The sequence below is a fragment of the Dermacentor silvarum genome, chromosome 9 (genome assembly GCF_013339745.2).
Source record: "Dermacentor silvarum isolate Dsil-2018 chromosome 9, BIME_Dsil_1.4, whole genome shotgun sequence".
Lineage (NCBI taxonomy): Eukaryota > Metazoa > Arthropoda > Arachnida > Ixodida > Ixodidae > Dermacentor > Dermacentor silvarum.
In genome coordinates this window covers 13,741,445-13,882,609 of record NC_051162.1, presented here as the reverse complement: position 1 = coordinate 13,882,609, position 141,165 = coordinate 13,741,445, and the positions used below count along the sequence as shown (strand labels likewise).

At 49.0% G+C, this 141,165-nt stretch overlaps 1 protein-coding gene and 1 long non-coding RNA gene across 2 annotated transcripts; one reads left to right on the top strand and one right to left on the bottom strand.

Annotated features, from left to right (window-relative positions):
* Window positions 1–1,370: 1,370 nt before the first annotated feature.
* On the bottom strand, window positions 1,371–11,936 carry LOC125940062 (uncharacterized). Its single transcript, XR_007463312.1, has 4 exons — window positions 11,838–11,936; window positions 10,343–10,455; window positions 6,412–6,468; window positions 1,371–1,823 (listed from the first exon to the last, which is right to left on the bottom strand). It is a non-coding gene; the product is annotated as an uncharacterized LOC125940062 (long non-coding RNA).
* A 10,884-nt stretch (window positions 11,937–22,820) lies between these two features.
* Window positions 22,821–129,726, top strand: LOC125940061 (uncharacterized). The gene is made up of 6 exons (XM_049655728.1): window positions 22,821–23,002; window positions 31,965–32,020; window positions 63,522–63,706; window positions 82,125–82,198; window positions 93,901–94,005; window positions 129,437–129,726. The coding sequence occupies exons 1-6, from the start codon at window positions 22,828–22,830 to the stop codon at window positions 129,619–129,621; spliced, it is 780 nt and encodes a 259-aa protein (XP_049511685.1). The 5' UTR covers window positions 22,821–22,827; the 3' UTR covers window positions 129,622–129,726.
* Window positions 129,727–141,165: the final 11,439 nt, after the last annotated feature.

Below are 141,165 nucleotides of genomic sequence, written 5' to 3'. Positions count from 1 at the left end.
CGATGTTTTTTTCGATTTCTGACCGACGAATGATGGCCAATGTGGGCTGACTCGCGCTACTGGTACTCGCTCGCAGTGTGTAGTGTGCGCAGCAGTCCCCTTGGCTTTTTGTGCGTCTTGGGGTGTGGCACCCGATGCCACCGAGGGGAGAAGTAAAGAAGTCTTAATTGGCAAAGAATGGTACCATTCGTTGCCTGCTGCTGTTCTAACGATGTCGCACGACTTTCACCGATCGCACGTCGTGCGCTGGTCCAATAACACTTCGAAGATGGTCTTCCGTTTCTTTAAAGGGCCCCTAAACCACCTCAGATATATTTTGAACATTTCAAGTAAACGCGCATAGAGTTCAGAATGCCGTCACGATCAACGATGCCAAACGCTGCAGCGCTACGCGCTGCGGGAGCGTCAAAAAAAAAAAAAAAAAAAAAAAACAATGCCGTCTCCTCCCCTCGCCTTTCCGGTATCCCCAGCGGTCGTCACGATGTCAGCAGGGGGAATCTGGTGATGTCAACTGCGAAAACGATGTCCATTGGTTTAACAGGAACCTACGACTTCCGGTTAGTCTGCTAGCAGGTACGCGCGCTTTCTGCTCTTCCTCGTCGTGTTGCTCGTTTGTGCGCCCTTGTGAATAATAGGTAATTACAGCCCGCAACACAAGTGCCAAATCGCTCGCGTTCGAACACAGTCGTGCTGAGCGGTCTGATTAGCTGCGTGAACAGTGCGACAGTGTTGGCCTTTCCAGACGAGCGCGCAACACAGGGTCTATAGTGGTACGCTTCGCATAACACAGGCCGGCACCTCAGCAACAGCGGGTAGCCGAGAAGCGCTGAGTCCACGTTACCGACACACTGTAAAAAAATTTCTTCAGTTTACGGTGAAAGTTGAAGGTAAAACGTTGCCGGACACTTTTCCGTAAATGAAAAACAGCGTTTCCGTCAAACGGATAGTCTGTAAAAATTTTTTCCGTAGAATGGAAAACGGAGAGTTCCGTCAAATGGAAAACGGTGATTTCCGTCGAATGGAAAACGGAGAGTTCCGGCGAATGGAAAACGGTGATTTCCGTCGAATGGAAAATGGTTATTTCCGTAGTTGTGATCACGGAATTGTCTGTATTTTCCAAATACAAAACGGTGAGCTCCGTAGAACGGAAATTCTGTAAATTGAGCACCGTACTTTCCTAATTAAAAACGGACAGACCGTAGTGAGGAAAGGTATGCACATAAAACACACAAAAAAGAACAGAAAGGAAGACAGAAACACCTTTTTTTGTTCTTCTTGTGTCCATGTCTTCTTGCTTGCGTGCCTGTACCATGAATCCGTACGAACTTGTTCAGCTTTATCTTGCTTCGTATCAACAGGTGCAAAATTTGTTTTGTAAATGATGATGCAGGTGTATATCTCCAGCAAATGAGAAAATTGTTTGTTTCATTGAAATAAGTTATACCAAGTTGTACATTACAACATGGCTAACTCACATCAGATATAGCTTGAAATGGGGCAGAAATCAATGCACATAAGTGGACATACACCACACTGAAAATGCTGTGTGGGCACGTTTCCTCCTTGTGTAACTGTCTTCTACACCACTTCATCTTCGTGTCAGTGTTGCCATGTTGCATTTGAGTTCTGTACATGACGTGTACAAAGCATACATACAAATTCGTGCCCAAAAAGCAACAAGCCACCTGAATCTGAACGAAACTGCGTGTTTATTGTGCTTTACTGAAAAAAACTTGCAAGATAAGACACTAGAAATGGGCTGACTAGAAGGATTGGTTGGGAATCGGAATGACTGGTTGCTTGCAGATGCCTCCTGCCTTTGCCTGAAAAGGAAAAAAAAACAATCAATTAAGACTCTCTATTAGTAGTAAAATCTCGTTACAACAGACACTCGGTTATGAGAGACATTTCAAAATGGTTTGGTTGGTTTTCCTATGTTCGCCATGTTAACAACATTGTATACAAGAGACATGGTTACAAGAGACACTCGGTTACTAAGGACAACTTTTTTTTATGTCCCTAGAGCAAATTCTTCACTATTTATAAGAGACACAACCCAGACACGCTCACATAATGCGGCTAACGTCGTACTAACCGGTATGCGCTGCAATTTTCACTCCCTTGGCTCTATTTTGTTTCGTTCCGCAGCCGGCTGTCATTCCTCACATGGTTGAGACTACCAATTTCACTGAATTTTCTGCCATTATGCTTCTATAATCGTCGCGCTCCCACACCGACTCTGTGACAGAGTACCATTGAGTTGGATTTCTGTCACAGCATATACGGTGCTGGTCGCTTTGTATGCCGGTAATCAAACTCCGGAGCCATAGCCATGTTTCCATGAGACAGCTCTGTTCGCATCAAAGATGAGTTTAAACACACTTTGGTGCTCATGTATAATAAAGTGGTCTAGTCCGACTCCTCAGTGTTTTTAGAATTTTGGTTACAAGAGACATGTTTCCCGAGTCCCTTGGGTGCCTCTTGTAACAAGGTTTACTGTACCACCATCATCACCGTTTTTAGTCAGATACATCAACAATAAATGATTTCCAAGTCACAAATGTAACTACCAGTGCTCTAAAAAAATGTCATACTCTGCCTTGTTGGTATATGTTCCTAGCCTTATAACATGAAAAACTTCAGATGAAATCTACCCAAGTTATTTGATGGCTCACTTGGAACAGGCAAAACTCTCACGTGCACATTGACAGTCAGAGATTACATTTTCTGCATGTAGGTAGAGCTACCACGACCCCCACCATACTGCGGACCATGGCTTTCAACTTTCACTGCTCTAATAGAAAACCTTGCAGATTCCACTGTTTTCCCAAAACAATGAAGCACTCTTAAAACGAGCTCAAACCACTCATGTTGTACAATTCCGATGCAAAAGCCAGAGGTACTGTCCAGATGACCAGCTTATAAATTAGCAACAATATGAAGAAAGCATGCCTTGCAATACAACATGTGTGCCTTTCAGCCTCTTTCAGATTTGGTTGGTTTTTGTCATGAAAGTATCAATGTGCAATATACTTTTTACTTAAGCAATGATAATTGAAAGTTATGGTCGTCAGTGCGTCAACATACTATCTCCACCCCCTTAAAAAGTTATAATTGTAGACACACCACCCAAGGTCAATCCACATAAGTCGCTGTGTTCCCCCAAAAATTTGCCATTTTGTCAGTCTGTGCTTTTCGAAGTAACCTGTAGCACTTTCGCGACGTAAATGAACCTGCAACAAGTACACATGGACCCCATATGTGGCAGCTACAGGCAGTACCGTTTATTCTGTCCATTCCTTGACTGGCAACCCCAGAACCAAACAAATAATGCAACATGTCGTTACAGACAGCATTACTTGGGTGACGTGCTTAATTTGGGAATTCCGCCTCTCCTAAAGAAATTTTAAAGTAAAGCTCAAACTAAAGCAATGTCCAAATATGAGCGCTTCTTGTGGATTTTGAGAGTCAACGAGGGCAGAGCTATTTGCCCAAATGTCTGCGACTTCAATGGCAACAGGATGGCCAAATTCCGTGCTGTTAATAGATGCAGAGAAAAACACACTGAACTTAAAACGTGCAATGATGTTTTCAAAGTTTTACTTTATATCGTAGCAGGGATACTCCGTGTTAATTAGTTGGAATTCACGCTATTTGCCTGCAGTCTGTGCCAAAATATTCTTAGAGCCATAGCCACAACACTTTTTCTTTGGGATTAATCAAAATACGGATTTGGCAGAATCCAGAAAAAAATGCTTCCAACTGAACAGGTGCTTCTATATTTTATTTTCAAAGACAATTCTTTTTCTTGCGAAACTAACAATGAGGGTAGCTATAAGGGCTTGTTTGTATGGCATCTTTTATTTTATTGCAGCGCAAGGCTGAACAACAGGTACAACAGAAAGGCACATTTGACATGCACACAGTGTTAACTTCCAACATCAGATTTATTTCCTGTTCTCGTCACTATATATACCCTCAAAACGTCGTACAACACGTGTGAAGGCACGGTAAACATGAACTAAAGAAAACCAGGAACCACACGCATGCAGTTTTTTAGCCACACAGATTGACACATGTACACGTTTAACGCGAACAAAGATAATCAAGCTCTTTCGAGGATAATGAAATTGAAGGCTTACTGATGCATGCGTCACCAAATGTTGATATGTTTCAAGCGTCTATAGTTCAGCGCATTATCTTGCGCCTGCTTCTATTCATGATGACTGCTTTTTTGAATCTAGGTTTGCACTTATCTTTGGCAATGAAGGGCAAGAAAACCGTCAGCAGCCAGGGTATTTAATTTGTTATTGTGTTCTCATAGCCTGTCATTTATACATCTAACAGTTTGGCCAATGTAGGACCCTCCACACCCAAGAGGAATGCAGTATACAACACACGCGATATAATCAATGAATTTGCTTTTATGTTCCTTCTCGCATGCAGTATCCAAAATTCTTTCTGGCCTTGACTTCCCACACAGGCTCATTAATTTAGTAGGCGTCGAAAAAACAACATTGATGTCACTCCTTCCAGCAATCTTTAATCTGTGGGAGAAACTATGTATGTAGGGCATGGCAGCAATCTTTTTCTTTATATCGGTACTTGTACCATATACGTGCTCAGAACCTTTTTGCTGTGCCTTTTTAAGTAGTCCTGCTGCGACTGACATGAGCACGTGGCTCGGGTAAACAAAGCCGCTTAAACGTGAGACTTGCCATTCGAAGCAATCGTGCATTAGGTGCAGGATAGCCATGTGACGGAAAGTTTGGATTCCTTAACATCAATTTTGTGCTCACCGATAACAAAACCTGCTGGGGTTAAGAACCTAGGGCAAGTAAGCCACTTTTACCATTTCATTCCGTGCATACAAAACTTGAAGAGGGGGAATCATGAAGGTGTGTTTCAGTGAAGCGCTCAAGAAGCCATGCCGGCACCTAATGCACAATAGCTTCAGATGGCAAGTCTCACGTTTAAGCGGCGCTGGTTACCCGAGCCAAGTGAAAAAAGGTTCCGAGCAAGTGAATGGTACAAACACCGACATAAAGAAAAGAAAGGTTGCTGTCATCCCCTACATACATAGTTTCTCCCACAGAATAAAGATTGCTGGAAGGTCTGATATCAACATAGTTTTTTCAGCTCCTAATAAATTGGGGAGCCTGTGTAGGAAGACAAAGCCAGAAAGAATTGCGGATACTGCATGCGAAAATGAACACAAAAACAAATTCATTGATTGCATCACGTGTGTTTTATACGACATTCCTTTGAGTGTGGACGGTCCTACAATGGTCAAACTGGTAGATGTATAAATGACAGGCTACGAGAACACAATAACAAAGTAAATACCTGGCTGCTGATGGTTTTCTTGCCCTTCATTGCCAAAGATGCAAGCGCAAACCTAGATTAAAAAAAACAGTTATCATGAGTAGAAGCAGGTGGAAGATGATGCGATCTTTGTTCGCGTTAAACGTCTACATGTCTGTCAATCTATGTGGCTAAAAAATGCATGCGTGTGGTTCCCGTTTTTTTTAGTTCATGTTTACCGAGCTTTTACACATGTTGTATGACGTTTTCAGGGTATATATAGTGATGAGAACTGGAAACGAATCTGTTGTTGAACGTTAACGCTGGCTGTGCGTCAAATTTGCCTTTCTGTTGTCCTTGTCGTTCAGCTTGCGCTACAACAAAATAGAAGATATCATTGATTTCATTGTCGTCAGGCTCGGGCACAAAATAAAATTTGTTCACCAAAATTAAGTGGTCACCAGGCATGTCTAGTTGAATTTATCTGAACATGCTCTACTGTCGGTGGTGAAGATGTTGCCAGTTTAAAGGGCTGCAAGAAGGCAACAGAGTATGTTACCTAAGGCAAGTAGTCACAGGAATCCTGGATCAGTAGAAGAAAATTTAGAAAATAATAATTGGTTGGAACATATATGTCACACACTTCTGAGTCACCAAGCGCTTGTCTTTGTCTCCCTTTCTTGTGCCTGTGTATTTTTATTGCGCTAAGTTACTTGTTCATTTATGCACTATGATGATGAACTTGTTTTGGAAAACTTCAAATGTGTACCTGACGTTTGACTCCCTTTTGCATGTAAGTAAACATTATGAACTTGTCGCTGTGAACAGTCATCTCCATTTGCTGTACACTTGTGATATAGGGTTAACAGTATTTGAAGGTTTGTGCATTAAGGCAGGAGAGCAGCACTTGCTGGATGGCTCATCAATTAATTTGCAGAAAAATGCAGCAGTGTGCAACGATTGCATCACTAATGACCTTGAAAATCTTGTTAGTTATTCATTTGTAAACACCTGTTGTCAAACAGCCTGCTGACTAAAGGTCTGAACACGTTATACAGAATTATAGCAGGTACTACTACACGAAAGAAAACCTGTAATAGAACCTACCAAATACCGTATCAGTGTAGTGGAAGGTCAAATGGCTCCTCAATGCTTGTGTCCTTCCTGGGAGAAGGAAAGAAATGTTAAGCTTACACTGACAGCACCAAACCACACAAACGTAACTGCCACAGGACATGAGGAGTTGTAACTAGATACAGTCAACCTGCTTAACCATCTCATAGACATTCAACGACAGAATGTACCTTCATGGAGTCTCTAATCTATGAAATTCATGCTGTAATACAAACATGCTAGCAGACAGAATCAAAATTGCATGCATGGAAATTCTCAGGAAAACTATATTTCCTAGCTACCACAGTCCACTCCTTGTGAAGTACAAGTGACGGTCTAAGCTACAATCAGAAGGTGGAAAATTCGGGATCCTTTCTAGTAAAGAACTAACCATATCTCTACCTGTACTCAGCAATACAAAGGTGAATCACAAGTACTATACTGATAAAGAAAAGTTCAGAACTGCTGCTAAGTGAGTGCTATAAATAAATGATTTCGAATTTATCTTCATGTAAGACTAGGCGTGTTAACTTTCTTTACATTACATGAAAGACTGGTCAGAAAAATATTGCATTCAGTCAATATTGTGATTTGCAAAACAGTAGTAAGAGGTTAAGGTTGGAGACCCTCAGGTGGTATGTTGCGATGTTTCGAGAAATTGTTTCAAGGAGCCTCTTTCCTTAACCCTTTCACATGCCAATTAGTTGTGTTGATTGAAAACTTAGCTTCACCACATTTCTTACATCTTCATATTCATAAAATGCTTACAGAAGTACAATAGATTAGGAGTTTTCAGTTCTTTAGTGAGTTTGTCAAGTTTATGGAATGTACACTCCATGCAAAAACTCAGTACAAGTACATCAGATTTGCAAACATCAACTATTTCATGTCTACCAGGCTTGAAAGCACCTATCCAGCCATTCGAAAATTATGACTGCTGCAACACACTGTGAAAAACAATGAAAGAAGTGACATACATACAATTACATACACCAAGCAAAGTACCCAACCATCTACCTTCATACTTCCTTTACTAAAACAATTTGCCTGTGTAATTCAAACATGCAGCACTATTTCAATTAGAAGAGTTTGAAGATGTACGGGACACATTTTAAATATCCTTACTTTAATCAATGCCATTGCTATTAATGCACTATCTTGGTGTATTGAATTGTGTGCATAGCGTCGGAAAGGATTAATCATATTCATGTAATCTTTACTGAAACTCAAGGCATAATACTCATATTTGTTTACAGTTTTGGGATGAGACAACACGACAGATGCGGGAGTTAAAAAAGCATCTTTATAAAATGCTGTAGAAAGCAAGTTGAAGCAAGTTTCTACAACCTCTCGCAATACCGAGCTATTTCCCATGAGTGTTCTAACAGTTCCTTGTAACATGATGCACTGTTTTCACAGACATAGCTTGAATCTTTGTATCTCAAGTTTTGGAAGCAACTTATGAATTGCTATAACAAGCAGATTTGAAGCCCCTACCCAGACTGCACAGCCACTTTAACACCACGTGTAATGAATTATGTCATCCATATGGCACAGTTTCCGATTATATTCCCAAGCATGAATCTTATAATTGCAAGTTATGTAAGAGTGTACCTATGCGATTACTTGGGGACAGCACGAAAAGACGGGAGAAGGCTAGACAACATGAATGCAGGCAAAGAATTTTGTTTACAGACAAACATATATATACTAGGCTTGTTGTCCTGCGTAGTTGCAGCTGCTGGATAGCGGGATAATGTAAACAACAACCGCACAGTTGATGAACTGCTGTTCTGCCTTTTGCTACACTTTGCGTCAAGGCTCGGTCCGAGTCACCCTTTTCGCACAATGTACCCCGATTGCTCGACGTGAAAAATAAAAGGAAAGTTCCAGCTTTCCCAACAGTCTCTTTGACACTATGACTGACCTTGTGAATATGATATAACAGTGGCCACCACACTTTAAGGAAATGTTAGACATGGGTTCAGAAGCTCTCCTCCACTTGGTGATGCCTCGATTTCTTGAGGACGCCTTTTGGTGTTCCTGTGATCAGCTTCACAGCGAAAGAGTGTGCCGATGCGGAAGGCAGAATACCCTCCTCCAAACATTGGGCATAGCTCCAGCATACATAACACTAACCAAAGAAAACCCTGCGGTCCAGGAATGGAAGATCACTGTCTAGTGGTAGTTTTTCCCCGTACGTGAACTCATCTAGCACTGCAGAGAAGACAGGAAGAAAATCACTCTACCCATTTAGTAGCCTTACTTCACCTAATATAGAGGAGAAAGTTGCCAATGAAGCAAAATAACTTTACTACACTGGTGCCCACAATAGCTAGTGTTTTACAGTTACCTGACAGCGTTTTTGTCTGTGAGAAGTTGCCAAGCAAGGCTACTCAAGGAGTTCAGCCATTTTTTAATGTCTCCTCCACAGTGCCAGGTGTGCTCATGGAAGTAAAACTGCTGGAAGGCAAGCTCTAGTATCTGGCTTGAAGGTTTTCTGTGGTGAGCATCATGCTGGATCTATGCCCCACACTCAAGTGTCTTGGCCTTTCCTATTAGCGCACTTGAACACTGAAGCGTGTTGTTGCTACAGAAACACAAGGGCACTACCACGAAGTGGAGGGGAGCTTCAAGACTCAAGTATGGTTGCTTTTAACAGTGTGTTCGCACTGCCTTTCGCCATGCGTTGCCAAGAAGCATTTAACGGAGCTGAACATAGGTGAAGTCTTCAGTCGGAGTACTTCAAGGAAGCCAAGGCCTATCACTGCTATACAATAGGTACACAAAGGAAGCTGTCAATTCAAGCAAATTGCTAGGGCGAGTTGGAACTACCTTTTTATTTTCAGGGCCAACAAACTGGTCAGGTACGAAAATGTCAACCGGACCAGGTCAAGACGAGAAGTTTGCATCAAGAAGTATGTGCTGGAGATCATAGGAAGTGCAGTTGGTGCTGTTTACAACATCCTACTGCCCTGCAGCAGCAATTATGTAGGACAAACAGGACGACGACACAAGGACTATCTTAGGAAACACGCACAGACCCTCGACACAAGATGGGGAAGCAACGTAGCTATTGATACTGCTTTGTGCAGTTCTATATCAAGTTTTGAGCAATGAAGAATCCTCATGGCACATGTTCAAAACAAACAAAACTCGCAGAATAGTCCCCGCATATGCTAGTGTGTATACGCTTAATCTTCTAGACAAATTAAGGTATTTCAGATGAACTGCTAGAGCGTTCTGAACTGGGCTGGTTGGTGCATGTATAGGAAGGAACTGAATGGTGCCATAGACAGGATAAAGGGAATGTGTTGCTGTGCCCTTCACCTTCACTTCATTCTGGCAGTAGTGCTGTTCATTCCCTTCAAAATATTCATATATTTTGGTCATCTGACCACGTGACACAGCTGTGTGCTGAAGCTATATTTTACCTTGTTATGATACCTTCCAATGTCACACGCAAATCCGTCGAGGCATCTTCACCTATTATAGTAAGCTGAGCAGTGGCTAACAGTGAGCTTAACTGTGGCTACACTTAGTTACCATGGAGCCCATGCATGACAGTGTTAGAGGTCAGTATGCAGGTGTTTTTGCATACTCATAGAGGCAAACTAAACGAAGAATTTTTATTGGTGCATGTTTTATCTGTTGCCTCATATCCCGAAATCTGGTGCTATTAGTGTTTTTTGAACACAACTCATGTGCAACCGAGACAAGTATGAAACAATCCCACTTTCAAGTCGACGTCCTCATGCTGAACCAATTGGTTGCCCCCGGAAGAACAAAACATCATTTATCTTTTGGATGCATCTGCAACAATTATTATACTTGTATAGGCATTGTCATTCAACCAACATTTGCAGTCAATGTCCTTTAGGACTGCATGTACATGACTGATATACGATAGAATGGCACAGCTTACCACAACAAATAGCACAATGCAAGACTGCTTTGCCACTGGTGTTGCAAGCAGGCCCCCATGACTGAGAAACTGAATGCAAGGCGGCACACAGACATCCTTCACTGGTGCAACAGCTGCAAATGAAATACTGATATCAGTTACTTTCTGACCGGTCATCCAAAGCAAAGCACAAACATTTTTATATACAATTACACTATTGCATATAAGCTCGTCACTGAGTTACTGTTATTGTTGTGAGATAGCTCACAGTATTTTATAAAGTGCTAATGGCCTCGTTTAACTTTTTGCAAAAAAAAAACTTTATGAAGCACTTTCTATTAGAAAAATGAGCTGACAAAAATTCTGCCCTGCATAACTTACAACACATGCACGCATTTTAGAATTATTGCAGTGATGCGTGTAAGCTGACAATTAGTCTATGCAACTCGAGACAGTGAGTGTGAACCTCCCTTCAACATCAGTGTTGACATATAGTTTGGTTTGTTTTTACACTTGTTAGGAATATATATAACTTTGGAATGTCCGTAATGCACGTTTGGCCACCACTATTCTATGTCAAGGTTAAGTTCAAAATTACTTTTCGCATGCATTTGTTTTACAATTACGGCCGCATATGGGCAGAACTTCAGCGGCAATCCTCCCTCCCAGAATACGTGATATGCTGACGTACTGCGTCAGAGCGTTAATCGTCAGCCTGGTAGCTGTCAAAAAGAAAAAAAAAGAAAAAAACGAATACAGATTGCCAGGTAGAAAATAATCCGTTTCCTTTGCAATGACTCTTAACGGGTATCACGCGGACAACTTTCAATTGCGATCGTGCACGATTGCTCGGGCTCTACTACAAACGAAAGGGCACCGTGTGACACCCGTGTTCCCTACCACTGCAGGTGGCACAAGGTTATGGCAGTAAGCACGCTCCACCGTCATTTGATTGTAATGAAGGGGCATGCACATCGAACATGCTCAATGAGGTCTTCATACATGAGCAATCTTCCAATCCCGGGCGTGAACACTGCGATTATGCACACCCAGCCAAGGCACTGCGTCCGAAGCTTATAATAATAAAATTTCACTGTGATGCAATGCGTCACCGAATATTGGTAACATAACGTTGCACCGCGTCGAGAGAGATACTAACGGGTACAACGCCTTCACTTAATTTTGGAACGCCGAGCACACAGCACAACACAGTACTAACTGGAATGCTAACGTCCGTAAACCAGCGGCCACATTAGACGACAAAGGAGCTACTAGAGGCGTCAACGCCGCTAATATTGCCTACACGTCTCAGTTGTAGTGAGTATGCATTCAACACAACAAATGAAACACCCCTTTATCACAGACTCGCAATGTCGCTTTGTCAATCCTCATGGCCAAGGCACCTCGTTAAAAAGCGTGCTCACACAACACAATTGAGCCCATCACCGGCCATCGCGGAGCATTTCGCACGCGCGACGTGCACCAACAACGAAAAAAGGACACGTAAATCACTTACTTGTGTAACAATCCAGCGCCGATTCCTTCCTATTTAGTGTGAAATCACAAATGCGACAGGAACACCACCTCCACCGTCCGCCATTAGCGAGTACTCGTACAGTTGTTTGTGCTGGAGGAATCCAACCCAGCGTGTAGGCGCGATGAAGGGGTGGTAAGCAGCGCCACCGCTCAAACCCTACCTGCTCCTTTTTGTCTGTTTACTATGCTCGCACGCGAATAATGTTCAAACAGCGTTGTCTATGGTGATATATGTAACTGGCAGTGAGAGTAGACAGTGTCTTTTCGTTATATTCTTTGCGTGTTCATTTTTCACTAGTAACATGTTCAGTTGCCCTCCTCATGAAATTACGGACGGCTCTCCGTATTTCAAAAACGGAGCTCACGTCCGTCTTTTTTACGTAGAATACGGCCGTTTTTCATAAACGGAGCTCACGTCCGTCTTTTTTACGTAGAATCCCGCCGTTTTTCATAAAACAGAATGGCCTACGTAAATTTTACGTAGGTTTTTGCTGTAAAATTACGGAAATTTTTTACAGTGCACGGTAACTCATCGCACGCCGTTTGCCATTCGCGGACCGCCGTTCGACAGCGGTTCTTGCTCGCGAACGGCGAGATTTCCTTGCCGTACGTAGACAGGATGAGACCGCGACTCATTTGTGCGGCAGATTCATCGCCGCTGATCGCTCGACGGCGCCGATATCGTCGCTAGGCCTTTTCTGGTTCCCTTCAAAGCTAAAACGGACGACACTTTGAAATGAAATACCGACGCTCACAAGCCGCAATATTTTCTTATCGTTGTTATCGCTCTTCGCAATAGTTCTACACAAAGAAGAAAAATACGCTGATATTAGCGGCGCCGTCGGCTGCGATGCGAGCACAGCCGAGCCCGTAGACTCCCGGCTGCAGCTGATGTTTTCGTTGCCGGTGGCCGAGGCGCGCAGGTTCGCGGTCGTCGATTGGGCCATTGATGGTGCAGCGGGCGGGGCGCCGGCCGAACTGCCGTTTACTTTGACACCTCTCGCGCGGCAGACGTCCTACGGCACTGGCGGACGGTTCGCCGTCGGTATATGTGCCGCTAGCGTGGTCGTGACCGGAAGTATGCAGTGTTTTGAGAAAGCGCGTTGGCGATGACTTATGTCACGTGACCTTTCGAGAAGCACTCGGCGAGGAGGGGAGACCAGCCGATGAGGAGAGTAGCGAAGGAAAGAGCGAAACGAGCGAGGGCCATTTTTCGATCATCAAACGCGTGTAACTCCGCTATTACGGCACCATTTGGAAAAATTCTCGCGGCTACGTGTTCGTTGTAGACTCGTGCACAACTGCAACACCACAACTAAATTTCGACCTCTGGGTGGTTCAGGGGCCCTTTAACGACAAGAGGTGAACGTATAGTTTACGTCTGGTCTTCATTTGTGCTAATTAGTGTAGTCATGAAAATGTCGCCCATGACATCCACTTCAATGCATTTTCTGAGCGTGTATCATTAGCTCGTCAATAAAACGAGGGCAATGATCTGTTGTGTTGTAATAGAACTTCATTTCTTTTTTTTTCTTTTCTTTTTGTCCTCGTGTATGATGGCATGATCGCCAGTATCGCGCGTGCACACAAGAGAAAAAAAAACGAAGGGTACGTGCGGCAGTTTTGTGGATCTTTCGTATGATTTTTGTATTGTACTTTAAGAAATGATTTCGACATTCATTTTGCATGGCATTACAGCTTGCTCATATTATAGTATGTAAATAAATGAATAAAGTTGAAACATAATGTACAATCATTTTGTGTTCTTAGTTTGACAAAAGTTGATTTTAAAGTACCCCAAAAACGGACAAGCTTCTGAATGACGATGAGGTTACATTTTTTTTTGAAAAAAGTACGTCGCATTCTGCCTGTCACAGTATCATAAGCATTTTATCGCCAACATCAGAAAAGGAAGCTTCAATTCACGCTTTTATTAAATGTAAAAGTATTCTATAAACATAGCGAAAAATAACACGGTTATTAAATGATACATATATCGTTTTTTTTTGAAAGCCACATAACTATAGAATATGCATACCACAGGTTACGCGTTTAAGTGAACCGGTGAGCCGTTCAAATGAACCGGTTCATTTCAGTGAGCTGAGCCGTTCCGAGTCGATCACTGAAGTGAGCCGTTTTGCCCATCTCTAATTCCGATGGCTAGCTGGCAAAAAGTGGGCATACGGGCAGGCACGCGAGAATTAAAGAAATCAGCATGTGCAATGCCATGTCTCCACAGACGGCGCTTGCTTTTTCGTCATAGAGTTATCACACAGATGAAGTGGATAATGCATGGTAAGGGAAAAAGTATAACGTGCAGGCATCCGGAACTCTTAAGTTCTAACCAATGTGCGACTGCACTCACAAACCTTTGAAAGTATGAGATGTAGATGCAATATATTATAAAAAAGTTGTCGTAGTTTCACCTGAAAGGCGAAGCATCAATTGCGATAGCAAATTTGTACAGAGCTATACGGAGTAATGATAGTAGCTTTATCAGCTGTATAAACTTCGACATGCAGCAGCACCGGCAACACGCAGAACTGTTGTGGACGCTGTCGGAGTTTTGCCCCCGTTCGCACAAAATGCGTGCGGCGTTGGTGACTGTTGCCGGAGCCTCTGATATAAAATAGGCACTTGGTGCCGCAGCTAAACGTCGCCTCCCTTCCCTCCCCTCCCCCCCTCCCCCACGGCCTTTCGCGCGTCGGAAGAAGGCGCGTTTCCTCTACATATATGGTGCTTGTAAAGGAGAAAAGAGACGCCTACTTCTGCAGCCCTTAAGGGAGCACAGCGCAGAACGCGCGTTTGTTCTCCAGCCGTGGCTTCACTCCCCGTGAGAGCGCGCGTCCCTCGCGCCCTTTCACTCGCACATACAGCGTTCGGCGGCGCGTGGCGACGATTTCATCTTCATTGACGTCATATGGAACCTCACGGCGACGGCGACGACGACGGCGACGCCGAAGGCAGAAATCTGCTTCGGAGTGTCCATATAATTGCTATCGCAATAAAATAGTCTGGGCAGGTGCTGCGTTGGTTCCCGCGCTTCACCATCTGTGAGTGGATTCTCCGCTAGAACATTCTGACAAGGATACAAAAATTGCGTAGCTTGCACTAGTGGCGCTCGGCACCTACCACTACCAAGTCATCACCAGCAGTTACGGTTTTATTGATTATTGATCGATTATCGATTACATACTGGGAAACACGACCTCTGCCCTGATCACTTTCGCCAGAATGCAGGTTCCGTGTTCCGTGTACTGCCAACGAATCGAATTCCCCTGCCGTCCCCACAAGCCTCGGGCCCATCATTGCACTATCTGCCTGCAATATGGACATCGCACGTGTGCCTGCCCGGAAACCAGCGCCTGTGCCCCACCTGCTCCACGCCCATCACCCAGCCTGATGAACCACATTCCAGCGCACTGGTGTCTTCATTGTCAAGGCCATCACACCCCCTTTGCAGAAATATGCCCCGTTCAAAAGCAATGGGATGAAGTCTGTGCCAACGCGGCCAAGAAGCAGCGCCTCAACACAGACAGCCGTAGAAGAGTCTGAGCATGTCACAACCACTTGCAAACCGCCCAATCCTTCATCTATGTCCGAGGCTCGCCTCGTCAAACCTGCTGCCTACACACGCCCATTGGGGGATGGGGGGGGGGGGCGCAACCGCGTCTGACCCAGGTGTCACCAACCCCTGTGATTCAACCCGCACCGGGTGCCCAACTGAAGCCTGCGGAATACCAGAAGCCTGCTCCGGTGCGACAAGATTTGCCCCTGGAGCAGCCTGTACAACAAGTAAGGTGGCCGACGACTCCCGCCCCCAGAACCTGCCCCTGTCCCTGCCGCGTTGAACAGCTGGAGCTGAGAGAGCTTAATATCCGCGTAGCCGCGCTGACATCCCACTGAAATAGTCATAGCCGGGATACCCGGCTATGACTATTTCGGCCTCGCTGGTGGCCACTGCGAGGACGATAGCCACTTCCTCGGCTGTCTCGACATGTGGGGTTTGCGCCGTAACGCTCGTCTTGCCTTTGCCTTCGCAATCGACTGCCGCGGCCACGTTGCCGCGCCTGCGCGCATATCGGGCCACGTCCAAGAAGACCGCTTCTTTGCAGTTGCCGAATTTCCTTTGCAGGTTCTGCGCTCTCTTGTTTCTTTTACCGACGCGATATTCCGGTGCATGTTTTTGGGTAATGGCGGAACTACTATTCTGTCTCTCGCCGTCGCGGGTACGTTTGCCTTTTCACCATGCTGCGTGTGATAAATTATGCCTAGTTTTTCGAAGATGCACCAACCCGTTTTCGTCATTAAAAGTCTTTCGCATTGAACTATGTCATGCGCTTCTATTTGTTCGTCAAGCCTGTTGTGAAACCATCGTTCTAACAATTTCCATGTGCTCGTGTTCCTTGCAAACCCTAAGGCTTGCTTATACACTTTCCTGATTAAGCGTTCTAATTTCGCTTTCTCGGCGACCTGCCACTTAGGTCGTAAGAGGCAACGTACGTGATTCTGTTGAGGACGAAGGCTTGCACGAGTCGAATTGTGTTGCCTTCTTTCATACCGCTGTGTGTGTTTGTAATGCGTTTTAGCAGTCTGATAGTCTGATCTACCGCGTTTTCCAACTTGCGAATGGTTTCGCCGTTGTGCCCGTTGGCTGCGAGATGCAAGCCTAAAACTCGTATGCTATCTACTTTGGGAATGACATGGCCTTCCGAGGTCGTGAGCCGTATCTCTCCCTCCGCGTTCCTTTCGTGTTCGCCGTCTTTGGGTTTGCGACCTCGGCGAGTAGGTTTGTAGACTGGTAGCTCCGATTTTACAGTGGAGCAGGTACGGCCCGTGCGCTCCAAGAAACTTTGAACCGTATCGATGGCTCTCTGTAGGGTTTGTTCCACTTGGCCGTCGCATCGCTGCGTTACCCACATGGTGATGTCGTCGGCGTATAGGCTGTGACAGAGCCCGTCAATCTCCTCCAATTGAGCCCGTAATCCTACGAGTGCGAAGGTTAAAGAACATGGGCGAAATCACCGAGTCCTAATTCTTTTATTCGGGTCAGTATCGTTGAATGCTTGACGTTGTCAAACGCTTTCTTTAGATATAGGCCTCACACCGCTTTGGTGGATCTGGTCGTGCTGTCGATTACCTGGTGCTTGATTTGTAACATGGCTTCCTGCGTGGAAAGGTTCCTCCTGAAACCCAGCATGGTGTGAGGGGTCAGGTCGCGGTCCTCGAGATAGTTGGTTAGTCTCGCAAGGACCGCGTGCTCCATGACCTTGTCCACACAGGACGTCAGCGATATCAGTCTTACATTTTCCAGCTCTGGCGTTTTCCTGGTTTAGGTATCATGACTATGCGGGCGGTTTTCCATTGCCGTGGAATCCGTTCCTTTTCCCAGCATTCGTTAACGAATTTCGTGAGTTGCTCTATCGATGCGTCGTACAGATTTCTAAGCGTTTTGTAAGTAACCCCGTCTAGTCCGGAAGGAGACTTGGTGTTGAGTCTGTGCAACACCGCGCATATTTCGGCAACGCTCAATGGTTTGTTAAACTCTTCGTTCGCTGTGCCTTCGTATTCGGAGTGCGTTACGGGTCTAGCCTCATTAGTGTATCTCGTTCTGAGCTTGTTCAGGAGTTCGTCGTTGGTTCCTCTGTATTCATGTATTATCTTATCAACTTTTTGCCTATGTGCCGTTTTGGCCTCCTCTGGATCCAGTAGGAACCTGAGGAGATTCCACGTCCTGGCTAACCCCAGCTGATTTTCCATGGTTTTACACGTCTCTTCCATTGTAACTTCCAAACTGTAACGCGTACTCCTCGATGTCTCTATTTAGTTTGGCTATTCTCCTACATAGAGTCCTATTGTGTCGTTGTACCTTCCATCTGGCTTGGAGGCTACGTTTAGCCTCCCACATGTGTAGGAGCTTACTGTCTGAGGCCTCCAGGTTCGCCTCGGGCGAGACCTCGTGAGTTACCGCCGCAACGTCCCGCCTCAGCGCTTCGGTCCATCTTTCGATGTCGTCTATGTTTTCCAAGGAGTTACTCTCCTCTTTCCTGATCTGCCTGAACTTGTCCCACTCGACTAGTTTGAGTCGCTTGCTTTTCGTCTTGCGCGGTCCCGCGGTGAATTGAATCTCTACAACGGTGTGATCGCTGCCCAAGCCCTCTTGTGCGTTAGTCCACCGTACGTTTTCTATGCTTTTAACAAACGCGAGGTCGGGTGAGGTGTCAGCACAAACGCTATTCCCTGTTCACGTAGGCGTAGAGGGGTCGGTAACGAGAGTGAGACCTTCCTCATGCGCGTCCTCCCAAAGATTCTTGCTTTCGGGGTTGCGTATTTATAGCCCCACGCTGCATGATGAGCGTTGAAGTTTCCCGCTACGAGGAGAGCCCGGTTACCCGCGATACCAGCCGCTTTCCTGAGTAACGCGCGGAAGCGGTGGTTACGTCATAGGGCGACTGTACACATTGAGTATGAAAAGACTGTCGTCCCGGTTCTTCGTGGGAACTATCTCCACTAACAAGTGCGGTTTCGTGTTGTACTTTATTTCCTGTTGCGTGACGGTCAGGTTGCGTTTGACTAGCGTAGCAACGGCCGGTTTGTCCCGAGGGGCGGTTTCGTAAAATGATCTGTAACCCGAAAATTTTGCCTTAACGTTAGTTTACTGTAGTAGTATTACGTCCGGTTGCTCCTTGTTAATTAGGTACTGTTGCAGCTGTCCCCGCTTTCTAGCATATCCCCTACAATTCCATTGCCAAATCAAGTAAGTGTTTGTGTCGTGTCTAGCCATGGTGCCTCTGAAATGTTGTGCTTTCCAGTGTTATCGATAGTCTATGTTTCCTCCGACCTGTGGTACGGTTTCCCTGTCGGTTTGACGGGTCCGCAGCTGCTAGCTGGTATCCTCCTCTCTGTGTTTTCGACCCTCATATGGAGGGCCGTGAGTGCTGCTGTATTTGCTGCATTGTAGTAGTCATCTGCTGCATCGCGTTGGTGAGTTGGCTAAGTAGTCTGCCATTTCCTTCTTACGCGTGTTCTTTTCCTCCTCTACTTCTTTCCACATTGTCTTTATGTTTTCTTCTATTTGAGCTTCTAGTCTATCCCGTATTTTCATTATCTTTTCCTCCCTTTTCTGTGTTTTACTCTCGGTTTGAGCCGGATCCATTTCTACTGCCCTGCGTTTCGTGGGTATGGGTACCGTCTCCTCCCCAACTAGGTCCTCCTCTGTATTCTCAGCAAACTGGATGATTAGGTCCTTCTTAGCTACCTCGTCCTTTAGTTTAGCATTATCTTCTTTGCATCATAATTTCGTTGTCCCCTTCCCTGGAAGGAGTGGCAGTCCCAACCCGCACGCACGCCCCGGAGGCGGCTTCCGCCGAGCTCACCTGTGAGGGTCTGGGTTGTCCGTTGGTGTCTCCGTTTCCGGCAGGGCGCGAGGTAGATCGCCCTCGTCTCTGTCCCTCCAGCACTGGAAAGTCGTCTTCTCTTTCCTTGTAGTGTATTTGGTCCTTGGCTATTTCTTCTTCTTCTCGTCGTCTCCTTTCCCACTGGCGTTTCTTCACTACATATGGAGTCCTGTACTTGGCGTGGCATTTTCTATCTCCAGTCTGGTGGTCTATGCCGCAAATTCGACATCTCGGTTCGCATTGGTGGTCTACCGGTGGATCATCGCAGCCACAGCCTCTGCATCTTGTACTCTGTGGTTTGGGGCAAACATCGCATCTGTGTCCGACTATGCACGCCTCGTACTGTTTCTTGTATAGCACGCAGCTGGTGCTCTGTTCCATTGTAGTAGATGTAGTATGACACTACATTTCCTTCGACCACGACGATGGCGTTTGCCGTCTTTCCCATCCACTTCGCTTGCGTACACGTTGGGTTGTTTGCTCATTAACAAGATGTCTCTCTATGTATTCAGGGGTGTCTTCATCGGGTATGCCACGGATGATGCCCTTGCTTGTATTTTCTGGCGCTGCTACATGTGCGCTCGCGTCGTACTCTTTGTCTCCCATGCGAAGCTTGGAGATATCACGGTATCTTCTGGCTCCCTCTTCTGATGGAGTGCTTACATCTATTATGTTCCGTCTTTAGTTGACACGAAAGATATCTCGTCTTGTTTCCTCTTGAATCAGTCCGGCTGCGTTGCGTATGCTGTCGCCGATCAGAGCCGCACGATGTGTCACGGTACTGAAGCCGTCTTTGGGGCGCACGATGATCTTGATGTTGTCCGCCGGCAGGTTTGGTTTCTTGCTAGCCATGCTGATTGTTCGCACTGTTCTGGCTGCCCTTCTTATATACGTTTCTTCCTTGGCCAACGTGGCAGCTGCCTGCGCAGCTGGGTCAGCGTCCCCGACGGAGGTTTGTCTTTTCTTACACTTGGCGCGTGCGTCGAGCCATCCCTTGTCTTTACGGATCTCTGTCGGCGATATTTCTTCACCTTCTATCTGTACGGCGTCCATTGTGGGAGTAAATAAGGCCATAAAGCGAGTCGCGAGGGGGCCTCGCACTTCTCGCTGGGTTAGGCCTAGTCTCCGGCCGCGGCTGCGGCTGGAGCAATGGCATCGACCAGTGCTGCGTTAGGCTTAGTTCGTCCACTGGCGTGGCACCACAAGAAAGTCGCTGCAGTGATCAGAAAATTGGCTCACCTGGGAAAAACTTGGTATCGGCAGAGTCCCCTGACCTTTTCGATTCTTGGAGATATATTTCGCCGATCGGAGATCTGAATTTCCGCCACAAACATCGAAAATCTGCGGAGTCCACGTGAGACGCGTCCACACTCTCTGGCCCCCTAGCGGCCTACCCTCAGATTTAGAGCCAATATTTTTTTTGTTCATCCATGTTCGTGAGCGTATGGTAGTAGATGCGACATCATATCCTTGCGTCATACGCACGACGTATCCTGGGCTGTTTCTACATTTACAATCCCATACAAATAAAGAATGCTGTAGCCAATTCCCTCAAATGAGGGTCTCTGGACAAGGTTGTCGACAGGTTCTCACGACGCCACGGTTATTCTCCCTGCACCTGCTAGGGCGACATCGCCAAGAGCTGATAGCGGTAAAGGGATTATACCACGAAGCATCGGATTACCCGCGACGTGATGACAATTGGTCGACATCATTAGTCACTCGGTAGGGCTTCCTCAGAGGGGCATATGCCGCTGCATTTTTGAGTTTTATCCAACAGTAAGTACCTTCGGAGACAAAAAATGTCACAGTTTCGCCCTAAGGGCGAAGCAATGAATGCGATAGCAACACAGCAATGTCATACGAAGTAAGGTGAGCGGCTTTGGTAGCAATATGAATTGTAGTAAACATGAGCTGATTAAGTAAGCAGGTGTGCTGCGGCATAAGTAGACCGACATGAAGAGAGACTCGATGACCACGAGAAGGCGCGTGTGAAACGGTGGTGTTGATGGGAAGCGCTTCCCGTGGGCAGCGCGTGCGAAGGGACACACCTGTAGTGCTGCACTGCCGATCCGGGCAGCATTGCATGTGTAGCGTGCGTTGGAAAATGTGGCCCGACTATTACTAACTGCATGAACAAGCGTGGTGTGAGCGCGCACAAACAAACATGAATAGATCACACTGAATGACTGCAGACAACGACTGTCAAAACGCTGGCAGCGAGGCCATACGCCGGAGCGGGCGAAGGTACGCGCGGTCTATCGCTTCAACGGAAACTGAGCGGCGAATGCACGGCGCATAAAGGTCAGAGCCGTGTGGAGATAAGAGACGGTGCGGGCGAGCGACGAGCGCGGTTGTTGGCAGAGTAGAAGCGCCCCCCCCCCCCCCGCGCTCCCTCCGGCGCTAGCTTCCCGCTTCCTTGCTTGCGCGTGGGTGATTGAGTGCGTTCGCTCTCCGTGATAGCGCGCGTCCCCGCACGCTTCCGCTCGGGCATACGGCACGCGGCGAAGATTTTATCTATAGGGAACCTCACGGCGACGGCGACGGCAGAAATCCGGTTGAAGTGTCCATATAATTGCTATCGCAATAAAAAGTTTGAAATACTACATATAGGTGGTGCCCTACGTTCTCGCCAGTTTTGTTCAGACGCCCTTTACACAAGTTCTACTGTATCAATTATTTTAATGTTTAAAGATAATGTTTCGAATAAAGCGATCAGGGGAGAACACATTTTAGTAATTAAAGACAAAAGACAAACATTGTAGTAATTAAAGAAAAAAATCTGTGGACACCTAAGCACTTCTTATAACTTGTGAATGCGAAAGCATTAATGTCCAATTGAACACCGCTGAGCGGTCCTTCGAGTTATGAACTCCTCGCGGGCAAGCGAGCGCGTTCAGACGCTTGGCTAACGCCTCCTAGGTAGCACAAGACTGGTGCACTTCCATTGGGGAACTCATGCTACCTTGCCCGACTGCCATAGAATCTAATGGGTACACTACCGAGTGAACCGCGATGACTTTGACGTCACCGCTTTCGTCCCGATGGGCTTGGGAATGGAAATTTCGGTCAAAGTAGTATGATATGATAAAGCAGAGTGCAGAGGCGTTGGGTTAGCCCTATGGATAAGACAGTCGGCTTCTGAGAGCAACGAAGACAGTGATGATTAATAAGGAAAGCCCCACCGCGCCCCGTCACATCATGACTGACAACCGGAGCGCGACGGACCAGCCAATGCGTGCAAGTCAAGCTAGCACTAAAATTGTGCCTATAGAATCGCTTAGAAAGCGCGGACGATCGAAGCCTTCGAGATGACATTTTGTACACGTGTTGTGACCAGTCCCTGCAGACATTGTTATGCTGTAGTGCATTCCCTCACTTTGCAATGTTTCGCATGACATTTGCTCAAATGTCTATTTCATAGAGGGCAATGTACGTATCTTGCTCCGGAGATGCCAAATGCTAAAGATCCGCATGCTCACCCTCGCCTTCGTCTATATATATATATATATAATATGCATTACAACCTAGCAATTAGTCGGCTCATCCTGCAGTGATCCGGCGCTTCATGTCATGTGTTCAACAGGAAAGAATAGAACTGCCATGCCGATCTTTGGACCGCTGCGCCGACGCACTCTGCAGAACCATATCGACGTCGGTGCTCATCGCCGGCTACATTGTTTAATTCTTGGAGCCGCAGCAAAGTTCTTGCTGCTGTCGCAGTATTGCTTATTACAGCCATGCCTTGGTAAGCGCGCTTTTCAGGTCAACGTCGCATGCGTTTGTAAGGTCCGGGAAAAGCATTTCATTGCGCAAGTGCATCAATAACGGTCGATAACCATTCCCCATAGTCGTAATTGATTGGCGGCATAGTTATCGGCGTATCGACATATACTGGTCGATAGATTCGCCTTGGTTCTTGGCAGCCAGAGTGAACACACGTGACTTTGTAGAGGAAGTTGCAAGTGGTTATAAAGCTGTCATCAAACCGTTTTAACAAGTCGTAATGCTTCGAGTGGTTTTTCGACAAGTAGAAAATGCTACGCGCCCATTATTATTAGCTCATTAGACCAGATGAGGAACCGATGATCATTGAACTTTTGCACAAACAATTACATTCCGGCGATTCGACAAAATTTAGTTTCATCGGCGCTGTACCTGTAAAAGCTGGGATGAAAACTGCTTTTTGTCACCCGGTATGCTTTAATCACTTTGTCCAGTTTACTTTTAAAGTGGTTGATCGCTTGGAAGGTCATAGATACTTGAAACTGTGGCGCTTTTGCATCCAAAAATAGCGATTACTCTGTAGCGTTCAAAGTCAAAATACGCGCATTGCTTTTTTCGGTGCTAATTAAAAAATAAACAGTGCGTTGACAATAAGACTACATTGAAAAATTGTAGTGAAGAAGAGAGACGATGCAGTGGGGCATCTTTCCCAGCGCTGTCTAGTGGGTCAGTCTCTCCAGCGCATCGCTTGGACTACGCCGCTCGCGCTCGCGGTTCCCTGAACTGACCGGGCGGTCAGCCCTAAGACTTGCGTGCAATAAACGCCTTTACAAGTGGTGGAGAGTGCTACGCTCGAACGCATCCTGGAGCTTCGATCCCGTACCCTCTTTTCAACCATGTCTCAGGACGCATCTCAGCCGACGACCCAGCAAACGCCTCCTACACCCTCCGTCGTGTGCTCTGGTCTACCTCGGCACAAGGATCCTCCTGTTTTCAGCGGCACAGACGACAACGACGTGGAGGACTGGCTGTCCACGTACGAGCGAGTAAGCGTCGTCAATAAATGGGACGATGCCGCTAAACTAAGCAACGTGCTCTTTTACCTCGCCGGCGTGGCCAGCCTCTGGTACAACAACCACGAGATGGAAATTCCTACATGGTCCGCGTTCAGGACCTCGTTAATAGCTGTGTTTGGTCGTCCTGCTGCGCGAAAGGTGCGAGCTGAATTCCGCTTGCGCGAACGAGCCCAACCGCCAGGAGAGTCCTTCACTAGCTATATCGAAGATATCCTGGACTTGTGTAAGCGCGTGGATGCTACGATGTCGGAATCAGACAAAATCAGAAACGTTATGAAGAGAATTGAGGACGCCGTTTTCAACATGCTGCTCGCCAAGAACCCCCAATCCGTCAGAGATTGTTACGTTATGCCAAAGTTACGAGGAGCTACGTAGGCAGCGCTCATTGACTCGTCGGTCTTCCTCACGCGACGAACACATCGCTGGTCTGGCTACCACCTCCGACCAGACCGCACTGCTTGCTGAAATGAAGGCATTCATTCGGGAGGAAATAGCGCGCCAACTCTCCTTGGTACCCTTCGCTCAGCCGCCGAATGTGCCACAACCCGCTTCGACTATCGTGCCTCCGCTGCGCCGCGCCATCGAGCAGGAAATCGCCAACGTATTGCCCATCCAACGCCACCATGTTCCTGCGCCTGTGCCACTGAGCTAAACCGAGGTCGTGGCTCCACCCCAACAGTCTCTGGCACCAGCACCGCTCAGCTACGCTGAAGTGGTCGCGAGGCCCCACCCACTTTCTGCGCCTGCGCCCCTCACTTATGCCGACGTCGTGGCTAGGCCACCAGTGCAGCCCGCTATACAGTCATATCACCAGCCGCTCCATACAGGGCGTGCTCCGACGTGGGCGGGACCAGCCACAGCGAACCGGTGGCGTACGTCTGACAACCGGCGTATATGCTTTGCCTGCGGCTACGCCGGTCACGTGGCTCGTTTCTGTAATCGTGTGCAGCCGCCCAGCGTCGCATCATCCATGCCACACCGTTTGCCCCATCCATCTTACGACCCACCTTCCGGTGTGTCACCGACATACCGCCCGCCGCCTGAACACCCGCCGTCCCCCATCTCCACGCCGGCGCTCGTTATCGCCGATGCGGCCTCATCCCGTCACTCGGGATGAGGAAAACTAACAGTCGCAGTCCAAGAGGCAAGGGCTGCGTCAACGTCGAAGTGCACAAGTCCTCATTGCAGCCCATTAAATGTAATAGACGTGTTTGTCGACGGTGTCCGCGCGTCTGCACTCGTTGACACAGGAGCAGCCGTATGTGTTATGGACGCTACACTTTGCCACTTACTTCGTAAAATCACGACGCCCCTGTCCGGACTATCCCTTCGCACAGCCAGTGCTCAGCATATTCCACTCTTGGCGTCTTGCACTGCTCGTGTAGAAATTCAGGACGTTGTCTACGCCATAGAATTCTTATTCCTTTCCTCCTGCTCTCTCGATGTCATCCTCGGCTGGGATTTTCTGACGCGCCACAATGCCGTTATCGATTGCGCACGGGCCGAAATAGAACTATCGCCGCTGCTAAATTTGACGCCCACTGACGCTCCGCCGCTTTCCAGGAAACTGATCGTTGAAGCCGACACTCAGGTTGCTCCCAACGCCTCAATGATCGTGTCCATGCACTGCAGTGGCCTCTCGGACGCCATTGCATTACTTTCGCAGTCTGGCCGTTTCCTTGCACGGAAGGGCCTGTTGCTACCGTTTGCGACCGTGGACATCATCGAGGGCATTAGCACAATTTTCGTTTGTAACCCGTGCCCATACCCTGTCATGCTGCTCCGAGGAGAATGTGTTGGTACCGTGGAAGCCATCAACGACATGCAAGTTATCGACGTGCCCGACTACCCGAATTGCGCCACCTACCGTACGCTCAGTGCTGTTTCTACATCTGACGCATTGCTCAGAGATGTATTTGGTTCTTCCATCGCTGGAACCCTTACAGCGGCCCAGCGTTCCCAGCTGCTGTCCCTCTTGGAAGAATTTCGTTCGTTTTTCGACGTGGCGCAAGCTTCCTTGGGTCGGACTTCAACTGTAACGCACCACATTGACACTGGCTCTCACCCACCATTGCGACAACGCCCGTATCGCGTTTCTGCCAGAGAACGTCGTGTGATTACCGAGCAAGTCGACGACATGCTTCGGCGCGAAGTAATTCGACCTTCGAGAAGTCCATGGGCTTCTCCTGTCGTACTTGTTACAAAGAAGGACGGCTCCGTAAGGTTTTGCGTCGATTATCGCCGGCTGAACAAGATCACTCGCAAGGTGGTCTATCCCCTGCCACGCATAGACGACGCAATTGACTGCCTGCAAGGAGCCGAGTTCTTTTCATCTCTGGATTTGCGCTCCGGGTATTGGCAAGTGCCTATGGAAGAAGTCGATCGACCGAAAACAGCCTTTATCACGCCCGACGGCTTGTACGAGTTTAACGTCATGCCTTTTGGACTCTGTAATGCGCCCGCGACATTCGAGCGCATGATGGACATAGTTCTGCGAGGCTTAAAGTGGCACACATGTTTGTGCTATCTTGACGACATTGTAGTTTTCGCGCCCGACTTCCCCACGCACCTTGAACGCCTCCGGCGTGTTTTGACGTGTTTATCGAACGCCGGCCTACAATTAAACATAAAGAAGTGCCGATTTGCTGCACGGCAACTCACGATACTTGGCTATGTCGTATCCAAGGACGGAATTCTCCCCGACCCCGACAAACTTCGCGCCGTTGCCGAATTCCCCAAGCCAACGTCCATCAAAGAATTGCGCAGTTTTATCGGTCTATGCTCATACTTCAGACGCTTCATTCGGAATTTCGCCGCCATCATATCGCCCCTGACGAAGCTCCTAGGGAGCAACGGGCTCCTCACCTCGTGGTCATCAGAGTGCGACGAGGCGTTCACGAGTCTTCGTCGTTTGCTGACTCCCCCCCCCCCCCCCCCAATTTTGCGCCACTACGACCCGACGGCCCCTACAGAGGTCCACACAGATGCCAGCGGTGTTGGCCTTGGCGCTGTCCTCGCGCAACGCAATCAAGGGTTCCCTGAGTATGTCGTCGCTTATGCCAGCCGAACGCTTACGAAAGCCGAGAACAATTACACCGTGACAGAAAAAGAATGTCTCGCGATCATCTGGGCTCTTACTAAGTTCCGGCCATATTTGTATGGCCGCCCATTTGATGTCACCACGGACCACCACGCACTATGTTGGCTGGCATCATTGAAAGATCCGTCCGGTCGTCTTGCACGTTGGGCGCTCGCCTGCAAGACTACGACATCCGCGTACTCTACCGCAGCGGCCGACAGCACTCGGACGCCGATGCCCTCTCGCGCTCTCCCTTGGCTGACAACAATATATCTTGTTGACTGTGTCTTCCATCGACCTTCGCACCATCGCTTTAGAGCAGCGCAAGGACCCCTGGATTGCGTCGCTTATAGGCTGGCTCTCTGATCCATCGACCAGGTCAACAACCCGCGCGTTGCGCCGTCAACGGTTCAACCGTACGCTAGGCGACATGCTCTCAATGTACGTCTCCTCCGACCACACAAACTGGGACGCCATTCTGCGCTTCGTCACCTACGCGTACAATACCGCTACGCAGAGCACTACTAGTTTTTCGCCATATTTCTTATTGTGTGGCCGGCACCCATCGCATACCATCGACACAATGCTACAATACCGGCCCGACGCATCTCAATGTGCGCTCATTTCTGATACGGTGAGACATGCCGAAGAGTGCCGCGACCTCGCCCGGGCGTTTACCTCCAATGACCAAGAGCGCCAGAAGAACACTCGCGGTGACACCACCTCTGCGCCCACCTTTCTTCCTGGAGCGCTTGTGTGGCTCTCAGTTCCTTCCGCGGCACCTGGTCTGTCTTCCAAGTTAATGCCTAAGCATGAAGGTCCCTACCGCATCGTCGAGCGTGCATCACCCGTCAACTATGTGATTGAGCCCGTTGAACCATCTTCCGACATGCGCCGTCGCGGACGCCACATTGTCGACGTCGAGCGCCTCAAGCCGTATTATGATCCCCTAATAGTGACGAACTGTTAGGTCGCCGTACGGCTCCATTTTTCGTCCCCGGGGTAATTGTAGTGAAGAAGAGGGACGATGCAGTGGGGCATCTTTCCCAGCGCTGTCTAGTGGGTCAGTCTCTCCAGCGCATCGCTCGGACTACGCCGCTCGCGGTTCCCTGAACTGATCGGACGGTCAGCCCTAACGCTTGCGTGCAATAAACGCCTTTACAAAATAACTAATTTGAATTCTAAAAAAAAGAACTGCGACAGAAACGGTGATGTTATCTAGTAAGGAATTCGGGCTAACTAACAGATTTCACTCCAGTTTAGCCGCAGTTGAGTTTTCTAAGTGGTGATTATTAGTGAATTGTGAAATTCTCGTTAGCCAGCAATTGTGAAATGCAGTGTGAATCCGGTTAGCATTCAAGCAATGTAGCGACCAGGTCCGTAGCCAGGAATATCTTTCGGGGGGGGGGGGCGACAGTGGCTGGAGAAGGGGGGGGGGAGGGATGGTCGCAGTGGCGGCAAAAAGGGGAGCGCAGCCGCCCCTCTCTGTTTCTCTGGCGCTGCCTGTCGGGTGTGGCGTCCTGTGCTGTTTTGTGATGCTCCGGGTCGCTTACGCGGCGGCCCGTTCGGTCGATGTACTCAGCGCCGTAGGATATGGGCAGGGAAAGGTGTGCTCAGTCTTGCACATGGTGAGTACCTGTTGACTAGTTGCTTTACGCAGCGCGGTAGCGGAATCCGCCCCCCCCCCCCCTTTTCGAAATTTCGGGGGGGGGGGCGACTCTAGGCCCCCTCCCCGGCTACAGGCATGGCAGCGACACACCGTCATGCTGCAGCCATGCTTATTTACAATGGGATGACTTTTATTGAGTGATAAGGATGACAAACCGACAGCGTGACGCTGACGGCACGAAGACAATAGTATGACGACGATTGCGTGATCCGGATGGCCTGACGACGACGCCATCACGGGAGTGCGATGACGAAGTGAGTATGACGCTGGAACGATCACGACGACATGAGGACGAAAGTATGAAAACCAATGCAATACGATTACGCAATCACGACGATGGCATTACAACGGTCTGAGGAGAATGGGATGACGACGATGGCGTGACGACCACTGCATAAACGAAGACTGTAAGACGACGATGGCGCGGCGATGATGGCATGACGAGAGTCAGATGACGAAGCTGAAGAGATGGCGATACAACGACCAACACGGCATAACGATGGTGACCTAGAAGACAGGACAACGAATGCATGACAGCGACTTTGGCGACGATGACATGACAACGGCAGCATCACTATTGAATTACGGCAGCATGATTACACTAAACGATGAAGGAATGAGGTCGATGGAACGAAGGCAGTGTCACAACGATTACATCATAACGGGATGACATTTCTGAAGTGATGACGATGGTCAAACGAGCACGTGAAAAGGATGGCAGGACTACATTGGCATGGCGATGACTGTGACGACATGGCGAGATTCGGATGAAGAAGTCAGAATGACGATAATGAAACGGCCACGACGGCATCATGACGATTATATGACAAAGAATGCATGACGACGACTGTATGACGACAACGCAATGACAATGATGACACGACAATGGAGTCAGGGCGATGCGATGACGACGACAGCATACGGGTAGGGGTAGACATAGCTAGATCGACGGTGATAGAATGACCACGACCGAATCACAACTACGGTATGACACCGAATGCATTGCGACAGGGGTAGGACGTCGTTGCGATGACGATGGCGTAACGAACTCGTATCACGAAAACTCTATGACGACAATGGCGTGACGGTGATGGTCCAACGACGACGGCATGGCGATAATCGGTGAACGAAGCTGAAGTAAAGGCGATAGAACCAAGGTGGCATCAAGACGATGGTATGACTAGACTGTACTAGAATGGGGGAGTGGGTCCAGCGGACGCCTTGGCAAGCGCTGAGGGTGAAGCAAAAAACGTTGAAATCGGGGCGGCGCTGCCGTCGCCTTATTCTGAATCTCCGGCCAATAAACGTTGGCTCCGGCTGTTTAGGCAGCGCTCATTGGCTGAGGCGAGCTCACGGGCTGAGTAGCTGTCGTCTGCTCGGCGCACCGTCGTTGTTGCGTCGTTTGCATTCTTTCCGAAGCTCTTTTTCCATTTTATTCACAGTAGATCGGTGGGGGATGAAAATTGGCTGTGGCTTAACTCAGTTATGCCTGGGTGTGCGTAGCGAGAGGTACGGTTATGCCAAAGTCTTTCGCAAACGTCACGACACAAATCCAAACGGATTTTCTGTAAAGTGCGTTTCGAACATGCGCGTCGATACAACGCTCCCACTGCGTTGTATCGGCGGCAAGGCGCGGCGCTCTCCGAGCTGCATCATTCTGCCCACTCTGTTGGATACACCGAGCACGTTCTTATTTTGTACCTGCACCTCGTTGCGTCCTCCTTGTTTCATTCCGTCGTTGATCCGCGGCCCTGGCACCAGATGCCGAACTAGATGACGCACCATCCTCATCTGAATGCACTCGCCTGGCCGCTTCGTACTTAAGACGCTTCTCGAGGCGTGCGGCTCGTTCTTCCTCCGTCTCCTCGGCTCTCTTCCTCCTCTTGGATTCGTTCCGACGACGAAGCCTGACTTCTTTCAGTCTCTCCGACTCACTTGCTGTATCTGCCGACGAATAACACCGAGCCGCCCCTACTATATATGCGATGCAACGCCGGCTCCTCCGGCGATGCAACGCCGGCGGTTCCTAGGCAACGGCTCAGCTCGCGGTTTCACCGGCTCCTCCTCCAACGTCATGCCATATGGCGCGACGAGCAGCGTTGCCAGCTGCCGCGGTTGCTAGGCAACGGCTCAGCTCGCGGTGCGGCCACCGACCACATCGAAACGGTGAGAATACGGCCAATGTAGCTCTCGCTACAATATCACTGTTGCCGCCACCGAGTATCTGCCTGTCAAAGCTCCATGCAGCTGCGGTAGGCTCTCCGACGCGACAAGCGTCCGGCCGTTGCGCGGGGCCGCTCATTTGGGAGAAAGCGACGGTGGCGCCACCAGCTTTTCAATAAAGAAAGCATCAGCGGTGAGCCTGCGTTGGACCCACTTCCCCCATCTAGTACAGTCTAGTATGATAATGGGTGCCTGACGACTGTATGACGAAAACGGTGGCCATGATGGCATGGCGAATCCGTTATTACAGCGGATACACGACAGCGACTTTCTGACGACGACGGAATTACAAAGATGGCATGACAACGGCAGCGTAATCACGATTGAATGGATAAAACATTATTACGCTTTATCCGGAGAATGAATGATGTCGATGGAACAACAAAGGCAGTATGACGCTGACGGCATGGCGGCAATAGGATCATGTTTCTGAAATGACGACTATAATAAAACGACAGCGTGACAACAACGGCAAGACGACAATGTCTTGACGCCGACGCAATAACTACGGTGGCATGTCACGGTATAAGGACAAAGAGATGAGAGTAGCAGTCATACAGTAGTGGTCATCGTCGTTATACGACGATGACTAGTATTGTATCACGAAGACTATGACGCCGATGGTGTGACCACGATGGCATAACGAAAATCGGATGACGCAGCTGGAGTGAGATGATAGAACGACCACGATGCCATAACGGAAATGCCATGACGACGATGGTATGAAGTGAGTCGTAAGAGAAATGCTGCAATGAAGACGATGCAACGACCGTGACGGCACGTCGATCACTAAGCACATACCATAGGCCAAAGCTATTAGACAATGTAGGCAATGTATGCTAATCGCACCAGAATACGTTTACACTAAGCATGCTTGCATTGCATTAATTTAAGGTGTGTCGCAATTATTTCATTTTTCTCTTTTACCGCTCCGCAGCTGATTCCGCCCAAGGTCCAGTCGAAAACATTGCCGTAGACCCTGACATCATAAAGGTAAGCCTTTCACTTGCCAGGACGTTGATTTTCTGTACGGACGAACGAATATTTATAGCACAAATTAAAAGCTTTTATGTGTTTGTTATGTTAGCCTTGTACAGGCGCAACTGAGCCACAACAAATGTTGAAAATTATGAAAATATGTTACAACATTATTGGGATACAGCCATTTGTACATCAAACACACAAAACTGGAACACGAACAGCTTCTGACAACTGGTCTATTTCCTATTCTATTTCCTAGTCTCCAAGACGTCACCAGCGACGTCTATTGAGTTAGGTTGGCAGTACTATAGGCGCATGTTTACCGCCTTTGTTACACCGCCGTGCACGGTGGGTCTGGTGCGAGACCACCTCGCCTCTTTATCCATCCCATCTAAGCGCAGGGTGGCAGGGAGCACCTCAAGCAGGTAAAGGCTGAACTTTGTCGCGAAAAAGCTAGAAGCGTTTCTTTGTTCATCTTCATGTTCCAGTTGTGTGTCTATAGTATACCTCTGAAGCGCTGTATCCCATTTATGTAATTCCAGTTAGTCCGTAAAGCCTTTATTAGTGTAATTTTTTCAACAGCGTCGTTAGTCCAACCAGTAATAATGAAGTCAGACAATAATATGAAGAGTTAATTTTGTGCGTTTGACTTCAGGTCTCTTTATTGCGACAGCAATTATATGGACACTCTAGGCGAATTACTGCCGGCGGCGTCGCGGTAAGGTTCCGTTAATGTCAAGGGCGATAAAATCGTCGCCGCGCGCCGTATGCTTATGTGCGAGTGAAAGAACGCGAGGGCAAGCTGGCGATCGCGGTTCAATCTCGGCGCCTTCCGTCGCGCGCAACGCTCCGGAGGTGGGGGGGGGGGGGGGGGGGTGTAAAGCCCCGTGATGTTGGAAAGTAGCGGCACTCTTTGATCTCCGCCGCGGCACCCGCGCCGGCGCTGTTAACCTCCTCTTTTTCTCCCCCTCTTTCGCGGAGCCAGCGCACCTGCCGCGCTGAATGGCTGCGGCCCGCGATACGACCCTGTCAGGTGACGCTGAGGTCACGAAAACGGCGCGAAACTTTCTTTCCCGCGCTTTTAGTTCCGCCCGCCATGCGCCTTCCAAGAGGTGGTCGCCCTGCCGCTCTGAACGTGCGTTTCCTAAATTTTCCCGTGTTTCCGTAACAACCTGGGTTTCGTTCTCCGTGGAAATACCTTGCTGCTGCGCGTTTCCATACAGCAGTAGGTCAGAGAAAGGGCTAGCATTATTTTCTATCCCCCGGGAAGAACGGAATGTCGTGTGCCGGAAGCAGTGGCTCCATAACATCGGGAGAAAGGATTTCGACCCTTCTAAGCACGTCGTTCTTTGCGAGGTGATTGTTTCCGCTTTCCTTATATTGGTAGGTGAAGTTGCATGATGATTTTAATGCCCGTTGCATAGCCGGACTCGTCGTTCAGTTCAATACAGAACACCTATAACTGTGCATATAGTTTTTCTCTTTTTTTTAAGTGAGTCACTGAAATTTTTGTTGACTCTTCGCGCCGTGAAAGTTTTTTTTTGTGTTTTCGCGCGTGCGTTAGTTTCCAATTGTATGTAATTTATCAGTTAATAGCTGTAACTCTTATTCTGTAATTATGTGTGTGCGCGTGTGTGTGTGCATGTATGTGTGTGTTTCTGTGTGTGCATGTGTGGGTGCGTGTTTTCGTGTGTGTGCGCATGCGCCTGTGTGTCTATGTGTGTGCGTGTGAGTGAGCGCCGAGTGGAGATACTGAGTAGTTAACGTAGCACTTTTTTTCGAACCACCTACTAGTCCGGTCCGCAACATTCGGCGCCGCCTAGATCATTCTGTAGTTCAGTGGGGTCAGTTATGAAACACTAGGTAGCGATTTTCATCGTGCGAAAAAGCGCGAATAAGAATTATTTAGTTGAATTAAACCAAACAATTATCCTCTTTCCTGCATATAGGCTTATGAACGTGAGTTGATTAAGCGAAAGTAAAGTCAGTTAACAACTGCTCAATATCTTGGCAGCCGTCGTGAAGTAAATAGCCGTACGCAAGAAAGCTAAGTTATACGTATCTGGCATGTGTTATTCGCGGATATTCATAACGTACAAGCCAAGCGCTTATGAAATCTCCCTGAACTCTTGAATGCTGTAAGTTGATTATCAATTGCCATAGTCTTACCTGTGAGCATTCAGCCTCTTTTTTCTCTTTTTTTTGAGAGACTTAGGTTAGTCCCAGAGGTCATGGAATACAATTTCTCGTCGTGCCATCGTTACAGAATACAGGCGCGTGTGTTTATTGCCTATTTCGCAAACACAGCACGTATTTTGCACAGTGACATTGGTGCAAAGGATTTGGCCCACGCGAATTCGCTTTAAGTAAACTATATCCCGTCCTCTTGGGTACCTTCTTCGAGCTTTTTAAGAGTCACGAATATGAAACAAATTCTTGCGTATATTCTATGCTGCTTACATTATATGCGCTCAATACACCTCCGCGTTACGAACAGCCCAATTGGCGACGGAGAGGCAAACCGCACAGCCACTGCTTGGTACTCATTTTTTTTCGGAGCGCTTCTGCTTGTTTTTATCGAAGCAGCTTCAAAAAAAATGTCACGCCGATCTAACGGAAGCGTACTTTCGTGACGACAGTTTCACAAGGGGTAAATTCCCATATAACCCTTCAAAGGGCCGAATAAACAAGCGCGCGCATTGATCCTAATGTGGCGGCAGCGAGCCACTGGAGGGTTCAGCGTGCCGTGCGCATCGCGCCGGCCTGGGGAGGGTAGAAATCCGAGGAGAATTGAGTAGGAAAGCGCGCGCGCGGAGGAGAGTGTCGTTACTTTCAAGATAAAGGGGCTTATAGGGGAGTGGGAGCGCATGCTACTTCGGGCGGGTGTATTTCAAGATACAGCGTCCTGCCCGCGCCGCTGTATTTGAAAGCCATCTGCGTTGGGGACACAACCGTGCGCTGTGTTTTCGCGGCTTAGTTCGCGTCGATCCGAGACGCAGCACGAAGGTCAATTCTCTGGCTGCTGCTGCCGCGCTTCGTCACTCCAACCTTCTGACAGTGAGTTTCTGCGGACATCTAGTGATATGTGTTCATGTTTGCTTGTGCGCACGTGACACCATGCTTGTTCATTTAGTTCGTATGCCTATGTTTACAAGTTTATACGCCCGATGAAACTACAATCCTTACTTCGCATAGCTGTCCACTAACTTGCTATCGCAATCGATGCTTCGCCTTTCGGGGGAAACTGCGACTTTTTTCTAATCGTGTAACTGTTCTTGCAGCAGGAGTACATGTTGGAATAGTTTCTGCATGCTTGAGTACATATTTATTGCGCAAAACGATACTGCCTCATAAAAGCGCACATGTTTACGCGTCACAGCTGCTTCCTATTTTTGTATTTAAATACAAGTACTTTAAAAGTTTTTGCAGGATAGGGGAGCAGGAAGAAAAAAAAAGGGGGGGGGGGCAGGGTCCATCTAGCGCTACAACACAAAATAATGTGCGTTAAGTGCACGTCGTTAAGTAAAAAAAAATATAAATCGAAGCACTGCAGTGGCGGACGTGTGATGAAAACATTTCAGGAAGGGCTGTGATACGACATCGTGTATGAGCTGGTTCAAGTCAGTTTCATAAAGTATTCCCGATATTAGTAAATAGGAACCGCACTGTCCATTTTCGAATACATGAATGTCTTTATAAGTAAGCTGATGCTTAATGACTGCCGCATAATCTAGGTGGGCTGTACAATTCCGTTGAAGGAGAACGCCGGGAATACTCAACCTAAGTCGTCGGATGAATAAAAGTATTTTGTTTGCAGAGCTGGACACCCAATAACTTGCTCCATTAATTAACTTGCTGTTTAGAAACTCAGAGGCCCAGATATTTTATGGGTTAAAGCGCGACCAAGGGTATATTACCAGTTGAATCCTGAAAGTGCAGAGGTGAACGCTTGCGCGTAGATTTCATAAAAGCCGTGTTTGTTGTTTTTTTCGAAGTTAGTGGACACCTGCTGCTCATCACACTAGTTCACAACCTTTTTAAATATCCTGTCTAGATGCAGCTGTTCAGTGACCCTCAATATCTCTGAATGCATGATGCAGTGGTCTGCGCAGAATTTGAAACGCGGAGGAATGTCAGAGGACAAAATGTGAAAATGGATACGAGTGCCCGGCCCTGGGAAATGTCAGAGTCGACAGGAAGCTTTTTGTGAAGGATGGTTAGCAGACTAAAGGTATTCTAGATTTAAAATCTCAGCTAAAATCTGCTGTACAAAGAGTGCAATATTCTGTAAATCTAAGCTTGTGTAGTAGCTTCTTGTGTGAAGCCTTGTCAAAAGCCTTAGCGATGCCTATGAATATAGAGTCTCACTGTTTGCCGGAATCTATCGCTTTGGTCAAGTCGTTGGTAGTGGTTATCAATTGAGTGCATGTAGTAAATGCTTTCCCTATACCTATGTTGGCTACTCGGAATGATATGGTGGTTATTGAAATATTCAGTAGCGCGTTTATTACAGAGGCTGTTTTTCTTAGCTGCCCAAAATTTTAAAGATTGATTGCGGCACATAGCGCCATTCTAACACTTGACTTAGTTTACTCAATGTGGCAGCCATTACCCTAGGAGAAATGAAAAGGCGTGATTCAATAATCGACATTATTACGCTAAATAACTTTTTTGTTATATACATTACCGCGCACATTTCAATCTACGAATTGTAGCCGGCGAGTGCGCAAGGCGTATTCACTTGGAACAAATTCTCTGAACTGCACCATCCGCGCAATTTTAATTTTCGAAGTGGCCGACGAAATGCAATGGCCTTCCAGTCACCTTGTTTTGAATAAAACGCTGTTTTATGCATTGAAGCACGAGCGTGGGTGCAACAGCAGTGCATTTCTACCGCGAGTTTGACGCCGCATATCTCGGAAGCGGCGCCATCCTCAGAGTTCCTGTCAAGTGGATATGCCTCGCGAGCTCACTAGCTATAATTCGTATATTGAAATATGTGCCACAAAGTAGTAACCAAAAGTAAACTAGAGTACTTATATAGTTAGACATATTGATTTCTCGGAGAATCATTGGCTGCCTCATCGAGTAATTTAGCTCGAAGGTTAGAATTGTGCAATATGCCACCGGCAATTTTTAAAAATTTGTTGCAGCTAAAGAACACTCCATATATGCTTAAGAAGTTTACATGGTGTGGCAATAAAAGAGGTAGGTTGGTAGTTTGTGATAAGCTGTTACCATTTTTATGAAGAGGCCTGACTTCTACTGTTTCCCAGTGGTTTGGCATTTCAGCGGGATGTAATTATTTAGAAAACGATACGTGCAAGCACTTAGACACCCATTCAGCGTATCCCATTAAAAATTATTACTGAAGCCATCATGTCCAGATGATTTCTTTACGTCCAGCCACAGAAGCATATTGAATATACCATGGTTATTAATAGCAACATCAGTAATTGGACTATTTATTGTTTCAAGATGTGACGACAAAAACGCGAAAGCTTGCACTAGGCCGCGCAAAGCTGGCCGAAGCTGGCCGCAATGCCAACACCGCGTTCCACCGCGTTGCAATGCCGACGACGCGCTCCAGCAGACCCGCTCCGTGAATGCGAGTCTCTCTCTCTCGGACTTGCGGCCGTCACTGCGTGTTGCATAGCGCAGCTTGCAACACCGACACCGCGTTCTAATGGCGACACAACGTTCCACCGCCTTGCAATGCCGACACCGCGTTCCAACAGACCCGCTGCGTGAATGCGTCTCTCTCTCTCTCTCTCTCTCTCTCTCATTTTCCTTATCTCGCTCCCGAGCATTGCGCGGAAAACCTCTTCTTCACCTGGCAGAGCATTAGCACGAACGCGTGCCAACGCGCCAGCTGTGGACGAAGACGACGATGCTCGAACGCAATCATATTGCCGCGAGACAGAAGAAGATCGGCACCGAAGAAGAGGAAGTAGAGGTTGCTCCTCGCCAGTCTAGGCTAGTTGCTGTGACGCCTGTGCTACTCGCCTGTAAATATTTGTGAATATACGTTTTTTGTACAACATTTTCAGGTGGAGGTGTGGGTACGCTGCCTGTTCAACATCACCCAAGCACGGAACTCCGAAGTGGCCGCCCATTCACGGTACTCACTGACCACCATGCGCTCTGCTGGCTTTCCTTGGTGGAAGATCCTACAGGCACTCTCGGACGCTGGGCTTTGCAATTACAAGAGTACTCGTTTTCCGTCATGCACAAGTCTGGCCAATTACATCAGGACGCGGACTGCCTGTCCCGTTATCCCGTGGATCCACCCGACAGCACCAACCCTGACACCGATTCCTGTGTCCTTTCAAAACTTAGTTTCTTCATTTCGGTGATGAACAGCGGCGTGATCCGGCGTTACGTTCCATCATCAAGCGTCTGAGTACCGTGGCCGTTGACGAGTCGCTCCGGATATTTACCTTACATAATGGAACTTTATACTGCCACAGTGTATGCCCGGAAGTCCCTGAGCGCTTGCTGGTGGTACCCTCGCACATGCGTTCTACTGTCCTCCAGCAACTTCACGACGAACCTACAGCAGGCCATCTTCGTGTAACGTGCACTTATGATCGCGTGCGGCGTCGTTTCTTTTGGCCTGGGCTTTCTCGCTCCGCACAGAAAGAAGTATGTTGGCCGCTGCGAACTGTGCCAGCGACGCAAAAGACCACCGACTTTCCCACCGGCCTTCTTGAGCCTATCGATGTCCCAGTAGAGTCGTTCTCCCGCGTCGACCTCGATTTGCTCGGACCTTTCCCTTCATCGGCATCAGGGAACAAATTGGTCGCTGTCGCGACGGACTATGCCATGCGTTACGCTATTACGCGCGCACTTCCAACCAGCTGTACTAGCGATATTGCCGTCTTCCTTCTCCACGATGTTATTCTGCATCACGGAGCGTCTCTTCAACTGCTCACAGATCGTGGTCCTTACTTCTTGTCCCGTGTCATCGATGACCTTCTACGCTCTCGTAAAACCCCACAATTTATTTTTTTGTTCCACAAAACACAGTCACCACCGCCTATCACCCTCAGATAAACGGCCTCACCGAACGACTGAATCGCACCATAACCGACATATTCTCCATGTACGTTTCCACCGACCACCGCGACAAGGATGCTACATTACCCTTTGTTACATTTGCCTATAATTCGTGACGCCACGATACGTCAGGTTGTTCATCGTTTTATCTTCTTTTTGGCCGGGAACCGACACTGCCCATGGATACTTTAATACCAGGCGCTCCACAACCACCATCGGAATACGCACAAGATGCCATCACAAGGGCGCACGCTGCGCGTCATATCGCGCGCGACCGCCTTCAGACGTCACAGATGTCACAGAAGAAGCGTTACGATTGTCTTCACAAAGATATCTATTACGCTCCTGGATCCTTAGTGCTTCTCTGGTCGCCAACTAGACGCGTTGGTCTCTCAGCGAAGCGTCTACCAGGCCACCATGGTCCTTATCGCGTGCTGCGCCAAGTTACCGACTTGACGTATGAGATTTCACCGGCAAAGCCAATGTTATCATCTGCGCCGGTCCAGACTGGTGTAGTTCATGTTGCCCGGCTAAAGCCGTATAACCCGTCCGCTGATGCTGCACTGTGACCTGCCCGGAGGGTGGGCGTGTTTTTGCCCGGGGGGTAATGCCGTGAGACAGAAGACCGTGAAGATTTACAAGAATGAGAAGAAATTAGTAGGGACACTCTGTACGACAGTGCCTTGCTATTTGAGGCTCTAGCGGGTTGCCTAAGGACAAAAACATAAAGGAGCAAATATTCGAAACTAGATGAGGCATGTGTATGCTGCAGCGAAAATCCGGAAGCCCCTCAGCACATCCTAATGGAATGCGAAGGGATTCGCCCAGTGAGACCCGGAGGTAATGTACACCTTCCAGAAGCACTTGGATATAAAGTGGACGGAAGCATCAACTGGTCATCGCTCGAGATAAGCAAAAGACGTTTAGATCATTGGTAGAAAAAAAACAGGGATGAGATGGATACGACCGGATCGGTTACACGCATAGGTAGCAGCACAAGATAGATAGACACATTTTGAGGAAGAGAAAAGAGATTAAAGATATGTATACAAATGTGCTAGAATGAAAAGCATGTATAGCATGCATGTATGCCTGTAGCAACTCAAGGAGACTTGGTGACTATTTGTCAGCGCCGCGTTTCAGAGGGGATGCCAATAAACCACCGTCGTCCGTTCGCCGATGACTTCATTGGTAAGGTGTGCGGTGAGCACGTCTGCCGATACCCGCGTATACACGCAAAGTGCCTCGAGTGGCCAGTCGCGCGAAAATTTTGCGTGTATTCGCGGGATTCTTTCCCGCTAGGAAAAACAATTTTATGTAGCACGTGTGGAGCAACAGAAAGCTGTATCGGGAGTTTCTCACGTTTCTCCACAATTTTATCATTCACACTTTGCATCTAATTGTAATAATTGAGAAGTTGATTAATTAATTGGGACTAATCATGTGATTAGGCGGAATGCAAAAATGAATATTGATAGCAAACGATATTACCTTGGTTCTTACAGCTACGTACCATTTGCATAGTTTTAAAGTTTGACCCGAGTTAATTGAAACACCCTATGGCCAATTCAAGACACCTGTACAGCTGCGGCCAAATTTCGCATTACGGTGTAGCGTAATCATCGGTGAATTTTTTTCATTACATTCTGAAGCCTTGCCTGTCAGGACATGGCTACGTTCAAGAGACACTTTCGTGACGTCCAATAATTGTCGCTCCTGTGGTGTACCTGAAACACTTGAACATTGTATTATAGGTTGCAAGGAAGCTATTTTATTTTGGGATGTGCTTCATCAAACACTTCGCAAAGGCTGATTTACATTCTGATTCCGTGCGATATCTGGTACCAACTAGTTGTGGCGATGTACCCTTTGACATTTGTACTCACTGGAAGCCCCTCAGCACATCCTAATGGAATGTGCATAGCCTGTACAAAACAGGCATCTCGGATCGGAATTCCGAACCCATAATTTCGATCAGCAGCTCATTTTTTTCAAATGATCGTCCAACTGAAAAATTGATACGAACAAATCGAATTTCGTGCAGGTTGGTGTCCTGTATTGGTGAGGTGCTTATCCTTACCACCATTTTCGTGTATGTTGTGAAGATTGGCCGCAACCTGAGCAGAGCGTTTCAGAAATGAATAGGAACTCTATCGTGACCTGTGTATGTGTGATGCAATTGCGTATGGCTCAGTGAGTGTGAACCATGTTGCCCCGCGAAGCGCAGCCACCGAAGAAACAGGCCAAGCACTCCTAGTAGTTGGCCCGCTAAGCTCAGCCGCTGAAGAAACAGGCCAAGCACGCCTAGTCGTGATGAACTCACATGCTTTTATTGCGTCTGAACGTCGACTACCGCGGCCATTTATCACTTGCCCGCTAGGCGTGGCGCAGCAGCAACACAAAAAGGCCGCGCTGCTTGGGTGTGCTGCATTCCGCCAACCTAAACATTGTATCACTCCTCCCCTCTTAAGATACATGCTACGGGGAGTACTTGATCACAGGTTTTCGAGTTCTTGTGCTACGCCGCAACTTTGGAGTGGAAGGTGCAGCCATGACAGGGTTGTCCACGGCACAGCTACCTCTAGATGCACTTACAGGTGATTTTGTTCCTCATGTAGCACGTCGGGTGCAGCTGGGAGATGTATGTCTGGCTCTTTCTTATGAAGCACATCCGGGACAGCTGGGGAATGGATGGTCGGCTGCTCCAGTTGAGGAAAAGCTTCTGCGCCAGCAGGACGAAATGGCGCTGTCTGCGCAAGGCGCAAGTGGTCATTGTGTCGGTTTCATGTCGAACCGTCTTGATAAAGGACATGGGCCGACGGTGGATTGACATCCAAAAGACTGGCAGGTACCCGTGGTGCACCTGTGCGGAAGTTTCTCGCATACACTTTATCTCCTGGTTGGAGTAATTGTGCCTGCCGTGACCCTCTGTCAGCATTCAACTTTCGTTTTAGTTGTTTTAAGAGCACCGATGCTTGTAGAATAGGCCGCAGGTCATCCAACGGGGTCTTGAACACTCTCCCCACTATGAGCTCACATGGTGGCCGACCAGTTAAATCATGTGGGGTTGTCCGATAATGAAATAAGAACTTGGAAATCTGTGTTTTGTAATTGCCAGAGCCAGACTTCTTAAAGTTTGTTCTTTACGGTCTGTACCACTCGTTATGCTGTACCGTTCAAGGCGGGGTGATGCGGTGGTACTAGCATGCGGCGTATTCCGTTTCGAGTTAGAAACTCAAGGTACTGTGCACTGGTAAACGCAGGGCCGTTGTCAGAGACTTACGTCAGGGAGGCCGTGCTAAGCGAATGCAATTCTCAGGGCAGAATTGGTAGCTTCTGCAGATGTGGATGACACAGGAAAGACTTCTATCCACTTCGAGAAAGCATCCACGATGACTAAGAACGTGTGTCCTAGAAATGGTCCCCCAAAATCAATGTGAAGCCGTGACCAGGGTCGGTGCGGAAACGGCCATGGCATCTGTTGGACCGGCTGCGCAGCCCGTTGTTGAGCCTGGCACGTAGCGCAGCTTTTCACACTGTTGGCAATGTCATTGTCTATGCCTGGCCACCAGACATGGCTCCTGGCAATCATTTTGCTTTTTTAAATATCAGAGTGACTGGCGTGAAGTACTCCAAGTACTTGGGCCTGCAGTTATTTTGGAACCACGACTCTTGATCACCATAGTAAGCAGCCTTCAGGGAGGTTGAATTCTGAGCTTCTTGTGTTGAAAGGGTTCCACTCGGGTCCAGCTGGGAGGCTCTCTCCTTTCAATACAGAATGCACAACGTGACCCAGAACTGGATCATTCCTGGCGGCTCGTGCCACCACAGCAGGTGAAAGAAGTCGTGGATAGGCCTCCTCCAACATGAAAATCTCGGCAGGGTCAGGCAGTGCGCTGCTGTTGTTAGGTAGTCACAGTCTGCTAAGAGCATCAGCATGGCCAAGTTCTCTTCGAGGCTTGTATACAAGTGCGTACTCGTACGTGGATAGCTTGAGAGCCCACCTGATCAATATTGGTGATGCTTGCACAGGGACAGGCTTGTTGGCACCTAGCAGTCCAAGAACTGGCTTGTGGTCAGTGTATGCTTCAAACGGTATGCCCCACAAGTACTGGTGGAACCGATCTACACCAAACACGAGTGCCAGGGCCTCCCTGCCAAGTTGTCTGTAGTTTCGTTCTGCTTTTGACAAGCTGCGTGAGACAAAAGCAATCGGATGTTCTCGGCCATCAGCATCTTTGTGAACCAGAACTGCACCTATGCCATAAGGTGACACGTCACAGCTGAGACACACAGGCCTGTCAGGGCAGAAATGCACGAGACTTGGAGCTGAGGTCACCAGGTGCTTGCAGGATGTGACTGCATCTTGCTTATTCTGCTCCCACTCCCATTTCTTTCCATCACAAAGAAGAGAGTGCAGGGGAGAAAGAAACGCGGAAAGATTGGACAAAAACGCCGATAGAAATTGACAAGCCCCAAGAAACTCTGACGTTCTTTGACGTCTTTTGGCGCAGGGGCATCCAGAATGGGAGCCACCTTGTCGACGTTCGGCGAAAGGCCTTTCTTACTGATGATGTGCCCAAGATACTCCACTTGTGGCACGAATAAAAGGCCCTTCTCGAGTTTCACTTTGAGGCCAGATTCTTGAAGCTTGCGAAGCACAGCACGAAGGTTGAAATGCTCAGCATCATTAGCACCTGTGATAAGAATGTCTTCGAAATAGACGGCCACATGTAGTAGCCCTCTCAGGAAGTTCTCCATCTCACGTTGAAATATCGCAGGAGCTGACGGCACTCCAAAAGGCAAATGGGTGTACTGAAACAACCCCATGTGTGTCGAAATTGGCTGTCCTTTCGTGTCGTGTTGCAAACTTTCGCCAGTTGACCCCGTTTGTGGCAGTAACTGCAGATGGTCTTCACATGCTTGCATTCGGATGCAACATGTCCACCCCCGCAACGATAGCAGGTGGCGGCCACGGAACCTGACGAGACGCGGTGGGTCGAAAAGATGCCGTTACGGTTAGCTTGTGCAATCTCCTCGGCATCCTTTTTTGCTGCTTCCATTGCTAGGGCTCTCTGCACGGCATCCTGGGAAGTTAGGTCCGCTTTTTCCAGCAATCTTGTTTGAATGTCTGCGTTGTTCACACCACACACAATACTGTCGCCTATCATGTTTTCTAGTTTGGCACCGAAGTTGCAATGCTCACAGAGGCTTTTCAGCGCAGCAATGAACCCGCTGATAGATTCGCCTTCCGCGCGAACTCGGGAGTTGAAACGGAAACGCTGCACGACTGCAGACGGCTTCGGGCAATAGTAGTTTCCAAGAACCAAAGAATCTGCTAGGGTTTTGTCACTCGGCTTATCGGGTTTTACCAAGTTGCGAAGTAACACATACGTCTTCTGGCCCCAACAACTGATAAAAACGGACGTTTACTTGTCTTCGGCGCTATCGTTCGCCGCGAAAAATGCTTCGAGCCGGTCCACATAGCATGGCCAGTCGTTTCCTCCCCCCTCGAATGGTTCGAGACTGCCAAAATTTGGCATGTTGAACGGGTTGGCGAGCCTTGCGGGAACGCAGACTCACTTGAAACTGCCGTGCGGGAACACCGACTCACTTGAAACTTTTCACCTCGTCGCCATTTGATGCTCAGTGAATGTGAACCATGTTGGCCCGCGAAGCGCAGCCACCGAAGAAACATGCCAAGCACGCCTAGTAGTTTGCCCGCTAAGTGCAGCCACTGAAGAAACAGGCCAAGCACGCCTAGTCTTGATGAACTCACATGTTTTTATTGCGTCTGAGCGCCGACTACCGCGGCCACTTATCACTTGCCTGCTAGGCTTGGCGCAGCAGCAACAGAAAGAGGCAGCGCTGCTTGGGGGCGCTGCATTCCGACAACTTAAACATTGTATCAATGTGTCTTCGTCGCTCTGCAACTGAAACAGACTTCTTGGCTCGTTTATGTGTTAGTTCCCGCAGGATTTATGCGCGCCTGAAATAAATACCAGGAAATACAAAATAAAAATACGTCGTCGCTGAGTAGTACGAGGCGCGTGCCAGTAGCTGCATATTATGAAGGGTTAGGGTTCGAAATCTCAGTCTGGCGAAGTTTGTCTTCGGTTTTAATGCACAGCATACTTTGGCTGGGTGCCCGGAGTAATTTTATGCATCAGAACTGAAAGCTGGGCGAGTTGGTGCGGTTCCATCCAACAAAACAGCGCGAAAAAGACGTAGACTAGCAAATAAACGAAAAATACGGGCGCTGTCTCGCAACTCGAGGCAGCGTCAAGTTGGGAGACAATGCACGTGTTGGTCGTTCCTTCGACAGCCTTTTTTGGCGCTGTGTTTTGTTAAGATGCCATTTTCTGCATCGTTTCATTCGTCCTTCCGTTTCGTGTCCCAAAAGCTCCGTGTCGCCATCTGGGCATTAATGGCAAACTTTTCTACGCTTACGGCCACCTGGTTGTGGGCGCACAAACCTCTCACGCGATATTTTGTCAGCCAGCATGGGGGTAACAGTTAGTGCTGGGATGTGGAAGAAGGGCACCGAGGCTCAGCTGCTTGCGTGAGGAGCGAAGTAGCGGAAGAAGAGGAGGCGGGCAGATAATAGAACAGCCGGCCCAGGAACAGGTACTGTCTCTGTGTCTCCTTTTTTCCGTTACAATGACGCAGCCTATTTTCGAACATCAGCTGGATGAACCGCAGTCGGACACCGTGTTGGGTAGCGGACGCACACTTCGCGTACCGCTGCTTCTCCTACTCTGGCTTCTGCAACCGAGCTCACTACCGCTCCTGTCCAAGCCAGCACGCTGTCTGCAACCGTCAACACAGCTTAGGTCAGCGACTCAACTGCCGTGGATATGGAAACTACCTCGGCGCCAAGGTACGCCGTACACGCTCCCATGGGCTTGTTTCCCGTATCGCGCCGCAAGCGACCTCAGCATCGACGCCAGAGATCATCACTCCTACCTCGAAGACGGTTTCCAGCGACGTCGCTTATTCACACAGGCAATCGCTGTCATGACCAAGTGCTTCGAAGACGCCACCATCTCCGTCGCCACAGCCTTGGCCCGTACCGCGCTGCATCCGCGATGTCTCACAGAAATTCCATAATATCTGGGGTTTCCGGATAATCCGACAGTCTGGTTGTAAACCATCAATTCCCTGGCCCGTCGGTACTCTTGACCTGACGACGTCAAAATGTCGATTGCCGAGAGTCGACTTCGCGATTCCACCAAAGCATGACATCGATATGATGGCTGTAATCACCAAACTTGGACCGAATGGAGTGCAGCTTTAGTGCGTGCCTTGAGCCCGCTCTCATCCCCATACGATGACCAGTTCATGCGTATGCGGTCGCGCCGACAAGCTCTACTTAAGCTCTACGATAAGCTCCTACTCCTCAACGACTGCGGCCTCACATGCCCGTCTCCAACTGCGCGCCAGTACGTGGTCGACGGACTGTGCGACTCTACTCATGCTGTCATCCTGTCTTCTCAGTCTCCTGGGATCTCACCCCTGGTTTTCGCTCACAATGCAGCGGAACTGCAGTAGTGTACTCAACGCCCTCTCACTTTCGGTGCGCCGCAGGCTGGACAGTCAGTACCCCTCTCAGCCCGCCGGGACTGCTTTTCTTGCGGACGTCTTGGACACCACGCCGAGGAATCGCTACAGGCCCGAATCGTCCCAATCGCCGCAGTCCCGAATTCAATACCAGGCCTTCCCAGCTCCACTGTTACCAGTGCATGTCGAAGGAATAGGCGACTTGTCCGCACCTAATGATATCGGCGCCGAGTGGATGGTACTACACTAGCCTCATGCTCCCAACACCATTTCCCCGTGGACGCAGCCTCCACTCCACGGACTAGGAGGTAGTGTGATGCCAGTGGGCATGCTCGAAGTTTATGTCCGGACAACGGCAGGGACAGTTTCTCTCGGCCTTCACCGTCTTTGAGGACCTGCCTGCCGACATGATTCTCGGAACATATTTTCTACTGTCCGACGACATTCAAATCACCATCGATCGCGGCCAAGTACAGACCTGGCCTTCGTCAACGCCGAGAGGTGAGCCGCTTAGTTCACCTACCTTAAGTTCGATACTGGCTCGCCATCAAGCGGTGTTCGCTGACACTAACGCCGATCTCCCGGACACTAAGATGTTCCTCCATCGAATACCTACAGGGAACCACTCTCCGATATGCGTACCATTGAGAAGTACGCTGAGAGGGAGCACACCGTGATCGCAGATCAAGTAGCTAAATGCTTGCCGCGGACTTAATTAGGCCTTCATTAAGTCCGTGGGCAGCGCCTGCGTGCTCGTGGGGAAGAAAAATGGGTCCTTGCGTTTCTGCGTGGATTACAGGCAGCTCAACAAGTTTACGATGCCCGACTCGTACCCTTAACCCCGCATTGACGACGCTATTGACACAGTCCGCCACTGCAGGTTCTTTTCGCCGCTCGACTTACGCACTCGGTATTGACAGATTAACGTTGCTGTAGAAGATAAGTGCAAGACAGCCTTTCGCAGTCCGTCGGCCATGTATGAATGCAATCACATGCTGTTTGGGTGGCGAACGGCCCCTATAACATTTCAGCGCGTGATGAATTCAGTTCTAGGGCCTCTGAAGAACCAAACCTGTGTGGTCTACTTAGATGACATCCTGGTTGTTAGAACCACCGAGGATGAACACCTTCGCAGTTTAGATGGAGTGCTGTACAGACTTTACGAGGCGGGCTTCCGCTTAAACCACGAGAAGTGCCAGTTTGGTCTGTCTAAGATAGCGTACCTTGGACATATTTCCTTTGGCGGCATTCAGCCACTCCCGGAGCGCGTAGCCGCAGTGTAGGAATATCCCACACCAACCTGCTTGACACAGGTTCAGTCATTCATTGGTATCGCCGTGTTTGTGGATGTTTATTACACACTGCGCTTCGATCGCAGCTCCCCTGAGCGATCTCCTTAAAAAGGATGCGCAGTTTGAGTGGGGCGCCGCGCAAGAAAACGCTTTCCGGACGATGAAGCAGCGCAGATTCTGGTTCGCTAGCCGAATCCACGGAAGAAATATGCACGGCAATTCAATGCCGCAAAACGATCGAGAAGCCGTCAATGTTCTTAGTGGATATATGCTATGCCAGTTCTAGAGGGACGAGAACTAGGACAAGTAGCACACGTTCTGCGAGATACGGGTAGCAACACAACCATTGTCCGACGTGATTTAGTTCCGGATGAGTGCCTAACTGGGAAAACCAGGAAAGTCGTACTGTCGGGGATTTCTTGAAAGGACTGATCAGTGCTCGCATGCTTATTTCTCGAGCAGTTTGGTCCGCCCTCTCGTTTCCCTTGAGTCCCTAGTGCGCCGGGCACCGCATCATCGCATGGTGCAATTCTATGGCGGTGCCTAGAATTCTGTGGATTTTGTGTGAGACGGTACGCATCATGACCGAACGGCATGCTGGCTGGGAGTCCGTCATGACCAATTCAGATCGTTCTTTTGCCTCTTCATCTCGAAGGGCCAGTGCTATGGCTGTTGCCTCCACGGTGCAGGTCGAAGTGGTCCGAATGGAGGCCGTTATCGCTGTCGACTGATTGAGGGCCACTATTGTGAATTTGTCTGTTGCCACTCTACACGCGTCCGTGTAGTGTGTCTGGATTTCTTCCGTATTTGTTTTTGCAGACGCAATTCTCTGGTTGCTAGCGTTTTCTGCGCGTTCCTCCCCGCGCAACCTCACGCCTGCGATCTACCTGCGCCTCAAAGCAGAAGAAAAGCCCGATCAGAGGTGCAGGTAGAACACAGGCGAGAGCGTGCATAGGATGGAATGTGGGGAAAACGCTAGAAACCCGAGAATTGCGTCTGCAAAAGCAGGGAGAAGCGTTTGAAGGGGACACGTTGGAACGCAGGCGAGTGTGTCGGCGGGAAAGTATCTAAGAAAAAAGCACTACAACATTTCTTTCATTTACCAATCGCAAAATTGGTGGTAAAACGAGTTTACTGGGGAGATAATCTGTGTGGTATCTTTAGGAGCTGCTTATCTCTTAAAATACACCTTCTTGGTTTCAAGTGTAGAGTATAGGCTTCATAAGTAATGATTACAAAGGATGCTACGCACTATATGACAATTCGCCAGTGGGGAGTTTCTGCCCCATTTTTTTCTTCGTAAATGCCATTCAGTATAACTTTTTTTATTAACAGCAAAGCTGTTTAACCTGTGCGTTTGCCGTCAGCTGTAACGCTGAAATGTGGGCTGATCCTGCAGCTCGTGCAGAAAGGGTCCAAGTGCTATGGAACATACCCCTCTGAACTAGCGAAGATGTTTAAGCTCGAGGATGGTCCGTCGAGTATACGCTGCAAAACCCCTGCCTAGCGACGACGTCACCATGCGGCACGCAACGCTTCGCCCCAGCTGTGCCGACCGCGCCGAGCCTCGCCAGAGCTGCGTGAGCCGTGACGTCATCGCGCGCGCCGCATCGCTTCGCCTTAGCTTTGCCGAGCCATGACGTGACGCGCCGTGCGGAGTGGTTGCCGCCGCTGCGCAAAGGCGGAGCCAAGCTGTCACTGGGTCGACCTACACGACATATAGCTCCGTGCCGTCGCCGCGGCGACAGAAAAGCCCCGCCGTCTCCGCGCCGAGCACATCGCCGCGAAGATGGGGCAGCTGAAGAAGAGCGTCACTCCCGAAGAACAAAAAGCGCGGCGCGAAAGCCTACGCGCCGCTACTCGAGAGCGAGTGAGACGACTTCGGTCGGATCCCGAGTATCGCGCCGCCGAAGCGGCGGCGAAACGTTGGCGATTCGCGGAAGATCTGGTGTTCCGAGCCCCCGAAACGGAGCAAAAGCGTTTAAGCGTGCACAAGCATCCAGATACTTTAATGACCGAGTGTTCGTACTCCTTGGGCTGTCGATGACTACGGGGTGATCTTGCGCAAGACGTGGCCGGGTCTCGAAGCATAAGCTCGCAAAAACTTGGCCGAACCAAGATAAAGCTAGGTGGTCTCGCCAGCTTCGCTGTTCGCCCAGTCTTCGCACCACTACTGTGAAGCTGCCCCAAATTTTTTTCTGTGGTTGCCTGCGGAACAGCCGAATTAACACCATATCTGATCTGTGAGTGGAACATGCCTTGTATGCTTGCAGCTACACTCTTTGTGACTTTGTAAATGAGCGTTACGACTTCTGCATTAGCGCTGCACCTCCACTACAAAGCCTTGAACTTGTGTGTGGGCATGCTTTTTGCAATCAAAGAGGGAGGTGCATGGCTTGGTTAACTCATGCTTTTAGTGAACAGACCCTCGACGGGGCATTGCGAAAGAAAGGACATGAGTGATGAAACGCTAAAGAAGCAGTAAGCCCACACGAAAATTAAATGCTTTTCCGTCTTCATTTCCCATGTGTTACAGCCATGAAAGAAAATTACTGCATGACTTTCTGGCGGATGTAGGGTCTCTGCGGTGCATTACTCTGTTAAACATGACAAAAAGAATGCGAATGCACTTCGCTATATACGCTAGCTATAATTCTGATCATATGCCTGAGAAATTTAGTGGGGATTAAAACATTCAGCATGGTTGAAAATTAACGCACGAGTTTGCCGTTCAGCGATATACAGTGAACAGTTCTGGCTAGACTTTTGCAAATGAGAAAGAAAAAATAGCTTAGTACGCTCTTAGATATCTCTCAATGCTGAGCTAGACTCGTCAGAAGAGTCACTTGAACCACTAGGGTTAAAACTGACCGGCTCGATTGGACTAACAATTATCACATCCCGTTTCCAGACCTCACCTTCATCATGCTCAACATGGGCGCAACGGTTTGTTCTCATTTCTTGTGTTACTCATGCCAGTGCCTCTGGAAAAAGCTGTTCAACATGCGCCAAAGTAAACTCGCTGTTTCTCATGCCTACGTGGCCCCCTTTCACGTTACTCCTTACATTGTCAATTGGCTTGAATTCACAGTCGTAACATTTCATGACCATGTTGAGCAGCAACAGTGGCAGCGTTGGGCGCGCTCACTGCCTTTGAAAGTTGCAACAGTTCAGCACGAACCATATCTGAGGTCCAAGCAATTCACAGCCTTGTAAGCAATGCTTGGATGTCACATTTTTGTGTCGACGCTGTGGGCGCATTTTCTTGAACACATTGATCGGGCTCATTGTCCATAACAATGACGCTGTTGGCGGGGATGTTGGGCAACAGTATGGTCGTAAACCAGTGCTCGGAGTATGTGCCGTTCATCTCCGAATGGTATTACAGCATTTCAGGCCCCTAAAACGTCTACTTCACGTTTAGCACAACCAGTGTTACTGGTTACTGTGTGCACAAGGATCAGGCGGCCTCACTTTCCGGATGGGGCTGCAGGAACCGTTGTTAGGCCCTCAGGAAGGCTTCCTTAGACGACTCCACTGAGCTATCTTGCCGTGTTTGCTACTTGGTATGGCCAGCACTTACCCACTTTTTGTCTAGGTAAATGATTGTTCGGCGCAAAATTGGGACTAACATATATATCTATAGCCTATCTGCAAACTTATTTATAACGGCAAAACGCCTGAATCTTAACGACATGCCGGAGCGTAAATAACAAATAAAACACGAACGTACGCAGTTGTTGCTGTATTGCAGTCACACGTCACCAGCAGGCGCGGATCCAGGGGGGATGTCCGGATGTCCTGACCCCCCCCCCCCCTTAGATTTCTGCATCGCCCCCTCGCTGACAGGGGGATGGCCCTGTCGCAAAAATAAAAAAATGGCCACCAGCATTCTTCAAAAGTATTTTTCGCGAGTACCAGTGGTATCAGACATGTAGAAGTAAAGCTAGCTCGCTCACAAGCTTAGTTGTATTCCGTAGGAGTGTGGTGTCGCGAAGTTGCCGTAGTTATTTTTTCTCATGAACAACTTGGACCTCCTGGTGCCTGCCGTGCCTTACTCGTCCCGTCGGTGGCGTCGAATGAACGAGGGGACGGCGTTTTTGCCAAACACGCCGAGGTCCGCTTGAGCGGCTTCCCGCCTGATTAACTTAGTTTCCCCTTGGGGTGTCAACGGTTGCCTCATTGGCTGTCATCGGTTCTGCGACCAACCTGCTTAATGAAAGAGATCTCTTGCTGAAGTGTTCATATATAAATAATAACAACTAACAGCTAAACTAAGAACTACGCATAGGCATCTTTTTTTAACTGTAGCACTCATTGTGATCACAGTTACAAGTTGACAATATCCAGTACGAGCACAGTACCGTTCGCACGCTACAAGTTTTTCATTGTAACTTCGCAGTTTTATTGTCGTACATTAAGCATAGGAGGCTCCAGCCCGCCGGATCCGTTTATCTGAGTGGGTGTTTTCGCGGAGCGGGGCGAAGCTTCGAGCCGCGGCTGCGAAGTGGGGGAGCGTGACGTCAGCGGCCAACGCCAGCGCGCGGGCCTATGATGGCGTCGCGTGGTAGAGAAACGGGAGCAGATGCGCGCCTTGTGTAAAATGATGACGTCGCGTGGGAAACAAAACATGAAGACCTGGCTCGCGCTCTCGCCTACTACGCCACATCGTTATTCTTGTAGGTGGCGTCGTGAGTCTTCATACGCGGTGATTCGCATATCGTAAACAACCAGCGTAGTGGTTGCTGCGTTGGAGCGGAGTGTTACTCCCGTATTCAAGAACTTCCTCTAGTCAACACACCACCACGACTCAAGAGAGAAGATGGCACCGCCATCCCTCCACAGAAGTGGTCACTGAGGTTCATGATCATTCACGGGAATTAATGAGAATTCTCGCGTCTTTATTCTCGATTATTCTGCGCAGTACGACAATTGAAATTTGGAGTCTCGGAGCGGGGACACGCAAGAATAATTCTTCCGACTGATACTGTGTAGAAACTCGACTGCCTCTAAGTTTTCAACACAAACATACCCACTTACTGCAGTCAACAAAATAATTGTTCAATTTTAGTTAATTGGGCTGCTCACAGCGATAATTATCATCTCACTTTGTGCCCTCCTAGCCACATAACTTATTTGCACAGGTGGTCTTCGCGTGCCACCCAGTGCCTAGCTTTAAGAAAACCATAAAGCTTAGTTTTGAACACCCTGTATTATAAGGCGCAGCCGCCAAGCCCATGGCTGTATTGGGCAACGACCTTTTCTATAAGCTCGGAGAAACCGATACCTGGCTTCGCTACAGGTCTTCTTCCTCTTTCTGGGGTTTTACGCGCCAAAACCAGTTATGATGAGGCACGCCGTAGTGGAAGGCTCCGGATTAATTTTGACGACCTGGGGTTCTTTAACCTGCACTACAACGCAAGAACACGGGCGTTTTTGCATTTCGCCTCCATCGAAATGCGGCCGCCGCGGCCGGGATTTGATCCCGCGATCTCCCGCTCAACGCCTGAGCTGACAGAGCCACCACGGAGGGCTACAGGTGTTGCTTTAGCCGTATAAAACGCGGGTTTATCGGCAGGAAAAACGGCAAATTTCGGTAAATAAGAAAAGCTACTATCATCATCATCATCATCATCATCATTGACAGAAGCTGACCCCCCCTCAGAAAAAACCTGGATCCGCCCCTGACTCACCAGTAAGCTTACGGTATGACTTAAGAAACAGATTTGTGTGTGTAAATATTGGGCAAACACAGATATTCAAGTGATCCTGCAGAGTTAGTTGTACAATATATGTAAAAAGTTTCATACCATGCAGATATGCATGAAAGCTCTTACAAGACTCGAATACGATTGCATGGCTTAAGCTTGGGGCCAGACATGGCCGCACAGAAGCACATACAATGTACGCACGAATTTAAAATTAAGGCAGGAAGAATGGATACATGGCAAATATGGTGCCACACGTGGCACGTATTGTTCCGTACGAGGCACATATTAATGGATACCGGGCACATGTGGTTCCATACGAGGCACATGTTGAACGGATATGTGGCACGTATGAATGGATACGTGGCTCGTTAGAATCGATACCTGGCACGTAAGAATAGATACGTGGCACGTATAACTTCATAGGAGATTTTTTCGTAGGGCGGTATATCGGTAAACGCAAGCGGACTGGGCATTTTACCGGATTAGCGGAGGCGCCACCGTAAACGGTCTGCATGGTGGCGCCACCTGGTGGCGCAGAGCTAGACCAGAGAACAGAGTTAATATTGCGTTAACCAAGTGAATTGACTTCGTTGTTACTTTTGGCAGCCGCACGATTACGCCGCTGCCGAAAGTTCTCAAGAGCAGCGACGGTTACTGCAAAATTTGCCTCGTTAATCTGTTTCACCATGCGGCTGTGTCGTGCAGGCCGTTCACGTTTGTGCCTCCGCTCATCCGGTAGAACGCCCAGTTCGCTGGCGTTTACCGGAATACCAGACACGTTTTATCTCTCTAGTAACGAATGTGGGTGACTAGAGGGTCATTTTGTCGCGCTTGCGAAGAGTGTGGCTGGCAACCTATTTATTTGCTGCCCTAGTGTTTGCAGGACGGCTTACAAGAGAGCAACATGATTGCTGGGCTAGTTGGTGTTTAGACGTGAGGTGAAGTAGCACAAAAAGTTTGGGTGAAAAAAAGAGACGAAAGGACAGAGCGCTACACTCGCAAGTTGAAAGAGTGCCACTGTGTCTTTTCGCTCTTCTTTTTGCCCCATTGTCTGCGCTACTTTTCATCATGTCTCATAAAATAGGTACTAGAATCCGCTTAAACGGAGTGCTATGACACGTTGTACGTCAGCGTAACATCAATTCATTACCACCAAAAGTGGTAAATTTTTGAATGGCATATACGGAAGCCACGTATCATTGGCAAATGTGTCATTTTGTTTGCTTGGTAGGAGTGCTTTTATGATTTCATGGGATCCTAATATCTGGCTTCCCATATTTCATTCTGGTACAGTTTCTTTCGGCTACCTTTGTCCTGAAAAAAAATTCACCAATTCCAAGAAAGCGCTTGTCCGGTTATTTTCCTTTTCCTTGTACTTTGCTCACACTGTTATTCTTTTACCATGAGTCACGAACCATACAAACCAGGCGCGTTGCTTAAGCGTGATGCGGCTTAGAAATCCACTTCCATTTATAATGAAGCGGATTAAACTTCTTTCTGGAGTTTTACGTGCCAAGACCAGTTCTGATTATGAGGCATGCCGTAGTGGAAGGCGCTGGATTAATTTTGATGGAGGATATAGAGTTCCATCTTCTATTTTCGAATATTTAAACAATTTTTTACATATTATTTTGGTATTTTTCTAAGACCCAACAGCTGACAATAGTGTAGCGAAGTGACGCAGCAGTTAGTTTTCGGACGCATCAGCTCACCAGGGAGACGACGATGAAGGGGGATGAGCTCTGGCAGCGGCAGGTGCAGATCGGCAGGTACGACGACAACAAGAAGTAACATTTGAAGAGACTAGATTTATTTAAATTGGCATTAACTTGGTTCCTTACAACTGTACACACATATCTTATAAATGCAACGATGTCATACCGATCGTCGACGGCCTGCCTGACCGGCCTGGTCTCCCGTGGTGAAGTGGCGCCGTGGGCTGCTGTGTCCTTGCTCTCTCCAAAATGACCCAAAACCCCTTCCTTAAATGTGGTTCCACAGCATCCACGGGGCCCGCGGACCCGTGGGAGACGCAAGCCTCTATTCGTCAATCAGGCAAGCCGTCGTGCTCCAATAGGGGCCAGAGTTTTGGGGACCACGCAGACATGGTCGCAACAATAGACCGTGAACTGGCATGACCTTTCCCCCCCAGTACAGCCGCGCGCGGAGCGACCGCGCTTTACACGTGCACACACTCCTTCAAACCCGTTTCGGTATTCCTCAAGGTCGGGCGCGGCATACGTTCTTCGCGACAATAGTATGGTCGATTGTGCAATGTTTGGGGTTCATAAGAAAACTATGACAGTGGTACACAAAATAGAATATTGCCACCAGCAGTAGTGGGTACAGGGCTAAGAGGCAGGCACGGACAAGAAGAAAGAAGTGCGCGTGCTTCTCCGCCCACTCGATAGCCAGCTCCCAGCGCCGTGCTTTTCAGGAGCCCGCTGCCCTCAATAAACGTCGCGTCGATCGTTCTCTCTCAAGGCACGTCACAAAGGTGCTGGGTATTCCTCACCCATGTCATAGACCCCTTCTGGCAGTGGAACCGCTACCCCAGTGCCAATAGATACGCCGGTCCATCGGGCCGGCCGCAGGATCCCGGGACTGCCTCCTGATAACCCCGCAGCGCTTCAGACCACCTCAACCGGTATGGAAAGCGCGGCAATGACGAACCGGTACACACTTCAAAATTCACTGGTTCCAAAGTCATTCCATGGCAAGGTCTCCGAAGGCGTCGAAGACTGGATGGCAGGTTTCGAGCGCGTGGCCGAATAGAACAAATGGGACGACGCAACTAAATTTAGAAGTGTCTACTTTTGTCTGGAAGACGGCGCGCTTACATGGTTCCACAACCGTGAGGAGCAACTGACGTCGTGGCGTGAGTTCCGCCGTCAGTTACTAGACACCTACGCCAGTGCTGATCGCCACGAACGAGTCAACGAGCAATCCAGGTTCGCATTCAGCTTCCCAGCGAAAGTGCTACCACGTTCGTCGAAGATATGACGCGCCTCTTCAGACAAGCAGACTCAGGAATGACCGAAGACAAGAAGTTGCGTCACCTGATGCGAGGAGTGAAGGAGCAGCTCTTAATTCGCTGGTCTTGTGCGGAGTCCTCCAATGACTGTCGCCGAATTTTTATCTGAGGCTGTAAGTATGGAGATGATGCTTCAGCAACGATTGAATTTCTACGATCGGCAAGTGAACGTGACATCCACCACCTATATTTTCATGGCCACCAGAGGCAACGATGACCACCTCCGTGAACTCATCCGCACTGTCGTGCGCGAAGAAATACTGAAGGTTTTCGGCACGCCACAAGCGGCGGTGAGCTCTATTGACAGTGTCGTAAAATATGAAATTCACCAAGCGCTCAGGTCCGCCTGTCCTCTTGCTTACACCACGCCTGCACCGAATGAACACCGCCGTGCGACCTACGCGGAAGCCCTGACTCCCTGCACCACCCCCGCTGTTAGTTCACGCGGCTCATCCGGTTACACTTTCATCTGCCCAACCGGTACAATACATCGCAGAACGACGAGCGCCTCCAGCGTTCTCTCCGCCGCTCCTCCCGCTGTGTTTCCGTAGGAGCAATCGGTATATTACGCCGACGATTGACGCATGACCCCTCGGAAGTCGGATGTTTGGCGCACACCGGACCGCCGGCCTCTGTGCTTCCACTGCGGTGAGGCAGATCATTTGTACCGCCAGTGCCCATACCGACGTTTCGGGTTGCAGGGCTTTTCCACCTACTCAACGCCACCCCGACTTGGCCAACGACCTCGGGAGATAGAAGATTATCTTGCTCAACAGCGCATGCCACCGTCTACCGGGCGACTGTCACGATCACCGTCATCACGGCGATTTTCACCACCGCCCAAGCGATACTTCGGCCCATGATCGCCAAGTCCCCGCCGGGCAAACTAACCACAGCGACCTTTGGGGGCGAGGCCGCTGGCAGTCGACACGCTGAAGACCTCCGATCGACGCGAACGAGCGAGGATACCGATCCGACGTCAACTACTGATGAACGGAATGACTGGCTTTCGCTCGACATACCGGTGGTGATCGATGGTTATGCGATTAGCGCCTTATTAGATACCGGTGCGGACTATTCTATTTTAAGCGGGAAGCTGGCGACGTTTCTGAAGAAAGTAATTACCCTCTGGCATGGGTTCGCACATTAGTACGGCTGGCGGTCACGTCGTTACTCCACAGGGAACCTGCACGACAAGAGTTCGGATTCGAGGATCGACATTCGTGGCGAGCTGCCTTGTCCTACGCGCATGCTCCCGTGACGTCATTCTCGGGGTTGATTTTCTGCAAGAATATGGCGCTGTTATTGACCTACGGGGAGGTGTAGTCACCTTCTCAGCAGACCGAGCATTCGACGGGTACGACCACAAGCGACGAGACTACGCCCTTCGTGTCTCCACCGAAAGTGTTACGCTTCCTCCGCGAACCAGTGTCCAAGTCGAAGTGGTCGCTGAAAGTAACTCGTCGCATCTACTGATGCAAGGTGTTTGTGCTGCTAGAAGTGTTCTACAGCTTAGTGATGGCCGTTTCCAGTTGCTTGTCACCAACTTCAGTAACGAGCATCGACACATGTTCCGCGGTACTTCGATAGCGTTTGCCGACCGAATAGAGAACGTGGTTGAATGTTTGACCTCTGAAGCTGTGGGAATGGCTGACAAGTCACTGGGCAATATCGACATCAATTCAGAGCTATAGAAACATAACCAGGCATCACTGCGGGAGCTCTTGCTTGAATTCAGGGAATGTTTCGAAAGTTCGTCTAAAGTTAGCCAGACTTCATTCACAAGACACAGGATCATCACATGCAATAACGCACGCCCGATACGCCAGCAGCCCTACCGCGTGTCGGCAAAAGAACGCGAGGCGATTCGTACGCAAGTCCTAGAGATACTTGAAGACGGCGTTTTCGAACCTTCCAACAGCCCATGGTCGTCTCGGGTCGTTCTTGTCAAAAAGAAAGACGGAACGCTACATTTCAGCGTTGACTACCGGAAGCTCAACAACGTAACTAAAAAGGACGTGTACCCACTGCCACGTATAGACGACTCGTTAGACAGACTGCGGCGCGCCCAGTATTTTTCGTCACTTGATTTGAAAAGCGGGTACTAGCAGATCGACGTAGATGAACGATACCGTGTAAAAACTGCCTTCGTGACTCCCGACAGCCTCTACGAATTTCGAGTGCTCCCTTTCTGAATTTGTTCAGCCCCAGCTACTTTCCAGCGAATGATGGGTACTGTCCTCGCTGGACTGAATTGGCAGGCTTGTCTTGTGTGCCTCGATGATGTGGTCGTATTTTCTGAAACGTTAGAGCAGCATCTTCACCGCCTGCGGAGTGTGCTAGAAGGGATCCGAGTGGCTGATCTTACGCTTAAACCAGAAAAGTGCCACTTTGGTTATGACGATCTGAGGACACGTCGTAAGCGCCAGAGGAGTCCGACCCGATCCCGACAAACTTGCCGCGGTAGCAGCATTTCCTCCTCCTGCCGACAAGAAGGCCGTGCGCCGCTTCCTCGGCTTGTGTGCGTATTATGCCCGTTTCATTGAAAACTTCTCGAAGATAGCAGAACTCCTTACTCGCCTTACAAGGGATGACACGCCATTTACCTGGACGAATGAGCAACAGGTAGCCTTCGCTGAACTACGACAGCGCATGCAGTCAGCACCTGTCCTGGCACATTTTGACGACGCGGCTGACACCGAGGTGCATACTGACGCCAGTAACATCGGTGTTGGCGCAGTACTCGTCCAACATCAAGACGGCTATGAAAGAGTGATAGCTTATGCTAGCCGCTCGCTGTCCCGTGCCGAGGCAAACTACTCTACCACAGTAAAAGAGTCTCTCGCGGTGGTGTGGGCGATCACGAAGTTTCGCCCTTATCTCTACGGCCGTCCCTGCAAAGTGGTGACAGACCACCATGCAACAAACATACGCGATCCTTCAGGACGACTGGCACGGTGGATCTTGCGGCTACAGGAATTTCACGTCACTATCGTTTACAAGTCTGGGCGCAAACACGAAGACGCTGACACACTGTCGCGTGCACCCGCCGAATCTGTCCATCGTGAGTCAGAGGACGATGATGGCTTCCTGGGTGCCATGACTGCAAGAGACTTATTGAGACGGCAGCGTGACGACCCTGAAATTCGACTTATCATCAATCATTTTGAGGGATGGCCAACAACTATACCGCGCCATCTACGTCGCATACTGACGTCCTTCTGTCTACGAGATAACGTGCTTTACAAGAAAAATGCCCGTTCGAACGACCGAGCCTACCTCCTGGTAGTTCCTCAAGACTTGCGGGGCGATATCCTCTTCGCTTGCCATGACGAGCCCACATCTGGCCACTTAGGCTCCTCACGAACGCTTGCCAGAGAGCTCGAGATGTATTACTGGCCCGAGCTTTCGGCAAGTGTCACTCACTACGTTAAAGGCTGCCGTGAATGCCAACGACGAAAGGCACCACCCATGAAGCCCGCCGGGTTATTGCAACCCATTGAAGCACCTCATCGGCCATTCGACCAAGTCGGCTTACACATTCTTGGGCCTTTTCCTCTGTCAACCGACGGCAACAAGTGGGTGATTGTTGCAACTGATTATTTAACCCGCTATGCCGAGAGAGAGGCGCTCCCACGAGCCACGGCTTTTGAGGTAGCACACTTCTTTATGTGTCACATTGTATTGCGTCATGGTGCCCCATCCACTGTCATCACAGCCAGAGGGACGGCGCTCACAGCACAGCTCATGGAGGAAATTTTTCAATTGAGCAACACCAGGCATCGAAAGATGACTGCTTACCATCCACAGTCCAATGGACTTATGGAGCGATTAAACAAGACCATCACAGACATGATCTCTATGTACATCTACGTCCAGCACAGAACATGAGATCGCACCTTGCATCTCGTGACCTTCGCCCACTGGCGCACCGACGGGGGGGGGGGGGGGGTTCAGGGGTTGTAACCTCCCCCCCTGAGGTCAACTTAACCCCCCTGTTTTGTTTAACCCCTTTTCTTTCCTTGCGCATTTGAGTACTGCAACTAAGATATAAGACGCGCAATCGTCTGCATACTCGCAAAAAGCGCATTTTTTGACAACTTCCCGTGAAAAAATTGAAATTAGTGCTATTTAGATGGTATTGGCAAACTGTCAACCCCCCCCCCTCCTGGCAAAGATCCTGGGTACGCTACTGCCTTCGCGTATAATACCGCCGTAGAAGAGACGACGCGTTTCAGACCATTTCGCCTCCTTTACGGCCGCGAAGTTCAGACGATACTGGACGCTATGCTTCCGTGTCCAGTCGCCGCGCATCTAACGACTGAAGCCGAAGAATTTGCTGAGCGCGCTGAGGAAGCCCGCCAGCTCGCGCGGCTGCACATCGGTCAGCAGCGCGCAGATGCACGGCGTTATACCATCCGCCACAGACACGTGTGCTACAATCCCGGAGACCAAGTGTGGGTGTGGACCCCTGTTCGCCGCCGTGGCCTTTGTGAAAAGTTGATTAGCCGCTATTTTGGCCCATACAAAGTGCTGCACCGCATTAGTGACGTGAACTACGAAGTCGTTCCGGACGGTGCCGCGCGAATACGGCGTCGAGAACAATCTCGCCCTGACATAGTTCACGTCGTGCGCATGAAACCATATGTTGCGCTTTCGTGATTATTAGGAGCGAAGCTCCTTAGGCTCTCACGATGTCCGTTGTCACCGTCGTCGTCGTAGCTCCCCGTCGCGCACGCAGTGTGCATACCGACCGCACACAGGTGTTGCGCTGTGCCGGCGCCGCTCCGAAACCCCTCTCCGAGCACGCGCATGACGTCATGCACAGAACCTTTCGCAGAGCGCATGCAGCGGGCATAACAACCGCGCGCAGGTGTTGTGCCGGCGCCGCTATCGCTACACTTAGCGCTGCAGTATACAGGAGCGCGAACGTCGTGACTCTGATCCTACACTTCGAGAACGAGACGCGGCAGCCCAACGGCAACGCCGCGAAGCTAACCCCGAGCTACGAGCATGAGAAGAAGCAGCACGCCGTCAACGGCAGCAAGACCCCGAAGCGAAAGCTCAAGCAGCAGCCGTAATCGTCCAAGGAGCTTCGCTCCGTCATGAGCATTCTCTTAGTGGATCGGCTGCCAATTTTTATTTTTTATTCATCTTTCTATTTACGCTCCTGTTTGCCACCTCTCTGTTTCTTGAGACTGTGCCCGTCGCGCTTCACCACTGCTGTGCTTTTGTTTTTCCTGTAGCTGTCATTGTGTCCTCTGCACGAGCATCTGGCTTGACCATGTTTTTTCCCCTCCTTTTCTTACACCGCTTCTTGAGCATCGAGCCGATGCTCTTTCCGAGGAAGGGGGGAAATACCACCAGCAGCAGCAGTGGGTACAGTGCTTAGAGGTAGGCACGGAGCAGAAGAAAGAAGTGAGTGTGCTTCTCCGCCCGCACGATAGCCAGCTCCCAGCGCCGCGCTTTTCAGGATCCCGCTACCCTCAATAAACCTGGCATCGCCCGTTCTCTCTCAAGGCACGTGACAATATATTCATGGACAATTCTTCATGGAAAACTAATTCAGCAAATAAGCTGGAAATATAATATTGTTTCCGCTTTATTATTCATAGCAAAACGTTATTCCCGACGAGCTTTTCTACAGAGCACATACAAATTGTAGAACATCACAGTAGGACCTAAATACCTGCATTCTACACATCTTAATGCATATGAATGCAACATTTGGCTGAGATAGTCACATTCATTACAAGAATTCGTGGTTGCCACAGTGCGACTAGACAAGGAGTGAGTAAAAGAAGGAGACAGCATACCGCGCTGAATGACAAGAATTTTTGTGTAGAAGCACTAAAGACGGTCTTAGATTCTAAAAATATATAAGAACAATGGTGAAAGCTACAAATATGGGTTTTGATATTATAGTCAATTTGCATGAAACGTGGTCAGAATGTAGACGAGTCATTGGAGAAAAAGTGTAAAACTTCGATATCATCCTGCTGCATTTGTGGCATTCCCAGAAGCCTGCCGAGCTTCCTCCTCCAAGCAGGTTTTCTTTGCTGCACTGTGACAAGATTTCGCTCCAGCTGTCTGTTTTTCAAACATTCTTCTAATTATTCTGTAGACTAACGGGTTGCCAAAAGCGAATGAACTCCCGAGTTTTAAGGACGCCCAGCTTCTGTGGAATCTCCCAGAATCCTTTGTGGTCTTCTCTTGAACCGCAGTATGGATATAGAAATGGTCGTCTGCACAACAGTGGGTGAATGCGGCTGAGTATTAGTGAAAATCGGAAAAACTTGCTGATGCTGGTTCGATCAGGGCAAGCGCTTGATTGTTTTTACACCAGAACAACTCGCCATCTAAGCAAAAAGTGTGGTTGTGACCCTCAGAAGTCGAGCATGAAGTAGAATCATTTTTCGCCATCTTCTCAATCTATAACCGCCTTGTTGTTTTCAGAGTGAAGACAGAATACTGAAGCGCGACCTTGGAACAAAAAAATAATTTTAATGCTGCAGTTTTTACACGCATTTTACGTTAAATTCATTTGAAAGTAGCAAGTATCCGAGTCTGGTGACCCGTACGTCCTGTCTCGGTAATTCATGACACTCCAGCTAGAAATGTCACAATGAAGCTTTTCAGCTCGGCAGATTTTATCCCTCATGCCCTCAATCATGACTGAGGAGCATAAAGAAGGAAAAGACAGGAAGCACGGTGCATTAAGAGCAAGATTATCTGTTTGCCATTTGCATTTTTTATCTATGTGAGCAGACAGTGTGTAAAAGTACTTCAATTTAAATATTACTGCTCCATATGCGCATCGCATTGTCTGAGTCGTTGATTTCCATTCTGTATATCAGGTACTCAATACATCTGACCGGCTTTGGCTGTACCAGCAATCATACGACAACAAAGAGGAAGATGTGTACTACGATGGCGTTACCCTTGGCCTAGACTTGACGAAGACGTGCACACATCTTCTGAAAGTAAACATGTCAGATTCGGATTATTATGCCATGCACAAAATGCAGGTGGATAAACAAGAGTAAGTTACTAACACATTTTATGAAATTTTCACATTATTTAAGCCCGCGTCGCTAAATGCGGCGGACTCTTCTGAATCAAATGGCAGATAAAATGCAGTGAAGCATCTGACGCACGATGTGCTAAAGCGTACTAAGCTACTTTTCCGTTCGCTAGAGCATTTTGTCGCATTGTCCCTGATAATGTGTTCGCACTACACATCACGCTGATGGTAGCGAATTTCAAACACCGATTTCTCAATTCGCTAGCAGCCTAGTCACGGTCTCTGCTAGGTATTCCAGCCAAATGTTTTAAAAATATTATCCGCTAAAACAATAACTGCTTTGCTAGTTTACGTTGTGCCACTTGTCCTAATTCCTGCCGACGAGTTTGTTGCCTCCCTCTGTAGCACACACAGCAGAGGAAAGGATAATAAATCGACTCAAGCTGTTTCCTATACAGCAACACCGAACGTAAGACTGAAAAGCGGCCAAGGCAGGAGGCACAGTAACGGCTTAGTAAACCGAGGATGCCCCTGGAGAAGCAAGTACCAGGCCACGCTGAATTAAAGACAGCCGATGCAGCAGATGTTTTTTAGTGGCGAAGCACGTTAGGGTCGAGGCTTGTCCGTCCATCCACGTTGTCCGTGCTCACGGCCAACGTTGGCCGCGCCGTAGCCATAGCAACCAGGAGGGCGGAGGAGGGCGGCACGGCGCATGCGCACGTGGTCTCCTCCTCGCCAGCTCCTAGCGCACTTCGCGACCCCCACTTCTCTCCGCGGCGCGCTCCCTCAATGCCCACGCATAAGACGTCGAACGAGATCCCATACTAACGAAAGCAGACGTCCTTTGTTTTACGAAACGTGGAACGCGAGACCGCACATCAATGAATTCTTGCCCGTCGTCTGCACAGAAAAAGCAGAGCGTTCGGCGGGTGGTGTTGGGGTGTACGTGAAATTGCCAGAGACCGCGGTGGATCTCGACCTACCGATAACGAGCCAATCTCACAACGGCGAACACGCTGCAATAAAACTACCCGATGGAACCGTCGTCATGACAGTGTACTTGGCCCCGAATCTTTCCCGAGGCAACATAGAAAAGTACATCGATCTAGCCATGCGCGAATACGAAACAAAGTACAAGAACAACCCCTTCGTACTTGTCGGAGACTTCAACGTAGACATCACGGACAGCGACTGGCTTGTGCACTATATGACTTCTCGATACGCTCTACGATGAATTTCGTATGACTGGAAACAACCAACAACCACCAGGGGAACGTGCATAGACCTTGTCTTGGCCAACTTCAGGCTACATCCGATCGAAGAACCATTGGCTCTACATTTCACGGACCACAAAGCAGTGATAATGAAGGGAAAACGGAATCCAGAACTCAAAACGACATACGAGTTATGATAAATAAAACGTTGTATATACTGTACACACGCGTTGTCACTCATTTACATGCGTGAGTGGGCAATGTCACGGGTGATGTACGGTAAGAACGATCCCCAGTGCTTCGCCCACTCGTCATGATTAGTGGCCGCATCTTTAGGCATTAAAAAAGCGCGTTTTAGGCGCCAAAAATAGGCAGGCAAAACAACGTTTTAGGCCTCCAACGTCGTAAATATAGGCACAATAAATATTTACATAAATGCGAATTATTTCAAACTAAGACGTGCGCGACCTGTATCTACGACAAAAAAACAAGAAATATTATTGTGTATGATGGCACAAAGGCGCCAACAGTTGAACATAGCCGTGCAATTGTCCCATAAAACTGCTGAACTAATGACAATCAATTGGCTTAATTCAATAAGCACACTGCTCATATTCATGTTCAATGGCCACTGTACTCGAGCGTCGCATATAGTGAAACAGGCATGAAAAAGAATACTTAAAAGCTAGGAATACTGATTAAAAAAGCGATACTTTATGTCTGCCTGACGTACGTAAATTAAGACAAAACAAAAACAGACAAATAACAAATGTAAGAGAGACTACGATTTATTAAGAAATTAGCATGTTCGTACATGAGGACTGTTAGGTACAACTCTTGGAAATTTTCTCATGTACAATGACATTATCCGAATTGTACAGGCCAGACGTCCCAACACTGCCAATACACTTCCGCTCATATGAAGTGCACATGTTTGAAGAAATCTGTTTGGAGAGCACGCGGAACGTAGTCTAAGAATCACTGTGAAGATTATGGAAACAATAGCAAACTACCATCATCTCCAGATTTTTGGATTCAAAATTGTGCCTCTTGTCACGGGGAATGATGTCATACGCTGAGAAGGAACGCCCGACGGCGGTGAACACCTTAAAAAGTAAATTACAAACAAAACAAAAGCCGTGTGCACATCATATTTTTCTTTCCTCTTTTGTTCTTCCCTCTCCTTTTCCCTGACGGCTCTCCGCGGTTTCGCATTCGCCAACCACTCGCGTAATGTCAGCGCGGCGGCGTATGCCGGCCGGCGCGTCCTATTTTAATGCTGCTAGCAGTTGTTTGTTTTCCGGGAGTTGGTTGAACTAAAGGACGAACAGTCAATGTTGCCCGATAACATGTATAACGGTCTCTAACTGCACTCGAAAGCGAAACTAGAGGCTAAATAGTGTTCATATAGGCGCATATATTGAAAATAGGCATTTATAGGCATTTATACGCATTTAGGCACAAACGCCAAAATATGCATTTATAGGCACTATAAAAACACTATAAAAGCCCTTCTTAACCTCTAATTCATGCTCATATATCAAAGTGGGGCGATAGGAGTGCCAGGAACAAAAAAGGCATTTGTCTAAAATCCGGTCTCTAGTCATGATTCACTTCGTGGAGAAGCGTGGATTTTTTATTAATGCGAACGCATTATATGTCCCATGAGGCAGAAAAGCCGGCGTTGTTCTCAACGAGTGCTGCCAAAAATCATCACAATTCAGCCGAGCATGTCCTAGGCGAAGAAGCACCAGGCCGCGCTCAATTAAAGAGGGCCAATGTAGCAGATTTCTTGATTTTCGCGAACGCATTATACGGGTATGTTCCATGAGGCAAAAAAGCCGGCATTGCCCTCAAGGAATGCTACAAAAATCATCATCAGCTTGGATTAAGGTCGGTTAAGGTTTATTGAGGTTGGTATAAGTTAGAGCAAGGTGAATTAAGGTTTGTATAAATTAGAGCAAGGTGGATTAAGGTAGATTTGTGAAGGACACGTAACCATGTATGACGTCATGTATCATGGACGTAACCAATTAATTAGTGAAATCATAATGACTTCGTACTCTAAATTAATCGCGTAAGGATCCTTAAGTGACTCAATTTGTGCCAACTGTTCCGCATTTTACTACGACGAAGGTTCGCGTTCTTCCAAATAAGAACGCGAACAGCTCCAGAAGCCTAGCCACATTTGAATTTTGTCGCGGATGCGCAACGCAGAACATTTTGCATTGAACATCAGAGGGGTACACAATGAAGGGGCCATGAGCACCTTTATTGTGTACCCTCTGATGTTTAATGCAAAATGTTCTGCGTTGCGCATCCGCGACAAAATTCAAATGTGGCTAGGCTTCTGGAGCTGTTCGCGTTCTAATTTGATTCAGCCTGCGCGGAGTGGAACCAAGAAAATGTACGTACAAGCTGTTTGTACCGGATTGTCTCTACCACTGATCCCGAGTTACCTGGTTTTATCAAAGCTAGACAAATTTTAACGCGATAGCGTTAAGGGCCTCGCGTCGCAGAAAATCCGGCGTCGGCAACTGGCGTCGGTGTGCGATGTGGGCGGGTGGGGGAGAAAATCATCCCCAACCACCCCAACCAACCCGACCGCGCAGGCCCTCCACGTGGTGCAAGGTTTTGGCGAACAAAAATTTAATTTCTCACAGTGAAATCCATCAGAAAAATGGTAAAGTACAACTTTACCATTCGGCGTCGGATTCGCCGTCGGATTGTTTAGCAATCGGCGTTAAATTGTAATTTCAATGTACGAGAAAACCTAATTCTGCTACGAGGAAATTAAAACACAAACCCCTTTTCCAGCATTTGTACCAGCCGCGCGTTCGGGTACTTGCGAAAATGATATCCAGATGGCGTTCTCATCCTAGGCAGGTCAAATTGGGACTTCGCCTGCTAATTCATTTTGGACACGCGCGCGCGTCGGGACAAAAGCAAACAATTAATAAAATAATTTTAAAAATGTAATAGGGGCTTCACATTTGAATATAGGACCATTTATATTGCCCCTGGAAAAACGTCTTTCCAGCCGTGCATTTCTGTTTAAAAGTAATTTAAGGGGATCGGTGTGAGCTTGGTCTTTGTAAGCTGGCTTTCCACGTTCAGTGTTACAGTGAATGAACCCTAATTGCCGTATGCGAACGATGTGATGCGAACGGGTCCCGATAACGCTATCGCGTTCTACTCTTAAAGACGAAGCTTAAGCGTACTTCAATTTTTTTATTGAAGAGCCTGCAAGGGCTTAATATTTTACGCATATTTAGGTGCAAAGGTGACATTTGAATCATTCAGGAAAATGCCCGGTAGCATTGGCCAGGCAGCCAAGATTTTACGAATCTTCCAAAACTATTTCGCCCACATATCAATCACCGGTTGACGGCACCTTGCAGCTTCTCTGAACTTGGGCTAACATTTATTTATGAACATATATGCGAGGTGTGATGATTATGGACGTTCAATAGTTTGTGTGTCTGAACACGAGAGAGGATGCGCAAGAAACACTAGTAGAGAGAGAGAAGAACTTTATTTATTTCCGGCAGATTACTGGGCTGGGTTCCCACCTAGGAGCCAGCGGAGAGACCGTGTCTCCCGGCAGCTTCCTCGGCCTGCTGGATAGCCCACAGTTGCTGGTCCAGGCCTGAACTGAGCAGCACAGTCCCCCAACGCGCCCGAAGGCCCTCATTGGAGGCCGCGACCCCAGTATTGCTGATTAATGCTGGACATGCCCATAGGATGTGATCTAGTGTGGCTCTGGTGTTACAATACTGGCATAGATTGGTTGTATATAATTCGGGGTATATATGGTTCATGATGACAGGGTTCGTGTATGTTCGTGTTTGTAGCTGCCGCCATTGAACGGACTGGGCCCTATTGAGCTTGGGGTGAGGTGGTGGATACTCACGCCTTTGCATTCGATAATGTTGAGTAATGTCACAGAATTTAGTGAGCCGATCGTCCCATTCCCACACCACCGCGGAGGTGTCCGTTCGAGTGGCTGCTTCTTCGAACGCAGCTCGGAACGTGAGACCTCGAACCACGTTGTGCGCCACCTCGTTTGGACTGAAGTCCGGCTGATCAAGAGGTGTGTGGGCTGGGATCCAGAGGATTTGTACGCATTTGTCTGCCTCATAAGTTTTGCCTGTATTAAGGATCCGCAATGCCTCAGGGGAGATTCTGCCGTTGGCGTAGTTTCGCACGGCCGTTTGAGAGTCGCTGATGATATACGAGGCATTGGTGTGAGCTATCGCCAGCGCGATAGCCACTTCCTCCGCCGTTTCTACGTGTCTTGTGGCGATTGATGCGCTTGCTTTGCATTGGTGTGTGTGGTCTACGACCGCAGCTACGAAGCGGTGACGGTCCCGATAGCGTGCTGCATCGACAAAGACCGCTTCCTCGTTGTGACCAAAAATCTTAGTCACAGCTTTGGCTCTACTGACGCGTCTGACCTCGTTGTGTTCAGGGTGCATGTTCTTGGGTATCGGTGGAACTGTGAGTTTAGTTCTGATATCGCGTGGTATGTCATGTTTGTCGCCGTGTTGGGTGTGGTAAGAGATGCCGAGATTCTCGAGTATCTGGCGGCCTGACTTAGTCTTGGCCAATAGCTCGTATTGTGATATTTGTTGTGCCTCGATAAGCTCCTCGAGGGTATTGTGTAATCCCAGTTTAAGAAGGAGGTCTGTGCTGGCGTGTTGCGGCAATCCTAGTACTTGTTTATGTATTCGCCTAATGAGGCTGTTGAGTTTTGCCTTTTCTGCGACGAACCATCGGTGATAGGCTGCCGCATAAGTGATCTGGCTGAGTACGAATGATTGGATGAGGCGGAGGATGCTAGCCTCTTTCATGCCTTTGTGTTTATTGGTGATGCGTTTAATAAGGCGTATCGTGTTCGATACTTTTGCGTCAATGTTGCGAACTGTCTCGCCGTTTGTGCCCTTACTCTCGATGATCAGTCCTAACACCTTAATTTTATCCACGGTTGGTATGATGTGACCGTCGCTTGTCGTGAGTGCTATATCGGCGTGTGTCTGTGCTTCGTGATGTTTGGGTGGTCGGCCCTTGAGTGTAGGGCGATATAGCAGTAGCTCGGATTTCTCCGCCGAACAGGATAGTCCTGTCCCTTGCAGATACCGTTCTACTGTGTCAATAGCCTCCTGTAATATTTGTTCTATGGATCCATCACTGCCCTCGCATACCCAGAGGGTGATATCGTCGGCATAAAGAGTGTGATGGAGTCCGGGGATTGTCTGAAGTTGTGACGGAAGGCCTAGGAGGGCGAGGTTGAACAGCATCGGAGATATCACGGAACCCTGCGGGGTGCCCACGCTTCCCATGGTTATCTCGGACGATGTGAGCGCTCCTACGGTGATGGTGGCTGTTCTGTCCGTTAGAAATGCTCTGATATAATTGTACGTGCGAAAACCCAAGTTTTGGGTGTTGATCTGATTTAGGATGGTGCTGTGTGTGACGTAGAGCACTGCACGGGCTCGGGCTTACCCGAAAGCCCGGGCCCGGCCCGGCCCGTGGGCCGGGCCGGGCCGGGTAGAGGATTTTTTTCACGGGCTCGGGCCGGGCTCGGGCACGGCGTGTGCTTTTTGACCCGGGCCCGGGTCGGGCTCAGGTTTTTTGACGCGGGCCCGGGCCGGGCTCGGGCTTTCTGCGAGTTATTCTCGGGCTTCTCAACTCTGAAAACATGTATTTTTCGGTCTCGGGCCGGGTTCGGGTCGGTTTCGAGTCGGGCTCGGGCCGGGCTCGGGCTTAAGGTAAAGGGGTGGCGGGCCGGGCCGGGCGGGTAACGTAGATTATTTCCGGGCCCGGCCCGGGCCCGGGTCTCGCCATAAAAGTTTTGATCGGGCTCGGGCGGGCCGCCCAATGTAAAAACGGGCCCGGGCCGGGCCCGGGCCGCAAAAATCGGCCCGTGCAGTGCTCTAGTGTGACGTTATCAAAGGCCTTCTTAAGATCTAGGCCGAGAATGGCCTTAGTGGAGCGGCCTGTGCAGTCTACGATGTGGTGTTTCAGCTGCAGCATGGTATCCTGGGTCGAGAGATGCCTGAGGAAGGCGATCATGGTGTATGAAAATAGGTCATTGTCCTCTAGGTAATTTGTTAGTCTGTGCTCCATCAATTGTGCTCCATCAATTTGCCCATGCACGACGTTAAGGAGATGGGCCTAAGATTGTTAGTATTTAGTGATTTGCCTGGTTTAGGAATGAGGATCACCTGGGCCTTTTTCCACTGCGGGGGCAAGCTGCCGGTGGTCCAGCATTGGTTCATGTATTCTGTGAGTTGTGTGATTGACTCGTCGTCAAGATTACATAGTGTCTTGTAGGTAATGGTGTCGGGACCTGGGGCAGATTTGGAGTTAAGTTTGTGCAGGGCGGCGCGGATATCCGTCTCGGTGAATTCCTCGTCTAGGGTGGTGTTGGCCTGGCCTGCGTAGTCTGGGTGCTGCTGAGGAGGAACCTGAGAGATGTATTTGAGCTCTACCTCCCTAAGGAATTCCTCCTCTGTGCCCTTGTACGCGTGTATGAGTTTGTTGATGGTTTGTCGGTGGGAAGATTTGTTGTCTTCTGGGTAATTTTGGTAATTTCTGGTAATTTTGGTGTTGTGTTGCTTGACTGTAATGTTTCGTCTAACTAATGTGGTAAGGGCGGTCGTCTACCCTTCGGCGTAGCCGATCGAGCGATAGCCTGCCAATTTAGCGAGACCATGGGTCTCTTGTAATAGAATGATATCAGGTTTATCTTTTTGCCTAAGGTATTGGTGCAAAATCGCTTTGTTGTTTGCGTAGCTTCTACAGTTTCATTGCCAAATCGTGTAGGTAGGATTTCTAGCTATGATCGGGTGCGGGGAGGGGGGGACAAATTTCGCCGTCTGTATCAAGCTGAAGGGCGACGAGGTAGTTTGTTGCACACTTGCCATGGGTTCCAGGCCGCTAGGTGGCGAAGGACTAGTAGGTGGCGAAACACTAGTAGGCAAAAAAGTTTATCGTTCACACAAATGATGGGCAACGAAAAGAAAGGAAAACAAAACAGCATCACACATCAAGCTTCACGCGGCAGACAGATGCACGCGACGCTTAGTCCAGAGAAGGACAGGGAGTTAAGGCAACCAGTCATAAATCAACGTTCGGCGCGTCAAGAGTTCAAAAGACCATCTCACAGTTCGGGCCGTGACAGCTCGCTTGTCGTTGCGCGGTACGGTCGTCGAGGCGAGCCGAGGCAGAGGTGCCACGGTGTCACAAAAGAGCGCGCAATCAAAGCGCGCGCCGCGTGTCACGCAAGCTAGTGAAAGAAACACGCCGGGCCCGCGGCAGCTTCAACACAGGGGGAGAGCGCATACGCCTGAAACAGCCGACGCGACCAACGGAGTCTAGAAGCATAGACGAGGCGACGGTAACCAGAGGGAGAGAGAGAGCGCGGGCGCTGAGGCACCCTCTTACCCGGCGAGTCGAGAGAGATTACTACAGCGTGAGCCTGCGCCAACAGAATGACTCACCACCACAGAAATGACTATAAGATTCCCACGCTTTGGCCATGCTACGAGACCGCCAATCCAATAGGCAGGTTCGAGAACGCCTTTGGACGCTATTGACCCTTTTCTCGGAGCAGTTTGCTCTAGAGGAACGAGATGGCGGTTTCGGTTGCGCGCCATACGTTGCCCCAGCGAATGCGCACGAATACGAAACCACTACTGTTTCTGCCCTGCTACTATGGGATCAGCTGTCGGAAATGCAAGTGAGTGTTCGCTAATGCACTGTGCCCCATTCATGCTGCAAAATGTGTAACGATAAAGAGAAGACATGTGCGGTAGTTAGCTGCAAAAATAGTGATTCGCATATTAAGGAATGGAATCAACATGTGTCGCCGCTGCTACATAAGGATTGCCTGTGCTGTCGGTCCTTCGCGATGCACGGCTTTCCTTGAAGATAACCGACTATTACTAACTGAATGAACAAGCGTGGTGTGAGCGCGCACAAACAAACATGAATAGATCACACTGAATGACTGCAGACAACGACCGTCAAAACTCTGGCAGCAAGCGGATACGCCGCAGCGGCGAACGTACGTGCGGTCTATGGCTTCAACGGAAACTGAGCACATAAAGGTCAGAGCCGTGTGGAGATAAGAGACGGTGCGAGCGAGCGACGATCGCGGTTGTTGGCAGCGTAGAAGTGCGCCCCCCCCCCCCCCCGCTCCCTCCGGCGCTGGCTTACCGCTTCCTTGCTTGCGCGTGGGAGAGATAAGAGACTGTGCGGACGAGCGACGAGCGCGGTTGTTGGCAGAGAAGTGCCCCCCCCCCCCCCCCCTGTTCTCTCCGGCGCTGGCTTTCCGCTTCCTTGCTTGCGCGTGGGAGATTGAGTGCGTTCGCTCTCCGTGATAGCGCGCGTCCCCGCACGCTTTCGCTGGGGCATACGGCGCGCGGCGAAGATTTTATCTAAAAGGATAATTCATCCGCCAGCGCTGTATAGCTAACCTCCAAAGAAAGGACTTCAACTCCCCAACGTCGGCACTTTAGAGTGAGTACCACTCGTTACAAAAGGAAGTAACGCCACTTACTGGCATAGTAAGTTTCTCGCACGTTATCTGCACACATCCATCCCTACTCGCAAGCAAACTTACACGCACCCTATCGCCAACGTATCAATAATAAGTGAATGTGCGCACACTTGGAACAATGTGCCGAAGCGTGAGTGACGGCGACTACACCAAGGCACCAATGTTGAAAACTGAACATTTCGTGACGGTCCACAGAGGAAGCGACCGACTAGCGATAATACGTCTTTGCTACAAGCTATACCGAAAAGTACAGAACATTTACATTCCAAGCTTTGTGCGCCGCAAGAACAAATCTATCGCAGCAGAGCGCACCCGCGAGCGCGATTAGGCTGAAAATAAACAATCAGATAATAGCCTCACCGAGGAACTTAGTATTACTGAGTCAGAAACATGACAAGCCGCTGCTTCAAAATGTTTGCCAAATAAAGAACGAGAACAGTGATCCTGATTTAATTCATAAGCGGGAAGTTTGGACAGCTTGGACTTGGCGCTGAGCCGTGCTCCCTCAAGGGCTGCAGAAGATAGCGTCAACCTTTCCCTTTCCCTCAAGAACCACTTATCATCATCAGCTTGGAATACATTTCTAGCCTCGCCTTTAGTACAAGCACCGTAAAAACGGCTCGCGCCGTTTGGACAAGGTGTAATGAGCTATGAAAGCACTTCCATGTCCTCTTAAGCTGTGGCCAAAGCCTCGCGTCGTCCACACAGTCACCGTCTACGGCATGCGTCGAAACGGAGGTTTGCTGCGCCGCACCGGCGTCACGCGCTTTGCATTGTAAACACGGAGGCAACGGCGGCAGCTGAGGCAAGCAATGGACGCGTCACCACGTGATCAAACATGGCAGTGCCCACGGGAGCGCCGGGAAAAGGTTCAATAAAGACCCGTGCGGCAATCGGAAGGCGGAGGAGACCGCTTCGGTGAAGAGATGTAACGTGGAGACTGACCGTCTGCGGAAGAAGGGGATTTCCCCGGAAAGCTAGTCGACGAGTTCATCCAGCGTCTCCATTTCCGGAAGAAGTTCCTTCTTCGAGATTTGCCCCGAGCAACGCCGAGATCGTCTGACTCAAGACCAGAACGGGTGAATACGATTGGACACTTAGTGTTCCTATTCATTTTGTACTTTACTTGTTGGACTCTTAGTGCTTGTCGGTGATTATATTCCCGTGTTTTGTGAATACCCATCTGAATAGCATTGTGTTGTGTCTAGCATAAGTGCTCACGTGTGTGTGTAACTGCCTTGTGTGAATAATATATTTTGTTTTGTTTTGACAACTCTTGGCTCTGACTCTGTCTTTGAACAGCAACCGGCGTTCGCTGGCGCAATAGAGGGCCCATTAGTAATAGTCCTTGCTTTTGTGGGATTATTTTCGGAAGCTGATAACTCGGCTTTGGAATTTGGTCCGGCGTCTGCGCCTCGTTCATGGGGTCTGTGACACACGGTTGCTGCAGCTGGAACCGTCGCCAGCACACGGCTGCGCTACCTAATGCGGTGCCTGCCTACGTTGAGGACACCACTGCGATGTCTGGCCGCAACTCACGAGGACCGAAACCCAGGGTCGACCCACGTGGACAGCACCTCGGTAGGCCTCGACCAAGAACGGCCCTCAGCAACTGCGCCCTGGCAGAACCCGCTCAGCAGGCCTCGTCAGTCGTCCCGGAACAGGCCTCCGCATCTGGCCCGAGTGCGCACGCCTTTGCCACTCGGCCACCGCAGGAACCACGGCAGGAGCTCTTCTTCCCGAGCGTCCCACTCGTCCTGCTGCCACCGTGGCTTCGCTGCTCGAGCTCCTCCGCACGTTCTCGTCTCCCAAACTTTGGCTCATACGCAGTAAAGGGGATTGGCGAAGAAGCAGGTGGTTTCAACTATGTTTATTAGAAATTTAATAACTAAATCTGCATCGCAGTCATTAGAAAAATACTATTAAGAATTTTGAGATTAAATAATTTTGTCATAAAGTGAAATAATAGCAATAATTAATAATTCTAGAAATTCAGCAAGGTGCTCCTTTTGTATCTCTAATGAAATTGTAAACTGCAAGAAATGTATCCCTGTCGCCTCCCCGAGGCATCCCGAGCCGCCACCAGACGCACCGGCAACAGTCACCAACGCCGCGCGCATTCAGTGCGAACGCGTGCAAAACGCCGACGGCGTCGACGACAGTTCTGCGTGTTGCTGGTGCTGCTGCATGTCCAAGGTTATACAGCTGGTAAAGCTACTATCCTTACATCGTATAGCTCTCTACTTATTTGCTATGGCAATTGATGCTTCGCCTTTCGTGTGACACTGCGACATTTTTTTACTATCAAGATGGGTTCCGAAAATCTTATTCGTGTGATACACAGTTACTGAAATTCACTATTCACTTTACCTGGATAATAACCTTTAAATTTTTTTACTACTCTAAAGCATTCGATCACACTGCTCACTGGCGCCTCACTGCTATGCTAGCTCTGAGACTAGACTTACTAATGCTGTTTTGGATTCGAAACTTTCTAGCTTTTCGCAAACCGTTCACAGTCCTCAATAATGTTGCCTCATCTCTTTCTGACTGACATCTGCTCTACGCGCAAAGTAGTCTGCTAGGTGCTTTACTCATACTAATTCACATTAATGACCTGCCTTGTAACATTTCCTCTTGCATGCGGCTATTTGCTGACAACTGCGATCATATACCGCACTATTAAAAGTCCGGATGACCACCTATGCATTCAACGTGACCTTAACCTATCTATCCCCGGTGCACTGAATAATGATCACGTCTAAAATATAAAACAATTTAATTCAGTCGTAACCAGTCCATTACTTATTTCACATATTCCATAAACCACGTCTCAGTGCATCGCGTGATGCCATTACGTACGTAAGCTTTATCTTAAATCAGACCTATCATGGAAATTGCGCAATTCTAATATCTGCGCAAAAGCATCAGTAACACAGGGTTACTTACGTCAAAATTTGCCGCACTGCCCAGCTAACAAGCCCAAATTGGCATACTGAACTTTCCTTCGCCCGCAACTTAAATTTGCTTCCCTCATCTGGTCGCCGCATCAAGAGTATTTGATTTCAATGTTAGACGTTCGCACGAAAGAGAGCCCGCTCGATCAATTTCATGCAACTGTGACTGCCATTACAGTATAAAATAATTAAGCTACCCTTTTCACTCGAAACATTAAGCACCCGTTGTTCCGTTGCCGTTTTATGCCTAGTACAGAAATACACCCATCGCGTAATCCGATCCGCGTTGCCACTTGAAAACAATGACAAAGAAGCATTGACGATGGTGGAAAGACGGAGTTGGCATCACGACTACTGTGTGATGACTATAGAATGGTGATGACATCATGACGAGAGTCGGACGACAAATCTGGAATGAGGACGATTGAACGAGCACGACGGCATCGCTATGGCGGTGTCACAACAAATGCAGGACAACTGTATGACGAGTTTGCGTGACGACGATGGCATGCTGAGTGTTGCATGACAAAGCAGGAATGACGGGGATGCAACTACCACGACGGCATTACGAGAGCCCATACCTAGTGGCCCAAGCTATTACACAACTGGGCTACTGGGCCGCGGTCTATGGAAGGCGTGACCATGACGGTGATGGTGAGAATAAGGTCACGAAGCTAGAATGACAATGGAATGACCATGAAGGCATCACAACCAGGAGCAAATACCTAGTTGCCCAAGCAGGTAGGCCACTTGGGCCACTGGGTCGGCGTCAGAGTGGACAGTCAGACAGACAGACATAAAACAGCTGAATTAGGAAAATAATGATATTCGCATTAAAAACACCTTGCCCCGGCATACAGACCACACATTCCCCTCCACCAGGCAATCTTTCTCGGCATTGCGCCACTTTTATTGCAATTCTCTACGGCCACACTTCAAAGTGCTGATAGACCACCATGCTCTATGTTGGTTGGCAAACATACGCGATCCTTAAGGACGACTGGCACGGTGGAGCTTGCGGCTACAGGAATTGGACGTCACTATCGTTTACAAGTATGGCCGCAAGCACGAAGACGCTGACACACTGTAGCGTGCACCCGCCGAATCTGTCGGTCGAGAGTCAGAGGACGATGGCGGCTTCCTGGGAGCCATGACTGCATCAGACTTAATCAGACGGCAGTGTGAGGACCCTGAAATTCGACCTATCATCGATCACTTCGAGGGCTGCCCAATAACCATACCAAGCCATCTACGTCGCTTATTGACGTCCGTCTGTTTACGAGACAACGTGCTTTACAAGAAAAAAGTTGTAGCAGTTTCACCTGAAAGGCGAAGCATCAATTGCGATAGCAAATTTGTAGAGAGCTATACGGAATAATGATAGTAGCTTTATCAGCTGTATAAACTTGGACATGCAGCAGCACCGGCAACACGCAGAACTGTTGTCGACGCCGTCGGCGTTTTGCCCGAGTTCGCGCAAAATGCGTGCGGCATTGGTGACTGTTGCTGGAGCCTCTGATATAAAAAAAAGTTGTCGCAGTTTCACCTTAAAGGCGAAGCATCAATTGCGATAGCAAATTTGCAGAGAGCTATACGGAGTAATGATAGTAGCTTTATCAGCTGTATAAACTTGGACATGCAGCAGCACCGGCAACACGCAGAACTGTTGTCGACGCCGTCGGCGTTTTGCCCGCGTTCGCACAAAATGCGTGCGGCGTTGGTGACTGTTGCCGGAGCCTCTGATATAAATAGGCACTTGGTGCCGCAGCTAAACGTCGCCCCCCCCCCCCCCCCCCGGCCTTTCGCGCGTCCGAAGAAGGCGCGTTTGCTCTACATATTAGGTGATTGTAAAGGAGGAAAGAGACAGAGACGCCTACTTCTGCAGCCCTTAAGGGAGCACCGCGCAGAACGCGCGTTTGTTCTCCGCCGTGCGTTCACTCCCCGTGAAAGCGCGCGTCCCTCGCGCCCTTTCACTCGCACATACAGCGTTCGGCGGCGCTGAGCCGTGCTCCCTCAAGGGCTGCAGAAGATAGCGCCAACCTTTCCCTTTCCCTCAAGAACCACTTATCATCATCATCATCGCGCGGCAACGATTTCATCTCCATTGACGTCATACGGAACCTCACGGCGACGGCGACGGCAGAAATCTGCTTTGAAGTGGCCATATAATTGCTATCGCAATAATAGGCACTTGGTGCCGCAGCTAAACGTCGCCTCCCTTCCATCCCCCCCCCCCCCCCCCCTGCCTTTAGCGCGTCGGAATAAGGCGCGTTTGCTCTACATATATGGTGATTGTAAAGGAGGAAAGAGACGCCTACTTCTGCAGCCCTTAAGGGAGCACGGCGCAGAACACGCGTTTGTTCTCCGCCGTGGGTTCACTCCCCATGAAAGCGCGCGTCCCTCGCGCCCTTTCACTCGCACATACAGCGTTCGGTGGCGCGCGGCGATGATTTCATCTCCATTGACGTCATACGGAACCTCACGGCGACGACGACGACGACGGCGACGCCGACAGCAGAAATCTGCTTTGGAATGTCCATATAATTTCTATCGCAATAAAATGCTCGTTCGAACGACCGAGCCAACCTCCTGGTAGTTCCTCAAGACTTGCGGGACGATATTCTTTTCGCTTGCCATGACGAGCCCACATCTGGCCACTTAGACTCCTCACGAACGCTTGCCAGAGTGCGCGAGATGTATTGCTGGCCCGGGCTTTCGGCAAGTGCCACTCAGTACGTTAAAGGCTGCCGTGAATGTCAGCAACGAAAGTCACCACCCATGAAGCCCGCCGGTTTCTTGCAAACCACTGAACCACCTCATCAGCCATTCGACCAAGTCGGCTTGGATATTCTTGGGCATTTTCCTCTGTCGACCGACGGCAACAAGTGGGTGATTGTCGCGACTCGCAAGTGACTATTTAACCAGCTATGCCGAGATGGAGGCGCTCCCATGAGCCAGGGCTTCTGCGGTAGCGCAGTTTTTTATGTTTCGCATTGTACTGCGTCATGGTGCCCCGTCCACTGTCATCAGATCACAGACAGAGGGACGGCGTTCGCGGCACAGTTCATGGAGGCAATTTTTGGAGCAACACCAGGCATCGAAAGATGACTGCTTACCATCCGCAGTCCAATGGACTTACGGAGCGATTAAGCAAGACCATCACAGACATGATCTCTATGTCCATCGACGTCCAGCACAAAACATGCGATCGCATCTTGCCTTACGTGACCTTCGCGTATAATACCGCCGTACAAGAGACGACGCGGTTCACACCATTTCGCCTCCTTTACGGCCGCGAAGTTCAGACGATGCCGGACGCTATGCTTCCGTGTCCAGACGCCGCGCACCTAACGACTGACGCCGAAGAATTTCCTGAGCGCGCTGAGGAAGCCCGCCAGTTCGCGCGGCTGCACATCGGTAAGCAGCAGCGCGCAGATGCACGGCGTTATAACATCTGCCACAGACACGTGTGCTACAATCCCGGAGACCAAGTGTGGGTGTGGACCCCTGTTCGCCACCGTGCCTTTGTGACAAGTTGTTTAGCTGTTATTTTGATCCATACAAAGTGCTGCGCCCAATAGTGACGTGAACTACGAAGTCGTTCTGGACGGTGCGGCGCCAACACGGCGTCCACAACAACCTCGCCCTGACATAGTTCACGTTGTGCGCATGAAACCATACGTTGCGCGTTCGTGATTATTATTTTTATTCATTTTTATATTTACGCTGCTATTTACAACTAATGCGGTTACCTCTCTGTTTCTTGAGACTGGGCCCGTCGCGCTTCACCGCTGCTGTGCTCTTGTTTTTCCTGTAGCTGTCACTGTCTTTTGCACGATCATCTGCCTTGACCGTGTTTTTTTCCCTCCTTTTCTTACACCGCTCCTTGAGCATCGAGCGGATGCTCTTTCCGAGGAAGGGGGGAAATGCCACCAGCCGTAGTGGGTACAGTGCTAAGAGGCAGGCACGGACCAGAATGAAGAAGTGCGCGTGCTACTCCGCCCGCTCGATAGGCAGATCCCAGTACGGCTCTAACATCAGTTAGTTTCATTGCATAATTTCAACCCATGTGTTTAACCGCCGGCTTCTTGGCTAATCCCCCGTGGTGGGTATGCGCCATGGCTTAGGAAGCAAGCAAGCAAGCAAGCAAGCAAGCAAGCAAGCAAGCAAGCAAGCAAGCGCCGTATTTTTTAGAAGCCTAGCTGCTACCCTCAATAAACGTCGCGTCGCCAGTTCTCTCTCAAGGCACGTGATAATATGGACACTCCAAGCGCATTTCTGCCGTCCGCATTCCATCGTCGTAATGTTCCGTATAAAGTCGTCGCCGCGCGCCGTACGCTCTATGTGTGAGTGAAAGCTTGCGAGGGTAAGCTGACGAACGCGGCCCAATCTTGAGCGCGCGAGGCACGGGGGGGGGGGGGGGGGGGGGAGGCGAGGGGGCGTTCTACTCCAGCGGCTGCTGCTTACGGCGCGGCAACGCGGGCGCCCTATCTTGAAAGCGATCTGTGATGTGGACAATGTGCGCCCGCGCAGGCCTGGTCTTCAAAGCGATCTGCGATGTGGACAAAGTGAGCTGAGTGCCGGTAGCTTCGTACGCGCTGTGCTTTCAACGTTTAGTTGGCGTCGAAGGGAGAGACGGCACGAAGGTCAATTTGATCGCTGCTGCTGCCGCGCTTCTCAGTCCAGCGTTTTGACAGCGAGTTTCCGTGGTCATCGAGCGAAATGTACTCACGTTTACCTGTGCGCGCATGACACCGTGCTTGTTAATTTAGTGAGCGAATATGTAAAAATTTAAACGGCTGATAAAACTACTATCCTTACTTTGCATAGCTGTGTACTAATTTGGTAACGCAATCGATACTTCGCCGTTTGGACGAAACTGCGACTTTCTTGACAGTAAGTTAGTTTTAAGATTTTTAGAAGATGTTGATACTTTGACAGTTGCTGTGTTAGGATTTCTGTAAAGCACGTGGCTCCTAGCCACTCTGTTTAATGATTTTCTGGTGAGGCACTACCGCACTAGTGCTGGGGACGAGCACGTTTACCACATCATAGCTCTGTAATCGAACATTTATGGTTTAGCAAAATGTGTAGTCATTCTCACTGTTTTAATAATTATATACTTCGCGCACTTTGTTGCAACTAATTTTTAAAATTTTCACATGAATGTTACATCTACCATTAGCAATTAATTTCTTCATTTCATTCAGAACTCATCAACGCATAGTGCTCATTGGCCATATCCCGGCTCTTGCGCCAATAAACACTACCCATCATCATGTGGAGTAATTTGAAGATGATATTAAGACTGCTACATGTGGCAAGTTTCATTGAGCTTTACCTTGTTATTTCTATATTTGAGTTAAACATCATAAATGTTTACAATGTTTCATGTGGCGCCAGTGTCTTTCTTTGTATGTGTGTGGCAGGCACATTTTGCTGTTTGTTTTAGGACAGCGGTTGACTCAATTTCCGGAATTTTCTTTCTGGTTGATGCCACGGGTAGGGCCCTGACGCCAGGTATACATTTCTTTGTTTGATGCTGCTATTTATTTTGTTTAGTTATTAATAAAAACGTTTCATTACTAGTCGCAGCAGTACACGATGAAATTGAATTAGAAACCACACTTCGCCACAACAGAGATGCTTGGAACGCTCGGGTTCTATTTTTCACTGTTGTGTGGTTCCTTTATTTTCAGCCTAATTAACAAATTGCATGGGAGAATTTGTAGGGATGAAACGGCGCCCCGTATGTTTGTCTCCGATCTGTTAGGTGAGCATGATCTTTCATTGTTCCTGTGTCTTATCCATAGTGATATTCTCGAAAGCCTAATTTTTTCAATAAATCGACACTTTCCCCCTAGTGAATACTAATAAACTTCTTTATTGGGAATTGTGCTGGGTTTACGAAACTCGCATCGGTTTTTATGAGAAAAAAATTACACCATCTTCCCGTAGGGGAACCCTGAGTAGTATGCGAAGCAGCCATGGGGTCGACTCAAGTTCCCATTAGTTTTAAGATCGGCCTGTCGCCGCTGCCGTTTCGTGGCAGCGGCTCGAGCCCTCTTCTCCGCGGCGCTGTCCACGGCGCTGACACTGGCGTTGACGCTGGCGCTGTCCGTGGCACTCATCGCGGCGTTGAGGGAGGAGAATGAGAGGACGAAGTGAATGACGATGGGTGGGCGAAGCACCAGGAGATCATTCGGGCAAAACTGGCTTCCGGAAGTGGAACCGGAAGCGGAAGCCGGCTTCCGGTTCCGGCATCCGGAAGCCGGAACTTGGCGTACATATACAATACATATACATACAAGGAGAGCAGGGGGAGGAGGATGCGCATGCGTGGTGCGGGTGTGGACGCCGCACGGCGGATGGAGGGAGGGACAAAGCCCCGACCATAAGCTGCTTCGCATCTAATAACTGGCTTATTCTTCCGCCTTCGTAAATTAAGTACCGGCTGCAAGCTTTTCCCGAACAGCGCTGACAATGTCTATGGCCAAAGGCTATGCTCTAGTGCCATTTAATGTTGTTCATCCTGTTGAACCTGTAACCATGAGTATATTAGACCAACGTTCTTAGGCTTTGTTTACCAGCTGCCGAATAAAAGCGCTGAATTTCGTCATAAGTGGTAGAGGTGTTCCTCGCTAACACCGTCCTCTAGCACTCTTATCCTAGATGGAACTCCGTTTTGGTTAAGATTGTTCATAGAGTGCGATTTTCGTGGCTCCGTAGTGCGATTGCCATCGCGTGCGACGGAAATCGCAGTCGCAAACGTCGACCCCCCCCCCCCCCCCCCCTCTGCGACTACGACCAATCGGCTGCTCGCATGTCGCACCAACCGCAGCGATTGGCGCCACTTTGGGGCGCCAACATAAAAACAAACGAAAAAAGAGGGCCGCAGATCCGTCGAAATTACGCCGAGAGCTATTTTGCAGTTTGTTTTGGTTATGCAGGTTGTTGGGAAATGTCTCTAGTTCGAGAAATCCGGAAACCTCTAACTGAATAGGTGGAGCTGTGGATTGCGCAAGCTGTACGTGCTATCAGCACCAACACTCGAACAAGAGAGATAAAAACTCTTAGTTCACATTCGGTTTGTGAGTTGCATTCGTTTGCTGACACGCTACATTGTTAATCAAGCAACGTTCTTATTTTTTTCTCACCTTGACTTCTGTGCTGACGTATGTACTTTTGCTTGCCTTTCGGTTATTCACACGCACTGCGAGTATTCACACGTACTACGAGGTATCCCTGACGAAAACACATGACTTTCGAATCTCGTCCCTGTTTTCTGGTTTGTTGCGTACGGGCTACTCGCGCTATACGGAAGCGGCACAGTTGTAGTGCCGTGTTCTGTCATTGCATTGTTATATGAAATCTCACGTGTTCGGAGCAATTCGAAGAACATGCGACTACGGTAAAATGCTCTGTCCAGGGGATGTGGCATGATGGCATAGTATGCGACGTTTCAACGTCGCGCTTTACGCGCGACTATTTAGTTTTCTCCCCTGTGAAACGAGCGCCTAATTTCAAGGTTTTCTTACCTCCGCTGCTACACGCGATTGCTCATCAAGCTCGCAAAGTCAATGTGCAAACTGTATGTAATGAATTTGCTGCAATAGCATATTTGAAGTTTTCACAAGGAATAAACAGCACAGTCAGTTTGTTTTAAAAGCTTTCATGCAACAATAAGTATCATTTCAGCACTTCGACCGAGTTGGTTACAATGTGCCGCAAAAAAGAAAAAAAGAAAGAAAAACAAACACGGGCTGACACCGCAGTGCGATTACGCATGGCCATGCCACTTGCTGAGTCCACGGGCTATAGGAGAAACATACGTGGAACCTAGCAGTTACAGCGAGGTAGCAGCTACGGACGCTGGCGCATTCCGCATTTGGTCAATCCACCACTGTAGACGTGTTATTCAGTCCGTACTTGCGTTTAAGCACACTTTTATTGTCTGTGTCTGAAAGATTCATTGTGGTCTCTTCAAAAATGTCACAATGTTTATATTATGAAACTTGCAAAGGAAAAGAGTTTTATTTCATTGTTACTCTTGAAAAAATCATACATAAAAGCTTAGACTTATTATCAATGCTTAACACATTCCCTAAGAACGACATCTAGTATGCTATTGACATTCAAGCAGCTTTTCAACAGGAAAAAAGTCAATCAGTCGCTTCTATTTTCAGCATTGGGTTATTGCAGGCAATTCAAACAGGCATAAAATTTGGCTCAACAATCCATTCGCGAATACCAGATTAGGTAGCACTTTGAGGCTTTCCTTGCACTTTCTTACTTTAGTCGATTAATCTTTTTGAAATACTTGGCTAGCTTAACAGATTGGGATGCTTGTTCTAATTTAGAGTGAAAGAACCATAACATCTGCCCCAGTTGCTTAGGTTTTTGGCAATCTGGGGTTTTCAGCCACCACTTTAAGATTAAGTGCTGAAGCAGGCAGAAGCACACGCATGTCAACGAGACTGGCCGATGGCTGCGATAGCTTCCTGCTTTATGCTTGCGACTACGAATACGAGAATGCCAGCGCTCTATTTTGTTGTTTAACAAAGCAATGTATTCCCAACAACGTATTCCATGTTTCCCGTGGGGCTATACGCCACCGCGCTATGCACTGAAGCATATTGATTTAAGCTTCTTGGTACAAATTCGCACTCGTAAAAAAATTGTGTCCGCTTTTGATCCTTTTGAAATATTCAGAGAGATCTTCTGTAAGAAATTACAGCTAAGCTCGCCGCGATGGACGAACCGGGCTTGGGATAATATTAAAGTTCACAACACAAATTCCGTTCCACGTTCAATAATCACACAAACATAACTTGCGGCTTCCTTCAGGAGTAAACGTGTGCTTCCAGGTTGGTGATTGCCTGCTGCTGCGTTTGGTGCAATAGCATGGCTAGGAGCAGGTATCGCTTATGCGAAATTACGAGAACTGTACAATCATCGGTTCTTCAGAAGCTGACGCTAAAGCGCAGATAGTGCGAGGATCTCACTGCACCGACGCGACGACTTCGCTACAGCCAAATTCCGAATACTGCACATGCGATGAGGGTAGCTATGAGGGCTTGGTCATCTGTTGATAGGTAAAATTGGATGGACACAGAAGGCGCATGAGACAAAGCACAGCGCTAAACAACCAGCTGCAAACAGCTGTGAACACCCGCCATATCTGGGACTGAACTTCAGGAAACGGCAAAAACTTGTTTTTCTCAAGTCTTACCAACACGCCCAAACAGCCCACTTTTTCAGAAAACGTGCTGTTGCGCATTCTAGAAAAAAATTTTACTTGAAAGCGTCTTTAAATTACAAAACACGCGTATTACTTGCGCCTATTAAAGTGAGGTCGATAATAATATAACGCATTGGCTTTTTTTCATTCCACTTCAGAAGTTATTCGGTGTGTTCCACAGAACTTTGGCTTCACAGAACTTGGGCAGAAATTGTTGAAATCCGAATCATGTGAAATCAGCTATCGGAAAATCGCATTGTGGCCCATGCGACTGCGCCAGTTCTTTACACTCCAGTCACAGCATGTGAAACAGGCTTTACAGTTTACGGTTGTCATCTCCACCCTGATGGTCCGAGACCAGCCAAGGCTTCGCGGGAAACGAAAATGCCACGAGGCTGCCGGCGGAACACGCTGCCCACGCCAGCCTGAACCGTCAGCACACCTCAGCGTTCAACAACCTTTTGCCGGCCTCTGCGGTTTTTCCGAGTAGAGGACTGACCCAATGACTACAGTCAGGCAAGTGCGCTAAAGCAGTGTAATGAGTCCCAGTAGCTACGGTGCGTAAGCTTCTAATAAAGTGGCGTATCGAGGACAGTGTACCTTAACAACGAGTCGGATCTTATGGACTGGCCTGCATTCAGGCACCAATAACGCCAAAATTCAGCACATTACGCGCGCTCTCAAATCGCTAAAAGCCGGTTTACTCTATAGCGAGTCCTTCACGTCCTGCATCATTGAGCATGCTCTAGCCCTTAGTGAGGCGGATCAACACTTCAATTATGGAGGCCGACAGCATTCATGCGATTGATATTCACAAACCTACCACTGTCTGCTACCTGATAGCTACGTGTCCGCAGTACTTAGATGAACTGCTAGCTATTATTATACAAAACAGCTCCAATGTCTGCATGCAAGTGCGCCAAGTTATATTTCTTTATGGTTTTCAGCATATTTCCTAGGCCTCTCATTGGCACACTTACCGCCGCACCAAAGCGCCTGCTTGTGTCAACCGCGATTCCAGGTGATTGATTAAGATTCCACGGAAAAGGAAGCACCAAAATGAACGTGAGGGAATGGAAGCCCACCAAATTAGGAAGCACGGCTCAAATGGGATCAGCGAAACTTCCATTGCACTGCACAATTCATAAAGCTCCTTTTACGGCAACCGCTTGTCCAAAGAGCCATTCATTTTAGGTTTTATCGAGAATCTTCCATTGTGCGCACGTCCTATCGCGCTGTGTGCACTCCTGCCGTTAATGTACTGCATAAATGAGGACGAAGTTAGCCCCCGTGTCGTCGTTGTTATTCCTGTCCGTGCTGTATCGTTATATTGCTAAATATGTCCTTTAATAAACATCAAATACCAAGAACCGTTTCTGCTCACGATGGGCCTACGCTTAAACTCCGCTATGCACTACTTAGTAAATGTCTCTTAAGACCTTATGAAAAGGCGTGAGGCGATTAGTTTCCCACATCTTCATTTCAGTGATCTCTCCAACTTAGGCTACAACCAGTCAGTGCGCTGATGCCAAGATGCCCGGATGCTCTCCTCGCGTGACACCTGCCTCGAGTCCGGGCAGCATGTGTGGCGGAGCAGCTTCGTCGGCCGGGCTAGGACGGCTCGCCATAACATCTTCAAGATGGGAACTTCATCAGCCAAGCGGCGATTAGAGTTATCGGTAACGAAGGCAAATTTCTAGTTTTCAGCAGCGTCAAACTTATGTGCAAGGAAGAACCCCTACAAGGGACCTTGGAAACGTAAGGTGTCCACCTAGTTGTGCAATCCATGCAGCGACAGTCCAAGCAGCCAGAGAGTCGAGCATCAATTAGCCGCTTGCTTGGTCAACGCAATTGAAAGGCTAGAATCAACAGCAGCACCGGGAATCATCACTCGCCACTGATTCGCTGTAATGCCAGACTTAGCACCTAGCACCAGGCTGATCGGAAGCCATGTTTCGGTGGTAAAGCTGTGAACTGCGTCTTGCATGCACCTAGCGTTGACCTCACTAAACGGTGACGTGAACGTTACCTCGGGGGGGGGGGGGGGGGAGGCGGGGGGGTTGGAAATCTTTATAGCACAGTATAGCCGAGCAATCCAGGCAGCCACATAGTCGTGCAGCAAGTCCCTGCTTGTTTGTTGTATGAAGGTACGTCTGTAGCGGTGTTTATATTGTTAGGCGAACTAAGGATTAAGTACAGGAGACTATTTACAAGTATATTTACAAAAGATAGCTGCAGCGCTGGCCAGATCAGCCGATAGCTCGAGAGCCCAGAGCAGTTCGTCTTCTTCGTGTAGGCGCCCGCGCGCATCGTCGAGAAGAAACACGCAATATGCATGTAGCATAATCCCCGGCGGCAGAAGCACCGTCCCGGTGCGTCTAAATATCAGTGGGAAGAGGAGGGTAATACAGTTTTAGGCGTGCTACATGCACAACGTCAGTGGAAGGCGGGGCAGACGAGGCACTGGTACTGACTGGGGCGATTTCATACGTAACTGGAGTCACGGCACGCAGCACTCGATATGGGGATGTGTACCGAGACAGGAGTTTTTCAGACAGGCCAACGTGACGAGTCGGTGACCATAGGAGTACCAGGGATCCAGGCGAAAAGTGAACGTCTCTGTGATGTCGATCGTACAAACGCCGTTGGTTCTCTTCGGAGGTCAGGAGGCGAGCGCGGGCAATTTCGCGAGCTTGGGCTGCCCTGGTGATGGCGTCAAGTGCATATTCGCTGGTCTCTGCTACGGCGGATGCAAGGAATGTGTCCAGTGGCAATGTGGGTTCTCGGCCAAACAACAGAAAGAACGGGGAATAGCCGGCAGTGTCGTGAAGCGAACAGTTATATGCAAATGTGACATACGGTAGGACAATGTCCCAATCAGTATGGTCAGACGAGACATACTTTGCAAGCATGTCTGTGAGGGTTCGATTGAGGCGCTCCGTGAGACCATTCGTCTGTGAATGGTAAGACGTAGTCAGCTTGTGCCTGGTTGAGCGGGACTGCAGGATGTCGGCGATGACTTTAGAAAGGAAAGTCCGACCACGGTCAGTGAGCAGGTGGCGTGCAGCTCCATGCTGCAGAATCACGTCGCGTAAAAGAAAACTGGGGACATCTGTGGCGCAGCTTGTTGGAAGCGCTCTGGTGATGGCGTAGCGCGTGGCGTAACCTGTCGCCACAGCGACCCACTCTTTGCCAAATTTTGATAGAGGGAAAGGGCCAAGTAAGTCCAAACCAACGCGAAAGAACGGCTCCGAAGGAATATCGAGCGGTTGAAGGCACCCGGCAGGGAGCGTCAATGGTGTTTTTTGGCGCTGGCATTTATCACACGCCGCAACGTATTTCCGCACGGAGCGGGCAAGGCCTGACCAAAAGAAGCGTCGGCGAATCCGGTCGTAGGTGCGGGAGACGCCGAGGTGACCTTCCGTTGGTAAGTCGTGAAGTTCTTGGAGAACAGCTCACCGGAGATGCCCAGGAATGACGAGGAGTAGGGCAGGACCGTCGGGGCGGACGTTGTGGCGGTATAATACACCATCCAGGAGAACAAACAAATGAAGGGACGAATCAGAAGGCGAAGATTCCAAACGATCAATGATGGCGCGCAAGGTAGCATCACGGCGTTGATCGTCGGCGACTTGTGGCAGCTGAGAAACCGAGAAAACGCAAGTGTCGGCATCGGTGTCAGAGTCGGAGGGTGGTTTGTCCACTGGATAGCGTGATAAGCAGTCTGCCTCTTGATGTAGGCGGCCCGACTTGTAGTCTACGGCATAGGAATATTCTTGTAGCCGCAGAGCCCAGCGACCAAGCCGACCGGTAGGATCCCTGAGTGAGGAAAGCCAGCAGAGCGCGTGGTGGTCCGTGATTACAGAGAAATGCGTGCCATACAAGTACGGGCGGAATTTAGAAACCGCCCAGAGAAGAGCCAGGCATTCACGGTCTGTAATCGAATAGTTGCGCTCCGCTGCTGTGAGGAGGCGGCTAGCGTAGGCGATAACACGTTCGCGTCCCTGTTGGCGTTGGGCTAAGACGGCTCCGATACCGTGACCACTGGCATCGGTACGGACCTCTGTAGCGGAGGACGGGTCAAAGTGGGCCAGAATAGGCGGCGTAGTCAGAATGTTGGTCAGGTGGGCCAAACGCGGCAGTTTGAGCGGGACCCCACGTAAACGGCACGTCCTTCTTCAGAAGATCAGTAAGTGGTCGGGCAATCGCTGCGAAGTCTTGAACGAACCGTCGGAAGTAGGAGCAGAGTCCTACAAAAATTCGTACGTCTTTGACAGACTGAGGTTCAGGAAAAGACGTGACAGCACGAATTTTCTCCGGGTCTGGTTGAATACCGGATGCGTCGACAAGGTGGCCCAGCACTGTAATCTGCTGACGACGGAAGTGACACTTCGAGGAATTTAGTTGGAGCCCAGCCTCACGGAAGACTTGAAGAACAGCTGATAAGAGCTCAAGGTGTGTCTCAAACGTAAGCGAAAATACGAGAACATCGTCTAGGTAGCAAAGGCATGTTGACCATTTGAACCCCTGGAGCAAAGAGTCCATCATGCGCTCGAATGTGGCTGCGGCGCTCCATAGACCGAATGGCATAACTTTGAATTCATATAGACCATCAGGGGTGACAAACGCGGGCTTCTCTCGGTCCCTTTCATCCAAAGAAATTTGCCAATAACCAGACCGAAGGTCTATTGATGAGAAGTAGTTGGCACCGTGGAGACCATCGAGGGCATCGTCAATGCGAGGCAAGGGGTAGACATCTTTTTTGGTAATTCGGTTTAGATGACGGTAATCGACGCAGAAGCGCCACGTGCCATCTTTCTTTTTAACAAGCACAACGGGTGACGCCCAAGGGCTCGACGAGGGTTCAGCAATACCTTTGGCAAGCATCTTGTGCACTTCATCTTGAATAACTTTACGCTCTAAAACAGAAACTCAATATGGCCGACGATGAATAGGACTGGCATCACCAGTATTTATGTGATGCTTAACAATTGAAGTCTGGCCCAATTGTCGATTGTTGAGGTCGAAGATGTCTTGGTAAGAAACCAAAAGGCGACACAGAGCTGCTTCTTGTTCAGGCAATAGGTCCGCAGCAATCATGGGACTAAAGGTTGCGTCAAGGCAAATAGCATCCTGCAGAAATGGTGAAGAATCGGAGCAGCCGTCCACTGAAAACACCGTGACGTGGTTAGAGCACTGCACGGGCTCGGGCTTACCCGAAAGCCCGGGCCCGGCCTGGCCCGTGGGCCGGGCCGGGCCGGGTAGAGCAGTTTTTTCACGGGCTCGGGCCGGGCTCGTGCACGGCGTGTGCTTTTTGACCCGGGCCCGGGCCGGGCTCGGGTTTTTTGACGCGGGCCCGGGCCGGGCTCGGGCTTTCTGCGAGTTATTCTCGGGCTTCTCAATTCTGAAAAACATGTATTTTTCGGTCTCGGGCCGGGTTCGGGCCGGTTTCGAGCCGGGCTCGGGCCGGGCTCGGGCTTAAGGTAAAGGGGTGGCGGGCCGGGCCGGGCGGGTAACGCAGATTATTTCCGGGCCCGGGCCGGGCCCGGGTCTCGCCGTAAAACTTTTGATCGGGCTCGGGCGGGCCGCCCAATGTAAAAACGGGCCTGGGCCGGGCCCGGGCCGCAAAAATCGGCCCGTGCAGGGCTCTAGACGTGGTCATCTCCTACAGCACGCAGCGTTGCAACCGATATGCCTTGGGGTAGAACTTGCTTTGTTAGGCCAAAATTGGCGACGGGGAGGCATGTCCGGTTATCGGCGACGGTTACAACGGAGTGGGGCACAGTGATATCGCGCATCAAAAGGACAGCAGGAACAGGTGAAGCGACGTAATCACCATCGGGCACAGGGAAAGATGAAAGCAAATCGACGAAAGTCAAGGTTTTAGGCAGCAGGCGCACGAAGGTGGTCGTAATAAAGTTGTTCGGCTGTTCATCACGAATATGCGCGAGTAGAGGAAGTTCGAGGCAAAGGGTACCGGTAGAACAGTCGATCAAAGCTGAATGCACCGTAAGAAAGTCTAGTCCAAGGATTAGGTCATGGGGACAATTGGTCAGCACTGTAAAAAGAACTGGAACGTGCCGGTCGGCGATACTTATCCTGGAAGTACACATTCCAGTGACGGCAACAGTGCTGCCATCGGCGACGCGTACGGCTCGGCTAGTAGCAGGCGTGAGAACCTTCTTCAGTCTACGACGGAGGTTATTACTCATTATGGACACCTGGGCTCCAGTATCTATTAATGCCGTCAAAGGGACACCGTCGACGTGTACATCAAGTAAGTTCTGGTGCGTTGGGAGCGTCAATGGAGGATTTTCACACGACGAAGATAATGCAGCGCTACCTCCAGGAGCTGCATGGTCTAGTTTTCCGTCCGGGAGGGTCCATAATTGGTCGGCGACGAATAGCGGCGTGGCTGGGGCGACGGGGACCGACGGCGCTGAGGTGACGGCGAGCGAGTGGGACGACTGTCATCGGCGGATACGTGAGAGCTAGAAGGCATACGGCGAGGAGAGAAGCGGCGAGGGTCGGCATATGGGCGAGACGGGGAAAAGTAGCTCGAATACGGCGATGTCCAGGAGGTGCGGCAGTGGCGAGCGACGTGGCCAATGCGGTGGCAACGAAAGCAAATGGGCTTGTCGTCCGGAGTTCTCCACTCTGTAGGGTTGCGGTATCTGGGAGGGGAATACAGATCGCTGCGAGGCGCAGCTGAAGGCACCAGTAGGGCGTCAGGTCGGGAGACGGAGCAGGCAGCAGGAAAACCGAGGTTGACAAATTCTTGCCTCATAACCTCCTGAATGAGGGAGATCGCTGGGGCTGGTTGGTAAGTGGTGGGGTCAAGTGGGCGTGGATGGAACGTGTCAGGATTGGCAGCCTCGAGCTCGCGGCGAACAATATGCGTGACGGTCTCATTGGAGGGGGGTGAAGCGGTAAGGGCGACGCAGGACGACGTCTCAGCCGTGTTAGGGATCCGGGAGAACTGTGGAATGACGCGGCGGCTTTTGGCGAGCTCAAAGCGGCGGCATTCCTTCACAATGACGTCGATGGTAGACACATTGTTGAAGATCAACAAGTTGAACGCGTCGTCCGCGATCCCTTTGAGAACGTGGCCAACCTTGTCAACTTCGACCATGTTCTCGTCGACTTTCCGGCAAAGAGCTAGCACGTCTTGTGTGTACGAGACATACGATTCAGTGGAAGAGTGTACTCGGGCAGCAAGCTCTTCTCTTGCAGCCTGCTGCCGACCGGTCGGATTTCCAAAGAGGTCGCGGAGCTTCTCCTTGAAAACGTCCCAGCTAGAGATCTCCTCCTCGTGTGTCCGGAACCAGACCCGAGGTGTTCCGCCCAAGTAGAAGAGTACATTCGCTAGCATTATGGTAGGGTCCCAGTGGTTGTTGCGGCTAACAAGCTCATACATGCTTAGCCTGTCATCAACGTCGACATTATCTTGGCCGGAGAATATGCCAGGATCGCGGGGAGTGGCAACCGTGGCGTACGTTGTGGTTGGAGTTGCAGTAGTAGCAGCAGACGAGGTGTCGTCACCGGGAGCCATGGTGGAAAGCTGGACGGTGCGGCCGCTGCGGAGCTCCGTGGTGAGGACGGGGAACGGCACGCTCCACCATAATGTTACGCGAACGAAGGATTAAGTACAGGAGACCATTTACAAGTATATTTACAAAAGATAGCTGCAGCGCTGGCGAGATCAGCCGATAGCTCGAGAGCCCAGAGCAGTTCGTCTTGTTTGTCTAGGCGCCCGCGCGCATCGTCAAGAAGAAACGCGCAATATGCATGTAGCAATATGAATGCGGCAGCGGAGTATCGCGTCTCCTTGGGTGTAACAGTAATACTATGCGACAGCGTTTAAGTGTGGTGCATCCCCCTTCGTCCGAAACAAGCTGGAACCTGAGTGCCTGTCACCAGTGAGTGGAGGAGAGCACACGGCGACAGCTGTCTTACATAACATGTGTTCTTTGATGTGATACGCAAGCGTTTCGAAATACCCTGGTCATCGACTTACGCGTCTGGATCCACCCTATCCTGTAGCAATAATGCTATTGGCATTCCTAGTGTATTACAGCCGTACGTATATATGACAACTTTGTCAAATACAACACACGTTAAGAATGCGCATGTGTTGCGTAACGTGTAGATGAAGAGCAATAGTTTGTTGGTATTTTAAGAAGTGCGATTAGGTCTGTAGAATCTTTCTTTCCGCCCTCGTTTTCATGTCCCAGATAATGATACAAAGCCTTTCGGGGAAATGAAGCTTGTATACACGGATTCCGGAAGTTACAAATGCAGCGTGTTTATTGTGACATATTGGGACGATGAGAGCAACGGTAAGGAATTCAATGCCATCCGTTATAAGGTTCACATTTCCATTGCATAGATTTGTTATTTGTGTAGGTCGCTTTATGTTGGAGATATCATGATTCAAGCCGGGCAGTCTTCTCCGCAAAATATTTTAAAGCAGATCCTATGCTTATTTCAGTACACGCGTGGCTGGAGTTGCACAGCTGGTGCACTCTGAAATCGCCTTATTACGGAAACTCAAATTTCTGTTAACAGATGAATGCGTCATAGTGTTATCGAGCATAGCCTCAGCGTCATGGTAGCCCAGTAGTTCCAGTAGTTATGTGTTTATTGAATCGAAAAGCAAATTGTACTGAAACATCTTTTCAGAAATTTTCACTTTTGAAAGAAAGGCAGCAACACTAGGAAGCGACAATACACCTGCAATAGCTGGGCGTTAAGATTTTATAGAGAATTGTTCTCCGTTTAATTTTTTTAACGACAAAGTGCCAAAGCATAGTCGGAAAGGGGTAACAGCGCCCACAGACGGGGACAGAGTGAAGAACAACAGGACAGAGCGCTACACTACAACTGACACTTTATTGGAAGGAGTAACACATATAAACGTTGAAACAGCCAATGGGAAGGCTATCAACGACAAAGATTAAAGAAATGTGAAAAATAAAGAAAGCAGTAACCTGCCGTTTAAAATAAACGCGCCCCTTTTGAGTGGCATTTACTAGCCTTCGACGATTGTATTTTGAGCGAGCGCTTAGAAGTGGTGAATGTGTAACGCGTTTTTAGGTATGTGGACGACTACCTCAATATTTTAAAACATAAAGCCGTTAACTTTCAAGTAACTGTATCGCGTGTTCTGGCCCTTTTTAGCGAGACTCTGAAGCCACTGCAGTCAACACATGTAGTTCTGGTGGATGACTCGCTCAAGTTTCTTCACTTAAGGCTTCATCTTAGTGAAGAAAATTTTTTCTGGTTGTTTGAGCCTAGGATCAGTAAACCGCTGCTCCCGTACACCTACAATCACACGAAGCTTGTGTAAAGGGTAGTTAACTTGTCTTGTTTATGAATTTATTTCCTGAAATGATGTTTTCATTTGGGAGAGAGCCGTTTTTTTTACTCAGATTTCTCGCCTTGTGTCGGCTAGCTACCGGTTTCATCTGCTTATAGCAGAGGCGCCTGGCTTGCTCACACAAATAAAGCGTGGGGACCAGGGCAGATTGCTGATAAACAAAAAGAAAGAAGGGTTCGTAATAGTGCCCTACATGACAGAATTGCAGACAATATCAAGAAAATAGGCGTGCGCGCTGGTGTAGATGTTATCTTCTCTGCCCCCAACAAACTTTCAAAAAATTGTTCTATGGATAATTGTGATGCCAGAAAAAAAGGAGGATGCTCACTAAACAGAGGGAGCAGTTTCTTAATTGCGAGGAAGGCGTAATTTACTCTCCCCCCTTGGACGGCGGGCAAAGGTATATCGGCCAGTCGCGCAGGTGCGTGAAAGATGAGCTTAGGGAAAACAAGAATCTGGTTGGAAAGACTGTCGTTTCGGGCCAACTGTCATTACATGGTAGAAGTTGTGCTTGTGAACCGGTCTATGGGAAGTTTTCAGTGATTAAGAAAGAGAGGGGATCAGCTGACACGTGAAGTGATAGAAGCATATGAAATCTATCATGATAAGGATAATTCTGTAAGCAGGCCTTCAGTGTCGTTCTGAAGAAAGGAAATTGAATATCTGGATGTCGCTGTGTAGAAGTACATGGGGCAGCTTGATGAGTGTATTTTTATTAGGGGCGAAGCTCCTTATAGCGGCACCCGTTCCGTCCCCGTCGTCGTAGTAGTAGTGTGTTACCAGTAGTGTGTAACCACTCTGAGAAAAAAATGTGGTTGATCCCTCTTATATAGGAATCGGTATAGAACACGCAAGTGAAACGTGTCTTCACAGAAGTAGTGTAATGTTTATTGCACATTGATATATAATGTCTATTGGTGTTTTGTGGCTAAAGCGCCCTTAGGCGTTGATGCACCCACGCTGACGCCTGGTGGCACGTCTCCTCCATCACGACTACCAACGTCGATGACCATGAGCAACCGTCGTGCATATGGAAGCTGCACTACGCTGCACACGCTAGCACAACGCGAAAGACGAAGCACGTAACTGACACACTAATACAACGCGCAAGACAAAGCACGTAACTGAATCGTCACCGAGTCAAATCAGCGCGTACAGCGCGTCGTAATTGCAGCCTCCGCGATCAACTTCAGAAACATTTTCAGAGCTAATTGCGGAGGCCACGCTCCGCTGTGCTGAGTACGGTGAACGCCACCTAGGTGGCGTTGGTAGTGCTTCTTGATGCCAGCGTCCCTTCGAATGCTGGCATCGAGGCGTCGTAGTGCTGAGACCACCGAAGCGTTCACTGTCGGTGCGCGTTAGTGTCATAATGCAGTACTTCTGTTTTCTGCTCGTAGGCGGCGGCACCGCCCCGAGCAAGAGCGCGGGTACACGGAGGAGTGTTAGATATATAAGGCGCGTCTGTGTAGCTCTCTGCAAATGCGTTTGTGGCGCAATGGGTTAAACGCTCGGCGATCTATCGTCGCGGACCGAGAGGTCGTGGGTTCGATTTCCAAATTTTGCATGTTTGTGGAACTTTTTCTTCTGGTTTCTTTCTTTGTATTATGTTCTATGACGTATTTCCGTGACGGAAATACGTCAGTGAAGTCTTGGTGGACCCCGGCATAAAACACTTTCGTGTTAAAATGAGAAAAAAAATTCCGAAGTTGTGTCCGTAGCGCGGAATCGAACCAGGGACCCCTCGCTTCCGAGCGCGCGGCGTTAGCCCACTACGCCACGAAGCGGACATGGACACACGCACCACGATGGCAATAAATACCCAACATTAACGAAAGGCCGCGTTTCTAGCGCATTTCTAACGCGTTTGTGCTAGCGCGTTACGGCCCGTGTAAGCAGCTGGTGTAAGACGCTGTGGCCTCTCCGCCTTACCTTCAACGCGTTTCGAACGCGCTGCCCAAAGCGGTGGCAAGTCAAGTTCAAGTCGAGGAGCGTTTATGAATACGGGGGGTATACTATCTCAGCAGTCATGTGATGGCGTCGGCAAACGCGGTGCACGTTCCGGCATGTGTAAATGGCTGCGTAAGACGCTGTGGCCGCTCCCCCTTACTAGAGAGTACTGCACGTTTCTAACGCGTTTGTGCTAGCGTCCCCTTAAGCGGGAGATCCGATGATTCCCTCCGGAGCTTCGCCCACTCATCATCATTCACCCCGTGGATATGCTGTGATTTTTTTCGCATTTTTTGGTGTTTGGCTTTGTTAGCCTTCCCATTGGCTGTTTCAGCCTTTATCGTATGTGTTGCTCTTTCCTATTAAGTATCAGTTGCAGTCTAGCGCCGTGTCCTGTTGTTCTTCACTCTGTCCCTGTCTGTGTGTGCTGTTACCCCTAAAGATGCTTCATCAACTAGGCCACCAAGTCATCCTTGTGAACTTCATAGTCCGAAGCTCGTCTAAAGCAATACCACACCCGAGGACCGAGGAGTCCCCTATACGAGGTCGCGCCTTAGCTTCGTGAACATACCGCTTTTCATTTCCAGTACGAACCATATTTCCAGTACGAACCGACGTGCCTACGCGCTTAAACACAGTTCCCACCAGCCAATTTGCATCACCCCGCCTGGTGTCTTTCACATTAAGAGCACCCCTTTAGCAAACTCCCGCCACTTCACTCGAGTTCGGTTCGCCGAATCATTTCTCCGCTTCGATGTTTCTTTCATTCGCGGTTGTACGTCGGTGTACAAACGGCTCACCCGTATCCTGGGCTTCGACGACAGAAACAGCTAGGCTGGGGTCTCTGCTGTTCCAGTTGCTGTATTCCGGTACATGAAAAGGAACTCATCAATACCGCGCTGGAGTGACTGTAGTCAGCCGCTTCATTTCGCGTCTAAAACTTGCCTGAAAAAGTCACGTTTTAACGTTCGCACGCAGCGCTTCGCGGTGCCATTCGAGGCAGGATAGTTAGTAGTCATTGTATGGTGGATTCTGTCACGGCTCAAAAAGTTACAAAGCAGGCAGAAGTTAACTGCGCACCATTGTCCGTAACAATTTCTTCTGGTAAACTGCAAGCAGCAAACATGCTGTGCAGCTTTTCCACCGTCTTCTCACTGCTTGCCGTATTTAAACCGAATACTCAGGGCCGTTTTGAATGTGCGTCCACCAGCAAGGGAAGCCACTGTTAATTGCGATATGTAAAATCAAGATGCGCTCGTTCCCAACTGTGCGTAGACCATCGCGAAAATAACGGAACTTTGGATGCAGAATTTTGCGACAACTGACAGGCAACGCATTCTCTCACTGACTGTTCAATGTATTGGGTCAAGCAAGGCCGCCACATGTGGCTTCGCGATACAATTTTAAAGTGATGGTTTAAAGGGCCCCGCTACGCAGCAAGCATCGCGTAGCCGGCGTTAATCGTGCGTTGTCCGTGAGCGAAAATTTTATTGCGATAGCAATTATATGGACACTCCAGGGGCATTTGTGCCGTCACCGTCGTCGTCGTGGTCACCGTGAGGTTCCGTTATAAAGTCCACGGGCGATAAAATTGTCGCCGCGCGTCGTGCACTGTTTGTGCGAGTGAAAGCATGTGATAGTGAGCCAGCAATCGCGGCTCGCGCACGCAAGGGCGGGATGCGGGAAGGAAGCGTACAGTCTTACAGTCGCGCACAACGCTCCTTAAGGCACGTTCACACCGAAGGCGCAGCGGGCAAGCGGACAGGCGGATCTGGCCAAGCGGCCGCGGATTTTCCGCTTTGCGGAAAATACGCTGCCCCTTGGCCGGGTTGTGCTCGGACCGATTTTTTCCGCGCGTAAAAGTAGGCCGCTTTGGCTGCAGTGAATCAGAACCCGAGACGGCGGAAGCGCTGGTGAACGAATGTAAACATCCGGCCGAGAGAATGAAAATGGCGTCCACCATGTCTGAGCCGGCGGTGTTCTCTTTGGAACTGCTGCTGGACATAATCAAGCAGTACTCGGCCCTCTAGGACAAATGTAAGCCGAGGTACAAGGAAGCTGACTATATGAAATGGTTATGAAATTTGCGTAGGATTTGGGTTTGCCTGATAAGTGCGAGGTGGCCGCACGTCCGTGAAATTACGGGATGTTCCGGCAACCCGGCTACGCGGGCAGCCAGATAACCCGGCCAGTATGAACAGCCGCGCGCGCTCCCCGCCTCGCCGCTTTGAAAATCCGCTTGGTCGCTTGGCCGCGCCGCTTTCGGTGTAAACGTAGTTTGGGGAGGGTAGGGAGGTGGAGGGTCCGCGCTTTACTGCAACCGCGCGCTCCCGCCGGGCCGGAAGGCTATGGAGGGAGGGTGGGGGGAGGGGAGAAGCGCATTTCGCGCCGCTAGGGCTCGCCCGCGCGGCTGTATCATGGAAGCCATCTACGGCGGGGGCAAAGTCCGCCGTCCCTGTGTTTTCGCTGCTAAGATCGCGTTGATGCGAGGGCCGGCACAAAACTGAATTCGCTCGCTGCTGTTGCCGCGCTCACTCCAGCGGTTTGACACCGAGATTCCGCGGTTATCGAGTGAGGTGCGTTCATGTTTGTTTGCGCGCGTTACACCATGCTTGTTAATTTAGTTAGTGTGCTTGTGTTTACAAGTTGATACGGCCGATCAAGCTACCATCCTTACTTTGTATAGCTTTCCACTAATTTGCTATCGCAATCGATGTTTTGCCTTTCGGGTGAAACTGACATTTTTCTACCAATCACAGCCCGACTCGCCCCGCGGTCTCTGTTCGGCTTCTTGCAGCAGCACCAGACGGCGCTCGCCTCCGCGCACCCGATTTATGTTAATGATATAGAAAGACGACTGAAAAACAGCGAATTAGGGTTTGATTTCTCCTACATGCGTAATGGCCAAATGGTGTAACAGAATGTCCCTGGACTGATGTATGCGCGCGTCATAGTGCTACTAGCGGTCTATACAAGGTATTTACAGACACTTGCGAATATCTTTGGCAACGAAGCGACAAATCTAGGTCTTAAGATTAGCACAGACAAATCGGGAATTGTGATATTTAATCAAGAAACTAGTAATTACGTGGTCTCAACTCGACATCAAGTAATACCCAGAGTCAAGCAATATAAATTCCTCGGCGTATACATAAACGAGTGAAAGACTCACTCAGGCACCCACCAAGAGAATCTGAAAATAATGGGAAGCGGAATGCAGCACTTATGAAACATAGAGCACTGTATGTATGTATGTATGTATGTATGTATGTATGTATATATATATATATATATATATATATATATATGGTATATGTACGCCAAGCTCCGGTTTCCGTAAGCTGGAACCGGAAGCCGGCTTCCGCTACCACTTCCGGTTGCGCTTCCGGTTCCAGAAGCCAGCTTCCGACTTCCGCAGAACGCTTCCGGCGTTTTGCCCGAATGATCCCCCGGTGCTTCGCCCCCTCATCATCATTCACTTCGTGGATATGGGGTGCTTTTCTTATTCGAGTCATTTCGGGATGACTTTCATGCATTATCGACAGAACCTTTTGCCCGAGTAACACGGGCACCACTGCGCGGTCTCCCCATGTTACACAATCTGGCTACGGGGCTAACACTTCGTCTGCCATGCTTGATGACCACCCGCTTTGAATGAAAAATAGAACCTTTGAGAGCACTTTGTCCGTCCTCGTTTCTACCATGATCTGTTTTGAAAACAGAGGAACTTCGTCAAACACTGAAAAGAAGGTGCACCTGCTCTGACTCATCTCTTGATCTGGAAGCGGCAGTATCGACAGGGCGTCGGCATTTGCACTGTCACTCGACTTGTAGTACACTCACTCCCATTTGGACGCCGCTAGCAATAACGCCCAACGCTGCAAGCGTTCCGCAGACATCGTAGGAACTGGCTTATCGTACCTTAAGAGGTGAGGCAACGGTTTAATGTCAGCATAGACGGAAAATTTTGGAGCGAACAGGTATTTGTGGAAATTTAGCAACGCACATACCACAGCAAGTGCCTGTTAGTATATGTGCGCGTAGTCTTGTTCCAGTCTTGCTGAGCGTTTTGTAAACAAAAGCTACAGGCCTCTCTTGCGAACCAATCCTACGAAAAAAGTATCGGCCCCCATCCGTACGACGATGCGTCGTAAACAATGCCGAGGTACTTCGTTGGGTCGGAGAACGAGAGTACCCAATTATGCGTCAGTCATCCTTTAGCCCTTTGAAATGTGGCCTTGTTCTCGGCTGTACTCTCTGATTTGATTTTCTCGCTCAGAATGACATAGTGTGTTTTCTAGGTGTACTTGATTGTGGCGCAAAATACATTTCGTGAAAAGGGGACAGGAGAAAGAAGACAGACAAGCGCCAAACTACCAACTTTTTAATGACAACCTCAGAAACAAAAAGAAATAAAGTCAACTTCAGCGCATGCGCAGAGAACTAATGTGTGACGTAAAGTACATGGTCATGATAACCTACTATTCAGAAAGCACATTTCTGCTGTATACAATGTTATAGATGTATTGTTGACACAATCAGACCCTTTCATTTTTAATATAGAACGCTTGCATCAACTCCCTGGAAGTTTGGTCCCCACTTTTACCAATAATTAATGCTTGCTTGAAGCATGGTTCACAACGACAGGCCTTACAGTGCGCAGGAAGATGTGCGTTCTCACACTTACCAGTGCTATTGGTATGCTGCCTCAGTGTGTCATTAATACAACGTCCCGTTTGTCCAATGTACGACTTGCCGCAGTCTAGGGGTGTCTCATAGACCACCTCTAGACTGGTAATATTTATTATTATATAATATTTATGGAGCGCCCGAAAGGTTTGGTGTGCTGCTTCTGGCAGCCTCACGGCCCACTGGTGTGATACGAGGGCGCAAGCGAGCCAACTTGTTGGGAGCTGAAAAGACAACAGGAATGTCATATCTCTTAGCCACCTTCTTGAGGTTATGACTCACACGGTGCGCCCCAAGGACTACCTCTGGCTTAACACGTCCCCTTTACTTCGAGTGTGTTTCCACACTGGCAGCGCTAGCTTTCCAATTCTGCAGCAGGGACTCAATTACTGAATTTATGGCAAACTGAGGGAAACCAGCTCTTAAAAGTATCTGAAGTTGATTGCGAAAACCCGCCTGCATCAAATGCACACATGACTTGCACGGAGCCGTCTGCAGCTCGCCTGCATGACGCACGACGCTTCCCACATGAGCACTTTGCGCACAAGTATTAGCGCCCCTTTCGTGCAGGAACGCTGGTGGGGCCGTGCTACCCTATGCTTTTACGAGTTATCGAGCACTGCGTTGGAAAAATGAACAATCTTGCCTATCAGCGCTGGAAATATTTTTTATGTCTAGAAATATGGCTAGGATTGTGGGTACAGCTAGCGGTTACCACATGCTCAGTAATTATTGTTGCGTTCACTTTGTCCAATTCACTTCTGACATAAGAAAGCCACCGCAAGTGATATCTCATAGTCGCCGTCCAAAATCTACCCTTAATGGGTCCAGAGGCCTACCAGACATCCTTCCTGCTTCTCCTCTCTTCTGTTTCTCTCTCTACCGGACATCGGTCCCTCAGATCACTCTTGGTGATTGTCCCAGCAGAAAACACTCGTTACCCGCCGCGGTAGCTTAGTGGCTTTGGTGTTTCGCTGCTAAGCACGATGTCGCGGGATCAAATCCCGACCGCGGCGGCCGCATTTATATGGGAGCGAAATGCAAAACGACAGTGTCCCGTGCATTGAGGACACGTTAAAGATCCCCTTGGTGGTCCAGATTAACCCGGAGTTCCCCACAACGGCGTGCCTCACAATCAAATCATGGATTTGGCACGTCAAACCCCAGAATTCAATTCAATGCAAAACACTCGCTCCGCTTCAGCACTGCAAATCGGTAAAATGGTAAAATTCCTTACGGCTGCTACAAGATGAGGTATGGCATTTTCGCCTGATGGGTCCTTGAAACTTCGAACCAGGGTGTAGAATTCACCAACGGCCGTGACTGAGCACATTTATTCAACGTGTTGCAGGCACCATACCTCGCCTTCTAGCTTGCATTCTGAGCAAGCAAACCATTCTCTGCGTTTAAGGCGCCAGTTCAAGTACTGACTTTGGGCTTAACTTTCGAAGTGACTTATCGTTCGACAGTCGCTTTTGGATGTTACATGATCTCCGACGTATGAAAGAAAAGCATCGGTTCTTCAGGTTATCCGTCTCTTCACCAGGCAACCTCACCTCCTGAACCGATTGAAGGAAGTCGGTGCCAAAGTCAATGTGCCTGATACGAAGCCAATTCCGATTTCCCTATTCAAATATATGTAAAATGCAGAAATACTTTTATGAGACCAGCGCACATGCAACTTGAATGGCATATGTTGTATTTTATAGAGGATCTTAAGTTGTACCAAGTCTACGAAGAAGACTTTTAATCTAGGACTGCAACATTCTTAGACAGAAAAAAAAATTATTTTGGTAACTTTAGAAAAAATGGTAGCCGGAAGTCTACAAATCCGTAACCCTGCCTCAAAATCAGATATCACAGCTTCTTAAGCTGCATCTGTTAGGACATCTAAAGCGGAAAAATTTGGTATATAAATAAGCACTTTGTAAACATCTCTGCATAAACAGAAATTCAAATTAGGAACAAAGTACCTAACAAACAAAGTACGTAACAATGTTACATTTAGGAGGGTTTCTGAAAACCATACTCGCAGAATAATGGTATATTTTGGAGTAGTGTATAATAGATTTTGTTCGACTTTCAACCGGTAATTAGGTACACTTCACAGAACTTTGATATTAACAGCGAAGCTGTTTAAGCCAGCTGTAATTTGTGGTTCGTACCATGAAACTGCCGAGTCGTAGCCATGTCAACCAGGAGGAGGAGGAGACCGCGCACGCGTACGGCGTCGGCAAGCAACAACGTTCTTGGCGCTGTGCCAACCTTGGTTACCCTGCCTTCGTTTGTGGCATGCCAGGAACGCTGTCGCTCGTAGGCGCCGACGAGTCCAGCGCTAGCCACGCAAAATGTCGCGAAAGGGAAGGTACCTACGAAAATGATCGCTCGAGAATACCTTCCTACGTGCGTAGTTGTTTTATTTATTTATTTATTATTATTTATTATACATTCCCACATTCGCTCAGAGAGCATTACAGTGGGGAGGGGGGGATAATACAAATGCAAAACAGTAGTAATTAAGGTTACATAACAAAAAAAAAACACGGTGACGAATAATACAGCGCAGGCAGCATAGCTATCTCCAAAATAAAAAAGAAAAAAGAAAGAAAAGGACTATATGTACATATATACACATATACACATACATGTGCATATATAAATATATAAACACATATACGCACATATACACTCTCATAATTATATATAGTAGGCGAGCAAACGTGAAGAAAAAAAATAACATCAAAACACACGAACTGATCACATGCCAAGCAGTGCATTGAAAAAGGCTGAATTTGATGTTTTAGAAACGGTGTCCTCAGTCAGAGCATTCCATTCATGGACGGTTTTTGGGAAAAAAGAATACTTTAACAAGTTCGTTCTTCACTTCATTGGCCTTACTTTTAATGTGTGTTCACGGGGATGGAATATATAATGTGGGCTAAGCATGTATTTTGATTTATTAATGCCAGTATTGTCGTACAACATCTTATGAAAAAATTTGAGGCGCAAGCAACGCCGGCGTTCGGCTAGCGTGGAAACCTCTAGGCGTAATTTCATTTCTGTGATGCTACTAGATCTGCGATAGTTCCCAGTGATAAAGCGTGGCTCGGTTTTGTACGCGCTCTAGGATGTATTTAAGGTTGTCCTGATAAGGGTTCCATATCGTGCACACATACTCAAGAATAGCCCTTACGTATGTCGTGTATAATAACTTCTTAGTTTCCAGAGGACAGGGGTGAAAATTTCGAGCCAAGAACATCGCGGCAATCTCGGCAATGTGATTCTGCTAAGTAAGATCGCTTGACAAGTGAACGCCGAGGTACTTGGCCCCTGTTACGCTCGAAATGGTTGAATTATTCACTCTATAAGATTGGGAAACGTCAGTTTTTCCCCTAGAAAAGCACACGTAGTTGCATTTTAATTCGTTTGGTGTCATACACCAAGTGGCACACCAGTTCAAAATTTTATTAAGGTCCTGTTGAAGAATTTTGATGTCACTTCGATTGTTTATCGAGTGGTAAACAACGCAGTCATCTTCGTACATTCGTAAGTTCGACTGGATGTTTTTAGCAATATCGTTAATAAAAATAAGAAATAATAACGGGCCCAGAACAGACCACTGCGGTACTCCGGACGTGACTGGAACAGCTTATGAGCAACATCCATTTATCACTGTTATCTGTCTGCGATTTACGAAGTAGTTAATTAACCAGTTCATTAGGTCAGCAGGAATTTTTAAATGCTGAAGTTTGTGTATTATACAATCATGTCGTACCCGATCAAATGATTTTTTGAAATCTAAAAACAAGCAGTCAACGTTAGTACCTTGATCTAATGCAGTTGTTATGTCAAAAGAAAATTCCGTTAACTGTGTGTCACAAGAAAATCCGGCGCGAAAACCGTGCTTTTCTGCATAAAAAAAGTTTTGAGAATTCAGGTGCCTTATTAGGTTGCTGTATACGATGTGTTCCATAATTTTCGAAGCGCCACATAGGAGAGAAATTGGGCGGTATTGTTCAAAGTTATTTTTGGTCCCTTCTCATGGACAGGAACCACATGAGCAAATTTCCATTCGTCCGGCATGATTCCTTCAGATAGTGACGTCATATACATTGTGAGAAGAAGATTACTAAGAGAGCTAGCACATTCTCCCAGCACGTGATTTCGTATGCCGTCAGGACGTGTCATTTTGTTTATGTCTAAGCTATTAAGGATTTGAAAATTACCATGAATTGATTAAGTTATATCGGGCATTCCCTCAAGAACTGAGGCGCATGCCGGTAAAGTAATATTGTTCATTGCGCAATTAGCAAAAAAGTCAGACCTGAAATAGTCGTTGAAAGCAGTGGCTTTCAATTCATCATTTGTTATCGTGCCAATGTCAGAAGTGATGCATTGTATACCAATTTTCTCTTTCCTGGTTTTTTTGGCAAGCTTCCATATAATTTTGTCATTGTTTCGAATCTTTGCATCTAAAGTACTGAAAAATGACGCTTCGCTTCACTAATTTTCGATTTAGAAATTTGCTGGACAGAACATAATTTTTCAGAAGTAACTGGCATTTTGCTTTTTCTGAGGTTCTGAAAAAGACGGCATGTTTTTCTAAGGAGATGACGGATTTCGGGGGTGATCCATGGTTTATCTTTCCGACGTTTGGCAGTTAGAAATGTTGATGGTATGTGCTCCATAATTAGTGCAAATATTTTATCTTTCAGTAGGCTCCAAGCAATGTTAACACCTTCTTCTGCGCAAACCTCTGTGAAAGCTGGAAGAAAATCAATTAATTCACTGTTAATTGCCTGGTAATTTCCCTGATCGTAAAAATATATCAATTTTGGAGTAAGCAGACCTCTATTTTGGTGTGGATGAGAAACGATGGTTAAAACGACAGCGTGGTCGCTGATATACGGGAACACAGATAGGTAGAGACAACAGATCAGCTTCATTTGTGAAGAGGAGATCGAGGGTGTTGGATGACAGAGCAGTGACTTTGGTTGGAGACTCGACGCACTGAGTAAGGTTGAAGCTACTTGTGAGGTCCAACAAGGCAGAATGTAACGATGAGTTTGATAAATTGGTCGGCCGACCGCGGCCCCAGGACACGTCTGGTAGGTTGAAGTCACCCCCCAGTAACTGACGCCAGTGCTTCAGACAGGCTAGATATAGCTGCACTGTCATTACCTGGGGGCCTGTAGAACGAGGCTATTGTAATGGTGCTACCAGTTTGTGAAGCAACTTTACACATAACAAGCTCGCAGTCTATGTTGCAAAGATCGATCGGCCAGCTTTGCAAGTTATCTGCAACAAGTATGAATACACCCCCTCCGTGTCTGTTCCTGTCCGAGCGATAAACCATGTAGCCTATTGGGAACACTTCAGCATTTAAAAGTGTGTCATCCAGCCAGGATTCAGTGCCTATGATAATGTCCGAACAATGCAGAGAAATTACGAGCGCGAACTCATCTGCTTTATTTTTTTATGCTGCGGCAGTTGATAATTATAAGCTGCAAACTTTGTTTGACACGCGCAGAACGCTCAGCTTCGAGGGTTTGCTATGAATTGCACTGTACCACCTCTTTTGCCTCGTTATCCAAGGTGTAGGTGCTGTTTCCAATATTCAAACGGTTAAGTCGAAGCTTAAACCAGTGCGCTTGCTTTTTTGGCGAATGAAATTAGATGCCTTCTTTCTAAGCGAACTTGCGCGGAGTAGTCTTCACTCATACCGTAGCTTGTTTCTTTAAGCTTCCGGCCTGTTTAGTTTTGTAGGACGAAAAAGCAAATAAAACTGGTCGTGGCTTTAGCGCGCTGTATCGCCCTATCCTGTGAGCGCGTTCAATGTCACTGTGACTGATGCTCACACCGAGCAGATCCTTACACAAACAGATGACAGTTTTTTCTGCCTCAACGCAGGTTTCCCTTTCAGTATCCGTAATGTCATAAAAACAAGGTTGCATCGCCTAGATCGGTTTTCTAAGTGGTCGTTTTTTTCTGAGAAAGTTTGAACTTGTTTCCTCAGAGATTCAACAGTCGACTGACGGTTCATGACAGCTGTCTGTGTGCCTCTGAAGGACTCAATCTCTTCTAATTTGGATAGCTTTGTTGCCAAACAAACTAGCTTCTCCGTGAATTTGCCTTGCTTTGACTGGACAACTGAGACCTCCTTCGAAAGTTTTTGCTGGTTTTCTTGAATTACAGCAATGTCATCAATAGATTTCATGAGCTTTGCAACCTGAGCCTCTGTCAGAGGTCCAAGATTCAGGTCGACGTCTCCGGCCAAAAGTACAAGCCGATGCACTACAAAGCTCGTAATGCAAAACCACGTGAAAGGCACAGTTCCAATAAAGCGAATAGCAAGAAACAAGGGCCACGGCGTTGACAGAAAACGGCGCTTCTTATGTTTAGGAGTAGCATGATATCCATGTCATCAATCAAGTAATCGAGAAATCTGCGGAGTACAATCAACCTCTCTATATGGCTTTCATAGATTATGAAAAGGCATTTGATTAAGTAGAGATACCAGCAGTCATAGAGGTATTGCGTAATCAAGGGGTACAGGAGGCATACGTGAATATCTTAGCAAACATCTACAAGGATTCCACAGCTACCTTGGTTCTCCACAAAAAAAGTAGAAAGACACCTATCAAGAAAGGGGTGAGGCAAGGAGACACAATGTCTCCAATGCTATTCACTGCATGCTTAGAAGAAGTATTTAAGCTCTTAGACTGGGAAGGCTTAGGTGTGAGGATCAACGGCGAATATCTAAGCAACCTTCGGTTTGCAGATGACATTGTCCTATTCAGCAACAATGGAGACGAATTAGAACAAATGAATGAGGACCTTAATCGAGAAAGTGTAAGAATTGGGTTGAAGATGAATATGCAGAAGACAAAAATAATGTTCAATAGCCTGGCAAGGGAACAAGAATTCTAGATCGCCAGTCATCCTCTAGAGTCTGTAAAGGAGCACGTTTATTTAGGTCAATTACTCACAGGGGACCCTGATCAAGAGAAAGAAATTTGCAGAAGAATAAAATTGGGATGGAGTGCATACGGCAGGCATTGCCAAATCCTGACTGGGAGCTTACCAATGTCGTTGAAAAGAAAAGTGTACAATCATTGCATTCTACTGGTGCTAACATATGGGGCAGAAACTGGGAGGTTAACAAAGAAGCTCGAGAACAAGTTAAGGACCGCACAAAGAGCGATGGAACGAAAAACCTTAGCAGTAAGCTTAAGAGACAGGAAGAGAGCGGTGTGGATCAGAGAACAAACGGGGATAGCCGATATTCTAGTTGACATTAAGTGGAAGAAATGGAGCTGGGCAGGCCATGTAATGCGTAGGATGGATAACCGGTGGACCATTAGGGTTACAGAATGGATACCAAGAGAAGGGAAGCGCAGTCGAGGACGGCAGAAAACCAGGTGGGATGATGAAGTTAGGAAATTTGCAGGCGCAAGTTGGAATACGCTAGCGCAAGACAGGGGTGATTGGAGATCGCAGGGAGAGGCCTTCGTCCTGCAGTGGACTTAAATATAGGCTGATGATGATGACGATATGCAACACCAACCTGCAGAAAGACGGCACGTAAGCGCATGGTATAGTGCTCTCGTCGACACCGGTCCCCGTTGTGATGGCGTGAGGCTGCCGCTTTAGTACTTGATGGTGTGTTGGCGACGCCCGCTGTCCGCTGACGTTTTCTATAACAGCCGACATGGGGCTGTATTCTGGACATTCCGCCATTTTCTTCGAAGTGTGACGTAGGCGCGACGCTTACAAAAAGGCGCCGATGGCCCCGTTTTGCTTTCGTAACGTGACGCAAATTTGACGCTTCGCTTAATAAACTGTAATGTAGGCATTGAACCTAGCGTTCGTGATAAAGCAAAACAGTTTTCCTCCGCAGTAAAAATAAAGCAGCTAGCTCAAAGCGTACGATTATTCCATCAAAATCGTTCCTCGTTTCCGTCGTCTGCACGCACACAAGCTGTCGTCTGATTCATTAGCTAGGATGCGTGTCTTCGGGAAACGGAATGAGTCATCGTATATTGGCGCCCACGCGCTTGCTTTCTACCTTGAGACAACATACGCGACCTGCCAGTGATGATCAGCGCACGCTCTAGGCCGCGTTATGGCTATCTCGTGAAACGCAAGTGACTCGGCCCGACCGAATATCATCGATAGCGTTGCGCGCGCCACAGGTCTCCCCTTGCGCGACGCAAGCGCCGGCACTTCCATCTCTTGTGCACTTGGCTGCTTACTCGCACCGCGAGAGGAAACTTCAAGGCGCCGCCTTGCGTACATTTCTTTTTTATAATTTAAGAAGTCACTGTTGTCATAGCTTTTGATGACACGTAAAGTCATTAATATTGATTACAATACAAACGCATTAGTGAAAAGTGCAAAATATCGCAGAACGTTTGCTAGTTTCAACCAATATTATTTCAAATAAACGTGCTTTTAATAAAAATGATGGTTCAAAACACAAATGCCAACACCAGCCGAGAGCGATGCAAATGCTATGAGCACGCGTTGTGAGCAAAAGATTTTCATGGCCCCAAATGACAGGGAAAATGCGGCGATACGCATGCCTCTCGACTGACATTGCATATGGTAGCTCATTGCCATAATTCGCGCGGCTCGTCGCACCACAAATTATGGCGGAAAATCTCTGCAATGGCGGCCCAGGGCAAGGTCACGCAACGTCAAATTGACGTTTACGAAACGGCCCTTCCTGTGGCGCTCTTCACGGGATATTTCTTCAGCCAATCAACGAGCTGGCATGCCGGCTAACTTGGAACGCCACCACATATTCGCGAAATTGCAGAAGCATTGCACGGGCTTCGGCACGCTGCCGTCCACTTTATTTTTAAAGCGCTAAAGTCGCAATATAGGTGCCAAGGACCACAAAAAAGTATTATTCGTTAAACTTTGCAGCTCCACGTCACGTTTCCTTATTCTGACGAAAAGGCAAAATTGCATTTTGCAAAACTTCCGTTTCCCGGCACAAATTTCAAAGCACGTGACCTCTGGACAGCCAAGGAGACAACCAAGATGGCGGATAATGGCGGCCGTGCAGCCGCCATGCGTGTCCAGAATAGAGCCTATGGTCGAAAGATCCAGTGATGCTCCCGACATTTCCACCGGGAATCGGTAGGCGTGGCCAGGTTGCGGTGATAGCGCCGACATGAGTACCCCAGCTGCCGCGATCTGCAGAAAGCGCATGGTAGTGCTCTCGTCGACACCGGTTAAAACAAGTTAAGACCTAGCAAGCAACCAAGTTATTACCTAGCAGTAGCAGCTAGTAAGACTTGAGGATCGACAGTGTTGCTGTGCTTAAGCTTTGCACGACCGAGTGCGAACTTGCCCGTTTTTTTTAATAGTTTAGCAATTTTCAATATTTTTTTCTTCGTCTTCATTGTGTGAATTCAGAGTTGACTTTTTTCATTTTATATAGTTAACTTTTTCTTGCAAATAATATGAACACCAGTAAAATTGGTGAACTGTTAGGCGAGAAAAACGTAAATTCACAATTGACTGTTTTACCGTTATATTTAACTTCTCATGCTATATACAACAAACCGCAGAAAAACCGGTGAAGTGGTTGCCGAGAAAAACGATTTATCCGTTCCAACATGTTTATAAATATAGAAGCTTCCAAGCAAAAGCTTGCCCTTAAAAAAATATGGATTCGAGTTTTCTGATGTCAAGACTGATAAGAGTGTTTTCTTGAGGTAGTCGAAGCATGAGATTTTAAGAATACTCGCCAGCAAGCATTTCAATAGCCTTATGGTATCTTCGACTGGTCGCATCCATCCTCCGAAGCAGAGTCGTGCAGATCCGCCGTTCCCCGAACTCAGAGGTAGAGGACAAGCGCGCAAGCCGAACGTGTGACTCGCTCTCGGAGGGGGAAATGGCAGATGCGAAACCACGTGACTACTGCTTACGTCCGATGTTTCGCCTGTCCAAAGCTAAACCGGTGGATGCGCCGGTGGAACGACCGTTGGTAGAGCCGCCAGCATGCTGTGGCCTAGGTTGCCTAGGCTACGCGGACCGTCGCCAAGAACGGCGACGCTGTGCTGTGATGACGTTGCTGAAAACGCTCTCATCTCGACGACTGCTTCGACGACAGAGCACGGAGTGCCTCAGAGCGCTCGACGCGGGAGGAGAGCGATCGAAAAGAACCAGCCGAACGCAAGGCGGGCACCCTCTTTCAACCAGCCGAAGACAATGCCGCTCGCGAGAGCGATCTAGAGCGCTCCCAGGCGACCAGTCGAAGATACCATTAGAGAGCTTCAAAGACACCGAGGCGGTCAACGACGTGTCCTTTTTTTTCTGAATTCCAAAGCATGGGTTACAAGACATGAAGTACGCAATGTTCCTCTCGTCTCACTACAGCTCTTTAGGAAGATGTACCTGGTGACTTCTATATGAAAGAGCCATAATGTGGGTATTCAGAGTGCCACAATGCGTCACTATATGGTCAGTGCACTACGAAATGGTGAGCCATCGAATCCCTTAACGATAATTTCTGGAGGTTCATCGCCACCCTGGGTCCCACTATTCGCACGGTGAAAATCCTCGCAAGTGGCCTGCCTTGTGCTAACATGGGCGACGCAGTTATGCGTCTCTTTGATAATAAGCACGACGTTGTCGGCATCGTTTCCGTAGCCTTTGCGGCAATAAGTTCGAGCGAGGAGCAATGACATTTTAACACGTGGTAAAGACGGGTTGTGATTTTCCTTATTTTTCAAAACTAAATTGTTTGCGCGGCACATGTAATTCGCACCATCATTTGCGAGCACGCCGGAGCCACGTGCGTTGATGATATTTTCTAAAATAATTGCTTTCACAGCATCATAATTCAGTCTGCTCAGCCACCCATTCTTTCTTTCAGATCGAGTATTGTGCTTGTGAAATTCTTGGTCATATAGCTGTAATACTGGAAAGATATTCTCATCTGTATCTTCACGGTAACGTCAGTTGTCATCGACTTGAAGAGAGTAATGATCGTTGCGGACGTCGTTAGTTAGCGTCTGCGCAAAGTAAAGTACGATGACTTTGGTTGTAAGATCTATGCGGTTCTTCCTGTGCAAGGAAATACTGTGACGGAGCTCAATTCTAAGCACTTTATGGAGTTAATTAACACAATTGAAAGGCATGTGACATACCATGGACATTGCTATTTTGAGGTTGCAGAACTTCTTTTCCCCGTTTGCCATTAAAACAGGTGACAAAAGATCAGCTGGCGCTTCTGCTGATCCCTCAGTAGAAATGTTCACTTGCATTGTTAGCATATTTCGGAGTGGTTCACCAAGCTGATCTAGTGTGCTCTGACTTCCAATGGCAAAATCTGCACCTTGCTTTCCAGTCGTCAACTTCAGGAGGTGTGATCCAATCGGAAACAACGAAAGAGAACGTGAGTGTCTCGAATAGGCACGTTTCGGTCCTTACATGAAGCCGTGGGCAATGCTCAAGCAACGTATGTCGGATGCTAAACCATCGTGAATTAGCCATTCTTATGTATTTCGTGTCCGGGAGCAACTGGTTGTGGAAACTCCACTGGGATCACTCGTGCTTGCGCATTACAGGAATTGCGACAACACTTTCGTCTTGTCGCCATTGCCACGCGCATCGTTTCGCTTGTCAAATCCGTGATCATGGCTTCAGTGCTGTCCTCGGAAATGCAAACATAACGTGGTTCATCACTGTGTGATGTCACAATGCTACACGTTGCATTGTCCGCTGTCAAATTAACACACAGCCGTTGATTATGCTAGTTACAAATATGTAAGCAGCCCAGCTAAGCACGAGTTCGCGGGACCTAATCCAGGCCACAGCGGCCACATTTCGATGGGGTCAAAACGCGAAAACACCCGTGTACTTAGATTTAGGTGCACGTTAAAGAACTCCAGGTGGTTCAAATTATTCCGGAGTTGCCCACTACGGCGTGCTTTATAATCAGATCGTGATTTTGGCACGTAAATCCCCATAATTCAATTGTAAATTTAAATATACACGTAGTCTACAAGGGGCGCCTAATGTGCTAGGGTGCGTCGCTGAGTGCTTTAAGAGTTGTAGCACAATTAAGTGCCATTAGCGCATGATAACTAAACTTGCTGATAATATTTTTGCTTGAATATGTTAGTCTGAAAAGTAGGCAAAAAGAAGGCATTTAGCCAACCCGAAATTTCTTTTTGCTACGACCCTTCAAATTCAACGAATATGATGGAAGGCAGCCAATTTAATTTTCCTTGTTGCCGGAACTCGACATCACATACAGGAACACAAGTGTGCAGGTTAGCTGTCGTAGCTTAGTAGGTAGAGCTAAGATGGCTTTACATTTCTATAATTCCTAAAAGATTGGCAGCAACTCACCCTTGACAACTATTCAAGTACACACTCAAGATGTGCTTTTGGACATCAAGAAACTGTGAAATGGTTTTCTGGAATACATATGCGCCGGTCATGCGTTCAGATCGCCATGATATAAAGCCATACGGGAGCGTCATAGAGTGATGGCCTAGTAACATCATCACGTCAGAAGGAACTCCGTCATTGTTATCGATCGCTAGGTATACCCTGTCCCACGGGGTTCTAAAGGAAATTATTTTTTGTGTGTCCTCTGTAATACATCTTCTCGCATTTTAGCTATATCGCGTGAGTTTCCATCACGCGTCACTTTAGCGCCTTTAAGCGGCGATAATCAGCGAGACCGACAAAAGTAGTCTCAAGTGCACTGAGCACTCTCCTGTGCAAGAGTCGTCTAATGCGATGTTCAGTTCAGGACGACGTGCGACCACATTATAGTGCACTCGCGCAATACACCTAAAGTCGGGGCAGCTTCACACTAGTGATGCGATGTCTGTCCAAACAGGGAAGCTGGTGACCCTTCCCTAGCTTTAACTTGACTTTTCCTTAGCTTTTACTTGGCGTTATGTTAGCTTTAACTTGGCTTTTCTTTAACTTTAACTTGGGCTTTCCTTAGCTTTAACTTGGCTTTATCTTAGCTTCACCTTGCCTTTTCTTTAACTTTAACTTGGCCTTTCCTTAGCTTCAACTTGGCTTTATCTTATCTTTAACTTGGGTTCATTTAGCTTTAACTTTTACTCCCGTGGCTCCCCGCACTTGTCGCTGGACGTTTTGCATGATTCGGAGGCCTCAGTCGTTTTGGCGAGGCCTCTGCATACACAAACGGCTTTGCTGGGTTTCACGGGCTCAAAACTCAGCTTCTTCCTTTCACAGTCATTTAGTCGCCGCTTCGGCGGCGCGACACTCTGGATCGGTCCGAAGTCGTCTCACTCGCTTTCAAGTAGTGGCGCGTCGACTTTCGCGCCGCGCTTCCTCTTCCTCCGGAGTGACGATCGTATTCAATCGCCCCATTCTCCGGCACAGCAATGCTCACGCGGCGGCGACGGGGTAGCCATATATATATGCCCCGCGGTTCCTGACGTCACGGTTTAGCTGTCCCTCTGCACAAGTGTGGCGACCAATCCGCACGGCGTGGTGATGTCATGGCTAGGCAGGCGAAGCGACGCGGCACGTGGGCACGGCGTGGTGATGTCATGGCTAGGCAGGTAAAGCGACGCGGCGCGCGCGATGACGTCATGGCTCAGCTCCGCAGCTGGTGCGAGGCGTTGCTAGGCGACGCATGTGACGCAATCGCTCGGCGAGGCTTTTCGGCGTATACCTAACGGCCCTAAGCACCGGCTTAAACAGCTTCGATATTAAAATGCGGGAGGCTGTACATCCCAAAATTACATCCCTTTCAGACAGCGTAAAAGCGTGATCAATTGTTTCTGGGTAGTTTGCAAATAAGGCAGCGTGACCCCCATGGTACCAGTAAGCCCATTTCTTCTCTAAAGAGAGAGAGAGAGATAAATGAGATGGGAAAAGTAGGGAGGTTAACCGGAAGGTAGGTATCCAGTTTGCTACCCTGCACTGGGGAAGGGGTAAGGGGAGACAGAAAGATAAAGAAAAATGCACACACATAGAAAGAGAGGGTGATCAGAAAAAAAAAACATACAAACACACGCAAACACACAAAGGAACTCAGGAGTGTCACAGTCGTTCAAGCAGGTCGCTTGTCCGGAAGAACCTCAGCAGTGCGCTCATCGCCTTCTGGTGTGAAGACCGTGTCAGCCGGCACTCTAAGATCGTCTGCTCAGAAAGCGGCCGGTCGTCGAGGCGCGCCAGCGTCGTCACGAGCGTCTGTCTCTGGGAGCTGTAGCGGGGACAATGACACAAGATATGTTCGATTGTTTCCTCGCTGTCGCAACTATTACAGGTAGCAATGTCAGCCATTCCGATGCGGCAAGCAAACGCATTCGTAAAAGATACTCCAAGCCACAGTCGGCAGAGAGCAGTTGTCTGGATTCGGGAAAGTCCAGATGGAATATGTAGTCGGATGTATGGATCCAAGCGGTGCAGTCGAGTATACCGGAAACCTGGCGTGTTCCACATGGATCGAGTGGCATCACGCGCGAGTATACGAAGCGTTGCTGCTGCATCGGTTCTTGAAAGTGGAATGGGTTCCTTCACAGCATTTTTGTGAGCCCTCCTAGCAGCTTCATCGGCCTGTTCGTTGCCCATGATGCCGCAGTGGCCTGGGAGCCACTGAAAAGTAATGTCATGTCCTTTTTCTACTAGTTGGTGATATATCAGCCTTATTTTAAGCACAAGTTGGTCTTGTGGTCCACGACGCAGAGCGGATAGCAGACACTGCAGGGCTGCCTTCGAATCAGTAAATATACTCCATTTTCGTGGTAAATCTTCATGAAGCATATGAAGGGCGCTGCGAAGTGCAGCAAGCTCCGCAGCAGTCGACGTTGTCCGGTGAGAAGTTTTAAACTCATAGGTCACGGCTTTTTCGGGGAAGATCACAGCTCCTGTAGATCCGTCAAGAGCTGTCGAACCATCAGTGTAAATGTGAAGGTGGTCCTTGTATGTCTCGTGCAGCATGAGTAGAGATAGCTGCTTGAGAGCTGGTGACGAGAGTCCTGCTTTCGTTTGAATCCCTGGTACCGAGAGTCGAACTTGTGGGCGAGCCAAACACCAAGGAGGTAGTAGCAGCCTCTCGTCAGGCGTATAATCTTGAGGGAGGCAGTCACGGTACGTCAATATCACCTGGCAAAAGGAGGCATTGGGTCGGTCTTTCGCCAGCGTGGCGAGGTGATGGAAAGGGGCGCGGGCAATGTACCTGATGTGTGCTCTCAGCACTTCCAATGTCTTATGAGTTCGCGCTGTCGATGTGCATCGTGGCAATCCAAGACAAACCCTTAGTGCCTGCGCCCGAGCACTTTCTTCTCTAAAAGAATTTCAGTGGTATATTGCCTGCGTGCAACGTAAAGAAGAATGTCTTTGTTATTGCTACCACGTGCATTTTCTTAACATGTGTTAGCATAATTTCGGCTGAGCCTTCACGGCAAGCTGCCCAGTACAGAGGTGCATGTAGCACAATGTCACACTTAAGCTTTATTTCTGTAGCAAAGCGTTGGAACTCTGAAGTGGGTCGTCCGCTCCAGCGCCTTCTAGTGGGTCGTTTTCTTCGGCTCTCGAGCGCCGCTCGTGCTGAGAGTCCGTGCTGCGCTTTTATTGCGATAGCAATTATATGGACACTCCAAAGCAGATTTCTGCCGTCGGCGTCGCCGTCGCCGTGAGGTTCCGTATGACGTCAATGGAGATGAAATCGTCGCCGCGCGCCGCCGAACGCTGTATGTGCTATTGAAAGGGCGCGAGGGACGCGCGCTTTCACGGGGAATGAACGCACGGCGAAGAACAAACGAGCTTTCTGTGCCGTGCTCCCTTAAGGGCTGCAGAAGTAGGCGTCTCTTTCCTACTTTACAATCACCATATATGTAGAGCAAACGCACCTTCTTCTGACGCACGAAAGGCCGTGGGGGGGGGGGGGGAGGGGGAGGGAAGGGAGGGGACGTTTAGCTGCGGCACCAAGTGCCTATTTATATCAGAGGCTCCGGCAACAGTCACCAACGCCGCACGCATTTTGTGCGAACGCGGGCAAAACGCCCACGGCGTCGACAACAGTTCTGCGTGTTGCCGGTGCTGCTGCATGTCCAAGTTTATATAGTTGATAAAGCTATCATTACTCCGTATGGCTCTCTACAAATTTCCTATCGCAATTGATGATTCGCCTTTCAGGTGAAACTGCGACAACTTTTTTGGAATGTCGCTCTTGCGCTGCTTTAAGTGCCGTCTAATAAACACCCTTATAATTTGGTGGAGACTGCTGTACCCTCAAAACCGGTCCGAAACCCCTTCGATGCCCCTGGAGCTTCGATCGCGTGCAGTACCATCTGCAATGCCGCAAGACGCCTCCCAGCAAACGCCTCCTACCGCTAGCCCCACCTGTCCCGGTGTCCCTCGTCAACGCGATCCACCTATCTTCACTGGCGCCGATGGCACCGACGTGGAGGAGTGGCTCGCTGTCTACGAGCGCGTGAGTGTACCCAACAAATGGGACGAGGCAGCCAAATTGAGCAACTTGGTTTTTTACCTGGCGGGCGTAGCAAGTCTGTGGTACAACAACCACGAATCCGATTTCCCGACCTGGTCCGCTTTCAAGACTGCAATTATCGACGTGTTTGGCCGCCCTGCTGTTCGTAAGCTGCAAGCAGAACAGCGTTTGCGCGAACGCGCTCAGCAGGCCGGGGAATCTTTCACCAGTTACATAGAGGACATTCTGGACTTGTGCAAGAAAACAAACGCGACCATGTCCGAGTTGGATAAGATCAAACATGTCATGAAGGGCATCCACGACGACGCCTTCACCATGCTCCTCGCCAAAAATCCTCGCACGGTGGCAGAGCTAATAACTCTGTGCCAGAGTTATGAGGAGTTACGCCGCTAGCGGTCGTTGACCCGTCGGCCGCCAGCACGGGACGCAGATCTCGCTGGCTTGTCAACCGTTTCTGACCACACCACCTTAATGGCAGAAATGAAGACATTTATGCGCAAAGAAATCGCACGCCAGTTCTCTCTGCTGCCCTTTGCTCACCCGCAGCATGTGGAACAGCCATCAACCCCACTCCCGCCTCCCCTCCGCCGAGTGATTGAGCAGGAAATCGCCGAAGTCATGCCCCAATATCACCAGCGCCCTCCGGCACCAGCGCCACTTAGCTACGCTCAAGTTGTCGCCAGGCCAGCCCAACCAATCACTGTGGCTGCTCCATTTAGTTACCCTGAAGCCGTCGCTGCACCTCAGGCATTCGAAGCGGTTGTGCCGCCTACGTACGCCGATGTCACTAGGCTCCGTCTGCAGCCCACCATGCAGCCATATCAGCAGCCGCTACGTCCATCGCGTCCTGAACCATGGGTGGGACCCTCTCCGACAAACCGTTGGCGCACTTCCGACAACCGTCCCATATGCTTTGCGTATGGTTACGCCGGTCATGTTGCACGTTTTTGCAATCGCGTGCAGTCGCCTCGAGTCGCATCACCCCTCATGAGCCAGTCCATCCGCCCTAACTACGAACCACCGCCGCCTGTGTCACCGACGTTCCACCCAGCTCATTCTACCCGCCGTTCGCCGTCTCCACGACGTCGCTCATTGTCGCCGATGCGGCCACGTCAGGCAGCACGAGATCGGGAAAACTAGTCGTCCCAGCCCACGAGGCAAGGGCTGCGACGCTATCGAACTGTGAAAGCCCTAAAACATAATAGACGTGTTTGTAGACTGTGTTCGCGCATCTGGCCTTATAGACACAGGAGCCGCCGTTTCCGTTATGGACGCCAAACTTAGCCGTTTCCTACGAAAAGTGACGACGCAACTTTCGGTGCTATCCCTTCGTACGGCTAGCGCCCAAAGTATTCACCCAACAGCAGTATGCACAGCTCGCGTCGTTATTCGGGACGACATGTATGCCGTCGAATTCATCATCATTCCTGCATGCTCGCACGACATCATCCTGGGATGGGATTTTCTCTCCCGCCACAACGCCGTCGTTCATTGCACACCCGCCGAAATAGAACTCTCGCCGTTCTCAGAGATGACGCCGGCAGACAGGCCATCGGTTTCGCACAAGATACTCGTCACAGATGATACCCAAGTGCCTCCGAACGCGTCAGCGGCTGTGTCAGTGTACTGCGACGGTCTCCGCGACACAATTGCACTCCTTTTGCCATCTGACCGCATTCACAGTAAGAAAGGATTGTTGGTGCCGTTTGCGACAGTGCAAATCACTCACGGTGACAGCGCTATTTGTGTTAGCAATCCATCCCCATATACTGTCACATTCCTGCGAGGGGAATGTCTCAGCAGAGTGGAACCCCTCGAAGACGCACAAGTTGTCGACGCACCCGATGACACGCACTGGCTCAGATCCTGTACGCTCAGTGCTGTTTCTAAGTCGGATTCATCGCCCGAAGATGTATTTGGCTCCTCCATCGATGAAAACCTTACGCTGGTCCAGCGTTCACAGCTTCTGTGCCTGTTGGAAGAATTTCGCCCATCTTTCGATGTCGCGCAGACTTCCCTGGGCCGCACGTCCACTGTCACGCATGGCATCGACACTGGCTCCCAACCGCCACTGCGGCAACGTCCATATCACGTCTCTCCTGCAGAGCGTCGTGTAATTAAAGAGCAAGTCGACGACATGCTTCGACGGGATGTTATTCGACCATCAAACAGTCCCTGGGCGTCTCCGGTCGTTCTTGTTGCGAAGAAGGACGGTTTCGTACGGTTCTGTGTGGACTACCGACGGGTCAACAAGATAACCCGCAAGGACGTCTATCCGCTGCCACGAATAGACGATGCGATTGACAGCCTCCAAGGAGCTGAATTTATTTCATCGCTCGATTTGCGCTCAGGGTACTGGCAAGTCCCTCTCGCTGAGGACGCTCGACCGAAGACAGCCTTCGTCACGCCCGACGGCTTGTACGAATTCAACGTCATGCCGTTCGGACTGTGCAATGCGCCCGCGACCTTCGAGCGCATGATGGATACCGTCTTGCGCAACCTGAAATGGCACACGTGCTTGTGCTACCTCGACGACGTCGTCGTTTTCGCTCCGGACTTCTCCACGCATCTTCAACGCCTCCGGCAAGTTTTGACGCGTTTGAGCAACGCCGGCCTACAGTTCAACCTAAAGAAGTGCCGATTTGCAGCACGGCAGCTGACAATACTGGGCTACGTCGTGTCCAAGGATGGCATTCTCCCAGATCCAGCCAAGCTTCAGGCCGTAGCCGAGTTCCCCAGACCTACGTCCGTCAAAGAACTGCGCAGTTTCGTCGGTCCATGTTCCTACTTTCGACGTTTCATTCGAAACTTCGCCACTATTATATCGCACTGACGAAGCTCCTTGGCAGTAAGGGGCCCCTCGACTCGTGGTCGTCAGTGTGCGAGGACGCGTTCGCAAAGCTCCGTCGTTTGTTGACGTCTCCGCCCATACTACGCCACTACGACCCTACGGCCCCTACAGAGGTACACACGGACGCCAGCGGTGTTGGCTTTGGCGCTGTCCTTGCGCAGCGCAAGCCAGGGTTCCCTGAATATGTCGTGGCGTATGCAAGTCGTACGCTTACTAAAGCCGAGGTCAACTACACCGTCTCCGAAAAAGAATGCCCGGCGATCATCTGGGCCCTTACGAAGTTTCGCCCTTATTTGTATGGCCGCCCGTTCGATGTCGTTACTGACCACCATGCACTCTGCTGGCTGTATTCATTGAAGGATCCCTCAGGCCGTCTCGCCCGTTGGGCACTTCGTCTGCAGGACTACGACATCCGCGTGCTCTACCGCAACGGACGCCAACATGCCGACGCCGACACCCTCTCGCGCTCCCCCTTACCCGATGACAACGCCCGCTGCTTCGGAACTCAACTGGCCGTTTCTTCCATCGACCTTCACACCATCGCTACAGAACAGCGCAAGGACCAATGGATTGTCTCGCTGATAGACTTGCTCACTGATCCGTCGGCAACACCACCCACTCGCGCATTGCGTCGTCAAGCCCACCATTTCGCCATTCGCGACGAGCTACTTCACCGACGCAATTACAGCGTCGACGGCCGCCAGTGGTTACTGGTAGTACCCCGCAGTCTCCGTTCTCAAATAGGTGAATCGTTCCACTGTGATCCGCAGTGTGCACACTCTGGGGTATACAAAATTTACCACCGAATTCGACAGCGGTACTTTTGGCGGGGAATGTACCGGTACGTGCAGAAATTTGTTCGCTCCTGCCTCGAATGTCAGCGCCGGAAATCTTCGCCGAACCTCTCGCCAGCAGGTCTACAACCTTTACTTTGTCCTAACCGGCCGTTTGGGCGCGTTAGCATCGATTTATACGGACCTCTTCCTCTGACGTCGGCTGGTAACCGCTGGGCCATCGTCGCTGTTGACCATCTCACGCGATACGCCGAAACTGCCGCCCTTCCAGCGGCTACAGCACGAGATGTTGCCTCCTTCCTGCTCCACCGATTCATACTACGTCACGGTCCACCCCAGGAGCTACCCAGCGATCGAGGCCGTGTCTTCTTGTCGGAAGTTGTCGAAGTCATTCTCAAAGAGTGTCACGTCGTTCACCGCAAAACTACTGCTTACCACCCACAGACAAACGGTCTCACAGAGCGATTTAACCGCACGCTCGGCGACATGCTCTCAATGTACATCGCCGCCGACCACACAAATTGGGATGCCATTCTGCCCTTCGTCACCTACGCCTACAATACCGCCCCTCAGAGTACTACTGGCTTCTCACCGTTCTTTTTATTGTACGGCCGCCACCCGTCGCACACGATCGACACGATCCTTCCATACAGGCCAGACACGTCTGAGTATACGCCTATATCTGCCGCAGCCAGACATGCTGAAGACTGTCGCGACCTTGCCCGGACCTTTAATGCAAATGAACAAGAGCGGCAGAAGAGCATCCGCGGTGACAGCACCACTTCTGCGCCCGCGTTTTCCCCATGAGGCGCTCGTCTGGCTCTCAGTCCCTACCACCGCAACTGGACTCTCTTCGAAACTACTGCCCAAATACGAAGGCCCCTACCCTGTCGTCGAACGCACGTCTCCAGTAAATTACCTTATCGAACCCGTTGAACCATCTTCGGACATGCGCCGTCGAGGGCGCGACATCGTCAATGTGGAGCGCCTCAAGATATACCATGACCCCCTCATGGTGACAACCTGTTAAGTCGCCGGGCGGCTCCCTTTTCACACCCGGGGTAATTGTAGCAAAGCGTTGGAACTCTGAAGTGGGTCGTTCGCTCCAGCGCCTTCTAGTAAGTAGTTTTCTTCGGCTCTCGAGCGCCGCTCGTGCTGAGAGTCCGTGCTGCAGTTTTTGGGCGGTCGCTCTTGCGCTGCTTTAAGTGCCGTCTAATAAACACCCTTATATTTCTAACGCGTTTATTCTAAAGCAACGAACAGCTTCATTTTCGATAATTCATGAACGCATGCTCTCAATATAGGTATATACAACCAACACTGGGCCAAATTACTCAACCCTACATGATACAGTGAATCATATGTTTTCCTGTCTGTTCTACCGCTCCATGTGTGCCGGCTGGCGGTTCTGAACTTCTGTTGTCTACAGAATTGCGCAATGCCACATCGAATGAGACTTGAATATCAACAATGCAAAAAAATAGGGCTTGAATGCATATATTTGTTAAAGCGTATATTTGTATGCCTTCTTTCAAGCCGTTTTGTGTGTCTCTTCAGTCGGCTTCTTACGGAGTGTGTGAGATAATGCAATAGTAATTCGGCCGATACCGGAGATGTGATGGTACCATATGTGGGCCGATCGCAGGTATAGTGTAATCCGTGGTCGCTTCGATTTCCTGAGTCACGTAGTAGTGGTTCGGCGTCTTGTTGATTTGCAGGTGTCACAGCTGTCCCCGATTTGTCGTCGGCGCGAAGTCGATCGACGGGGTAGACAAGCCGGTTGGTCGTTCTGTACGTAAGCGAGCACAGTTAAAAGAGTCAGGGTCGGGAGTAAACAAAAAAACAAGATATTTATCGGCTGATAAATATACACAAATTAATAAAAGAAAATATAAAAAAAACACAAGACAGACTAACACACCTAAACTTAATATAACACAATGAAGACAGAGAAATATGATGAGCAAGTAACAATACATATACAAATGAAATAGTGCGAGGATCAAAATACACAAGAATAGACTTATCAGTATTTCACTAAAACAAAGTTCAAAAGCAATCAAAGTTCAAATGAAAACGAATGGTGTCATACTCATGGCCGGGCAGCAGCAGCAAGTCCATAAACCGTGGAAGTCGGTGCAGAAAGCTTTCCCGAAGAATGCTGGTGGTCCGATCTTGTCGAGGTGGATGCGAATTGCTGGGCTGGGTTTCCCGGGAGTCTAGATTTGACGTCTTCTCTCAAGCAGGTTGAGCTAACTTGAGCCGAACTACCGTGAGATTCGTTGCAGACGCTGGTTTGACGTCTCGTACGTCAACAAGTTCCTCGGAGTTCCGACGTTGCCAGGCGGCCCAGGCGATACTGGACGGCACTAGCCCCCCAACGGCTTCTCAGCAGCGCATAGGTTCAGCTTCTAGACTACTCAGCAGGGCCCAAAACCTGCGCTTAAATAGCCTCTCCTTTCCTCAGTTCCTTATGTAGGGAAACTACCGCTATGTAGAGTTCTCCGAATTCAGGGCTCTTTGCTCCCAACAATCTTGGCCGCGTCCCTTTCACCATGGACCAAGAACCGCAAATTCTCCTCTCTCCCAATGTCAAGGGCCAAGGTGGAACCCGGCATACCACGCAGACGTACACGCACACTTCTGGGTCCGTAATCGGCGTGTCGCGTCTGGAATCGAGATGGCAGCCCGAGCGGCCACGACGCTTTTGACGCCCGTAATTCGGCGTGTCGATGACGAATAAATTATAAGCTGCACAGTCAGGAGCCCACGTTTTTGACGCTCGTAATTCGGCGTGTAGTTAATCAGCGTCCAAACCATTCGAAAATATGCCGCTCCGTGACAGCAGGGCAGGCCCGCTCAAACGCCGACACGCTATCCGAGACTCAGACTAACAGTAATATAGAGCCATCTATGGGGAAATGGTGCGTAATGTCATGTAACGGCAGGTAATGGTGCGTCAAGAGACAGACAGACAGACAGACAGACAGACAGGACAGACAGACAGACAGACAGACAGACAGAAGACAGACAGACAGACAGACAGACAGACAGACAGACAGACAGACAGACAGACAGACAGACAGACAGACAGACAGACAGACAGACGACAGACAGACAGACAGACAGACAGGACAGACAGACAGACAGACAGACAGAAGACAGACAGACAGACAGACAGACAAGACAGACAAGCAGACAGACAGACAGACAGACAGACAGACAGACAGACAGACAGACAGACAGACAGACAGACAGACAGACAGACGACAGACAGACAGACAGACAGACAGACAGACAGACAGCAGACAGACAGACAGACAGACAGACAGCAGACCGACAGACAGGACAGACAGACAGAAGACAGACAGACAGACAGAACAGACAGACAGACAGACAGACAGACAGAACAGACAGAAGACAGACAGACGACAGACAGGACGGACGGACGGACGGACGGACGGACGGACGGACGGACGGACGGACGGACGGACGGACGGACGACGGACAGACGGACAGACGGACAGACGGACAGACGGACAGACAGACAGACAGACAGACAGACAGACAGACAGACAGACAGACAGACAGACGGACGGACGGACGGACGGACGGACGGACGGACGGACGGACGGACGGACGGACGGACGGACGGACGGACGTCCGGACGATTACGGACCCAGAAGTGTGCGTGTACGTCTGCGTGGTATGCCGGGTTCCACCTTGGCCCTTGACATTGGGAGAGAGGAGAATTTGCGGTTCTTCGTCCATGGTGAAAGGGACGCGGCCAGACGGACGGACGGACGGACGGACAAGGAACTGAGGAGCCAGTTCCTTGTCCATTGGAGCCTCAGAGGGGACCCCTGGCTAGCTGTTGCCTAATCCCATGTTGGAGCCGGGGGGCCATTGAAGTGGAATGTTTTCTCTCGCGCGGTCGTTCTCAAATTGTAGCATAGTCCGTAGAGTGCAGGCCTCGCATGCGCAAAGTCCTTGCTTTATTCCCAGGTGCCGGCCTCGGTAAAGTAGAGCTTTCTTTTGAGCGAATTCAGGGGCGGATCCAGGTTTTTTCTGAGGGGGGGGGGGTCAGCTTTTGTCAATGATGATGATGATGATGATGATAGTAGCCTTTCCTATTTACCGAAATTCGCCGTTTCTGCTCACGATAAACCCGCGTTAAACTAGCCCGCCGTGGTGGCTCAGTCAGCTCAGGCGTTGCGCTGCCGAGCACGAGATCGCGGGATCGAATCCCGGCCGCGGCGGCCGCATTTCGATGGAGGCGAAATGCAAAAACGCCCGTGTGCTTACATTGTAGTGCACGTTAAAGAACCCCAGGTGGTCAAAATTCATCCGGAGCCCTCCACTACGGCGTGCCTCCTAATCAGAACTGGTTTTGGCACGTGAAATCCCAGAAAGAGGAAGAAGACCTGTAGCGAAGCCAGGTATGGGTTTCTCCGAGCTTATAGGAAAAGGACGCTACCCAATACAGCCGCTACCCAACTCCCGTATTCTCAAACAGCCCTCGACTCGAAGCTCTAGCTTACTCCACTCCATGATGATGATGATTTATCGGCAACCCCTTTGAAACGGGGCGGTGACAAATAGTCACCTAGCCTGCTTGATTTAATCAGGTATACTATACATGTGCTTTATCTAGCATTTTTGTATACCTCTCATTATTCTTTTTCTTTTTCAAAAATCTATCTTGTACCGCTACGTATTAATTTAAGGCATTAGGTCGTATCCATCTTTTCCCTGTTTTTTTTTCCACCAGTACTCTAATCGTCTCTTGCTTATCTCTACGGCTGATCTGTTGATGTTTCCTTCCACTTTAAACCCAAGCGCTTCTGGGACTTGCATGTTACCCACGGTTCTCGCTGGGTAGATCCCGTCGCATTCCATTAGGATGTGCTGAGTGGTCTCTGGATCTTTACTGCAGCATACACATGCCTCATCTAGTTCCGAATATTTGCTCCAGTATGTTTTGGTCCTTAGGCAACCGGATCGAGCCTCAAATAGCAAGGCACTGCCCTTTGTGTTATCGTACAGATTTTCCCTTCCAATTTCTTTCATCTCATTCTTGTAAATCTCCATTGTCCTTTTTGTTTCCATCCTTTGCATCCAATTCACGGTCTCCATTTCTCTCACTTTCTTTCTGATGACCCCTGGTTGTCTATTTACAGTTTCGATTATTATGTAGTTGGTTGCCAACTTCCTTGACCTCTTCCTCCATTCTGTGTCCACGCTTTTCATGTAGAGATACTTGTCCACTTTAGCCGCCAATTTATTTCATCCATGTTCCTGATCCTTTCTTCAAAACTAATTTTGTTCTGTGGTTCTCTGACTTCAAAAGAGGCCCAACCCATGTCACCCTGCACTGCTTCATTTGTGGTATTACCGTGGGCTCCCAAAGCCAACCGGCCTACTGATCTTTGGTTAACTTCTAAACCCGACAAGATATCCGATTTTAAGCATAGAGAATGGCATTTGCGAATGTTAGCGCTGGCACCATTACTCCTTTCCAGATTCCACACACCACTTCATACTTATTGTGGCCCCACAGTGCTCTGTGTTTAATTATTGCTGCATTCCGCTTCCCCTTTATTTTCAGATTATCTTGGTGGTTGCTTGAGTAATTCTTTTCTTCGTTTATGTGTACGCCGAGGTAATTACATTGCTTCACTATGGGTATTACTTGCTGTTGAATTGACACCACGAAGTTACTCGTCTCTTCATTTAAGATCCTAATTCCTGATTTCTCTGTGCTAAACGTAAGGCCTAGATTTGTCGCTGCATTGCCACAGATATTCGCAAGTATCTGTAAATCATTTTTATTGTCCGCTAGTTGAGCACAGCGCCGCGCCTCTCCAGTGATAAAGACGGGACAATTCACAAGAATTCCCGTGAATGATCATGAAGCTCAGTGACCACTTCTGTGGAGGGATAGCGGTGCTATCTTTTCTCTTGAGTCGAGGTGTTGTGTTGACTAGAGGAACGTTCTTGAGTACGGGCGTAACGCTCCGCTCCAACGCGCCAACCACTACGCTGGTTGTTTACGATATGCGAATCGCCACGTATGAAGACTCACGACGCCACCTACACGAAGAACGATGTGGCGTAGTAGCCGAGAGCGCGAGCCAGCGTCTTTATGTTTTGTTTCCCACGCGACGTCATCCTTTTACACAAGGCGCGCATCTGCTGCCGTTTCTCTAACCACGCGACGCCATCCTAGGCCCGCGCACTGGCGTTGGCCGCTGCCGTCACGCTCCCCCACTTCGCAGCCGCTGCTCGAGGCTTCGCCCCGCTCCGCGAGAACGGCCACTCAGATAAACGGATCCGATGGCTTTGAGCCTCCTTGGCTTAATGTACGACAATAAAACTGCGAAGTTAGAATGAAAAACTTGTAGCGTACGAACGGTACTGTGCTCGTACTGGATATTGTCAACGTGTAACTGTGATCACAATGAGTCCTACAGTTAAAAAAAAAGTTGCCTATGCGTAGTTCTTAGTTTAGCTGTTAGTTGTTATTATTTCAATATGAACACTTCAGTGAGAGATCTCTTTCATTAAGCAGGTTGGTCGCGGAACCGATGAGAGCAAATGAGGCAACCGATGACACCCCAATGCGGAACTAAGTTGATCAGGCGCGAAGGCGCTCGCGCGGACATCGTCGTGCTTGGCAAAACAGACGTCCCCTCGTTCATTCGACGCCACCGACGGGACGAGTAAGGCACGGCCGGCGCCAGGAGGTCCAAGGTGTTCATGAGAAAAAATAACTACGGCAACTTCGCGACACCACACCCCTGCGGAATACAACTAAGCTTGTGAGCGAGCTAGCTTTACTTCTACATGGCTGATACCACTGGTACTCGCGAAAAATAATTTTCAAGAATGCTGGTGGCCATATTTTTTTGCGACAGGGCCATCCCCCTGTCAGCGAGGGGGGGGGGGGGGTCAGGACATCCGGACATCCCCCCTGGATCGCCTGTGAGCGATGTTGATAATTTCGTGGCTTACGTATATGAGACTGATTTTCACTGGACTTTGCCATATATTTCTGTGTTACAATGAGCGTTGGATCTGGATAACTTTTTGGGGTTAAATTTTTTTACTTCGACGAAATGCCACAGCATTACATAGAATTACTGGGTAGGTACACATGAACGACCTAATTGCTGAATGTGCCTGCGAACGAATGTGACGTGTCCCAGCACCCGGACCTGTTTGATCTTTTCAGGCATATATGTCTCCTAACTGACGATCCTGTAAAGGCATTATGAAGAACGTCCGACACACCGACCAACAAACGGATGCGTAGCAGTGGTTGGCTAGGTGCAAAGAAAGCTTCGCTTTAATAATCATGCCATAGCCACAGAACGGTTTAAGTGCACTCACTTCTGCAGGAGTGATGCATCTAAAAAATAAAAAATAAATAAAAACTGTCACCGCGGTTCGTATCAGTATGTAGCAGATCACCTTGTCTTATACCCGCTGTCACTTAATATAGATGTGACCCTAGCAACGTCAAGAATAATATATGCTTTTCTTTAATAATAAGAATAATAAGAATAATAATCTATGATCTATAATAATAATAATCTATAATAATGAGAATTTTAAGAATAATATATGCTTTTCTTTTTAGGCACTTCGGTATGCGAGATGTATATTCGAGAAGGCTCAGGGAACGTGACTCCGACTAACAGCTGCTTGGAGTACTACAACTGCTTTTGTAATGAAACTTACTCTCAGTACACAGACGACTGCAAGAATTCGGATATCTGGCCCGAAAGAGAGGATAACAGTGAGGAGAAACAGCACTTTCCTTAGAACACTCTTGGGTACATACACTAAATTTCAAGCACCTTGCGACGATACTATAATTTTGGTTGTTTTCTTAGAGCCTGGCGATCATCAATGAGACTGCCACTCGCTTTGCTAGACCTTGTCTTACGTCGTAAGTTTATAAGCTTATGTCTTTTTCATAAGATTTACTACACTAATCCCGTGCCTAAAGATGAGTTGTTCCTTCGCCATCCCACATTTCACCTTGCATCGTCCAAATGAAGTTGGACGTGCCACCATGCACTCCAACCCTCACTTATTCATACCACGGACTGCCGACGAATGGAACCACCTTCCCGCCTCCATTGCTGCCACCTGTGACAACACTAATTCACAAGAAGGTTCCCAACCCCTTCATGTGTACTCACTACTCCTCTCTGTAATATCTTCGTGCCTTGAGAGTATGAAAATGAATGAATAAATAAATAAATAAATGCACAATTAAATAAATAAATACATAAATAAATAAATGCAAATAAAAAGCATTCATTTTCTATCCTTGAAAGTACAATCTCCATGCTTTAACTCGATAACAGTGAACACGTTACTCAGATTGACTCTGAAGTTTTTGAAAGTTCTGATATTGTTAGTTTTTTTCCGAGTAAGGATGAGGTCGTGATTCATAGTAAATGTGCAATAAAAAGTTAGAATTCCACAACCTGAACTGGACCCAAATCACCGAGGTTGTTATTTATGGTTGTTGAAGATGCCACAACAGGTTGTAAGACTAAGAAATATTCATGGTGTCAGGCGTATAACTATGAACTCCGGAACGAGAAACTAAAGAGAAAGCGACATCAGAATTTCATGGATGGGACTGGAAGAACAACGCCGAGTGTAAGAAAAAGCGGCGTACTTAAACCTAAACCGCGGTAGGCCGCAGAACACGCACAAACACGCACATGAGGTCGCCTTGAATGTTTGACACAAACAGTGCCTTCTAAGCGGTCTTGTAATGAGGAAGTTCTCGTATCCTTGAAGTTCTTCCCATAGATATCGTTTATACTATATTTATTTCATATTGGTGTCAGCCCGTCCTATCTACCTTACGTGCTTTTCCTTCACTTTTATTTGTTACTTTTCATGTGAACAGATATAAAGTTCAGATGGGAAACACTGCATGTGGTAAACCTTGTTCAGTCACTGAAAATGCCTGTTCGATTGCACATCAACGCTGAAACTGAGACGCAGTTTTTGTTCGCAAAGAAGGCAACAAACATTAGGCTTTACAATATGTATCTTCGCTTTGAGATCCACTCTATAATGGCTGATTCCAATGTAAACAACGACCACACTTAGAGAGTATCTTTAATGTATAAACACATATATTGGGAAAAAGTTCGCTCTCACCGTTCCATGATAAGAGATAGCCATGTCCCGCCTAGGTTATAGTATTCGTTTCTTGAATGTATTGGCCTCATGTAATAATACATCTTCGCGGGCTGCTGCGTAGTCGACCGATTCTTTAGGAGTACTACGCGAACGTCGACTGGTTGTACGGTCAGCGCCTTCTAACAGCGCGAAGTAATGGCATCAGCAAATGATCAGCAACATCTTGCTGATATCTCATTGATTCACGCCGTTAGAAGGCGCTGACCGGCAGGCCAGTTCAAGTTCGTGCTGTACTGCTGAAGAAGCCGTCTACTGTACGTCTTGCTTACCTTTAAATAATTCATACGACGTTAAAAAATCAAAAAAGCGAGACACAAGGACAAAGAACCATTATGCATCAGCCATATCCTCGCATTGTCTCCGAAGCTGGCAACGGCACGTATGGAATAGGACTGGCACACAAAGGGTGACGTAACTGTGACCGCAGCGACAAAAATAGTAATCGTAGTCATTATAAAGCTAACTTAAGTCCAGTACACAAATTGTAACTAAACAGTAAAGTACCCCAAATAACCCTCCCTGACGCCAATGTGGGCATTTGTCACTGGTTATCTGATACGGGGTATGCGCCGCTTTTCAGTGAACCTATTTGACGGCAACATTGGTATGTGCCACTGGGTTTGTGGCCCTGCGGATACTCGCTTTGTGCACCTGAGGCTACCGGGTCTGTCGCATTTCTATGAACATCTATGTAGCCTTGGTTGGGCGAATGGGCGCTGCACCTCGCCTAAATTCGCGACGTGTCGCAAAAGCATTTACTGTTCGCTGCAGAACACTCATATGATTCATAACGACCATCATTATACTACGTAATGCTTCACATTACGTCAGCATCATCATCAGCCTATATTTATGTCCACTGCAGGACGAAGGCCTCTCACTGTGATCTCCATTACCCCTGTCTTGCGCTAGCGTATTCCAACTTGCGCCTGCGAATTTCCTAACTTCATCATCCCACCTGGTTTTCTGCCGTCCTCGACTGCGCTTCCCTTCTCTTGGTATTCATTCTGTAACCCTAATGCTCCACCGGTTATCTATCCCTATTGCAAAACCCAGTATCCAGTGCCCAGTGCCATGCCTGATTATGGGCCCAGTGTCGCGCGCTGGATACTGGGACCCTGGCAAGGCGCGGCATACTGGGAGGCGCTGGGCACGGGGTACTGGTGCAAAATGCAGCTCTAGAGCGAGAAATACGTGTTGCCTGGCTACCTTATACATTTTTTTCGAATACAGAAAGAAACAGAACGTTCTAATGCAATAAAAAAAGAAAAAGAAAGTTAAAAAAAGATACTGGGATCCCAATCACAGTATCTTACCACTACGCCACGCCGATCCATGATTACCGGTTCATATTTTTCCATGTCAACGCGCAGACACAGTTGTAGCTTTGCAGAGACGTCTCACACACACATGGTAGATGCGATATCGCCTTCAACTAAAACTTACGCCTCTATCAGAACGAAAAAGTTGTTGTCGGTATTGCATAGTATGCCTGGAAGTGCTGCACCACTGATTTGCTTTTGCAATGGGTATATTGACACGTATACATGTTTATCTTTCACCGGTGGCCGCTTTCCACCGGCTAACAAATGTTAAACGTTATCGCTCGGCGCAGGACGCGCCTGTATCGGAAGTTTCTAGAACGTTATCGATGCTTCTTTCCGTTGCCTGTTTTCACCGACACTTATGTTATCTGATTGTATTACCGACGCGAATTGTCTAGAACTTTCTGGAAGACACGCGGGCATCAGGGATTAATCTGGAACCTTCGATGACTCAGGTATAAAAGCCGACGCGCTTCGCCGCTGATCAGATTTTCGACGATCTCCGACTGTGTTCGCCGCTATCGTTGTGCTTTGAGTGTACCTTGATTTTGTGGGCACAGGTTCGCCCAATAAACAACCAGTTTCGTAGTACACAGTTTTACGACTGTTTTCTTCAGCGTCACTACTACGTGACAATATTAACAACGAAAAAAGCCTTAAATGAACCGCCGACCCGGAATGTTGTACGGGCCGTTACTGCCGATTTTGACAGCCGTTTCTTATTCTTCGCGCAATGGTAATGCAACATTTCCATAGCTCGACAATGCTTTTCAATCGACACGTATGTTTAGGCACATATCTCCGTAAGAGAAGCGGTCGGTTAATGCGGCTGACAGCCTTCGGCGACAGCACATATAGGTATTATGACGTCTCTGTTGGCACGACGTTTATTCGGCCCGAGTACTCGGCAGCGAACCAGCAAAAGCACACACCCGATGATGATGATCACACATAACTGAAGATGAGGATCGCGCAACGTAGGATGATGATGATAATATACAGATGAAGAAGACGTGCATAATAAACGCCCACACTAATTTCCCCCCCACGTGGAAGCGGCCATCCTGGCCGCAAGTCAAGGCGACGAAGACCGCCGCGTGAACGGTTTCATGCGGGAGACATGAACGACCTCGGTGCTGCGACAACGGCGGTCTGTGGCGGCGACAACAGGAGTCACGCGATAATTGACGGGTGATGTCTGCTCCAGGACGATGTAGGGCCCGATGAAACGCGGCTGGAACTTGTCGCACAATCCAGGCGTGCGAAGGGGCATCAATAGAAGTATTTCGTCACCAGGTCGGAAGGACACAACGCGATGGAGGGTGTCATAAATGATCTTCCGGTCGTGTTGCCTGGCCGCCGTGTTGACGCGAGCACGCTGGCGACACTGGGCGAGTCGTGAAAGGAATTCTTCGCTAGACGATGCAGATGGATTGACAGGAGCATCGAAGAAAGAAACGTCTAGAAGGGAAGTAGGCGACCGTCCGTAGACTAAGTAAAATGGCGAGTAGCCGGTGGTACGCTGAACGGCCGTGTTGTAGGCGAAAGTGACGAACGGTAGAAGCTTGTCCCAATTCTTGTGATCAGGCTGAATATATACGGCGATCATGTCGGCAAGCGTGCGATGAAATCGCTCTGTCAAGCCGTTAGCCTGTGGATGGTAACTCGACGCTGTTTTGTGGGTGGTACCAGAGGCGCGCAGGACTTCGTTTAAAAGTTGCGAGAGAAAGACCTTTCCACGGTCGCTGAGCAGTACTCGAGGAGCACCATGGCGCAGAATTATAGCTTGAAGGAGGAAGTCGGCCACCTCCGAAGCTGAGCCAGTGATCACTGATGTTGTCTCAGCGTAGCGCGTCAGGTGGTCGATGGCGGTCACTATCCACCGATTTCCAGCTGCAGTAACAGGAAGGGGCCCGTAAAGGTCGATACCAACAACCTCAAATGGTGCGTCAGGACACGGAATAGGCAGTAATTCGCCGGCAGGAGCAGAGGTTGGGAGTTTGCGACGCTGACACGGAGAACAGGAACCAACGTATCTCGCCACACTAGTAGAAAGGCCAGGCCAATAGTAACGGCTTCGAATGCGATCGTAGGTTTTGTGGAAACCGAGATGGCCAGCAGTCATGTCATCGTGGAATGCTCTGAGGACATGGGCTCGAAGAGAGCGTGGTAGAACGGGCACCCAGCGTTGACCGTCAAGGTGGTAAATGCGCCGATACAGCACGTGATTGTTCAGCTTGAATTGTGCGAGTTGGCGTCGAAGCCGCGCGTTAGGTGGGCGAGAAGCGCCAGAGAGGTGGTCTATCATACGCCGACAATATGGGTCAGCCCTTTGGCGAAATGCAAATGTTTGATCGTCGTCCGCAGAAAGGCGGTCTATGGTGGCTAGAGAGGAAACCGGCGCAGAAGTGACATCCGAAGAGCTGCTTTGCGACGCAGTTGCCGAGGTGTCAAGTGGGTGCGCAGGAAGCGGGCAACGGGAAAGAGCGTCAGCATCTTGGTGTTTTTTGCCTGACTTATGAATAATGTCAAAGTCATATTCTTGCAGGCGGAGAACCCAGCGACCCAGCCGTCCAGTCAAGTTCTTGAGAGTGGAGAGCCAGCATAATGCGTGGTGGTCCGTAACAATCGTAAAATGACGCCCGTGCAAATAGGGACGAAACTTCTGTACGGACCAAACAATCGCCAGGCACTCCTGCTCAGTTATTGTATAGTTCTTCTCGGCATCGGTGAGTACGCGGCTGGCGTATGCAACGACTCTCTCGTGCGAAGAGTTGTTGCGCTGCAGAAGAATGGCACCGATGCCGTGGCCGCTAGCGTCTGTGTGCAAGAGAGTCGGTGCAGTCTCATCAAAATGGCAAAGCACAGGTTCAGACGTGAGGGCGCCCTTCAACATGCCAAAGGCTGCTTCACAATCTTGAGACCAGTGAAAGGGTACACCGGAAGCAAGTAGTTTGTGTAGTGGCGCAGCGATGGAGGCAAAGTTCCGTATAAAGCGACGGAAATAAGAAGCGAGGCCAAGGAAGCTTCGCAAGTCTTTAGGCTTTTCTGGGCGAGGGAAGCGAAGGACCTCAGCAATCTTGTCAGGGTCAGGACGTATGCCCTCCTTGCTCACGACATGCCCCAGGACCTTAATAGATCTGCTGGCGAAATGGCATTTCTTCGTGTTGAGCTGAAGACCAGCGTCGGCAAGGCACGTCAGAACTTCATCTAAGCGTTGCAGGTGCTGAGGGAATGTGGATGAAAAGACGACAATGTCATCCAGGTAGCAGAGGCAAGTTTTCCATTTCAGGCCACGCAGCACGGTATCAATCATGCGTTCAAAAGTCGCAGGTGCATTGCATAGCCCGAAAGGCATGACGTTGAATTCGTAAAGTCCATCAGGGGTGGCAAACGCTGTTTTTTCTTTATCGGCTTCGTGCATGGGAATTTGCCAATAGCCAGAACGCAGATCGAGGCTCGAAAAGTATTCTGCACCTTGTAGTGAATCAAGGGCGTCGTCAATGCGAGGCATAGGGTATACGTCCTTTCGAGTGATCTTATTGAGGGCCCGGTAATCGACGCAAAAACGCACGGAACCGTCTTTTTTTCGCACCAAAACAACCGGAGATGACCAAGGGCTAGCTGAGGGCCGGATGACCTTCTGTTGTAACATGTCCGCGACATTTTCTGCTATGATTTTCCGCTCGGATAGGGACACGCGGTACGGGCGTCGGCGCACTATCGACGCTTCGTCTGTCTGAATGCGATGCGCTGCAGCTGTGGTTTGGCCCAGAGTCGACGAATGGACATCAAATAAATTTGCGTGTTTGTTCAACAAAGCAAGCAGCTGCTGCATATGTGAAGGTGGCAAGTCACTGCTGATGGCTGCAGTAAGGGCGGAGGGAGAAGCAGTAGCACAAGTAGAAGGGTCTTTGGAAGACATAGTCGTAAGGGGCACGACGCATACAGGCCCTGGGTCGGCCGCGCAAGCCACTGTGGTGCTTTGCGGAAGGAGAATTTTCTCCGATGTCGCGTTCGTGGCGGTGACAAGCGCCGAGCCATTGTAAAATCGAACCACACCTGGCGCAAAAGCGATGCCTTTATGAAGGCAACGGGAAGAGGGCAAGACCAAGACGTCACCATGGTCGATATCGGTCGACATAATGGTAATAATGCGCTGTCGGCCGGGAGGCAGTTCGGTATCTTCCGCAGCGAGCAGGCGCAACGGCGTGTACCTGTCTTCCCCAAGTAAGTAGTCGGTGTCCGTAAGATGGACGACGCGTTGGCCACAACAAATAGCCGCGGAAGCAGAAGAGAGAAAATCCCACCCTAAAATAAGTTGATGAGCGCACGGGGACAGCACAGCTAATTTATATGGTGCAGGATATCATCGATCAGGACACGGGCAGTGCAAAGAGCGGAAGGTCGAACAGGGTCTCCTTGGGCAGCAACTAGCGTCGGTCCATCGTATGGCGTCGTGACTTTTCTGAGACGGGAACATAAATCAGCGTGAATAACAGAAATTGTCGCACCTGTGTCCACCAAAGCATCGACGGGCACTCCTTGGACAAACACCGAGAGCATATTGGACGGGCGTGCTGGAGGAATATCAGTCCTGGTGTCGTATGCAGTTTGTCCTCCAAAAACTGCATCGCTTAGTTTTCCGGACGAATGTTAGAGTTGAGGGAGACGGGCCGTAGTGGTGACGTGGAGCGGCGGAACGGCGAAGGGGAGCGGCGTCTGGCTGAACGGTAAGTGCTTCGGTCTTCAGTCGCTGCGGGCGGAGAAGTAGAGCGGGGCGGAGGTGAAGAGAAACGCCGGCGTTGGGAAGAGACTCCACCGGAAAAGTTGCGGTCGGAGATGTCGTATCCCCGACGCTCGTCCTGCTGGCGCTTGCGGCAGAAACGTGAAATATGGCCGCGATAGCCGCAGTAATAGCACGTGGGACGTGACGGACGCCATGGCGGATAGTACAGGGGGCTAGGTGATCCGGGAGTCAGTGCAGTCAAATGGGCTGATGAAAGCTCGGGCGGCATCGACGAAATGTTTACTGGAGGCGCGGCAGCAACCGACGCGTACGTGCGCAGCGGCACCGTGGAGTTGACGTTGCCTGGAGGCGTGGCAGCAACTTCCGCGTACGTTGGCAGGGGCCGAGAGACGGAGGGTTGCACGCGCGTGGAGCAGGTCAAGGACGCCAGTTCATCCCTGATGATGTCACGCAAGGCTGCGCTAGAAGGCGCGCTGGGGCACACGGATGGCGACGACAAGCCCATTGACTGTAATTCTTCGCGTATCATTGCTCGTATCACGACACGCAGATGTGGGTCCGGCGTAGAAGAATAGTCACCAACGTCCGGCTGAAGGCGAACAGACTCGAGTTCGTCCAGGCGCTGACACGTTGTAACAACGTCAGCGATTGTAGCGGGGTTCTTAATGGCAAGGGCATTGAAGGCGACTGATCTAATGCCTTTCAGGATGTGGCGCACTTTGTCTGACTCTGGCATAGATGAACTCAAACGGCGGCAAAGCGCAAGAACATCCTCTATGTACGATGTGTAAGACTCGCCTGGCTGTTGTTGGCGAGTATCGAGGGTTTTCTTTGTGATGGTAGAACGAACGGCCGGTGTTCCAAATACTTGGCGCAGCCGCTGCTTGAAGGCAGCCCAGTCAGTAAAGTCGATCTCGTGGTTGAAGAACCATGTCTTCGCCACACCCGTCAGGTAGAAGGAGACGTGGCGGAGCTTGTTAAGGTCGTCCCAACGATTAGCGGAACTGACTCGCTCGTAGTCATCGAGCCAGTCCTCCACATCTTCTTCACGAAGACCAGCGAAGAGATGGGGGTCACGCTGGTGGCTGCTGAGGATGTAAGGGGTGGCTGGTGGTGTCAGAACGGTAGCGGTAGAAGTGGAAGGTGGTGCGTCGTCAGACATGCTAGCGGACAGTGGGCCCAAGCGGCGACCTGAACGTAGCTCCAGGGGGTAGACTGAGCGGGCAGAGGACTGAGGATCGAAGAGCAACTCCACCACTTATGACGTCTCTGTTGGCACGACGTTTATTCAGCCCGAGTACTCGGCAGCGAACCAGCAAAAGCACACACCCGATGATGATGATCACACATAACTGAAGATGAGGATCGCGCAACGTAGGATGATGATGATAATATACAGATGAAGAAGACGTGCGTAATAAACGCCCACAGTATGTTTATAACGTCATATCGGCGCTCATCGCGTGTTATGCTGACACTGTACACACGAAAGAATGGTCTGTTTAAAAACACCGATGGAAAAGGTGAACTACAGAGTGATTTCTCCTCGTTAGACTTGCTGATTCTTCAGCCCAGACGGGCCGATAGAGTGTAGACGAACTCGGCGGGTACGTACGGTAGGCTTAACCTTCGGTTGAAGCGAACGATCTCGGTGGCGGTACGCAGTGGCGCACCGACGGGGGGGTATTCGGGGGTTGTAACCCCCCCCCCCCCCTGAGGCCGACTTAACCCCCCCTGTTTAACCCCTTTTCTTTCCTTACGCATTTGAGTACTGCAACTAAGATGAAAGACGCGCAATCGTCTGCGCACTCGCAAAGAGCGCATTGTTTTGACAATTTCCCGTGAGAAATCAAAATTATTGCTGTTTAGATGGTATTGGCAAACTGTCAACCCCCCCCCCCCCCCTGGCAGAGATCCTGGGTGCGCTGCTGACCGGGCGGATGCGAAAATGTTTGTACTTGAGCTTCAGAATCGTTTCACTATTATTTTTAGTACAGCAGGGAAAGTGGCAGCGCACGAATCGCCGCAGCTTTGTTGTCGGTGCGATAATGTCAATCAGCGGCAGGCTTTCTGAGGTCCGTTCGAACGCGTCTGAACGGCTGCTCGGTTTCGTGTCGACTATACAACACTGCGACAACTCGCAGTCATCGATTGCGTACAAACTACTAGAAAACGAGGCGTTATCTGCGTTTGCGTAAATTCGTTCACGTATACAGCTATCCGCACAGTCAAAAGGGAAATGTACAAAGCGAAAGTGATCTGAAGTGTCGCATATGCATGGGCTAGCATCACGCACCTTTATTCCAAGCTGCAACACCGCCGACACGAAATAGACATTTATAATCCCAACTTATAGCGCTATATTTATGACAGGAGTCTGTATTTTGGACAGGAGATGCTCATAAAATTGTATCAAGCATTTAATATTCAAAAGCGCCTATACTCCGGCAGTGCGGCACAAACGAAACCATGGCGCAGTCTCCAGTACGAGCCACCGAACTCCAGCGCGTGTACAGCGCACACCAGTGCGCACCAGCGTCATAGCAGTGAAACCAGCGTCTCGTTCAGTGTGACCCAGCACTTCTCCAGTGATCTCACCAGTGTCGCAGTGACTCCCAGTGACTCCCAGCGTGCGCCAGCGTCCTCAGAGCCACCCAGTGTCAAAAAACGCGCTGGTTTCACACTGGAAGGCACTGGAAGACGCTGGTTTTTGCGATAGGGATCCTACGCATTACATGGCCTGCCCAGCTCCATTTCTTCCGCTTAATGTAAACTAGAATATCGTCTATCCCCGTTTGTTCTCTGATCCACACCGCTCTCTTCCTGTCTCTTAAGGTTACTCCTAACATTTTTCGTTCCATCGCTCTTTGTGCGGTCCTTAACTTGTTCTCGAGCTTCTTTGTTAACCTCCAAGTTTCTGCACCATATGTTAGCACCGGTAGAATGCAATGATTGTACACTTTTCTTTTCAACGACAGTGGTAAGCTCCCAGTCAGGATTTGGCAATGCCTGCCGTATGCACTCCAACCCAATTTTATTCTTCTGTAAACTTCTTTCTCATGATCAGGGTCCCCTGTGAGTAATTGACCTAGATAAATGTACTCCTTTACAGACTCTAGAGCCTGACACGATCATGAATTCTTGTTCCCTTGCCAGGCTATTGAACATTATCTTTGTCTTCTGCATATTCTTCAACCCAATTCTTACGCTTTCTCTATTAAGGTCCTCAATCATTTGTTGTAATTCGTCTCCATTGCTGCTGAATAGGACAATGTCATCTGCAAACCGAAGGTTGCTGAGATATTAGCCGTCGATCCTCACTCCTAAGCCTTCCCAGTCTAAGAGCTTGAATACTTCTTCTAAGCATGCAGTGAATAGCATTGGAGAGATTGTGTCTCCTTGCCTGACCCCTTTCTTGATAGGTAACTTTCTACTTTTCTTGTGGAGAAGCCAAGGTAGCTGTGGAATTCTTGTAGATATTTGCTAAGATATTCACGTATGCATCCAATGCCTCTATGACTGCTGGTATCTACTGAATCAAATGCTTTTTCATAATCTATGAAAGCCATATAGAGAGGTTGATTGTACTCCGCAGATTTCTCGATTACCTCATTGATGACATGGATATGATCCATCGTAGAATATCCCTTCCTGAAGCCAGTCTGTTCTCTTGGTTGGCTGAAGTCAAGTGTTGCCCTGATTCTATTGGAAATCATCTTGGTGAATATTTTATATAATACTGAAAGCAAGCTAAAGCGTCTGTAATTCTTCAATTCTTTAACGTCTCCCTTCTTATGGGTAAGTATAATTTTGGCGTTCTTACAGCTCTCTGGTACACTTGAAGTTGTGAGGCATTGCGTATAAAGGACCGCAACTTTTCAAGCATGATATCTCCTCCATCTTTGATTAAATCTACTGTTATTCCATCTTCTCCAGCCGCTTTTCCGCTGGTCATGTCTTTCAAGGCCTTTCTAACTTCATCGCAAGTTATAGAAGGAGCTTCTGTATCCGGTTCATCACTATTTCGAATGGAAGTAGCTTGGCTGTTTTGGGAACTGTATA

What these genes read in the sequence shown, in the direction of transcription:
- LOC125940061 (XM_049655728.1), top strand. Translation starts at nt 22,828, where the DNA reads ATGTGTTCAACAGGAAAGAATAGAACTGCCATGCCGATCTTTGGACCG. An exon ending in TAGACCCTGACATCATAAAG is followed by an intron (nt 32,021 to 63,521) that starts GTAAGCCTTTCA and finishes TCTGTATATCAG; the next exon opens with GTACTCAATACATCTGACCG. An exon ending in GTTTGTCTCCGATCTGTTAG is followed by an intron (nt 82,199 to 93,900) that starts GTGAGCATGATC and finishes TTCATGTCCCAG; the next exon opens with ATAATGATACAAAGCCTTTC.